The sequence below is a fragment of the Saccopteryx leptura genome, chromosome 1, assembly GCF_036850995.1.
Source record: "Saccopteryx leptura isolate mSacLep1 chromosome 1, mSacLep1_pri_phased_curated, whole genome shotgun sequence".
In the NCBI taxonomy this organism is placed as follows: Eukaryota; Metazoa; Chordata; class Mammalia; order Chiroptera; family Emballonuridae; genus Saccopteryx; species Saccopteryx leptura.
In genome coordinates, this window is record NC_089503.1 from 366,109,484 (window position 1) to 366,253,662 (window position 144,179).

At 38.0% G+C, this 144,179-nt stretch overlaps 1 protein-coding gene across 6 annotated transcripts; it reads right to left on the bottom strand.

Moving 5' to 3' along the window:
- Window positions 1-19,713: 19,713 nt before the first annotated feature.
- On the bottom strand, window positions 19,714-108,119 carry FAM83B (family with sequence similarity 83 member B). Of its 6 annotated transcripts, XM_066359150.1 has the most exons (6): window positions 107,685-107,975; window positions 107,583-107,611; window positions 87,708-88,221; window positions 35,211-35,375; window positions 34,334-34,458; window positions 19,714-25,946 (listed from the first exon to the last, which is right to left on the bottom strand). In XM_066359150.1, exons 3-6 carry the CDS (start codon window positions 88,152-88,154, stop codon window positions 23,654-23,656), a joined length of 3,030 nt encoding a protein of 1,009 aa, XP_066215247.1. In that variant the 5' UTR covers window positions 88,155-88,221; window positions 107,583-107,611; window positions 107,685-107,975; the 3' UTR covers window positions 19,714-23,653. The 6 variants fall into 6 exon arrangements, with proteins under 6 accessions (XP_066215247.1, XP_066215251.1, XP_066215248.1 ...); XM_066359154.1 differs by lacking the exons at window positions 107,583-107,611; window positions 107,685-107,975 and adding an exon at window positions 108,062-108,119; XM_066359151.1 differs by lacking the exon at window positions 107,583-107,611 and having other exon boundaries at window positions 107,750-107,975.
- Window positions 108,120-144,179: the final 36,060 nt, after the last annotated feature.

A 144,179-nucleotide genomic window follows, 5' to 3' on the forward strand; every position in this document is an offset into this window, starting at 1 on the left:
TATTTTTTTTATAGGAAAGTTCTGGATTGGAGAAGGGGAGGGTTAGAGCCCAGTAATCACTCATGGGATCAGACACTAGTGACAGCCTGGGAAGGTATTTTCAGCACCTCTGTAATTATATGATAAAGGAAAAGTGACACACTACCATATCTCATGCAGGAAAAACAGCACAGGGAAGATGTCACCAGCCAGGCTCACCATGAACAACTAAGGCAGAAAAGAGTCAGGATTATTGAGAAGGGCTGGAAGTGTCATGTCAGATAATCGGTCTAGTGACCCTTTACATTACGTCCTTACTTGAATACTGTAATATTTTGCTTAGAGAAGAAAGTGCTCTTGGAAGCAGTACTGACCATGACAAAGCTGAAAATTATACACGAACCTAGAGCCTGTTTCCTTGCTTTTTTCCTCAAAAGTCTGCATTCAAACTATAAAAAGGAAAAATACATAACAAATATGGTAATGTAGGTGGTCTTGTTAATTCTCATTATAAAATGCATTAAATAAGGTATCAGTTAAGTACTCAGGAGATACTAAGCATTTTTTAATCACCAAATGGGTTATAGCTTCAATCCTCAAAGTAAATCTTTTATATCTAATTTTAAAGTAAGTAAGGGGGAAATCAGGAAACATTTCACTATTAATATTTTGCCCCCTAACCCCAGTTCCTATTTCTTTGGCAGCCCATATATAAAGAATAATAGTGTCCTAGTATGTATTATAAATTATATTCAGGGAAGATTTTTTTTTTCTTTTAAAGTGACTTTGAATTTAGCGTCAGCCTATATTATTTAGATCTGGATATTAAATTACAGAGCAATCTGTTCTATTCATTCCCACATTTAGGATGTACGGCTGCACGGTATTGCATCTGCGGGCAGACTCGCAGGAACTAAGTCCAGAGGCAGCCCTCTGCAGAATCAGTCCTCAGCCATTATCTCAGTGTGACTCTGTGGTGCCACACTGGGAGAAAATGCCCTTCCTTTTAGGGACAGTCATTCCTTTGGCACTATCCATTCAGGCTCACTATCGCAGAATGCGTGGCTTTGACGAAGTGAAGATTATCCAGTCAAACCCAAATTACAGACTTGAGTCCTACCTCTGTGAAACTGGATCATCTAAATAGAGGGCCTATGCTTGGAACTCCCTATATTCAAATTTAAGAAGTTATTTTATTCAAGCCCATTGTATTAGAACATGACTTTTTCTGGGGGGGAGGGGGTTGCTATTCTGAATAAAATGAAGAGTTATAGCAAAATAAATTCAGATCTAAGTACAATTCAAGCAAAACTGGTCTTTCAAATAGATGGGTCTCTGAAATTTATATGCAGGCAATTGTTAAAGGTGTAAGGCAAACGTTAGTGCTGCGTTTGTTTCATCGCTGTGTTTTTCACTTTCTTTCCTGTTCAGTACACAGTTGTATGTCTTACTCTATGACACTGAATTCAGAAAAATGCTACAAAATTTCAAACACAGGACCAGCGGGCATGAATTTGTTACGCTGTCTTAACGGTTTCTTAGCAAATCAGCTAGACATCTGTGGATCCATATAGCCCAACTTCCTCCAAGATTACTTTTCTGGCTTACAGTACTCCCCTATCTTGAATTTAACAGTGCTTGATAATTATTGGGAAACTTAAGAATGCAGAAGCTCACTTTATTTTTACCTAACAGCAAAACTATTTAAAAGTTGTTGGCAGTTTATCTTTACTGAGGTAGAAATATCAAATCCTAAATTTTGGAAGTTCACAAGAATTCACACTACAGTTACTACCTCAGAATAAAGCAAGTAAATCACTATGTGTGTTTTGTCTTGGCAGAGACCTTTGGCTTAGGTGTGGTGTTGGCATAGATCCATGCAATATAATAGAGGCTGTGGTCCCTCCCGCCAAGCAATTTACATAGCATGAGTGGGTGTGTCAGGATAAGAGGCTGTAGATATGAATAAAAGAGCTGCTCTGAGAACTGAGCCCACCCTAGAGCCAGACATATTTCTTCTTAAAGTACTGATTATTTGAATATGAAAATAAATATAATGTGTTTTCTACTCCAGTGTAAAAATGCAGCTCATCAGTTATACTTAAAATAATATCTTCTTGCATTTGTGTAGGTGATTTCTGTATATTAGTTTTACTTCTTCAAATGGGTTATTGCCTTCCTGAGAATAAGAACCATATTGATGATCTTGTATTTTATGATATCATTAATTGTAGTAATTTATGTATATGAAATACCTGATATGTGTTTTTGACTAAATAATATGATATATAAGTTTATGGTTTATGATATGATTTCTCTCTTTCTGTCTCTCACTCTCTCTCTCACACACACACACAAACACACATACACACAATTATCTAACAAGCTTGCAAAGTCAGTTGTATCAAATAAAATTATTTCTGTGAATCTTCCGGAAACAAGGGATTTCATAAATATAGTCTCATAGTTAATACTTGGGAGAAACAAAATTCAAATCAAAGCTTACAAAATTGAAATATATTATTATTCTGGTGACTACCATTGATGGCAATCTAATAGCCCTGAAGTCAAATTTCAGCTACAGATTTCTTTTTCTGTTTTTTTTTTTTTTTCAACAATAGATAAAAGACTTTCTCCAGTTGACCGTACTGCCCTCCCCTTGAGTCTGAGCAATGCCTGGTATCCCCAGTAACTTAAGCTTCTTGTCTGGCCCCTAAGGATCAGTTGATATACTCAACTTCACCATAAACCCTGCAACATGGAATACTTCTGTCCAAGCTTTGGGACTTGGCTTAAAATAGAACTCACTCAGAATTAGAAGGAAGTGAAGTAAGTAGAAAGAAAACCGGAAAGGACAAAGAACCATTGAGAAAGATATTTGTTAAAGGGAGATCCTCATAAAACCTCTTTGAGTCCTGAAACCTCTGTCTTGTAATAATTTCCCCTTCTTATGAAATACAAAGGAATTATCAACTGTGAGGTTTGTTCTTAAACAAATTAAAAGTCTCTTAATACCCCTTTTCAAAACATAGGAAACATATAAAACAAAAATAATTATGTAAGTCTACAGTTCTACTCTTATCTCTCCTGGTTTTTAAAAATAGGTTGTGTTTGCTTGGCTTACTATATTTTTTATTAGGGATTTGAAAGTAACTTGTTCTTCAGTGACATATATCAAAAAAGTTATAACTGAAATCACCAAGGAGTCACCGAATCTGCCGAGTGAAAGTACTGGAAGAAGTCAAGATAAAGTCACGCTGTAGGAAGAGATCCCCCTGGCCCCACAGGTCATACCTTGCGACAGTTACAAGGTCCAAGCACTCTTCTGTATTCCCAGCCCCCATTGATGCAAGAATACCATGAGTGCCAGGTTCAGAATTTACTGGACAAGTAACAATTCTCAATTCAGGCCAAAGCTGAAAGCACTATTATGATAGACTCATGTTGCTTTGTATCATATTTAATAGGGAATTAAAAGTCCAGGATATTCCTTTTGGCTATTATGGATCTCTAATTTCCTTGACCTTTCCCTCCCTTTATGCTCTTAAAAGAATCAGATAAAGTTCAGCTTCAGAAAAGGGGATCACCATGAATTCTGACAGATTTTAACAGAAGATTAATGTTCTGATTCATCCCAAGGGACTTTTTTTTCTTCTTTTCTTTTAGAGAGAAGAGACAGAGGGACAGATAGGGACAGACAGGAAGGGAAAGATGACAAGCATCAATTCTTCATAGGGCACCTTGATTGCTTTCTGATATGTGCCTTGACCGGGGACTCCAGTTGAGCCAGTGACTCCTTGCTGAAGTCAAGGGTTTCAAGCCAGTGACCTTTGGACTCAAGCCAGTGACTATGGAGTCATGTCTATGATCCCACGCTCAAGCCAGAGACTCCACGATCAAGCTGGTGAGCCCGTGTTCAAGCTGGATGAGCCCGGCGCCCAAGCCAGTGACCTCAGGGTTTCGAACCTGGGTCCTCAGCATTTGAGGCTGACATTCTATCCCCTGTATCACCACCTGGTCAGACAGAGTTTCTAAAACCTAAGGAGAAGAGACTGTAAGTTCCTTAAAAAGTTCTTTAAATAAAACATACTTCCTGTAGAAAATCAATTATTAAGATTTAAGATTTTTTTCCTCTTCTCATATATTGGTAGTAGTCTGCTATAGTGGTTAGAATTTTGAGATTGAGTTGTGGTCTTTTCCATAGGCTTCACAAAAAAGTGAGGATGGGAAGGCCAGGTCTCTGCCATGGTCACTCTGATAATCTCTCAACCACATGGGCCATATTTTTTACTCAGGTGGATAAGACCAGGCTTGTTAGGATCTCAACAGAAACAAAGGTTAAGGGCTTGACTAGCTCTAATAGAAGGCTGACAGCTGACCCTGGCCTACCAGGTGCTGAAGAAAACAATTGCAGCATTCAAAGGGCTCCAAGGGGACTGACACTGAGCCAGACCCGTTCTCCCAGCCGTTTTTGGCAACTACAGCCTAACAAGTCAAATCTCAACACAGACACAGAAGAGGACTTCAATCTAGGCAAATGACCTTGCTGAGCATTTTGTTGATTGGCTTCCTTTTTATTTCCCCTAGCAGTGATTCATATACAGGGGACAGGACATGGTGCCTGGGCAGTGTCAAAGGTCAGTTAGGTCAGGGCTAAGCCAAGCAGGGAAATTGGTTGTGAAGTAGAAATTGAGATTAAAAGGGAAAAACAGAGATTGTGAAAATCTGGCCAGGCAGAGAAAGGGATATTTGCAGTCCAGTGAACTGAGACCACCAGATCATGGTGACGATAAAGTCACCTGCCCGGCACTTGTTCAGTGCAGTCCAAGCCTGTCCCCCACCACTCTGTCTCCTGCCTCCAGCTGGGGGGCCTCCTGGGGCTTCAGAAGACCCTTCTGAGTCCCCTGAGAGCAGCACGTTGGTACACTGAGAGAATACGTGCTTTTCTTAGTTGACCATGGGATGTGATTGTCATGGACCATAACTTAGATTAACTGTTTTGACAGGATCTTCATTGTTCAGCACAGTAGAAAAGGTTCAAAACAAACATTTTATCTCCGTATTTCATGCCACTCAGTAAAACATCCTCCACCTATGCCAATATAGAATTATCCTTACCCAAATCATTCTTTTTAGTTTTCCATAACTAAAAAGTCTCGTTTTAAAGAGAGCAGTTTACAGACAACAGATCGAATATAAGAAGCAGCCAAATGTTGTGGAATGCATTTTAAGTGAAAGTGGATTTTTAACATACTTGTTGAAATAATTTTCATGTATCTATTTTTTAAAGGATTGTGCTTGTTTTGGAATTCTTCTCCAACACTATTGGAACAAATGCCAATAAAATAAGTGAGGTATTGCGGATGTTAATCTCTACAGGAAAAGTAGGTATAGCCTTTATTGTCAAATAAGATATGAGAGGGTGAGAATCGACCAAGATGGCGACACGGGAGACTCCTGACCTCCCACGCACCCCAGACGTGCTGAAGCGGTTCCCTCTGAAAGAAACAGAAGCCAGCCAAGCAACTCCTATGCATCACACAGATGAGAACATAACCACATTGAAAAGGGTAGGAGAGGCTAAGACACACTCTGGCTGCAAAGCCCACCTGGTCTTACCATCATATACTTGAGGGGTAGGGAATCCCCCAGCTCCCAAATTCTCCTTGAAGAGCAAAGGGTGTGGATTCCACATCTACTGTCCCAACTTCTCAGACTCCCACTGGATGGCTCCCAAAACACTTAGCTCTGAAAGCCAATGAGGCCTGTGTCCATGAGGGCCACAGATTATAGCAAATAAAGAAGCAGTTCTTAATAGTGCACAAGCAGGCCCCTACAGCCATCTCCTCAGGGCTCAGAGCTCTGAGCTCAGGGAACAGGCAGTACCACCCACCCCCAAGCCCTTCATGGAAGGAGGTTCAGCTATGTACTTTAGAAGCTGTTGGAAGGCTCCATTTCTAATTTAGCAGGCACTGGGGCTGGCGATAATCCTCCCCAGACACGAGGAAAACCGATAGCCACCTCCTCTGGCCCCTCAAGTTGTATCTCCCTGGCAGGAGCTTGTACAAACAACTGCGTCTCAGTCTTAAGGGCAGCCGCCTAAGGGATGGGTCCGCAGATTGCCTGGCTCTGATAAACCACAGGCCTTTATTCCCCAAGTCACATGGGACCAAGTCACAAAGAACCAGTACATACCGGTGCCCCACTCTCCACAGCAGTCCTCCAGGGCTCAGCACAGAGGAGCAAGTGTAAAACTGCCACGCTTTTCCTGAAAGGGGTTCCTCTGCACACTTGAAAACTGCTGCCTAAGGGCCAGGCATCTAATTCAGCAGGTGAGGCTGGTTGCCAATCCCCCCCGGTGACCAGGGAAGCCAAGGGACACCTCTCACCTCGAACCTCCAGATCATTCAACTCTAACACCAGGTCACCTAAAAGGAGCTTGTACAGACATACTGCAGCCAGGCTTTTGTGGCTGCCACCTGAGGGACGGCCCCCAGGTGATCTGCCCACCTGCCCATCTGTCCCCCTAGATACCTGGGCCCCGCACAGAGCGAACGGGCAAAAACACTCATGTCTTACTATCTCCCTGAAAGGGGATTAACTACAGGCTTCCCCAGTTGCTGCCAGCTTCTAATCAACCTGAAATCAATACTAAACAAGACTCCGTTGTGTTTCTATACGCCAACAACAAGCTATCAAGACATAGAAATCAAGAAATCAACCCCATTGACCATAGCCTCAAAAAAAAAAAAAAATTGGGGAATAAGTTTAACCAAGGAGGTGAACGGCAGTGGGACTTAAGTGTTCTCACACACACACAAAGGTAAATATGTAAGATGATGATATATTAATTAACTGGATACTAGAATCTTTTCAAAATGTATCCCTATATCAAATCATCTCATTGTACACCTTAACTACCGTACAATTTATTTGTTAATTATACCTCAATAAAGCTGAAGAAATTAAATATGAGAGAAAAAGGAAATTATGGGTTGTAATTACTCAAATTTGGCAGTTACCATAGTACAAATGTTTCTCAAAATTTAGTTAATTGTATGAGCATCACCTGGGGATGTCTGTCGAGTCATACAATAGGTGAGAACTGCGGATTTATTAAATTTAGACAATTGCTGTAGGTGGAATAGTTTTCCTGAATGATCCTTAGAGACTTAATTATGATTACCAAATACAGACTATAGTCTGAAACAATTATAAACATTATTTCAAATGGTGTATTATGATTTTAATTATTCTACATTTTAAAGAAACAATGATCTCTGTTTTTGGAAATTAAATTGCTTTTTGTAAAAATGAATATAAAATTGCCCAATGAGTAAAATGTTTTTAGTGTTTTTAGTAATGGGATACTGGTGATTTTTTTTGTGTTTTGTTTTTTTGTATGTGTAACTTCATGTATGCCATTAAAATATGGAAACTATGACTGTACACATTTTTTAATTTTCTAGAAAAACTGTGGCAAAATATATAACTGCTAAAACACAGATTACTTTTAAAAGAAAGGGATATGTTAATTCAACCTACTGAAATATATTTCTAACAATTATTTAAGCATTACAGAAAAAAGCATTCAAACAAATGATATGCACATCATCACCAGTACTAAGGTAATTATTTATTTTGTATTCATGCAAGTGTGGGAGTTTAACTTAATCATTTGAAAAGAATGTGTTTCTATCATTAACTATGAATTCAGATAGATCATTTTAAATAAAATATAATTGAATCTGACTTCCTTTAAATACAGCGCAAGCCTGGGCGTGTTTGTTCTTTTATATTTCAAAGTCATTTTTAACAAAGCATCAGGAAGGAATTTAGATATAAGGCTGCCTTGAATTTACAAAGTAGTTTTCTTCCCAGGAACTCAAAATAACTTGTATTTATTCTTACACGATGCTTGTCAGGCTGCCAGTCTTTATTGTGTGTTCTCTTATGCACTAAAATGTTCCTGGCAGGCTGAATAGCAACTCCTCCTGCCTTCTAAACAAGGGAACTGAGCAGAACCAAGTAGATCTCTATGGGTTATGAGTCTGATTTTAATTTTAGACATATATATCCGCATATAAGATTGACCTTGTGTAATGCCAGAGGCCAAGGCCAGGCACGTTCACATTGAATTCAGGAAGACCCTAAAGAAACTGTGGAGCCAGAAAGGGTTGGGCCATTCCATTTAATAAAATCTCACAACACAGGCAAGCACACAGGCAGAGGAAACCGCCTCTCAGCCAAACAAACAGCAAAATGGCACCTCACAGTGGTGGGCGGGAAGGCAATCCGCAGGTTGACACCCGCAATCCCCCATCTCTCTCGGGCATGCATGCACCCATAGCCTTCTATAGGCCATACACACATGGTGCTGCCACGTGCTCAGGCACTAAGCAGGCCAAGGGTTTGCAGCTGGTAAACCAGCGAACAAGCCTAACACAGCTGCCCCACACCTTGTCAGAACCTTGCCAAAGCAGTCACTTTGGAGGGATAACATTCCAGGAAGTTGCTACTGTATCAGATATTAAGGTGACCGATCTTCCTCCTTTTTTTTCTTTTCTTTTTTTTTTTTTTTTACATAGACAGAGAGAGTCAGAGATAGGGACAGACAAACAGGAACAGAGACAGATGAGAAGCATCAATCATCAGTTTTTTTTGTTGTAACACCTTAGTTGTTCATTGATTGCTTTCTCATATGTGCCTTGACTGGGGGCCTTCAGCAGATGGAGTAACCCCTTGCTCAGACCAGCGACCTTGGGTCCAAGCTGGTGAGCTCTGCTCAAACCAGATGAACCCACGCTCGAGCTGGCGACCTCAGGGTCTTGAACCTGGGTCCTTCTGCATCCCAGTCTGACGCTGTATCCACTGTGCCACCGCCTGGTCAGGCCAATCGTCCTCCTTTAGGGAGGACAGTCCTTTTGTAAGTTCCGTCCTCCCTCAAAAAATGTCCTCCCACATGTCCTCCTTTTTGATATTGGAAGACTAATCTGTAAATAAATGTCTGTATTCGATTGAGGCAGAGTCTATCCATTGTGTGTTATGTGACATATTTGTATTTAAATGAGTACTTTTTTCTTACAATTATTATTAAAAATTAATAGGCATATAAGAATAATTACAATATAAAATATTACAAATGTTTTTATTACGCATTTATATTATAGTGTATTATGGTTGCAATGAATAAAATTTCTTTTATTTATGATATTGTTTTCTTCTATTTATTTTTGTCCTCCTTTTCATTTTAAAAAAAGTTGGTCACCTTACAGATATTTGGGAAAAGGGTGGAGTTGCCTTCAAAGCCAGTTAATGGGCCCCTTAGTGCCTCACAGCCCTCTATCAGCAAATTCCATTTTCATTAAACCAAGCTACAACTTGTTTTTATTTTTTTCTCTCATTTCCATCGATAAGCCCCATGATGAAGATTTTGTCACCAACGTAAATATCAAAAGAATGAGACACCAAAACTGGTCCCTGAGTTTTGTAAAAATGATGTTGATAAATATATTAGCTAACACTTACTAAAAATTTCCTGAAAGCCAGAGCCTATTCTAGGCCCTTTATTTGCATAATTTCACTTAATGCTCAACACAACCTGTATAATAGACTTCTTAAATGAGATACTGAGAAACAACCATTTGTCTATGGTCATAGCTACTAAAATCCTCTCCAGAAGCAAGTTCAAGTTGCCCACTTGAAATTACCTATGACCAAGGCAAGGAATACATGGGTAACTGGTAGAAACACACCACTGGTAATGCACAAGTGAAAAAGAAAGATGTGTGGTCTAAAATTTAAAGAATTTGCAATAGCGTGGATATGACGTCTATTTGTCAGAGAAGCAGGCTTGTGCCGGACAGCCCTGCGTGCCACAGAAGGACCTCGCCCGCTGACTCGAGCTGCGCCAGGCGTTGTGGTGCCTGATGCACATTTAATTGGGGAACTTCTCTTTAAATAAAATATTATAAAAGTCTGAATAAAAATATAAAAGTGCATACTTATTAGAATTGTGAAATCTCAAAGAATTAAAAAAATTAAACCATCAAGTATCACATGTATTATCTAGTTCAGAAAAATAACATTTATATTAGCAACCTGATACAACTGCCAATACTTTATTTTCTATTAAGTTTTGCTTTTCCAATGGAAAAAGCTCTTTGCTTTTTCCAATGATAATGATTTTATAATATAATTTTCTAAAAAGATAATAGGGAAGTTATATTCAACAGCTTCTCTAGCATGGTGGATGGAAGGTTCAGTATGTTTTTAAAGACCATTACTTTGAAATTGTCTTTCTATGTTACTTTTTTTTTTTTCATTTTCCTGATAATGTCACATCTGTTTAGAAAGTGCTTTAAATCCAGCTGGACCATGTTGGACTCAACTACTTCCTGTTTCTATAAAATGGGAGTAATACATCCCATTGACCACTGAGAAGAGATTAAATGAGATATTATATATGATATATACAAATGAGAGTGAGCTGCTTGGCCTATATATGTTCAATTTTAAAATCTTACCATCTTGGGCCCTGGCTGGTTGGCTCAGTGGTAGAGCATCGGCCTGGTGTGCAGAAGTCCCGGGTTCGATTCCCGGCCAGGGCACACAGGAGAAGCGCTCATCTGCTTCTCCACCCCTCCCTCTCTCCTTCCTCTCTGTCTCTCTCTTCCCCTCCCGCAGCCGAGGCTCCATTGGAGCAAAGATGGCCCGGGCGCTGGGGATGGCTCCTTGGCCTCTGCCCCAGGCACTGGAGTGGCTCTGGTCGCGACAGAGCGAAGCCCCTGGTGGGCAGAGCGTCGCCCCTGGTGGGTGTGCCGGCTGGATCCCAGTCGGGCACATGCGGGAGTCTGTCTGACTGTCTCTCCCCGTTTCCAGCTTCAGAAAAATACAAAAAAAAAAAATCTTACCATCTTTCCTGAACCAATCAAGACCAATATTCTTCACCAGTGAAATAAGTCTTTTTTTTTTTTTTTGGTACAGAGAGAGAGGGACAAACAGGGACAGACAGACAGAAAGAGAAAGAGATGAGAAGCATCAGCTCATAGTTGTGGCACCTTAGTTGTTCATTCATTGTTTCCTCATAGGTGTCTTGTCTGGGGAACCCCAGCTGAACCAGTGACCCCTTGCAAAAGCCAGCGACCTTTCGGCTCAAGCCAATGGCCATGGGGTCATGTCTATGATCATATGCTCAAGCCAGCAACCCTGTACTTAAGCTGATGAACCCATGCTCAAGCCAGTGACCTCGGTGTTTCAAACCTGGGTCCTCAGAGTCCCATGCTGACACTCTATCTGTTGAGCCACTGCCTGCTTAGGCACCAGTGCATCTCTTACGGCTGTAAACTGGGCAAGCAGGTTGCCTTCATGTCACTAAATATATATGAAGTCACAGCCAATGTCAATCTCTGATCTCTCAGTCTAATTTTGCCTTTCTGAGTTTAGCATGTTTGACCACACTGGATTAAATCCTTGCTGTAAATCTCTGCTTCGTTGACTAATTCTGCATGTATTCATAATGAGAATACTTTGTATTGATAACTTACTGACGTGAACACTTCTTGATGTGAGTGAGCCCTGCTATCTTGTTTAGCCCCCTGAATTTGATTTCCTTCAGCACTGTTGCTGGCCCATTTGAAACCTGAAATTACCCATACTGAGAGGCTGGCTGCAGAGCTAAGTCATCTGATATCATCTACTGCTTTCGTGCTTCTCTTTCCTGCCGTTCCATGCTGTCACATTCTCAGCAAGTAGGAAGGTCTCTACCAGCCTCTTAACCTACTTCCCAGAGAGGTGCACAAAACCATTCTGAATAACACCATGGTCGAAAAATATATATTAACTCCCAAGATGACTAGTCTATAACAACCACATTTATTTGAATAAAAATTGTAAAGATCAAAATAATGCTAAGAACTTTTCCTTCATTATTTCTCTTATTCATTAGAACACCATAAGCACCTGACCAGGTGGTGGCGCAGTGGATAGAGCATCGGACTGGGACATGGAGGATCCAGGTTTGAGACCCCAAGGTCTCCAGCTTGAGCGTGGGTTCATCTGGTTCATCTGGTTTGAGCAAAGCTCACTAGCTTGGACCCAAGGTCGTTGGCTTGAGCAAGGGGTCACTCGGTCTGCTGTAGCCCTACAGTCAAGGCACATATGAAAAAGCGATCAATGAACAACTAAAGTAACACAATGAAAAATTGATGCTTCTCATCTCTCTCCCTTCCTGTCTGTCCCCTATCTATCCCTCTTTTACTCTGTCTCTGTAAAAAAAATAAAAACAAACAAACAAACAACCCCTCCCAAAAAAAACCCATAAGGGAACTAGTAGAATTGTGAGGATTTTATAGATCTGGGTTTGCAACACTATGGCCCATGGATGGATCCAGGCTGCACCTACTTTTGTGTGGCCTATCAACTAGGGATGATTTTCACATTAAGTGGTTGAAACAAAATCAAAGAAAGAATAAAACTTTTAAACTTGGGGAAATTAAATGAAATTTAAATTGCACACCCAAAAATGGAGTTTTATGAGAACACAGCCACATCCCTTTATTTAAATTCTGTCTGTGGGTGAGTCTGGTGTACAAGACAGAGGGGAGTAGTTGGAACAGTGACCCTATGGCGCACAAACCCCAAAATATTTACTATCTGACCCTTAATTGAAACACTTGCTGACCCCATTTAGAAATAGTGAAGCAAGAGATCAGAGAATTGAGTAACATAACCTGGAAGTCCCTAAAAATAGGTGGTGAAACTAAGATAAAATCTGGGCCTGATTGGTTCAAGAGACTGTACCTTAATGACTACTTCATGTGGCTCTAGTCCTGGTTTGAAATTCAGGGAATCTTGGCCCTGGCCAGTTGGCTCAGCGGTAGAACGTCGGCCTGGCGTGCGGGGGACCGGGGTTCGATTCCCGACCAGGGCACATAGGAGAAGCGCCCATTTGCTTCTCCACCCCCCCCTTCCTCTCTGTCTCTCTTCCCCTCCCACAGCAGAGGTTCCATTGGAGCAAAGATGGCCCGGGCGCTGGGGATGGCTCCTTGGCCTCTGCCCCAGGCGCTAGAGTGGCTCTGGTCCCAGCAGAGCGACGCCCCGGAGGGGCAGAGCATCGCTCCCTGGTGGGCAGAGCGTTGCCCCTGGTGGGCGTGCCAGATGGATCCCGGTCGGGCGCATGCAGGAGTCTATCTGACTGTCTCTCCCCGTTTCCAGCTTCAGAAAAATACAAAACAAAACAAAACAAAAATTCAGGGAATCTCTTACACAGACAATAATCACATTTTAATGACTCTGTGGTCAGATTTTCTATCTTGACCATTGAAGATAGGTTTGGCCAAAGGGGACTGCTACCGCTTCTGTAAAATGGTGAGTTGCTGAATTGATAAGGAGAGCATTTTTCTTTGCGGACACCGGTATGGTGCAGGAAAGTTCTGGTCCTATTTCGAGTAGAATGATTGCCAAGCCCCATATTATAGACACTTCCACTCCTAACCTAACTTCAAAAGCACAGCACATATGCTAGGTTTTTGGAACTGGATGAAAGGTATGGGACCATGCCCAAGGAATAATTACAAATGATTATTCAAATTATACAGTCACTTAATTGCCAGTAAAGAGAAAAAAATAATCCCTTCCTGGTTTCAGGAGCCAGAAATAGTGGCAAAGGATTCAATCCATTCAATAAATGAAAAAGAATTGCATCATAATAATCATTACCTCGGAGCAACGTTTTAATATCCAACATTCATTTTAAGATCAGCTTTTAATATAAATATTAAAAATACATTTATATTTTATTTGTATCTTAACACCTCTTAATTTTTAGAGCTAATAATTTAAAATAATAGTACAATCTGTTTTTGTTCTTTTTCAACACCTTGGCACAGAATGCTAATTTTCAAGGGTGCTATTATTGTACATATTAAAACATATAATTAGGGGCATGAAGGATTAAGGAACACTGTTTTAAAATATTTTCAGAGCTCCATAGACTACAGATTATCTCTGCACAGACTGTGGCAAATGAAAAACTAATAGTATTGTGAAGCTACATTGATTTATGAATTAACAAAGTCATAATGGTGTTATCACATGCTATCCTCATTGTTGATGGGATTAGGATCTTTGGGATGAAATACTTCAATACATTTATGACATGCTGTCCACCCTGAAAGGTTTAATTCTCCAATTATTGCTATGTCTGATCTTGGAATATCTGTGTTTGTGCCACAGCTCAAAGCTCTTTGGCACATCTTGGAAGAACACTGATTTTGTAGAACTATTGTTTACCTTAGTGGAAGAGTAAAAAAGGTAAGGTTTTTTTATTTTTTTAACTCTAGGTAAGAAGAATGGACATAAATATTAGTATATAACAAAGGATGAAATACTTGCTAAAACTTAAATCTGGACTTCCTATTTCCAATTCTATTATTTGTAAAGAGATTAGAAGTTGTCACTCTATACTAACAACAGGTAAAGAGCTGTACAGATTGAAAAATCAAGGCTCAAATCTATTGAAAATGAGCAAATAAATGTATTAAGTAATGAGCAGCTGAGTATCACTAAGTTCTTGATATTAACAGGTCATCTAGACATGTAAAATGGACAAACTTAACAGTTTTGGGATAATTTAATAGATAGTCATCTATAATACTACATTTAAGGACCAAAAGGCTTGATAAAGATGAATATCTAAACTTGCAAATTCTGTTAAAGTCTCTACTTCTGTACCTGTACTTATATGTTTACATAATTTCCACAAATGTATGCTATAATGCTTGAAGCCCCTACTCAATAATTTGGAAGATGGTGTTTGATGTTGCTCAGTAATTTAATAGTATGCATATTGAATGAAAATCCCAACTTATCCTATCTTTTATTACTCTGACATAGGAAGATATATCCAGGTGCAGAAAACAAAGTAATTTGTTAAATATTTGAAAAAATGGGCCTGTAAATAGTTTTTGCTGATTATGTATTTAGTAATATAAAAAAAAAACCCTGCATAAATTTGGATTGGTTGATGTGAATTCTAATGTAGAAAAGTTTATAACTAACCTAAAATCTGTAATTCACTGTGTATAAGAATTAGGCCTGGTTACCACACATTAAATATGCCTTTTGCCATTAACCAAACTGAGTTGTGCTGCTCCTGGGATAAAATCCCAAACATGAGATAAAGAAAACTTAACACTAACCTCCCAGGTTTTCTAAGTATTAAGACATCTTACAATCTCTTAAACCATTGTTTTTAGTATTCAAAAAGAGTCAGTGAGATTCTGTCATTTTGACTGATGGAGTTGTTACTCCATGCATGTCACAGGAGGTGGTGCTGGAACAAGCGTCTCACGCTCTCCAAGTCACCCTATTCTGGCCAATCGCTGACCACTGGTTTTATATTGCTTAGAACTCACACAAAACATTTAAAAATATATTTCGCGCTCACATACTTAACAGTTTTAATTCCCAGCATCTGGAAAGCAACCTATTTGTCAGACTTTGAGTTCACTGGAGAGAACTGAGAATTTAAGAGTTATTACTGCTTTTAGCAAAGTTAAAAAAAACAACAACCACATTCAAAGCAGTAGTTGCTTTCTGTATGTGTTTTGACTGGGGAAGCCCGGGGTTTCAAACCAGCAACCTCTGCATTCCAAGCAGAGAATTTATCCACTGAGCTACCACAGGTCAGGCATGTCCACTTACTTTTCTAAAGTACAAAATATCATTTTCATTAAATATGAAGGCAATCAAGCACAAAGAAGTTGTTTTAAAAAGTGTTTTGTCAGAAGATAGAAGTAACGTTCAGCTTTCCACTTGCTCCGTTTTTTCATTTATTTTTATTTAATTTTGTTTTCAATGTTTCCCACCTTATCGTTATTAAATGCAAAATATTTCTCTCACGCTTTCCCTCTTGAAGTCAAATGAAATTAGCACCTACAGTCCCATCCCTCTGCCAAGCACTGTGAAAATACTTGATATATTATATATTGTTAATATTAAATCACATAAAACACCTTTTAAAAACATTTTGCAAAGCTCAATAAACTTTTTCATAGTTGAATTAGCAAATATATAACATAATTTTCTGTCTTTAAAGGAATAATATTATATTCTGCTTGGAGAAGAAAAATAAATCAAACTTCAAGTATTTTATACTCATTTAAGGAAATACATTTAATTCTGAGCTTTATAGTAGACCCTCATTAACTAGAATGTTTGTTTTTATTTATTTAAGAGAGAGAGGCAGAAAGAGACAGAGAGACAGGAAGATCTAACTGCTCCTGTATGTGCCTTGACTGGGGATCAAACCAGCAACCTCTGTGCTCAGGATGATGCTCCAACCAACCAAGTTATCTGGCCAGGGCTTAATTTTTTTTTCTTTTAGTTTATTGATTGATTTTTAGAGAGACAGAGAGGGAGATAATAGAGGAGAAAGGAAGCATTCATTTGTTCTTCCACTCAGTTGTGCATTCATTGGTTGCTTTCCATGTGTGCCCTGACTGGGAATTGAACCCACAACCTTATTGTTTCAGGCTGACACTCTAACCGACTGAGCTAACTGTCCAGGACCTACAATGCTTATTGTAATTTAATGAATATTTAACTTATTTAATCTAAGCAATTACTAAAATAAAATTCTGGTAGTTTATAATAAAACAACAAATCAAAAATACACAAAAGCAAGATTCTAAAAATGTAGTTTGTTAATCTAATTAAGTCAGCCTGATGATTGAAACACATGAAGATTGTTAAAAATCTTTATTCTTATAACTAGCAAAAAGAAAACTTAGAGATACAATATGGAAGTACCAAGAAATGCCCTGAAATTTGTTTTCTAAAATAAATCTGATTAAACTTTATTTTTGTTTTGTTTTGGGTATTGTTGTTTCTCCTTCCCACCCCCTCTTACCTCTTTCGAAGGAAAGTGAAATAGTAGAGACTATTCTTGCAAATTTATTTGGTAAATGTAGTCACAAAGTTTGTGTTTTGCTGTGGATATGTTAAAAATATGACTTCTAATTCAGTAGGAATAAGGAAACAATAGATCTCTTCTGGTGGAATTTCAGCATTCCTGAATTTCTGCCATGTATGTTCTAAGAACCCTTAGATCAGGGGTCCCCAAACTTTTTACACAGGGGGCCAGTTCACTGTCCCTCAGATTGATGGAGGGCCGGACTATAAAAAAAACTATGAACAAATCCCTATGCACACTGCACATATCTTATTTTAAAGTAAAAAAACAAAACGGGAACAAATACAATGTTTAAAATAAAGAACAACTAAATTTAAATCAACAAACTGACCAGTATTTCAATGGGAACTATGCTCCTCTCGCTGACCACCAATGAAAGAGGTGCCCCTTCCGGAAGTGCGGTGGGGGCCAGATAAACAGCTTTAGGAGGCCGCATACGGCCTGCGGGCTGTAGTTTGGGGACCCCTGCCTTAGATGGATTTATCCTCTTGGCTACATCATAGCATCTATTCTTTCCTGCTCTGGCCCATCCTGGTCATACTGCCGATTACCTTCCACACCAAAAGTGGTCAATGTGCCTAATTGTGGCCCAGCAGTCTGAAGTTGTTGCTACAACCTTTCAACATTAGCAGAGGCTGCTATGAAAATGAGAGGTTGTACACTGAAGGCCCTGACACCTGACTCATGGTGAGGGTGGCCATGAATCAGGCCCTGACACCTGACTCTTTCTAAGTACCATTCAGGGGGATTTCAGATGAGCCAGTGTTCCCTCACAGCCTCACATATTTGGGCTACATTGGGTGACAATCTAAATGACTAATACAAATCACCACTTCCTTCCCTCATGTGCCAATTTCTTTCGAACTGAATTTGAACAGCTCTACGCCATTTCCTTTAGGATGAATTCTTCATCAGGGGTTCCCTTTCCTTCAAAATGATCAGCCCTGCTGGACCTGTGAAGATACCCAAATCCTAAGGGAAATGTCACTGAAATTTAAACTGGAAACTCCTGCTTCATTAACCCGTCCATGTCTTTTATAAAAATGGCTATTCAAATAGTTATAAAATGCACATTTTAATTCATGAATATTAATGAAATATATTTATCCATTATAGTTAAAAAAATGACTGGATTCACACATAGACTATATATACCAGGCATCTCTATGTGCACCCTTTGTTAGGCACTAGGAGTACATCAAAACACAGTTTGGACAAATAGCATACACATCTTGGCTGTTAGTGTTGGCTCATCTTAAAGCACAGAAAAACTCACTACAGCTTCTGATTATTCAAGACATTCTCTTTTTTTCTAACATCAAAAGTCTACCGGCCCTGGCCGGTTGGCTCAGTGGTAGAGCGTTGGCCTGGCGTGCGGGAGTTCCGGGTTCAATTTCCGGCCAGGGCACATAGGAGAAGCGCCCATCTGCTTCTCCACCCCTCCCCCTCTCCTTCCTCTCTGTCTCTCTCTTCCCCTCCCGCAGCCGAGGCTCCATTGGAGCAAAGTTGGCCGGGGCGCTGGGGATGGCTCTGTGGCCTCTGCCTCAGGTGCTAGAGTGGCTCTGGTTGCAACAGAGAGACGCCTCAGATGGGCAGAGCATCGCCCCCTGGTGGGCGTGCCGGGTGGATCCCGGTCGGGCACATGCGGGAGTCTGTCTGACTGCCTCCCCATTTCCAACTTCAGAAAAATACAAAAAAAAAAAAGTCTACCAAAACCAACATACTAGGAATAAAGAAGGTTCCTAGTATGAATGTTAAGTAAATAAATGAGCCAGATTGTTGAAACAGATTACTATAAGAAAAATGTTCAATTTGACATGTTATACTTTATTCACTTAAGAGTTTTCTTTTGCATATCACTTGCTTCTGTTTCCTACCACTTTCCTCCCAGGAAATTCCACCTCATGTCATTCTTTCCCCCAGGCAGGTACCACACTCATTCCTTTTAAAGCCCTTCAGTATTTGTTGAGTCCAATTACCCCAGAATGGTCTTTGACTGCTAAAATCAACTGAGCCTATTCAAGTTTCCTTTAGGGCAGCCACAGAAATGAAAACTTTATCTACTTCCCTCACTATTCCATTGAACCAGGTTTTTCTTAAACATCGGTATTTTGGCAAATAAAAAATAAAGTAAAAAATTGTTTTTTACTTAACCACTTAAAATTATACTTACATTTAAAATATATATATACTTATATTTGCCTTTACACGACACTATTTAATTCCTAAAACACAGTATTTGATCTGTATCTTAATCTGCAATATAAGAGAAAGGTTTTTCTACAGAAAACACATTCTGAGCTTGAGTAACTTTCAGATTTTAATTATGTAATGTCACTAATTGATCTAATACAAATATTCCTTTAGAATATTTTACTCAAATTAAATGCTACAAAGTTATACAAGTTTGTTGCCAATTTTTAAAATGAAATAGTCTCTATTTTTCCAAATAAAAAATTATTTAAAATAACTACTATAGGCAAAAGGAATAGAAATAAAGAAAAAAATATATAATATTGTTAAGGGAAGAATATTGTTGCTGGATATCAATATGGATGAATTAGTATATAAAATCTAATTGCTAATCAAAATAAATCTAAAGGTGTTTAATATATGATTTTAAAATTTATAGAGCAATATTTTAAAATGTATAAAAATCTAAATTCATAATATAATATCTAAGTGAAAGTATAAGCTTATATGAAAAAATCCAGGGTATGAAGATAAAAATAAACAACTTACAATATGTTAATGTTTGTACAAAATTCTTTAATATTCATTTATTAGACCTAAAACCAAAGTTAATTTGTAAGAACACTTCTTTGCTAACATTGTACGTGTAATAAAAATTGACTTTTTGGCTTATAATTTTCATCCTTTTATTTTAAATATTCTAGAACCAAACTTAATATTATATAAACTTAAAAAAAAAACATCACACATAGTTAATATGAAATGATACTACTTTATACCCCTTAGCCATAGGCATATTAAGAATCAACAGATATTCACACAATACAAATATCTGTATATTAATAGTTAAATAACTGGATAATCTTGAGAACTTAAACCTAAATGCAGTCAGAGTTCAACCTTCTTTCTTTCTGCTTATCTAGGTCACACTAGATGTCATCTTGATTAAACAAGATATTTGCTTACACAAGTGAGACACCAACACATACCCATTCCATAATGCACCACCACATCAGAATGTGCCTAAACCCAATCATTATGATAAAGGGATATCAACATGCTCAGGATAGAGGTACTTAAACTATTTTGAAGCTATCTGTGAAGAACTACTTTGAAATCAAACTTATTTTCCTGAGTTCCTGCTTACAAACTAATGTACTATGTAGAGAGTAAAAACGATCTTACCAAACTTGAATATAAAAGCACACCTATGTGACATTATATTTCCACCAATATTAATTTGGGAGAAAAAGAAATTATATTGATTGAAATAAATACACCCATTAAGTTTGGAGTGTACATTTGAAACTTAAACTCTGAATAAACTAAATGAAGTATTATGTGCTTCCTCAGTCTTAACATGAGGTGTTTTCTCCGCCACAAAAACTTTGGGAAATTACTATGCACAGATTCTGGCATATACATATTTCTGAAGAAAACAATCAAGAATCAAGACAAAGAATAAATCTGCTGTGTAAAAACCTAAGCTTCCCATCACAAGTAAATTAAGTATCCTGAACTTCCCAGTTTCACTAGAGAGAGGTAGTTAACTGTGGGCTCTGTGTTTAATAAATACCTAAGAGCGATGGTGCAAAATTAGAGAAGTCAACTTTCCTAAGAGCAAAATTAAACTCTCTTTCACTCACTGCTGTTTTTAAATAATCTGATATTATGAAGATTATACAATTTCCAGATGACTAAAAATTAACCCACTAACAAATAGAAAGCCTTTTCATTGCAACTGAAATCTTTTTCCGTTTATAATACACATTTCCAAGTACTGTATTTTTATTTTTTTGTAAATATACTTGGCTACCTTTCCTGTGAAAAAATGACTCTTCTCTCTTCATGTTTTATTTACATGCTATTAATTTATAACAAAGTGTGTAAAACTTTTGACCTATTACATTCAGTTTACCAAAATAGTAAAGTCCTGTTATAGTACTTCGGAATTTCCTAGGTTACAATGAGAGTTTTAATTTTTATTTATTTATTTATTTATTTTTTCCTTTAGAGAGGAGAGGGAGAGAGAGAGGGAGAGAGAGAGGGGGGAGGAGCTGGAAGCATCAACTCCCATATGTGCCTTGACCAGGCAAGCCCAGGGTTTTGAACCGATGACCTCAGCATTTCCAGGTCGATGCTTTATCCACTGCGCCACCACAGGTCAGGCTACAATGAGAGTTTTAAAACCTACTTTTGTGAATGGTGTGAAACTGAATATTATATTCTGGATTTGTGTTTATCGAATGCTATTGCTGTACAGTTACTGTTGTATTCCTGCAATTTTTAAAGAGAGAGCAAAAGAGAGTGGCTACTTTCAAAGGAGTTTCCTCAAACATAAATAGGAAGCCAGTAAGGTATGGTGTAGTGTAGTATTAAAAATAAGCCTTTTGTGTTTAAACCCTAGTTTTATCAACTCAGAGCTGTGCAACTCTTGGAAAATTATATAACTTCTTTGAGGCTTGGTTTTTTAATTTGTAGAAAGGAGGTTCTTAATTCAAAAGGTTATTGTGAATAGTCAACTAGATTATGTATTTCACATTGGGCTCCATTCCCTGCCTAGATGCCAACCCTGATGGGCTTCTTTCTCTAGTACAAAGCAGGCTCACTAATGTTTCCTCTTCCCTTCCTCTCATTGTCACTGGTCCACTGGAAGGAGATCGGAATGATTGCCTAACAATGAAAACTGGTAGGTTACATTCAGAAATCAATCTCAGTTTAATTCCTTAATCTCACCTAGCAGTATTTAAGCCTCATGTACCCTGTTGTCTGGTGAAATTCAGCTAACCCCCTTTTGGCTGATTGCTGTTGAGTCAGGGAATATAAACATTTTCTCATTTAATTACTAACAGGTTGGGCAATCAGGAGTTGAACACATTTGGGAGGTAATGTGATGTGACAGAATGGTATAGATACTTTAGTAGTAACTTATTAATGGACTTGAACATTGTCTTTCTGAATCTCAATGTCTCAATTACCAACTCAATTGTCAACTATAAATAATGAGGGCAATGGTGCCCATAAAATGCTGTGGTGACTTTGGGTTCAGGCTTACGACCTGCTCTAGAGTAAGTGCTCAGTAAAAGTTTTTCCCCCCAACTGTCATGTTTTCTCCCATCATATACCTTATCATTTTAAATTATTACAGAAAATTATTTAATGACAGATATTTTAACATCATTACTTTAATTACCTAAAAATAGATATTAATATTTGACTGAATCTTGAATTTTTAAAACACAATACTGCCCCATATGGCAACTTAGAAGGCATTCAATTGAAAGTGTTGTAGAAACACTTCTCATTTCTCAAATGAATTGCTGTTTCTAGAATTCTGTTCTTTATGGATGAAGCAAAGCCAAGTTCAAGTTTCTGTAATGCATATGAAACTTTTATTTCAATACTCCACAAAGGGCAAAGGGTAGCTTATGATTTGAGTCTCATCATCAAATTCAGACAGACGAAGACTCAAACCCTTCAGCCAGGTCCCGTGGTCATGGAAGCGCAACCAGCGCCCCTTCTCCAATCCGCACAGCACTTGTATGAAAACACTGCCCAGCCACACCCTATGGAACAGCATAAAAAACAAGGAAAGATGTTTGCAAGCAATATATTCAAGCACTGTCATACTGATCTTAAGATAAAAATTTATGTTGAATTTTACATTTCTAAAAGTGTTTTTCTATTAGAAAAGGGGGAGGGATAATTCCGTTTTCTCCATTCCTGCTGGCTCGCTGTGAGTTTGAAGGAAGAAATGACTCTAGGTTAGCAGCTGACAGTGAGTGAAACACAGGTGCCCTGGAAAGAGTGGAAAGAGGAAGATCCCAGCTGGTTTTCAAAGAATAAAGGAAACAAATTCCTATGAGGGACTTGCCCTCCATGAGACTGATCCTTGGCAAACAGCCTTAGGCAAAATAAAACACGCTGAGTGATATAGATTCTAAATGACTGTGCTACCCAACCAGTCGTATATGCACCACAGGAAAAGTAATAAAACAGTAATAAAATATATCACCCTGTAAAATTTAAAGGCAATTAAAAACAAAAAGGCTTTGTCTTGTTTTTTCATAATCTGAAGCTATGAAAACCCCATAAAGATGTATTATAAAGGGCCACTAATAGTATTAGGATCCTTTTATAACAGGAAAGACTTTGGAATAAGTGGTTAAAATCCATACACCATCTCTCCACTAAAGTTTCTATTTAAAACTTAAGATGATCTTCAGTCCAAAGAAAACAACTCAATTATATTTTTCACTATTACCGTTTAAAAATCATGTGTTTATAAAGATATTCCATCTATAGTTTAATTAAGCACAACTAACTTTATCACACTGAACAGTAACTTTTTTTTATGTACATATGTTGGTAAAAATATACATCATACCCAAAATGCTGCCGATACAGAAATCTATTGGCATGTTACAAAAACCATTCATAATGTTCTTTGGATAAATATGTATAGCCACATTTTGTATTTTAATATATGTTTGCAATTATAGTATTTCATTTATTTTTGTGTATGAAGTTTCCAAACTTCTGCATAAACCCTAAAAACTTGTTTTCACTTGGCTGATATGCATGGTAAACACCGGTGCTGTAATTAAGCATTGGGCTGGACCTGCCATAACTATTGCTCACAGTTGTTTTTATTTCTGGGCGGTGCATACTGGTATTTGGCATGTTGCTGGTTGGCTGAGTAGAAGTTTCAATCTTACAAAATGGCTCAAAACGACTGTAAATGCGCCGGTCAGTTGATTGAGTTCTTATTAGCTCACTGGGCTTTGGCCTTGAAGAAACCGGTTTTCTTACAGAAGCAGCAACTGCATTAATCTCCTTTGAATCTCGGTATTGGATCTGCTCTGTGTTAAATCTTGGGGCAGAGGCATCCCCTGCCCTTTCCAAAAACTTGTTTTCAACTGGACCCAGAGAGGGCTTCATTTCGTGACTTCCATCAGATGGAGAATGCGTCCCCTGAGTTGAGCTAACTGTTACATCCTCCTTACTCTTGTGGACGCTGCCTTGAGAGTTTGATGAGGAAGTACGCTTTCTCCTAGGAGATGAGTCAACTTTTGGTTCGGACTTTTTTGGGTTTTGATTCTCTTCAGTCTCAGAAACTAAAGTGTCAGAACTACTACACATTCTATAAAAGGGTGATGCTTTACTTTTGGATAGATTTTCTTTCTTTTCTGGAGTAAGGCTAAGAAATGACCTTAACTTCTGAGATCCCTTTTTCAAAAAGCTTGGAGAACCCTTAACTTCTTTCTTTGGAGTGAGTTCTTTGGAAGGTTCCTCTTTATTCACATCGAGCAAGGCAGCAATGGAAACGGACTTGGTAGCTGTGCCCGTGGGAGGGACTCTCTTGATCACCTCCTCCTCTTCTTCCGTGCTATTGGTCACATTGTGCATGCTTTTGGAACTTTTCAGCATGTCCTCCTTGGGCTTTTCTGGTTGTCTAATTCGATTCCTGGTAAGTGTACTATATACATAATGCTTACTATTTCCATGATCTAAATTGGCTTTTGAGTGGTCAAAAAATGGGAAACTTCGCCTTTTAAGCATATTCTCATTTTCTTGATTTTTTATACTTTCTATCTGCTTTTTTACACACAAGTTTGTATACAGACAGTTGTTTGACTCTGTACGGGCATTTGCAGTTTGGTTGGAGGCTGCTGAGTGGTTTTCAGGAACCGGGGAGGTGTGCATTTTTGGCGTCTCTGACTGAGACGGCAGCGTGGGGATTGATTCCAGCACTGGTTTGTCTGTTGAATGCTCTACACTTTTAGGGGTGTCTGGGACCTCTTTAGGTGTGTCACTTCCTTGAGAACCAATAATAGTAGAATTTGAGGAGCCAGTTGTACAGCTATTAACTTCCTGCTGCTCAGGTAAAGTTGGTTTAAACACAAAAGACGGGCGAAGCCGAGAATGCGTGTATAGGGCATTGGCTTTCAAATTCTCCAAACTACCATAGTTCTCAAATCGTTCACCTAGAGCCAATCCATTCGAGTCAGGTGCCGCTTCTGAATGATCATTTAAGTAGGATTCAATTCTCCAGTTACGCAAGAATGACTTTGTGGTGTTTTCAAGGGTTGGCATTCGTTGTTGCAGGAAGCGAACATGATTATCTGTCCCATTAAAAGACCTCCGGACATTTGAATTCCTTTCTGCAAGATGTGTTGTTTTCCTCTGGGCAAGCCAATTGCCAAAACTCTGGGGAGGTGTGTTATGGTGGTTTGCACAGCCTCCCCGTGATGAGGATGTCACACTAAGACTATCTGAAGGCTTTTTCCAGTTACCAGGAGGATTGACGGCTCGATTCAGAGCTCTGTTCAGCAACAGGTATGGTGCCGTTTCTGGCTGCTCCCCTGCGTAACTATGCCTCTTCCAATTTTCATTCTGACTGGGTTGATACTGACGGATTGTATTTGGACCATTAAAGTTTTGACCAAAAGCAGGTTTGTATCCATGATTTCTCATGCTGTATCTTTCATGTTCATTCCGAGTATATATCCCTCTGTTTTTTAAGTAACTGGAATCCAGTGTATGCATCTTGTCTTGTCTGCCAAGAAGGTTCCTTTGGCTGCACACAGAAGCCAGTGAAGAGACTGAACGCTGGTGAGTGCCGTTCTCCCACAGGGCTTTGCCATGCTTCACCCTGGCCGACTCTTCCTGAATGAATGAACTGGGGACACAGGATCTTGCATAGAGCGTTCTAAATTCTTCATCAAAGGACTCAACAAGTTGTCCTGTAATTATTTGAACCATGCTGAGGTGAGCTTTTTCAAATGACCACATGTAGCTGAAAAAAAAAATCAAAATAGAAAAATTTTATGTTTGCTGAGTTAAAAGATCAACGACAATATATATATAGCTCTACTAAGAAAATGTGTCATTTAATGTCAACAAAAGAGTAGTGGTTGTTTTCCTTGACTACCATAATTTAGAACATCTCCAATAATTATGTTTGTAACATACATGTCACTCCACTCCCATATTCATACTTTAAATAATAAATCAGCTCATGACCTGGGTTTGAATCCATTCATAATTCTTTACTCTACTTAGAGAAGTCCAAAGAACTAATAGGCTTAATTTTATCCAGAATACACATTGAACGAATGGTATGAGCATTTACTAGGTGCTCTTTATTTACATATGTGTTGGCCACCAGGCTGACATAAATGAAATGGTACAAAAGTGAATCATTAAAGACATTTTCAATCCAACTGAAGATATTAATATAAAATGTTAGCAACAGCAAGTAAAGAATTGAATTGTCAGCTGCCAAACAGGAGAAAATCCCTGGAGAAAGTGAGAGTTTAGCAATATTTTGAAAGAAACTAAATAACCCTGAAGTTCAAACACAAAAGGGAAGGGAGGACAATTTGTGTGGAGGAAGAAACATAGAAAAAGGAAGCAATAATGGCCACATATTGGTTGAACACAGAAAACAAATTACATTTAACTGAAGTAATGAAGCTGTAGAGGAGATGCATGAACCTTGAAAGCAGAGCAGAGTATGACTGTGTAGAATCTGTTCCCAAGTTTGAATAAATTATAGTAAAAAGAGATGTCTGAACAATGATTTATTTTCTATACTAATTATAGTACAGACTTGAGATAATGAGGGATTTCAATTACTATGACGAGTATAGTAGCTGGAATGAGGCGATAAGAGTCTAAACCAGAGCAGAAATTGGAATAATGAGTAAAAATGTTGACCCAGTAAGAAGAAGAAAGAATAAGGATAACTACACGTCATAATGAGTGTGCGTAGGTTATGAAATAAGAATTATCTCCAGGTGCAAAGCTGAAGAATCTGAGAAGATAATGGTACTGGTGAATGTGTGACAATTGGAAAAGGTTTATGCTTTGGTATATCAAAAAATATTATTGTGATATAATTTCAGATAATGGAAAGACATTCAGTTGGAAATATTTAGTTAAGAGATTAATTTCTGGAAACATTGACGACTCCCAGAGATGAAAGAGCCACCTATAGTGATATTTAGGCATCTTCTTGTAAAATTTCCAGGACCCCAGCCAATCGCTGTTATGTGAACTCAATTGTTGATAAGCGTTTCCTTCACAATTTCCAGTAAGTTCTAGAGTCGTCCCTCATTATTAAATAAAAAGACATTGCAAAAAATTTGGCAGCCGTTAGAATAAAGTTTAGAAGACAGCTTATCAAGCTGAAAAGCTTCGATGCAATACAGAAACCAAACCAAACACACAATAGGTATCTGGAGGAAACAAAATGCACAAATAATACATGTAAACACACACATACAATATCTTCAAATAAATAAAGATAGAAACTAATGAATCTATAAAACAGGATGCCATGAAAATGTTTCAAGTAGCAGATATTAAAAATATTTGACAGCAAAATTTAAAAAGAAAGACATAACAGGAGGATTGAAAAATGTAATTGAGAAAATCTTCCAGTCAGTATTATGCCCTCCAACCCTGGATGGAGAATTGGAGAAAACAAATACAATGGGATCAGAAATCGAGTTAAGAATTCCAGAGAGACAATAGAGATCACCGAGGAGGAGAAATTATCAAAGAATAAGTAAGAAAACTTCTCAGAATTGAAGCACAAGCATGTGGACTGAAGAATATAAGGCCTAGACCTAGAAACATCATAAAAATTTTGAGACTAGGAGGGACTAAATGAAAAATCCTAGACATTTTAGGAAAGAAAATTAAAATTACATGAAGAGAATTAGAACAGTAGTTGTTTGAGACTTCTTAAAATAGCAATTTGTAATGTAGGGTAACGGCTTCTAAGTTCGGAGAAAACCTGATTCAATGTAATTTCATTCTCAGTTAAAACAATATATCATGTAAAATTATGAATTTTTGCACTTAAAAAATACCATATTGATAGAAAATATACTGAAGCAGACTTGGGAGAAAAACTATTGTCTTTGAAATAACAATGAGTTAAAAATGGGATTAAAAATGGGAGCTTAAACTACCCAGGACATAGGAAGTACCCGGACCCAAGCTGTGCTCCAGGTTAAAGACCTGCTAGTCCAGGTTGGACATCGTGGGTCATTGCTGGTAACTGAGCATTTAGAAAAATTTCCTATGTGCTAAAAGAGCTATATAGTCACCTGGAAAACAACAAAAGATAACAATAGCTAAATAGAAAACAAAGTCACTGAATAAAACCAAAACCAAATCATCATTATTGTTATGAGGAAGGAAGCAAGCATCATAAATCACTCCATTGCTCCTCAGTGATCAATTCTGACACAAGTTCAGTAATGTAAACTCAGAATTCTCATTTAACCAAAAAAATTGTGATAAAACTGTATTAGGTGAACAGGGGACCAGGAGCGCAAGTGGATATAAGTGGGTATGAAATATAACTCCTCAAGGGCCATAATATAAAATCAAAAAAGATCATACAAAATGATGAAACGAGAAACAACAGTAGAATCATGCTATTTAAGGGATGCAATACATATCAGAAGAACTAGCTAAAAGAAATCATTGTATCTGGAGGTCAGGAATTAAGAGGATATTGAGACAGAGTATAAGACTGATTTTATATGGCATACCATCTAGTAAGATTGGATTTTTAAAATCTGATTATAAAAATGCATCCATTTGGCTAAAATGTTTAAAAATTTTTTTGTTTTCCAATCACCGTCTACATTCAGTACTGTTCTGTTCAGATATACAGGGAAGTGGCCAGAAAACCATGCACTCTACAGAGTGGTTCCCCTACACACACACACACACACACACACACACACACACACACTGCCCCAAGCACCAACCGGGCCCCATACCCAGTTATCTTTACATTATTGACTCTATTCCTCATGCTGCAAACTGCATCTCTGTGGATATTCTGCAACTACCAATTTGTACTGCTTAATCCCTTCTCCTTTTTCTCCCAGCCCCCTAACCCTTTCCCCTATGACAGCTGTCAGTCTGTTCTCTGTATCATAACTTACTATCCCACTCCCTCCAAACACACTGTCATATATTAGTCATGAAGCTGGGAATATAAGTATGAACTCACATATTAAAAAGTGGTTCAAGAACTCTGAGTTCCTGGTTGGGCATAATAAAGTGAAGTCCATGGAGTGAAAATTGTGACTAGTTGTGGCATGGATTTCTAAATGTAATGATCTTCAGTGTCATCAAGATGGCCTCTTGGAGCAAATAACCTCAGTAAAACTTATTTTTTGAATGTAACTGTTATAGGAATTAGAGGATTTTTCAAAAATCCTATAAAATTCTATCAGTCAATTTTGTGGACAAAATTATATATCTTCCAGATATTCATGACCATTTCAAACAAGGGTATCTAATTCAAAATTTGATTTACACACAATGATAAAGAGTATGTCTTATCTCATCAATGTTAGCATCATGATATGCAATGCAAGGCACTTATGTTTTCCTGATAAAACCATAATCCTGATGAGTGAACTACACACAATGTGTGTGTCTATCTTGAGTACAGACACCAGGCCTGTCTAGAAATGCTGGCAGTTTAAAATAGGAAGACATTTTATGGTAAAGAATTTTGAAATAAAGAAGAAGGCATTTTGAATTTTCCTATGTAGAAAACAATGACAATTATAGAATGTGAGAGACAAAGGATAGCTTTAAGCAAAAGGAAGTACAATTTCAGCCAGTTTCTGTGAGGACTAATTCATATCTCTTCCAGCAGACCCTGTTAGAATATTGTTAACAAGAGGAAAGGTTCATGATAATTAGTCAGAAAAAAAACCCCAAAATGACAAGGGCTGACAACCATTAATTTTTTATTTTATTTATTTTTGAGAGAGGCAGGGAGAGAAAGACCGTGACATTGAGCTGTTCCTGTATGTACCCTGACTTGGAAATTGAACTGGCAACCTCCCTCCACCATCTAGAATGATGCTCCAACCAACCGAGCTATCTGGTCAGGGCTTAAATTATTTTTTAATTGATTGATTTTTAGAGACAGAGAGAGGGATAGGGGAAAGAGAAGCATTCTTTGGTTGCTTCCCATATGTGCCCTGACAGGGATTGAACCTGTAACCTTGTCATTTGGGGACAAAACTTTTTTTTTTAAGTGAGAGGAGGGGCAACAGAGACAGACTCCCACATGCACCCTGACTGGAGATCCTACTGGCAAGCCTCCTATGAGGTGATGCTATGCCCATCTTGGGCTATTGTTTGGCAACTGAGCTATTTTTAGTGTTGAGCCAGAGACTCCATGGAGCCATCCTTAGCACCTGGGGCCAACTCCATCGAACCAATTGAGCCATGGCTGAGGGAGAGAAAGAAAGAGAGAGAGGCATAGTGAAAAAAGGGGGAAGTGGAGGGGTAAAGCAGATGGTTGCTTCTCCTGTATGCCCTGATTTGAATCGAACCTGAGACATTTACATGCCAGCTGATGCCAGGCCCCAAAATCATTAATTTTAAAATAAAAAAAAAAATAAGTGAGAGGAAGGGAGAGAGTGTAGCAGACTCCTGCATGTGCCCTGACCCGGATCTACCCAGCAACCCCCATCTGGGGCTGAGGAAGGGACCAATTGAGACACTGGCTGTGAGAGGGAAAGAAAGAGCGAAGGGGAAGAAGAAGGGAAAGAGAAACAGATGGTCGCTTCTCCTGTGTGCCCTAACTAGGAAGTGAACCCGTTTGTATGCCAGGCCAATGCTCTATCCACTGAGCAGACTGTCCAGGGCCAGAAATATTTTTAAAATTAACATGAAATCATAAAGAGAGGAGAGTTGTTAGAATATTTTAATTAACTTGTATAATCTTGGTCCTAGGCATCTTGTGTCCACCTACATAGACAGTAACCTACATTCTGCCTCTGGCTTATGATATAGATAGGAAGAGAGAGAGTTCCCGTTGCTATTGTTTGCTTTTCTCAGCATCACATCTACAGTAGCTCAGCTACAGTCATCTCAACATATCACACTTATTCATACCAAGTGGTCGCAAAACAAAGTTGAGGTGAATTTACAGTTGAAGCTAATCTTAAAAGTCAAGTATAATAAAAATAGAAAGCATTCATTACGATGAGATTAATAAACGCCATACTATAAGTCAAGTGAACTCCAAATTTTAATTAAAATTTCAATTAAAATCTCTCTAATACCAAGTGAATCTGAGCAAATATATACACATTAATGAGTCTTTAAAAGGACTCATTAATTTTAAGCACCAGTTGTAATTTCTGTTCTTAACATGCTTTCCTTTAGGACCTGAAACTACAGTTTCAAAAAGGGATCCCTTAGAAAGGAAGAGTTAGCAGATAACAGTTTTTGAAAAAAAGGCCTAAAATAATAGTTATCCTTGGAGGCTCTGGATGCATTCACTCTAATTCTCGTAACAATGGCATGAGGTAGCGCTATGGTTACACTCATTTTACAGAGGAGCAAACTAAAGTGCAACCAAGTGAAGAAGTGAAGTCACTTGCCCAGCGCCGTCCACTTGAACAGGCTGCCTCCTCCTTATGGGCTTTTTTTTTACACTGTTCTGTTTACATCCACAGCTCTCCCGGCTTCTTCCCACAGTCTCTAGTAACGAGTTCCCCTCTGCCCTGGTGACCTAGCGGTGCATATACGCCTATTGGTGCATCCACCTGCCTGATGATGTAGCCTCACTGTGTATCCCATTTAGGACTGAGGACTGAAATAAATGTACAAGAGAATATCAGGAGGCCCTGGCCGGTTGGCTCAGCGGTAGAGCATCGGCCTGGCGTGCGAGGGTCCCGGGTTCGATTCCCAGCCAGGGCACATAGGAGAAGCGGCCATTTGCTTCTCCACCCCCCCTCCTTCCTCTCTCTCTTCCCCTCCCGCAGCCAAGGCTCCATTGGAGCAAAGATGGCCCAGGCGCTGGAGATGGCTCCTTGGCCGCTGCCCCAGGCGCTAGAGTGGCTCTGGTTGCAGCAGAGCGACGCCCGGGAAGGGCAGAGCATCACCCCCTGGTGGGCAGAGCGTCTCCCCTGGTGGGCGTGCCGGGTGGATCCCGGTCAGGTGCATGTGGGAGTCTGTCTGACTGTCTCTCCCCGTTTCCAGCTTCAGAAAAATACAAAAAAAAAAAAAAAAGAGAGAGAGAGAATATCAGGGCGGCACTTATACCCGGAAACCAGCCAGCTTCGACCACACTGCCAGTCCTGGACTGCTCGTGGCCCTTAGCTGTTGGGTTTTAGACAAGACACTGCGACTTCTGGAACTTCAGTTTCATCATATGTGAAATATAGATGAAAACAATAGCCTTGTGGATAAGTTGTAAGGATGAGGCTGAGATATGCGAAAGAACTAAGCTAGAGCAGAGTAGCCATGTCTCCAGTGGAAGCGTCGGAAGATGCCAGAGAGTGGACTCAGGCTCTGACTCATGTGTCCAGCGTCTACCATGACATTTTTAACAGTCAGACTCTTAAATTCATTTTCGGTAGTACTATAGTGACTACATGATAATTATCAGATTCTTAGTAGTGCTGAAATAAGGAAAATCTGTTTGATGGGTTCTTATAAAATGATAAACAGCTTCAATTTTTATGAACAATTGTTCTTAAGTCCAGGCTCTGTGCTGTTTTCATAAGGAACAAAAATACTTCTTGATTTGTATTGTAGCACCGTAGGGAAGCTGAGATATTCCTCAACTCCCTCATTCTGGGGATGAAGAACTTGAAGCCCCAAAGCTGTGTGATTTTCACAATGTCTTAGTGTCCTTTAGAGGGAGAGCCAGAACTGAAACCCAAGTCTCCACGTTTCCAGGCAAGGGTTCCGCTATTTATTTTTAAGAAGTAACTAAACAGATTACATTAAAATTTGAAACTAATACTTTCTGTAAATGATTGATAATGCTGCAAGTAAACACAAACTAGGCTACTATAAAAAAAGACAAGAAATAACAAGTGCTGGCAAGGATGTGGAGAAAAGGGAAACTTTGTGTACTATTGTGGGAATGTAAATAGGTGCAGCCACTGTGGAAAATAGAATGGAGGTGCCTCAAAAATTAAAAAGAGACTGCCTACAATCCATCCAGCAATCCCACTGCTGGATATTTATCTGAAGAACACAAAACACGAACTCAAAAAGATATCTACTTTGCCATGTCCACTGCGTTGGCTGTTACTCATAATAGCCAACATATGGAAGCAACCTAAGTGTCCCTCAATAGATGAATGAGCAACAAAGTTGCGGTATATACATATATATATATATTTATATATATATATACCCACACACAGACACCAGAATACTATTCAGCCACAAAAAAGAATAAGTCTTAGCATTTTCAACAACATGGATGGACCTGAGGTCATTATGCTAAGCAAAATAAGTCAGCCAGAGACAAAGACAGTATGATCTTATTTGTATGTAGAACCAAAAACAAACAAACAAGTTTACAGATACAGAGTACAGACTGGTGGTTGTCAGAGGCAGAGGGGTATGGGATGGCTAAATGGGCGAAGAGTATCAAAAGGTACACACTCCAGGCCCTGGCCGGTTGGCTCAGCGGTAGAGCGTTGGCCCAGCATGTGAAAGTCCTTGGTTCGATTCCCAGCTAAGGCACAGAGGAGAAGCGCCCATCTGCTTCTCCACCCCTCTCCCTCTCCTTCCTCTCTGTCTCTCCCTTTCCTTCCTGCAGCCAAGGCTCCAATGGAGCAAAGTTGGCCCAGGCACTGAGGGCGATTCAATGGCCTCCGCCTCAGGCGCTAGAATGGCTCTGGCTGCAACAGGGCAATGGCCCAGATGGGCAGAGCATCGCCCCCTAGTGGGCACTCTGAGTGGATCCAGGTCGAGCTCATGAGGGAGTCTCTGCCTCCCCACTTCTCACTTCAGAAAAATACAAAAATAATAATTAAAAAAAAGATACACACTCCAGCTATAAAATAAATAAGTCCTGGGGATGTGATGTATAGCATGGTGACTAGTTGACTAGTTAATAATACAATATTGCATATTTAAAAGTTGCTAAGAAAGTATCACAAAGAAAAAAATTTGTGACTATGTACATTGATGGATGTTAATTAGACTTATTGCAGTGAGCACTATATACAAATATTAAACCATTATACCTGAAAATAAAATAATGTCATATGTCAATTTAACTTGATTTTAAAAAAAGGATGAAACAGATTATACTGAAATTTGAAACTAATAATTTCTATAAGTGATTATTAATCTGTAAGGTAAACACAATGATCTTACCTGTAAGAACCATACATAACTTTCTGGCAGTCAACTAGCAAAAACTTCTGTTCCAATTTTCCATAAAATTTGGCTCCTGATTTTGAAAGATAATCTTGGCCTTTTACTGTTCGCACTCGGATATTCTAGAATTATATGTAAATATTATGTAAAATTAAGGCTAGAAAGGGAATATATTGTAAAATAAAATACATGGTAAAATAAAACCTTAATACCAAAAAGGTATACTTGAAATAAACTTTAAACAAACCAAAAAAGTAGTGAAAGCAAATTTTAATCTATCACCCAAAAAAGAAATACTCTAGAAAAAACACTAACTTAAAATATGGAGATATTACCTTACATTTACACAGGATGGTTTTTATAAATCATTTGGGGGTCCTATCGCAAGATCCTTTCAGGTTACAGATTCATAATGTCAAAATAACTAAAATTAAAACGCACCTGCCTTTTAAAAAGTCAAATGTAACTGCAACCACTACTATGCCAAATGACTGTCATAAGCAACATCTGCTGCATGAAAGAATTGCTCGAGCCAGTGGTTTCAAGGCTGTCCATGCCAAACAGAAGCATTAATTAGGACTGGTATCAAAGTCAACTCAGAAGCTCAAGTGCCTCAAATCAACATAAGCACCAGAAAAATTTGTCATAATGATGTGTGTTTTAATATTAGAAAAAATATAAGAGGATCCTTTGTGATCAATCATTATTCTACCTTAAATTATGTATACAATTACAATACATATATATGAATATACCTTTTTTTTCTATTTTACTTTTGGAGTAATATAGTTTAACATGTCTTAAATTCAATTGAGACAAAAATTGTACACAAATTATAATTTGAGTTCCTGATAGAAAACCATAGGATTCTTACCCTGAGACGTTGAACTTGACAACCCTGTTTCTCAGTCATATCTAGGAAATGATTAAAGTTGGATTCATCGAGTAGAATATACACAGATACCCCTCGAGTTGATGCCTCTACTATTTCTTTGAAAATGTCAACATCTGTAAACATATCCATCACTAAGGCAATGACCTGTTAAAGATAAAAATACCAGACAATTTTATATACTCAATAGGGAAAGATATAAAAATTGGTGCTTTTAATAAAAATTGGATAAAATAGAAAATTAAATACATAATACATATAAATGTATAAACCAGGCATCCCCAAACTACGGCCCGCAGGCCGCATTTGGCCCCCTAAGGCCATTTATCCGGCCCCCCGCCGCACTTCCAGAAGGGGCACCTCTTTCATTGGTGGTCAGTGAGAGGAGCACTGTATGTGGTGGCCCTCCAACCATCTGAGGGACAGTGAACTGGCCCCTTGTGTAAAAAGTTTGGGGACCCCTGGACTATAAACAAATATATTTGTGTTTTTTAAATTGAAGATAGAGGATAAAAAAGTATGTTGAAAATAAACAAATGACTATATGTAACACTAAGAAATTTCACACTCGCTTTAAGTCTAAGGGAATCTGCACTTCGGTAGGGCATTGTGTGCAGGGTGAGTCTGAATCACGGGTTACAGGTTGCCTATAGGAGAGTTGAAGGGAAGGACAGATAAGTGGAAATCAGTGCTACAGGCTTATTGGGAAACATTTCGAAGGAAACACAAGATTTCTGGAACTAGTCGTTGAGAATAAAAGTCTTGGAGACTTCGGACAGAGAAAATAAAAATCTTCTAAAAATAAAAATATAACTAAATAAGGGCCTAGGATGAGAAAAGGGTTGTATAAAAAAGACTTGGAGACCAGACAATTGAATACACATGCCTAAAATTAGCTTAGGAAATAGAATAGCAAAAGAAAGAAATACAGACAAAAAATGGCAACATGAGAAAGTAATGCAGAGAAGAATATCATAAGTAAACGGCCCTTAAAATGGAGATGGTCCAAGTGAACTGTTGGAAAAAGAACCATTACCGACTCTGAGGAGCAATGGGAGTGAAATGATATTAAAAGGTAAAATCATTAGATTGACCCCCTACCATGTGTCAGACAAGAATCATCAAATCTTGTCCTTTGTGAAGCTTACATCCTAGTGGTGGAAGACACCATGAGCAATGAACAGAATAGACAAATTATATGATAAGCTATAAAATGATCATTTTATTGGCAAATAAATAGAGCAGGATAAGGGGAGTCGTGGGTCCCTGGAAATGGAGAAGGGGTGTGAAGGGTTTCAGGTCTCTTGGAGAAAGAGTCCTTTGCATAGAGAGATAGAAGGAAATGAAGAAGTCACGAACATAGATATCTTAAGAAATCATGTTCTAGGTGGAGGAAACCAGCAGTGCAAAGGCCCTATGTCAGGAGCATGCCTAGCACACTCAAGAAACAGCAAGGGGATAGTAAAAATAATGTGAGAAACGGAGAGAGTAATCACAATGCCTTGAACGGGTTATTAAGCCTTCAGGGTTGTTTTTTTTTTTCTTTTCTGAATTAAATTGTAAGCTGTTAAGGCTTTTAATTTCAGGTAATAATATGATCTGACTTATGTCTGAAAAGGATTGTTAGGGCCACTGGGTTAACAACAGACTAACAGGCTTTAAGGGCAGAAGCAAGCATGGAAATGGGTAGGCCAATTAGAACTACTGGGACCAATTCAAGTGGGAAGTGGTGGCCCTGGACCTAGCCACCATCAGTGATGATAAATGGTCAGGTACTAGGTATCTTTGAGCCAAAAGGACTTCTGGATATATTAAACATGGAATATGAAAGAAAAAGGAGGAAAAAGGATGATTTTTAGCCTCACCACGCTGAAAAGCACACAGTACTCAACTGAGACGGTGAGGAGTGATGCTGCAGCAATTTTAGGTAAAAGATTAAAAAGCAAGTTAAGTTTGAGATGCTTAGATAGCCAAGTAGAATGTGGAGAAGAGAGATGTAGGCCAGACATGACAATTAAATCCAAGTCACCAAAAGAGACTGGAGAAATAGAAAATGAGACAAAGGACTGAGTCCCAGGACAAGAAGAGGTACCAGCAAAAGAGACTGAGGAAATAAAGAGAAGGTGGCAATCTTGGAAATCAATTTAAGATCGCATATCAAGAAGAAGGAGCGCTGCCTGACCAGGTGGGGGCGCAGTGGATAGAGCGTCGGACTGGGATTTGGAGGACCGAGGTCACCAGCTTGAGCGCGGGCTCATCTGGTTTGAGCAAGGCTCACCAGCTTGAGCCCAAGGTCACTGGCCTGAGCAAGGGATCAGTCTGCTGTAGCCTCCGAGTCAAGGCACATATGAGAAAGCAATCAATGAACAACTAAGGAGCCGCAACAAAGAATTGATGTTTCTCATCTCTCTCCCTTCCTGTATGTCTGTCCCTATATGTCCCTCTCTCTAACTCTCTCTCTGACACACACACACACACACACACACACACACACAAAGAGCACTAAGAGTGTCAAATCCTACTGCTAGGCCAAGAAACATGAGGATTATTGTATAAACTCACTGGATTTAGTAATATACAGGTTATTGATAAGATCCACAAGCACAGTTTCAGTGGAGTGGTACGAGAAAAGCTTTCTTGAAAGCTTTAGGAAGGAATGGGAGTAGCAGGAATTGGTAACTCTTTTTGAGTAATTTGGCTATAATCAGAAGCAGAATAATGGAGAGGTAGCTGTAGGTAATGCTGTGTCTAGAGAAGTTGTATTTTTTCTTTTATTTTAAGGTGGAAAAAAATAACAGCATGTATTTTATTTTTATTTTTTTTATTTTTCTTAAGTGAGAAGCATAAAAGCAGAGAGACAGACTCCCGCATGAGGCCAACTGGGATCCATCTGGCATGCTCACTAGGGGTGATGCTCTGCCCATCTGGGGCACTGCTCTGTTGTTCAGCAACTGACCTATTTTAGTACCTGAGGTGAGGCCATGGAGCCATCCTCAGTGCCCGGGACCAACCTGCTCCAACCAAGCCATAGATGTGGGAGGGGAGGAGAGAAATAGAGAAGGGAGAGGGGGAGGGGTGAAGAAGCAGAGGGTTGCTTCTCCTGTGTGCCCTGACCGGGAACTGAACCCAGGACATCCATACACCAGATTGACGCTCTACCACTGAGCCTAAGGCCAGGCCGACAGCATGTCTTTATGCTAATGAAAAGCTCCAGTCAAGAATGAAAATTAATGATGCAAAAGATGGTGGGAGGTGAAGCAGGGAAGGAATTTCTGAAGCAATGTTTTGAGTAGGCAATGAAAGATAGAATCTAGTACAAAAGTAAAGTGATCAGAGCACAGAGAATAAAAACCAGTAAAAGATGACCTGTACTATCTATCAAGCCAGAAGGCCAAAAATAAAAGCAGGCAGACGCTAGAGGAAGAGCAGGTGGGGTGGTGGTGCTATGGAAGTTCTCTTCAGAATGCTTTGACTTTCTCAGTGAAGTGGAGAGCTAAGTCTTCAACTGAGAAGATGGTGAATTACAAAAGACATGTTAGAGGTCTGAGGAAAGGGGTATTTAGTAGGTAGCTAGAATGGTATAGGAAAGGGAATAAACTATAGAAATATAGTCTGATTTTAGGGCAGCATTAAGGGCTCACCAGGTCCTAAATTTAAAAGGAAACCAGTCAATGTGGTTGTGAGTTACAGTATTTTCAATTTTGTTCAGTTGTGAGGGTATAGGCATGGAGCAGGCAGAGAGTTTTATTTAACCTTGGATGTAGTTCTGGCCATGAGATTATAACAAAGTGGGAGAAGGAAGCGGAATTGAGGGTGTATGTACTTTGGAGATAAAGACAGGAAAGAGGACGTCACGGATAAGAGAAGGGGGAAATAAAGGTGGGATCAATGAGTCTGAGGTCTTGCTGGGGTTAAAGGATGGTTAGATATGAAGAAATTGTTAATTTTTCTATTATAATATAATAATATAAAGGTAAGATCGTATGTCAGATTTTAAATATACATATTAATATTACAGATAAAACATGTTGTCCTGTATTTACCTCATATTATAATAGACGAAACAAGATTGGCAATGAATTGATAATTGCTGGAGCTGGCTGATGGTACGTGAAGATTCTCTTTACTATGCTCCCTACTTTTGAAAACTTCCACAGCACAAAGTTAAAAACATATTAAAGCAATATTGGATATAAGTAGGTATCAAAAGAATAAGCCAGAAATATAAGTATAAATAGTAACCAGATGGGGATATATTGAAATAGGTTATACAATATCTGCAGTTATAGAAGATGCTATATAAATAATATGATTAGGAGTTGATGGGTGAGTATCTGTAGGACAAAATCATGGGAGGAAAGAAGGGCAAGGAGCTGGTCTTTAGAAGACTCTCTTACATGTATATTAAAATTGCCAGGAACTGAGACTGGAATAGTATTAAGAAGAGTAATAGAGAATAAAAATCTCAAGAAATGAGAGAAAATGGAATGACCTGGAAATAGACACATGGCAACAATAGTCAGGCAAATGTGACAAATATATTGTGAATATGTTAGAAGGTGAGCAAAGTCATAAGTAATACATTAAATCATTTAATTTACTCTAAGATGATGTTGAAACAAAATACTGGACCATTCGTAAATCATAAAAGTTAGTGGCATTCTTCGAGCTACCTGTGAAATATACTTGAATTAGATTTCCTCTAGGAAGAACTATTTCAATCACTCTAGTGGCCTCTCATAATCCTTTTCTTTTTCATAAATGGTATGAGGATCCAGAAGGGAGAAGCTACTGCTAGCAACCTCCTTCATGTCTTGTGAATATTCTTTGTACCATCACAGATCACACTCAAACCCTTCAGATCACACTCAAAATTATTAGTTGATGAGTTTACTCTGCATGAATGAGTAGTGTGATGAGGTGTAAGCACTGAGCTGAAGAAGCAAAATATCCATACTATAAACTTATTTTACAAAATAACTCTTACAAATATAGGTCTGGAGCAGTCTGACATCAATTATTATTTTTTTTTAAACTAGAGAGAAATTTTGAAAATGAGAACACATTATATAACATGGTATTCTTTAAGATATTATCAGCACATCTAAAGAATTTAATTTTAATTTGTCAGATAGTTTCATGTAACAAATTACTGGGAATGTTGGAACTGAACAAAAACACATTCCACCAGGATAAATAAAGGTTTTGGTTTGCAAAAAGTAATTAAGTCACTCAGCCAGTGGATGATTCTAGCACACCAAAGGTACAACAAATGACAGGCTCTCTCGCATGACAGATAATACACTGATCTGAATCTAGGAGACCAAATTACACATCTCTGACTAGCTTATCTGATGTCAATTGAGTCTGGTAGCTTATCAGAGCTTCTGGCGCATAGCACCATCACTTTATATGTTAAAAATCATATCAAGTCTGCCAAAAATTTCAGTTTTGCCAAGAGAGGTAAAATAAAATGTAGCTCTTTTTTTTTTTTTTTTTTTTTAATTTCTCTTAACGGTAGGTTACATTTCTGGAAAGGAATAAATACTGAGGAATGGGGTATGCCAAACCTGATTTGAAAGTATTATTTTCTCAGTTATCTAAATCACACTGTGCTTTAGAAATGACTACAATGGCTATAAATAATCAAAGAAATTATATACCTGATTAGGATAAAGCTTTTCAAAATACACACCAATTGATTTTATAAGTCCATACAGAAACCAGTCACTTTAAATGGTATTCAAGAAACTACCATGATACTATATACTATTTAAATTCTTCTCTTGTTTCTTAATTCCTGTTTTATTCTTGCTTTATAAATTGAAAATGTAAATAAGTGCATTCATCGGCAACACAAGACTTAGAAATTTTTAGAAAGACTTTTTAAGTTGTTTTTAAGATTTGATCGAAACTTGCCATGTTTTAGTAGTTTTAGAGAATCAGACTCAGGATACTGGGTTTCACTTATCTTTCTCATAGTAGTAAATATTCCTGAAGTGATCGAAATCTTGGAGGTCACACAATTAAAATAATATAAATTCTGACAATAAATTTATGATAAATTCATATTTATGACAGAAATGAAGGCTAGTCGGGAGAATACGTAATAACCAGTTAAGGACGATATTGCAATAATAATACAGAAAAACATTGCTTTAGCCTGAACAGGTGGTGATGCAGTGGATGGAGCACTGGACTAGGACTCCGAGGATCCAGGTTTGACACCCGACATCGCTGCCTTGAGCATGGGCTCACCAGCTTGAGCACGGGGTCACTGGCTTGAGTGTGGAATCATTGACATGACCCCATAGTTGCTAGGTTGAAGCCCAAGGTTGCTGCCTTGAGCAAGGGGTCACTCGCTCTGCTGTAGCTCCTCAGTCAAGGCACATATGAGAAAGGAGTCAATGAACAACTAAGGTGCTGCAATGAAAAATTGATGCTTCTCATCTCTCTCCCTTCCTGTCTGTCTGTCCCTATCTGTCCCTCTCTCTGTCTCTGTCATAAAAAAGAAAAAAACAGAAAGAGAAAAAGAATTGCTTTATATATAGCTGGGTGTTAGGGGTAGATACATGATAGAATGAAACAAACTAACAAGGTTTCATGGAAAAGCCTTAACTAATGAATAAAGATTATTTTCAGCCATCCAAGCTGGAAGAATAGCACTGAAAATGATAGTGATATTTTAATATTTATTAAACTAACTTAAAGTTAAATATAAACTTACTATTATGAATACGAAATAAATTTAGATAGGATTTATACAGATTATGAAGGATCTTAAAACTGTGACACATGTTCTAGAGAATAATGGAAATCCTAAAAAGGAAAACATCTGGTGAAAACAGTACCTGGAGACAATGTATCTTATAGCAAAATTCATATTAAAAATACCTGAATTTTATTGAGTCATATTGACTGATCAAGATTATAAAGTCCCCTTTATTATTTGTATTGTAATGGTCATATTTATATTTATGAATGCACTAAAATACCAAAAACAATGTGAGGTAGAAACCAGTGATAGGAAAGATGAAAAAATAAAGAACTGAAAATTGATGATAGTTTTGATAGAAAATGTTCTCACTGTGTTGACACTGAATACACGCATTTTCTTAGAAACATGCTTCACTATCTACAATATTTTCATTTTGAACCTGGTATCGTTTATTCCTTTGAAAGATATTAGGAAAGAAAGCTATTAGCAATATGCTCCTATAAGACCTACATATTTAATAAAATGTGAGTACACCTTGGTTAATGTTCTGTACTCATAGAGCAGTCATGATCACCCTCAAAATTGAAAAATTGAATATTATACCCTTTCTGCTTCAAAATACTAAGCATCATTTGAAAGGATTCGGACTTCCTTGGTAATTGCCTGCATAGATACAGGAGGATTTACTTTTTCCAACAGAAAGAAAGCTAATAAGGAGTTCATATTAAAACAAAAATCGAAAAACGAGAGAGCTCTATAATATAATAGTAGGTATAATAAAATTCAACACAACCAGAAAACTTGAAGAAATGAGTAATAGAAATCAAGGGAAAGATCACTTAGGAAATACTTGTTTCTGAGCCGGCAAAGCCTGTCAAAAGCAATGTGCTAAATGGATTTCAGAAAAAAAGAAGGCTGATAGTGGAAGTGCTTTGGGCTCTGATCCTTCTGCAGCCTAAGGGAAAGTATCCATTTTGTGTGAAATTTTATGTATATTATGTCCACTATATATAATATTATTCAGTGAGTTACAGATTTACATTATAAACTACCTTGATTTCTGCATATATTTAAGTATCTATCAGAGTAGACTAATAGCTGTATTATATATCAACTGGTTTGGTCGGCTATGAATTAAATAATCTTGGGGAAGTCACTGAAATGAATCTGAGTCTCAATGACCTCTATTACATATTAAATAAACCAGAGGAGATCTTGCATATCCCAAGTTCTAAAATTCTGTTTTACCCCGAAGTACCCAACAGTTTGATTAAAATGTACACGTACTTTGCTTGTAAAATTTGCACCAAACATGACTTGGTGAAAGTGAAAAAAAATTGGCTATTGTAATAAAAGTCAATAGGAGATATAAAGAGAACTGTTTTGCTTCTGTTATGGCTACAGTACACATTTGTAGAATTAACATAAATGTTTGACAACTCAGAAGGGAAACTGCATGAATTATTTCCCAATTTTTTTACATTGTATTATATGTTGGAAAGTACTTACATGGCACTTAATGGACTAAACATTTGTGTCTTCTCAAAATTCCTATGGTTGAAATCCTAAAACTTAAGGTGATGATATTTGGAGGTAGGGACTTTGGGAGGTGATTAGGTCACGAGGGTGGAGCCCTCATGAATAGGATTAGTACTCCTATAAGAGAGACCCCAGAGAGATCATACTCCTTCCACCACTTCATCACAGTGAGAAGACAGCGGTCTGTGCAACTGGAAGGGGGCCCCACCAGACACTAAATCTGCCTGGGTCTTGGCCTTGGGCTCCAGAACTGTGAGAAACAAATGCTTGCTATTTAAGCCACCTAGTCTATGGTATCTTTGTTATAGTAGCCCAGAGTAAGACACCCATAAAAATAAATTATGCTTTTATCTGTGTCATAATTAAGGAAAACCTCACATCTGGTTTGGCATAGTAAGCATCGTTGCTTTTTAAAAATAGTTTTGGGCCCTGGCCGGTTGCCTCAGTGGTAGAGCATCGGCCTGGCGTGCAGGAGTCCTGGGTTTGATTCCTAGCCAGGACACACAGGAATCTGCTTCTCCACCCCTCCTCCTCTCCTTCCTCTCTGTCTCTCTCTTCCCCTCCCACAGCCGAGGCTCCAATGGAGTAAAGTTGGCCTGGGCGCTGAGGATGGCTCTGGTTGCAACAGAGCAACGCCCCAGATGGGCAGAGCATCGCCCCCTGATGGGCGTGCTGGGTGGATCCTGGTCGGGCACATGTGGGAGTCTGTCTGACTGTCTCCCCATTTCCAACTTCAGAAAAATACAAAAAAAAAGAAAAGAAAAAAAAATAGTTTTGACTCTAATCCTCAAAGGAGGTTAGAAAGAATGAGGAGCAGGCAGCCTCTGAGAAACTGCGAAGACGAGCCATCGTCTTTTTACTGATTCCACAATTTAGTCTTCTTACAGTTCCACTTCCCCAGCCCCTCTCAAAAAGAGACGTTTCCAGAAACTTGGCCGGTGACGGTTTCTAGCATGGGCCTCTAAAGTGAAGGAGTCAGGAATCGAGACAGGACTCTGCAGGGGAAAAGCAAACTCAGGACGTCCAGGCCTAAGCAGTCAGAGAAACAGTCCCTCGCCCGGAGCCCAGGGAGGAGCTCCCTGGGGCCCCGCCATGAGAGGCTGGCAGAGGGGCTAAAAGGGCACAGGGAAGCCAATTCTGTTCAACCAGCAAACAGTTATAACACCCCTTAGCTCTGTTCAAAACCTAAGCCTTGCTGTGTTTTTACAGGGATTTTTTGTTTTTGTTTTTGTTTTTTTGACAGAGACAGAGAATCAGAGAGAGGAACAGACAGGAAGGGAGAGAGATGAGAAGCATCAATTCTTTGTTGTGGCACCTTAGTTGTTCATTGATTGCTTTCTCATATGTGCCTTGACCAGGGGCCTATAGCAGAGTGAGTGACCCTTTGCTCAAGTCAGTGACCTTGGGCTCAAACCAGCAACCTTGGGCTTAAGCCAGTGACCATGGGGTCACATCTATGATCCCAAGCTCAAGCCAGCAACCCTGAGCTCAAACTGGTGAGCCCATGCTCAAGCCAGATGAGCCTGCGCTCAAGGCGGTGACTTCGGGGTTTGAACCTGGGTCCTTCGTGTCCCAGTCTGACAGTCTATCCACTGCATCACTACCTGGTCAGGCTAAAGGGATGCTCTTCAAAATAAATATTTATGCTGTGTTATCACAGCACTAGGAATGCTATCTGATCCTGCTGCTACAGAAGGATCAGAGTCTTATTTTAGTCAAACTCTGGTAACATGTGTAAAAAGAGGAGAAAGTTAAATCAATACAGTTACTTAAAAGTAATAATAGACTACTAGAAAACTATGATGCATTCATAATTTCCAGAGACAATGTACATGCTCTATAGTACAATAATAATACATCAGGTTACACAACTATATAGTACTACAAGTACATAAAAGCCTTACCTCACTAGGAAAGAACTTAAGTATGTACCAAAATGTAGTATTTATGTATGATTTTTCTCTACTTGATTTTTTTTCAAAAATTTAAACACTTTTTAAAAATATTTTATTTAATGCTTATTTATTGTTTTGAGAGAGAGGGAGAGAGAGAGCAGGAGAGAGACATGAATATCTGCTCCTATAGGTTCCCTGACAGAGAATCGAACCAGCAACGCTTTGGGGCAACGCTCCAACCAACCAAGCTATCTGGCCAGGGCTGATACTTAACTTTTATCATTAAAAATTTCAAACATACAAAAAAGTTAAAAAATAATGCAATGAATATATATAGTCATTATTTTAAAATTTTGTTACATTTAATTTTATATGAATGTATAAAGAGAGATTTGGGATAAAAATGCAGAGTGAAAACTAAAGTAAATTTATTTATAACTATAATTTTTACCCAGAGTTAGGGAGAAGGCTCAAGTGGATATATAATGCAGCTTTCTGAAATTCAAAATTTTACTTGAGATCAAATGGCATTCATTCATTAAAAGTAATGAACATTTTTTTATTTAATTTCTTAATAGCTTTCTATTAATCTTTCAATTTTGCACTAAAAGTCTATGTGAAATTGGTTATTTTCACTGGTAATATTTAAAAGAAAAATTATTAGAGAAAATTATTAACCAAGCAAAGCTACTCGAAACTGAAAAGGAGGTAAAAAATATAACAAAATAGATTGCTATTATACTTTAAAATTTTTCTTGGCTTTTTAATTTTTACTAATCATAAGTATGAGAATGGCATTAAACTTTTTAAAACTATTTTAAATCTGGGAGAGGCCATTGGGAAGGAAATAATTAGGTATGAAAAAATTTTAAATCACTTCATAAAATGTCTTTGTAAAAAATTTAATTGTAAATAAATACAACATCCATGTTAGAATAGAACATATTTGATCTTTCTGAATATGTGTTTTATAATGATTGGGTTAGTTAGATCTCTCTATAATTAATTCCACATAAATAGTTGCTGTTAATAAAAATGTTGATAACATAGCTTGAAGAATAAACATTTCATTATTTGAGCAACACTTTATATACCCAATTTAAAGAGAAGATGAGTGAAGTGTTGCACATTTCTCAAGCATGAGTATTTTTTTTTCTTTTGTGACAGAGAAAGAGAGACAGAGAGAGGGAGAGATAGGGACAGACAGGCAGAAAGGGAGAGAGATGAGAAGCATCAGTTCTTCATTGGACTCCTTAGTCTCCTTAGTTGTTCATTGATTACTTTCTAATATGTGCCTTGACAGGAGGCCTCCAGCCGAACCAGTGACCCCTTGCTCAAGCCAGGGACCTCGGGCTCAAGCCAGCAGCAACCTTGGTCTAGAACCAGTGACAACAGAGTCATGTCTATGATCCCACGCTCAAGCCAGTGACCGTGCGCTCAAATCGGCAACCCCCACTCAAAACAGTGACCTCAGGGTTTCAAACCTGGGTCCTCCACGTCCTAGTCCAATGCTCTATCCACTGTGCCACTGCCTGGTCAGGCTCAAGCCATTAGTGTCTAAATTTATAATGTCAGCTTTACCATTTAGTTCCCAACAATAAAACACCAAATGCAACAAAACTCTCTATTCCTGCTTTAAGAGCCTGCATTCTTTACTTCAGCAATAATGCTTTCATTTTAATGTCAACTATAAGCAATTAATTAACCTGACATAAAAAATCAAACATACTCACGGCAAAAATACCATAAGTCCTCTTTATTCAATAGAAATTTCTATTTGATTAAGAAACCGAAATATGTATAAAGGAGTGACATTAAAGTCATGAAGCATTACAGTAGCATTTTGTATTTAATGTAGCTTGCTTCTATGTCTTTACTCTTTAGTCAAATTAAACATATTTAATCTTCTGTTTAACTCTACTACTCTTCTTTGCTCTTTTGGATAATTTTCACACTAATAGCTTCTGTAAATTATGTATTATTTTTTCACTTTGATGCCTGAAAGTTGAAAGACAGCATACCTTTTGGTGGTAGGGTGCAGTCATGCTGAAAGCTAAGAGTTATGAGAAGTAATTGTCAGTGAACCATCAAGCCAAATGGAAAAACCTTAGCCGCATTACTTAGAATATTTCCTGATTAATCCCTCTCCCCACACACTTCAGATTTAAGTTTTTAAACACCTAATGATAGTCATTTTGTACAAATAATATATAAACACAAAACAAATGTTTCCCAGCTGTGCTACAGGAGTAAGACACAGATTTCATATTTTAGTAGCAGCTACTTTATCTTCAGGTCCTCAACATTATGATTAAAGTAATTAAAATCTTCATTCCCACTGCTGGAAAAAATTATAAAATATAACTTGTTTACTTTCCTAAAGTAGATTCATAAGAAAGACCTTGTCTATATTATGGGTAGAAAGTCTGTTTCTGATTATTACTTATTTTACATCTGAAAAATAGAAGTTTTATCAAAACTGAGATTGCTTTTATCGAAGTTGAAATAACCATGCTTAGTCAAATTTTATTTATTAGCTTAAACCAAATTGTTTTATCTGTAAAATTAAGAAAGTTCTATGTCCTTATATATCAGCTGACTGATATTGCTTATAAATGTTATTTGAAAAATGAAATATGTTCCATATAAATATGTCCTCAAGCAGCCAGTTAAGCTGTAAATGTAGGGGAAAAGTAAGTTGATGATTAAAGAAGAGGAACAATAAAATTAGGGTAAAATTAGAAGAAAAACTACACAAAAATTTTATTATAATAATACATTAAATTTAGTAATTTTATTAAATTTATAAAATGGCATTATAAAACTCATTTAAACTTGAAGTATTCCTAAAGGGCAAAAAATGTCATCTTTTATGCATAAGGACACTGTAAAGCCAGTAGCCACGGCCACCATCACAGCCACCTGGCCCATGCAGGTTTGCATTTGATTCAGACAGATGGTAATGAAACAATGGAGCCAAGAACTGGTGGGCCTTTAATCCTAGCTTGCACCCGGTGGGCACGTAAAAACACACACTGGGCTCCAAAACTCACTCATTCACTGCTCTCAAAGCTACTGACTTATCCGAGTTTCCTAGAATCAAAGGTTTCTAGCTCACCAGCCTTATTCACCCCTGTTCCCCATCTCCTTCCTTCTCCCTGCACAAACTCTGCACTAACTGGCTGCTCACTCAGCACTCTACCATCTTGACTGCTTCTCCTCTCCTCCACGTGGGCTTTATCTGCTCTCCTCTCTGCTCTCTCCTCTAATGCTAATCTCAGGAACTGAGAGAGAGCAAGCTCCTGATCTGCCCCACTTTATAGTATAGAAATCAAAACCCTTAATCCAATATACAACAAGGACACCTCTGATACAAAGTCACTTTTCTAAGGCATAATGGGATTCCTCATGAGAGTGCACCACCCCACATCAAAAAGGGTGGGAAAGGTTTAATCCTAAAACCAAGCCCCCAGGCTACAAGGATCCTGCCTGCCCACAGCCCACCCCCAACACACATTAATATAATCATGTCCATGCCAAGCAAGAAGGGCAACTATTAATAATATCATCACCTGGGTGACGGGCTTCCATGTGGGCAGAGCCATCTTTACCAAATTGAGCATAATATATTTTATCTGCCCAACAGACACAAATAATATTAAACAAATTTCAAGGTGGAGTTTAAATTTGAGCAAGTGAAATATTTCTAGAACAGTTTAAATGTGCCTGTAATTGACGTTTCTTGAAACTTCATAGTTTGAAAGCGATCAAATGGCAAAATTATGCCAGAAAAGTATTAAAACATTCAGATAAACACAGCAATAACAAAAAAAATCTAAATCATAAAAATGTAAAGTAGTTCAATAGGAAAGCTGACTGAAGCTTTTATTATTAAGCTGATCAAATGCAAACATAAGTCTGGTAAATGATACAGGGTCCAAAGTAATTTGTCCTCGGAGGGCAGTGTAGAAAAGGGTTGTGTGAAATACTCTTATGAATTTCAATATCTGATAAGATGTAACATTTTCATTAAAAAAATCTTTTCACTTTTTAAATTAATATTTCCAATAACACTTCTAGTTTTAAATTAAATTCTAATTCTAGGTATCTAGAAAAGACCTCCAAACCCACTTCTTCAGACAGGCTAATTATCCAGTTAAAGGATCATCCTACTGTCTTTTTTAAGACTTGATGTTTGTTTGTTTTTTTAACATTAAACTTCATAAGTGAAATTCAGAGGCATTTTTAATTCTAGCATCTGAATCAAAAATAAATGAGTGATTAGCAACATTCTTATGACATGAAAAAATTTACCAAGTAGTTTTCCATTAAAAACACACGCAGTGTTTGTCTGTCTTGCTCCCTCTACACCCAGAGGAAAACTTATAAAAAAAAACAAAACAAAACCAGACTTAGAAAAATAGCCATAATTTCACAACCAGGGACAATGGCGTTTTCCATTCAACTTGGTAAATGTATATTTTTAACTGAGATCATCGTATTTTCATAATGTTATATGCTGTATAGTTATCATTATAGAATAAATAATCTCCTATTATATAAAAACTATCATAAGAAAGCATTTGGAAAAGCTAATTCTCCAAAAGTGTGTAAAGAAAACGGTCTGGACACAGAAAGATCAGCTAGAAATCGACTCCAGAAGTCTAGAAATCTCACCGGCAAAAGGGGATTCTATCATTCAGTGTCCTGGCAGGAAAAATAATTTCCTTAATCGTTTTCAGTGTTGAGAAATTTACAAAAAGGCTATTTACAGAAGTGTGACCATGGGGCCTGACCTGCGGTGGCGCAGCAGGTAAAAGCGTTGACCTGGAACACTGAGGTCGCCGGTTCGAAACCCCAGGCTTGCCTGGTCAAGGCACATATGGGAGTTGATGCTTTCTGCTCCTCCCCCCATTCTCTCTCTCTCTCTCTCTCTCTCTCTCTCTCTCTCTCTCTCTGTCTCCTCTCTCTAAAATTAAAAAATAAAATCTAAAAAATAATAATAAAAACATAAAAAAAAAAGAAGTGTGACCATGGTTAATAGAACCAGAATAGGAGACAGAATCCTAGGATTTAAGCAAGGGAGCAAACACACAGACTGTGAACTTCTTCCTGTGTCCACTCTGCTGCTGGTGCTCCCCAGCGAGGTCCTCCCCCACCAGGAAGAAGGGCTGCAGGAAAGGCGAGGTGGTGGAGTCTACTGCAACAATCTGGGAAAATGGAAAGAAGGGCAGAGAAGGTGGCAAAGAGACCTGGTAGGAGTGGGAATAGAAAATAACGTGCTCAGGGATATCGAAGAGGCCAGATTTCAAAGATATTTAGGAACTAGGTGGCAAAAATAAAATATGACAGACAATCTGATGATGGGTATATAAGGATAACTGCCACATTCCTGAATGGTTGAGTGGCTGGTGTTATCAATGACAGCCACAGGCAGATGGGAGTGCGAGTCTGGCTTTGGGGCTGGTGTGTTTCCGCCATTTATGACACAGCCATGTGGAAACCCTTACAGGCTGCTGGTTATGAGAGCCTGGGACTTGAGGGAAAGTTCCTGATCTCTGGTTTCACAGATTTCCATTCTATCTTTCAGACTAACGATTAAGTGACATAAGTCAGTTACAAGAAAACAAATAATATATGATTACAGTTATGTGAGGTACCTAGAGTAGTCAAATTCAGAGACAGAAAGTGTGATGCTGGTGGTCAGGGGCTGGGGGTGAGTGGGAATGGGGAGTTAATACTGAAAAAATACAGAGTTTCAGTTTGGCAAGATGAGTAAGAGTTATGGAGATGGATGGTAATGATGGTCGCCCAACAGTGAGAACACATTTAATGTCACCAAACCATACACTTAAAATGATAAACTATTTATATATGGTATATATTTTTTACTCATTTAGAAATTAATGCATAAAAATAAATCATAGAATCAAATGTACATTCTTTGCAATGACATTTAACATCTATCTGAGCCTAAATGACTCTTCTTCTTAGCTTCATACATGCTACCTACTCCATGAACCCAGCTCGGAAGGCCATGTCTCGTCACCATCTGTCATTTCCTCCTTGCAGTTTCTTTTATCTAAAATCCTCATCTTTTTTCTCTAGGAAAACTCAATGCCCCTTGCTAAGGCCAACCTCCTGGCAGGCCCCTTTCACAATGCCTTTGTCAATTCCATGAGGTTAGATTAACTGCATCCCAATTAATGCTCCCTCTACAATTCAGGTATCCTTTTACCAAGCACCGATTTCACTCAGCCTTGTTGCTTACTTATGACTTTCAAGAGAGTAAAAGTTATCTAATGGTAGGGAGTATCTCAGTCACCGTTGTGACCCATTCATCCCAGTTCAACTTACTAATAGAATTCAATCAAGTTAACTAAATTATTTATTGTCATTTCGCCACAGCATTGTAGAGTTATGTTCAAGTAGTACACAAGCAAATATTTACGTTTCTTCTTTTGCATTCCTCAAAATTCTAGTCAAGTACTAAATAATGCATTGTCTCAAATCTTTCATGGTACTTTCATTTGCAACTTAAAAGTTCTGGGAAGGAGGGGGTCAGAGCATATAAACTACTGATGTAACTTTGTTTACTGGACTTCTGGTTCTTGGAAATCTCTTACGCATGCATGCCTATATGAAATAACAAGAATACCCCTCCAAGTCATCTGCCTACTATTCAAATGAAATGTGTCTTGAAATTCCCCTAAATGCCAGAGGTAATAAAAGTAGAAAACATGGGTCCCAGTAGATTGAGAATAATAACACTTGCATGGAAAAAGGTGTTATTAGAATCATACTTCTCAGCTCTGGTCAGTTTGCTCAGTGGATAGAGCGTCAGCTGGACGTGTAGACATCCCGGGTTCATCCTTGGTCAGGCCACAAATAGGAGCGACCATCTGCTTCTCTTCCCTTCCATCTTCCCTTTCTCTATCTCTTTCCCCTCTCATAGCCAGTCAAGTGTAGGCCCAGGTGCTGAGGACAGCATCTGTCTGAGTGTCAGCCCCAGATGGAGGCTGATGGGTGGATCCGGGTCAGGGTGCATGTAGAGTCTGTCTCTCTCTCTCTCTCCCATCCTTTCACTTAAAAAATAATCATATTTCTCAAAACAGCCCTACGAATTGGGATAGACAAGTAGTATCATGTACCAACAACATCAGCAACAAAAAGCTAAAGATCAAACTTGGACTACAACTAATGTTCTTGTAGTTCATGCTCTATTATGCCATATGACTTCAGTCCCTGCCTGAATCAGGGGGGATTGTGTATACCTGAGGGTCTTCTAGGACATGGTGGCCATCTCTTTAGATACAATCCAACTTGATTTCAGATGTATGGTTAATACTTCATTGATAATAAAAGGAAAAAAAAGTTTGATGCAGAGTTCCATTTTTAAAGTATAACTCCCTATATTCTGAATCTTAAAGTTCTGACAGTCTCCATGTTATCATCATTGGGTTAAGAGTTTTCAATTCTATTTTGTCTCTATAGTCTATTTAGAGCCAAATAAAGCCATCCTGGGAAAATCTGTCTCAGAGGGTCTCATTCAAATGCATCTAAACTCATTATAGATAATTTTCAATATATGCATAAATGATATGAGATGAAAATTATGGTTAGATTTTTTTTCTAAAAAATATAACTTGAAAGTACTTATTTGAAAATTCCAACTCATTAATTTTAAAATGTGAAATCAAGCAATGAGAATAAATCATATGTTCATCCATGCCAAAATGCAAAGAATATTTAAATAAGATAGGTTTCAGGGTGTTTACAAAAGTTCTTCTCCTTGGTGTAGAACTATACATTAGGTATATTCCTCAAAATGGAGGAACCTTACCTATAAAAAAAATGAGAATGCCAACAGGGTAAATAGAATGGCACACTAAGGAAATATTCTAAAAAAGAAATAGAGCAAAGAAGAAAGTGATATGTGGGAACGAGGAATCTGAAGATGAAGGAAATCACCGAATAGAGCTCCTATTAGTATAATGTTTTTACAAAGTCTGTTTGCCATCCTTTGCTAGTCTCCCCAACCCCCCTCCCCCATGAAATCCCAAAGTAGAGATCTGGTCAACAGATGAGGTAGCAATAGCTACCTTGTAAGTCTATTTATTTTTCCTTTTTCTCTCTCAATGTTGGTAAATGAGAGCTTTAATGAATATTTTTACTCCTCAAGTAGATTTTCTTTCATAGCAGTTTCTGTATAATATCTGATTAATGAAATCCCTTTGATAAAAATCATATAGTGACTTAAGCTTAAGTTATAACATTTATGGCACTGGGTAAATTTCCAAGCCATTATAAAAAAAATGTGTTAGCATTAGAAATTGAAGTTCCTTTAACTCTTAATAAAATCTTTGAAAATTAGTCAACACTATAGTATTCAACTGGAATCCTGCATAGAATGGAGGAAATTCATTCATTGAGCAAAGAAATGAATTTGATCAACTCTGAACTTCTTAGGTGCTTTTAAACTTTGAAATTCTACACTTCCATGGGGGAAAAGGACTTCATAAAACATTCTCTATGAAAAAAGTAACAAGACTTTCTCTTCTACTTCCTCAGTCTCATGACATCAGCAGGCTCCTTATGTTGCAAGCTAATGGGATGTTAGGAATAAAAATTGAAAGTAAAGATCAAATGTGAGCAAAGAGAGTAAGGAACTGAAGAGATTCAGCACTCTGCATATGAGAATGGCTACTAACATTATCCCAAAACGTTAGCCATACTAAAATTTGTTACTTTTACTTTTTAGCTACATTTAACAATGCTTTGGAGTCGTTTTGGTTATTTTCCAAGGTAATATTTCCAAACAACTGGAACAATGAATAAAAGTATACTATCTAAGAAAAATGATATTCTTAAATACCACCTGATTGAATAAGACGAGAGAAATAATGATATAGGTTAATCTTTATTTTCATTAAAAATATGGTAAGATTAATTGAGATAATAGTGTTTCTTGCTAAAGAAACAACAACAAAGGCTGTAAAAAGTTTCTAATATATATTCGTTTTGTTTTGTTTTTTACAGTTAACTACCGTAGTATTCAAGAAAAGGAACAGGCTGAAATGGATACATAGCACATAGTAAAAAATAGGCTTTCTCCATATAACTTCAATGAGGGTTATTTTTTGGTACTTTTTAGCCTAAACACATTATAACAGGATAAAATAGAAATGGGCACTTCATATAATAGAATGAATTTTAATATTGCCAGGAAATAATGTTACAAAAAAAAGGTATGTAAGTATATAGTGAATGAAAGAGATTGCCTAATATCTACTGTACCTGTGAATGGATATTTTATTATGTTGTTATTTATCCTTAATATTTTACCAGAATTTAAAGATAATTCTTAGCAACATTATATAAAGTCGCCATATTTTTAAAATTACCAATTAACTGTGGGCAGTCAATAACTTGTTTTGTTTTGACCATATACTATACTAGATTGAGTTCTAAATCTAGAAAAATATTGGAAGTTTTCTAAACTTCAATATAGATGTCAGGTAAATAAAGAAACACTATTCCATGTGTGTTACATATATGTAGTCACTGTCACAGGTTGTGGGTACTATTATCTGCTCTTAATAGTAAAAATGAACTACTTTGTTTCTAAATTGAACCAGACATTGTTAGTCGTGGTCCTTTGAAAATTCCATTTAGATGGAATTTCGGTTCTCCATCAAGATAGAATAGAATGTTCAGTTGCAACACAAGTTTTGGATTCTTAATTTAGCCTTTTCAGCACAATCACACATACACTGATTGCTTCAGACTGGAGCCCGAGAGGGAACCTGCCTCTTGAGGAGCAGATTCCTGGCACCTGGTCTGCGTGAAAGCAGCCACGGGGCACAGATGTCGTGATTTCAACCTGCTCCACAGTCCGCGTTTTCTCTGCAGCAAATAACGGCTCCCTGCTTCCCCAGTCCTTTTCTCCACCTCTCCCTCTTACCGTGAGTGGAAGCAGAGAAGACTTGACCCCAAGAAGCAGCACCGTATTAGCACGTGGCCTGCAGCTACTCCTCTTGATTATCAGCCTCCTCTACTTCTGCCTCCCAGGACGGCTGCTGCCCCTGGAACCACATCCATGCCTGGCCAGAACGTCCTTCCTCCTTCCTCCTTTCCTCTAAGCCAGTGGTCCCCAACCTTTTCTGGGCCACGGACCAGCTTAATGTCAGAAAATATTTTCACAGACCGGCCTTTAGGGTGGGACGGATAAATGTATCATGTGACTGAGACAAGCGTCAAGAGTGAGTCTTAGATGGATGTAATAGAGGGAATCTGGTCATTTTTTAAAAATAAAACATTGTTCAGACTTAAATATAAATAAAACGGAAATAATGTAAGTTATTTATTCTTTCTCTGCGGACCGATACCAAATGGTCCACGGCCTGGGGGTTGGGGACCACTGCCCTAAGGGTAATTAATCCCCTCTCCTCTCTCCTGCTCTCTCCTTTTTTCCCTTCCCCCTCTCAGTCCCGCTTCACCCCCCCCCCCTTTTCTCTTTACTTCTCATACGGATACTTGTCCCCCCTTACTCCTCTCACTGCTTGGCTTCTCCACAAAGTTAGTGTTTGCCTCCCACTGCCGTTCTTCTGTACGTTTGATGAAACCCGAGCTACCCTCTGGTTCTTACTGTTTCTTGGCCTCACAGTTGTAGTGTGAATTTCATCTGCTGACTCAGGCTCTGAATCTCTTAGTGCAATGTCTTCATGCTCATAATCTTTCTGACCCACCATGAAACAAACACTAACACAGGTGGGGTCATATTCATCTGTTTATTTTTTATTTAAAAAGAATGTACTGAGCTCTCATTCTCTGTCAAACACTGTGAGAGGCATTCAACCGACACTGGAGGAAGGGGAACGGTGTGGTGGAGGGGTGTTTGTATAAATTATCTTCAAAAGGAGTGGGGAGGCAATAATCTAGATTAGAACCATAGTCTTTGGGTGCCTTTAAAATGGTAATATCTGCCTGACCTGGGGTGGCGTAGTGGATAAAGCATCGACCTGGAACGCTGAGGTCGCTGGTTCAAAACCCTGGGCTTGCCTGGTCAAGGCACATATGGGAGTTAATGCTTCCTGCTCCTCCCTTCTCTCTCTCTCTCTCTCTCTCTCTCTCTTTCTCTCTTTCTCTCTCCTCTTTAAAATGAATAAATAAAGTCTTTTAAAAAAATGGTAATATCTGTAAATTCACTGGACAAGGCACCTTAGAATACTTGAAAGATAATTCCACCCACTGCTTTTGAACACGTTTTGCTGCTCAGGTAGGCTATTTGACAACTGGCTCTGCACCAGTGTGTTTACTGGTCATCATTCCCTAACACAATTAAATATCTGAGAGTACCAGCAGAAGAGAGAAAAATGGTCATTCACTTATAATTTTTTTTGAGAAAACAAAAAAAACTAAAAACTGAAAAATATGTAAACAAAGACTTTAAACCATTTGTGATTAATCATAGGAGCCTTAAAATTAGCAAATATCTTAGCCAAATGGGGTGGGACTAACAATGGACACACAGGACAGACTGTGGCCTAACAAAGAACTTTTCCCCTGGTCACACTGAGGAAGGATGACACTAATCCCCTAGTGAAGAAGAGCTGAAAAGTAATATTGGAGCTCACCCTATAAATGCATGACCTGTAAGCATACAGAGAAATTTGTATGGAAATTTTCTTGGAAAATAAATTGTAAGTATACAAAAAAAAATCAGAGGAAAAGGTAATTAAAAAGTGCATTATTATTATTATAAAATAAAATAGCATGCTCAAGACATATTTTAAAAAACACAGCAGTGGAAAGGAGTGTAGAAAAAAAATAAAGAATAAGCAAAAATCATTCAAGATGCTTTTTGATAAAGATGATTTTACAACAGTTAATAACAATGTATTACATTGATGGAGTTAGGAAATAAAAAAATAGAGACAAATAATCTAATAGAAAAATAATTAAAGCCAAAACATATCACCAATAAATGTAGGAGAAGACATATAAGACCTCAATATCAGACAAGATTACAAATTAAACTATCATGTTCTCTCTATCACTGCATCAATAAATTAAAGTGACTGAAAACACACAATGTTGGCAAGTGGTGAGAGAAAACAGGTCTGAGAAAGAAATTTCAGGAGTAGTATGAAGTGAGACAACCTTCTAGATGACAATCCGGTAATGTTCTTTACCATTAACAGGTGACCAAATCACACCCCTTTACCACACCAGACCAATTCTCTGGACTTTTCTTAAGGGGAAATATTACTCAAATATACAGATCCACATACTTACATGTTCAACAGTGCACTCTCTATAATTACATACATATGTAAGCAACCTGACTATTCAATATATGACAGCGCATTAGATATGGTACAGCCACACAATGTGAAAAAAACGGGGTGAAAACAAGTCAGGTTCAAAGGAGTATTAGGATATAAACCCACTTACTGAAATATAAAAAATTATACATAGAAAAAACTCTACAGCAAAATTCAGGTTATTATTATTGTCTTCTATTTACCTCTTGTATTATATTAATATTATAACTATGATTAGTTCTATTTTTATTATCAAATGTATTTGTTTAAATATTCATAAAGTTAAAACTATATAAATTTCACCTTATATATTGGGAGTTCAATCATTTTGAACAAATCATTTTGTTTTATCCTAAAGGCTGAAGGTAAAAAGCCCTTCACGATTCCTGTGTATAGCGAGAGCAAATACAGTAACCAGCACTTTGTGAAAAAAATTGTCTTAATGAGACATTTCTGTCTGAGTGAATTATAAGGTACATGTACACAGGATTTTTGACATCACTAGTAGACTACTAGAAATAAAAAAAAAAGAGAGAGAGAGAGAAATCTGACTCATACAAAATAATGGAGATTTGCCTAGAATTCTACAGTTCTTTTATCTTAGACTATGAACCTGGGGGTGGGGAAGGTGGGTAGGGAGGAAAACACCTACTAAGAAGGGATCCTGGCGGCTAAATGGGCACAACTGAAGAAGGTAGAGCCTAGCAACTATTTCTGTACAGAGGCCTCTTGTGAAAACTGCACTTCAGGGAGAAGCCCCTGCACTAACCTGCCTACCTCTGTGCTGAATTGCCTGCCTGCACTGTTTCATTGTCAGCTGAATCAGCCCTTATAAAGGTTTTCTCCAATTAGAGCTCTGCAGTTCTGACCAATCAGAGTGGCTCTATTCTGATCAGTCAGGACAGTGCCTTTAGGGCTAAACTGCAAGGATTTGACACTCTTATTTGCAGGAGGATGGACCAATCAGGAACTGGGAGCTGGAACTTCTGTCCATATAAGCCAGTTCCCATCTAGTTTGGAGAGTGCATTTTCCACTGAAGAATGAAGTCTGTGTTTCCCTGGCTAAAGCCGAAACAAAGATGTCTTGCGGAAGTACAGTGGAGCAGACCTGCACAGAGTAGAGCCGAGTGGAGCACAGCAGACCTGTCTAGCGCAACAGGGATTTGGCCCCTGTCCCCACAGCTGTTCCACAACCATGCTATTTTCACAGCAGTGCTGTAACACTATTGAGCTATTTCACAGAAGTGCTGTCTTCTCAGCTGTGGTGTATCACTGCTTTCACTGAAGAAAGTTTCCTTCTTTACTGAATTCCATAATTAGGAATTCTTTTTACTCAGTGAGAGGAATAAAAGCAAAGACAGACTCCCGCATGCTCCTTGACCGGGATCCACCTGGCAAGTCCACTAGGGGGCGAAACTCTGCCCATCTGGGCATTGCTCTGTTGCTCAGCAACCAAGCTTTTCTTAGAGCCCGAGGGAGGCTATGGAGCCATCCTCAATGCCTGGGGCCAATGGCTTCAATCAAGCCATGGTTGCAGGAATGGGGGAGAGGGAGGAAGAGAGAGAGAGAAGCAAGAGGGAAGGGGTGGAAAAGCAGGTGGGTGCTTCTTTGTGTGCCCTAACTGGGAATCAGACCTGGGACATCCACATACTGGGCTGACGTTCTACCACTGAGCCAACAGCCAGGGCCATATTAAGGATCAATTGGCACCAATGATCATCAATTGAAAAGACAAACACAAAAGTATTGGAAATTGTCAAACATAAGCTAATAAAAATGATTAAGAAGGGCACGTGTAACCTCCCCAATAATCAAGACAAACTGATTAGAATTTCAGAAAAACTATGAACACAACAGAGTTGAAGATGGATGTCATGATAGAGCTAGCCAATTCCTATAATATAATCCTAGATACAAATAAATTCCACATAGCTAATATTGGACTTGTGAAATTTCTATAATATAATCCTAGATACAAATAAATTCCACATAGTTAATATTGGACTTGTGAAATTTCTACCCCCGCAAATTTATAGTCAAAATAATAAATATATAATCCAGAATAACTAAACGTGAATTCATGATTTAGAGTCACAAATGCCTCTGAAATAGAACAGGGGAGCATTTGGGGATATAGTCTTCCCTTTCTGGAGTTAACATCATGGAACAAAATTACTATTATCTCAAAACATGTAGTTTGATGTCAATGACAGAAACAAACACAGATATAAGCAATTCCTTTGCCATGGGTTACATGAAAAAAGAAACAACTGTGTTCAAAGTGATTCTGCAAAAGATGCAAAGTCCCATATTATGATGAAAATAAAGTGAATCTATTCCTCCCCAAATCAGACCCTAGGAAGGAAGACTCGCTGATTTCTAAAGACTTGGAAAGAAGTCTGGGAGGAACTCAAGGAAGGAAATATAATCTGTCAATTAGATACTTTCCATACAAAATGACATACCTGTCACTAAACAACATCATCCTGTGAAAGTGCTTAATTACCTTAAATCACTTCTTTACAAAAATGGTTAATACAAATGATATGAATGTAAAAAAAAATTTCCTTCAAAGTCATTGCAAGGTAGAACTTAGTAACTCAACAACATAACTTCAACCAGCAGCTGCTGTTCCTTATATGTTTCAATAGTAAAGGAACGAATAAAGGAAACAATACTATTTTTATAAGAACCTACATAAATTATTTTTATTAATTTTCTATATTTTGGCACTGCTGAATCACTAAAACATTTTCAAAAGCTTCTTTTAGTGAGTATGTGATGTTACACATTCTTCCGTATACCAGGAGATTTTCTACAATAATGGTTTCAGGGGATAAGACAATCACCCCTTTGCCCTACTAAAACAGGCTTTGATCACATTTGTTTCAAGATAATACACACTTTAGAAATAGTGCTGAGCAACACTGTAAGCCTAATACAATTTCACTTACTGAGATTCTATATGGATCTAGGTATTTAACAAATTCCCCAGTCCCAGTGGTGTTTCTGGTCTAGGAAATCATGCTAGATGTTTTAAGAGGAAAACAAAAGAACTTAAGGATAATAGCCTGAAAAGCAGGATCAATACAGATTGTATTCTGAGGCATTTGTCATATTTAACCTTCAGGCTTTTTGTTTTTAGACTCTTCAAGAATCCTGGTTTGACTGGATATACAGACAGATTCTCAGTTCTTTCTACATGTGTCAACAATAGCTTTTGTTGCCAACAACTCAACAAAGTTAACTAATGTCAAGGGACCGTGATGTACTATTGAAAAAATTTAAATTTTGATCTATAACCACCCTTTCATGACTGAAAATATGGGGCTGCTTAAATGTTGGGTAGACCAGTGCCTGATATTACTTAGTGGTTACATGTGTGGATATATGTAGTTCTTGGGGCCCTGAACCCACATTTCCCAGCCATTTTACTAAGTTGAATGGGACGCTCATTGGTTTCGGCATCTTTCACCCCGCCCTCCCCCTTCTCTGCATCTTTCCCTTTCTTATTAAAGGAACTTATATGAGGTACCACCATTTAGCTGCAGGCAGAGTCAATTCAGTTCTCATAAGTCAAGCATTTCAGTTGCTATGTATATTTGTTACATATATATGTATACTTTGTCATTGAAGTGTCCCTTTTTCTTCCCTCAGTCACCAGCAATTACATGATGAACAGCAAAGACAGAATCTGTGGTGCCATAATTACTATTGTAAAACTGTTTCATTGACTATGTAAAAATATAATGCTGCCAGGAGGTGGGATGAGGCTGCAGGTACCCCAATCTCGCCCCATCACTTCGCCCACTGAAAGGCAATAATCCACAGGTAGATAAGCTCTTTGTTCTGGCTTCCTTGTTGTGTCTTATATTTACATGACGATACTAAGAGCTGGAAGCCCCGCTGTTAAGCTGAAGTATGCTATAATAATTATTGCATTAATAACATCATGTACAGTTTCACAAAATCTTAACTTGATTTTAAATGTGATACTGCATTTTGTAATCATACATAAGTTTCATATATATATATATATATATATATATATATATATATATAAAATGGGATAAATGGTTTTACCTGGTTCATGTATGAGGTATTTGTTTGTTTTAATCTTGAATTTCATTATGCTTAAGAAAGTGTATTCTAGGTCATTTGGCCCCCGTAGCTCAACTACTCTTGAGTCACCGAAGTGCAAGAACATTTGAACTGCATTCAAACTGGCAATTTCCACCAGGTTTTGAATAAAACAGTGATGGCAGAAAAGACAGAAGAACCAATAAAGGGAGCACTGAGATTATTGGGTGTGACAAAAGATAAAAATGTGTATTTTGAAACAGGAAGAGAGTTGCTGCATTTCCTAAAACATCCTAAAATCTCAGTGCAAAATTATTCTGTCTTATAAATTTTTAAAATGCTTAAAAAAATAAATGTTTGGGAAAACCTTAAACCTATTCTCCCACTCAAACAAATGCTGTATATAATGTCTGTTTAAACTATAATAAGGCCTTGCTAATTTCTATTTTATCATTTTAAAACACAAATTTGGATTTCACAACTAATCAGAACTAAACTTTTGCTATTTCTCACTTTTATTTTAAAAACATGCTAGGCATTTACTATGTGCTTGCAATTTTATTTATCTATTTATTTTATTTAATTTTCAGTGGGAGGAAGGGAGATAGAGAGACAGACTCCCGCATGCGCCTGGACTGGGATCCATCTGGCAACCCCTGTCTGGGACCTACACTCTGACCAACTGACCTGTCCTCAGCGTACAAGGCAACACTTGGACCATTTGCAAAAGGGGGAAGAGAGAGAGAGAATGGGGAGTGGGAGGGGATTGAAAGCAGATGGTCGCTTCTCATGTGTGCCCTGACCGGGGATTGAACCTAGGATGCCTGCATGCCAGGCCAGCACTCTGTCCATTGAGCAAACCAGCCAAGGCGTAGGTGCTAGTAATTCTAAAATGTAAAAGAAAGTTTCTCTCTCAAGGACTTCAAAGCCTACTTGGAAAAACAAGGGGATAAACAAAGATGTGAATCACAGCAGGACTGTTACAGAGATGTGCATGGGAGCGTGGAAGGTAATACATAACTAACTTGGGAAGTGCAGGAAATGCTTAACAGTGAAGATATGTTAATTAAAACTCGAAGGTTGAAAAAAAAATCAACAGAATGGAACACTGCAGGATAGCAGAGATAAAGAGGTTCCCAAAACAGCCCAGGCAAGAGACCATGCAAGCCTGAAACAGAGCAGATGGCACTAGGGACAGAGCAGATAGAGGCAGTTCGGCATATGACGGTGATAGGATAGAAACATCTTGACAAAAAGTTGGCTGGGGGTGTGCCAAGGTATGTGGGAGAGAATGAAGTTAAAAAACTTTCATATCAAAGTTACAATTTTGAGTGCATGGGAAGATGGTTATGCCATTATCCTAGTCAGAAAATATAAACGCAACATCTGATTTGGAAAGGGGGGTAGAAATCAGTTGGGGAAGTACTAAATTTGGCATCTATGGAAAACACTGGTGGAAACAGCCAGGAGACAGGGATTGTGAACAAATTCTAAGTAACAAATGACCTCCAGAGACCTGGATCACCATGTCTGAGTCTCTGCAAAGTGGAGAGAGCACCAGAATCTGCTTCTCACCAACCAGATCTGGTGCTGTCTCGTAAAGGATCCAGTCAGCAGCGGGGAATGTTTCTGAGCTAGGAGAACATCAGGTAGCAGTGATAAAATGCCAGAAGCTTCCGGTTTATCTCAGGCACTACTAGTTCCCAGGGGATACAGATTATGTCGGGCCCCTGGAAACCTACTTAAGCAAAAAAAAGAAAAAAAAGTTTAAACATCCAAAGGGGGGGGAAGAAAGTAACAAAGTAACATCAGCCACCCCCACAGGCCAACCTGAGTAGAGGAAGGAAAGAAGAAGTTTGTGTTAGTTATATACAACCAAGGTATGTGAGTGGTATCCTGATTTTTTGGATGTCTGAAGCTGGAGCCCAGGACAGGCTGTCCTCAAGTATCCCGCAATAACATATTGATTATTTCGAGTTAAAAATCACTTAAGCTGCAGCTGGAGGAGCTCCCTGACTCTCCTCTGCCTTTAAATGCAGGAAATCTAATTGGAAAGGTGTCCTCCCTGCTATAAAGGGCGAAGGAGCAATCAGACAAGGAAGAGACAGCCTTAAGGCCAAAGAGAGAGAATCCAAGGGTCAGAAGCCACTGGAAACAAACCCTTGTAGTTTTCCTAATTTACTGACTAAACCTACATTCTACTTAACTTCCTTACTGCGTACACCAAAACCTGTCCTCCTTTGTCTTTCAAATCTCCCAGAAATGTATCGTTTTTTATGTAAAGGACATCTAAACGACCTGTTTCACTTTAATGCCCCTGTGTACAGGTAATAAAACTTGCGATTTTCTGGTGGTGCTCTGCCTGGTGTCAGTTTTATTAGCAGCCTAGATGCAAGGAGTCAAGGAGGGCAGAAGGGGGGATTCCCTCTCCCTGACACTCATACTGCAAAGGGAAAATGCAGAATGCAGATATTTACTTTATTCAGGCTTTCTCTTTGGCCCAAATAATCGATTGTCATACTTGATTATGCTATAATGATAACATTGAAATTCCCTTAAGCCTTAGAATGGCTCATTGGGAAAACAGTTTCTATTTTACACATGTCTCATTCCTACCTGCTGGCTGTGAACTGGCCTGTGAGCTACTGAACCCTTCTGTTGGGTGGCTCAAGGGTATTTATGTGTCTTTTTTACTGTCATATTATCCTACCAGTGCAGAAAGGGGGAAAAAAGAAAAAGAATGACTAAGAAGTCCCAGAATATAAGTCTACTGAACAACAGCTTGAACACTTGGACCTGAACGTGGCAGCTTACCTAACAGCCGGGTGTTGTATGTTCCTTTGTCTTTTTCCAGAAATCTGCAGGTTTTCTGATGGAAATTGGTATTAGGATTTCTATGAAAAGTTCTAAGAAAACTTTTCTTAGCCCTCTGTACCTGTATTCATTCATTGAAAATACATTAATAGGTAAGTAAACATCAGAAATTTTAACCTCATTTAAGGGCTTTCCTACTGATAACATTTAAATAACATAACTCAAACTACATAACAAGGCAGGCAAGGTTTTCATTATCAGCAAGAAGACTGTAAATGTTATTTCAGATTAATTATGGTGCCCATAGCTGTTTCCCATCTGTGGTTTCCCTACTGTCCAGATGTTGTTGTTTTTCCTGAGCTCACAGGTAGGTCATTGCCACACAAGTACAGCAGCAGTATTAGCTGGTAAATCTGTCCCAAGTCTGATGCAAGGTAGTAAGTACAGAGAAGACGCAAGAAGGAAGGCAGTAGCGTTGAACAGGAAAATAATAATAAAAGCAATATTAATAATAATAACAACAAAAGACAAGAGAGGAAATACAGAGACAACTTTGAACTAGACACTGTCAGGATGGTGTCAAATGGAATTTTTGTATTACATAAGTTTTTCTGAGAGTTGTAGACATGTAACTTCAAGCACCAAAATATTTTTGTTGTTTTTATTCTATCACTTTTAAATGGAAAACATACTTAAATGTAGACTATCTTCCTTGACTTCTCAAGCATTAGTGAATACAATTTAAATCTAGTATTACATAAGCTCTAAGGTGACAAAACCTTAAAGGTTGTTGACAGGAGCTGTCACTATTTTCTAGGGCCTTACCTGCCATGTTCATGGTTTACTTTTGTATATTTCTTACTGTTTTTCTCGAGTGAGCAGCATGCCATGCTAACACGTCCATGTCTTGTCAGTATGGCTCCTTATATACTTAATACCTGGAATCTGATCTGCTTTGGGGAAAGAGATCAGGGAGCTTACTTGAATTGTGTGCAAAATAAGGATAAACGGGCTCTGGGGTGGAACCAGAAAGCCTGTTTCACCAAAAAGTTTTAATTTTCTGTGATGTTATTTTGGCTGTCCTAGGGCTAATCTGCTCATTTCTTGGTTCTCTGCATCATTCCAGATGGATGCTATAAACAGGCAGCCAGATCAGAAAAGTAGCATTCTACATGTATTCGTTTAGTTTAAGTAATTAATAAAATATTTTAACCGCCCTGGCTGGTAGAGCGTCGGCCTGGCGTGCGGGAGTCCCGGGTTCGATTCCCGGCCAGGGCACACAGGAGAGGTGCCCATCTGCTTCTCCACCCTTACCCCTCTCCTTCCTCTCTGTCTCTCTCTTCCCCTCCCGCAGCCAAGGCTCCATTGGAGCAAAGTTGGCCCAGGCACTGAGGATGGCTCTGTGACCTCTGCCTCAGGCACTAGAATGGCTCTGATTGTGGCAGAGTAATGCCCCAGATGGGCAGAGCATCACCCCCTGGTGGGCATGCCGGGTGGATCCCGGTCGGGCGCATGCAGGAGTCTGTCTGACTGTCTCCCCATTTCCAACCTCAGAAAAATACAAAAAAGAAATATATATTTTAACCAACAATCTTTTTTAATCTATTGATTACTGGTGTTCAAACTCATTTTCTCCTTAATTTTGTTGAAGCCACTCTCAAAAGAAACAACACAAAGTAAAAACTATAAATGTGAATGTCATATGTTTACTTTCATAATATATGATGCCTTAATATGTGTGTTAAAACTGTCTGGTGCAGCAATTGTGTTTGAACACACACGGCTTGTGTAAGTAAAAGTAGAACCACAAATTGGCACATCTACCGAAAGATAAAAAAAGATAAATATATTATAAAAACAAATGTACAAGTCTCAAAAAAATATATAACAAAGTATAATAGAATTAATGCAAGGATAAAAGGATAGGCTGAAGGGACCATGACATGGCGTTGAATCTATCTCTTGACCTTTCCAACAACTTATCTGTTCCAGTCTAACCAAGCTGTGATCTCTCTAGCTCAACAATGGTCGATTCTTCAGCACCTCTTTGTAATGCTTACTCTCACTGATCCAAATTTTGGCTGTTAATGTTGTTTTCCCACAGCCCTTCTGAATTACTGGTTTTCCAACAATAAAATATTTGTCAACACCCTGACAATATTATCAGAGAGCATGTATGAACTGCTAACCTTGGTCAAATTACTTAACTTCTCGGAATTTCAGTTTCGTATCTGAAACGTGGCAAAAATAAAACCTACCCCACAGTGTTTTCAAGGATCAAATAAAATACTCTTTCAGGCCCATAGCATCATAGTCAGTAGACAGTGAAAGCTAAGTGGTAGTGCTGAATGAGATTCAAAGTCCAGTAGAGCAGAGTTCATGCTCATAATGACTGGCCTAAGTCGTCATACACATCTGTATGTCTTGGAGTTTCTTTCTACAAGGTATGATATCAGATTTGTCCCTGTTTATTTCTAATAATCTCTTGCCCAAACAAAGCCAATTTCCATTAGAAACCTAAATTCCAAGGACCTGTTGCCCTTTCAAATATGCCACCTACTGAAAACTCCAAGAATAGGCTGTGTATTCGTGTATTCTATTTCAGTCAAAATCAAAAACGTTAAACACCGATGGGTGAGGACAAACTCATGTTGAATTCCATTTGTTAGGATCTCTAAGATGACACATATTATTAATTAAACTCTCTTTAACTATGTTCTCTCCAACAGAAGACATCTGTGTAGATTATAGTGTATCTGTACATTTTAAGCACATGTGCACTTTTTGTTGTCAGATACTACACACATATGTTAAGTTATAGAAAGTAGGCATTTCCCCAACTTACCTATTTTTAAGACTGTCATCTTTAAAAAAAAAAATTCAAGAGATTCATCAGAATCCAAATAGACAGCATATACCATCTGACCATTATTCTATCAGGAAGAAAAATGCTTCTAGGACATGGAATTTACAAATTCTTAGCTGATCTATTTATTGCTTCCTGAATTTCGATATGGAATAACTGGGACAGCCACTTACATAAATAAATACTGTGCCACCGTCACTGTAGGCCTTTGGTTACAGATCCTACAGCACTTACGGGATTACAGTGCAGAGATACACTGTCAAATACCAGTCTAGAAAAATAACCTTCCCCCTTGTCCTTAAATTAACCCTTTACAGAAAAATATAAACATCTAATGAAAAACAAGAGCCTCCTTCTTGGAATAATTAAAGAGTACTCTTTTCTGACCACCATAAAACATACAGATTCGAGTTAAAATAAGGTGAGAAGAAACCCATTATATTTTAGCGCTACAACACTTAAAGTAATTAGAATGTTAAATCACTTCCAAAATGGAGAAGAAAAAAGACTAGAGTAATTAAATACTGAGGCCTCACACATAGCACATGGGTACTACAAAGTGCTCTTTGGAGATTGCTTTTATACATCCCTGCATATAAATATTATCAAAGGAGCTAACCTTGGTACGAAACTTCAGAAGGTTTTAATAAGAGGAATAACTTTCCATCTACATTACTTTGTTCAAATATTAGGCCTGAGATTTAATTTAGAAGTTGGCTCGATATGTAACTTGATTCAACAGAATTGTAATGTTTTAACTGGGTGATGGCTATTGAATATATTGATATATCATAATTGGAAAGGTGAAACTTAAGACGCCGAGAATGTCTTTTAAGACCCACCAGGTACTAGGAAACATTCATACGTTCATATCTAGAACTCATCCAAAATATAAAGTGTTAAGTAAGTTACTAGAAATTTATTTCATATTTCAAACTCTAATATCTTTTCATAGTTTATTAAACAGTTTACACTTGTAAAATTTGCTATAATACAACAAGTTGTAAAATGTATTAGTATCCACAACACAAACAGACTGTGTCAAAAACATGTCAGTGGGGTAAATCAAGAGCGTTCTCAGGTGTCTTCTCATCTCACTAGGAGAGAGATGGCTTCCTGTATCAGTTATCTATTACTACCTAGCAAATGACCTCCACATTTTAGTGGCTTAAAACAACCAATATGTATTATTTCCCAGTGTATGTGGCTGAAGAAGTTAAGAGTAGCTTAGCTGGGTGGCTCTGATTCAGAGTCAAGGCTGCAATAACCGAAGGCTGGCTAGGAAGGAGTAGCTGCTTCCAAGATGATTCACTCACATATCTGTTGATAGAAGATGTTAGTTTCCCACCCCATGGGCCTCTATAGAAACTACTGAGTGAACTCATGACACAGCGGCTAGCTTTCCCCAGAACGAGTAATCCAAAAGAGAGCAAGGGGGAAGCAAGACGTCTGTTACAACCTGGTCACACCATTACTTCTGCCAGCTTCTATTCATGAGAAGGTTGTTATTATTTCCTGTCCATACTCAGTGGGAAGGGAATTCAGATCCACCTTTTGGAAGCAGGTGCATAGCAAGGCCTTTGAGGCATTGTGGACATATCATAATATTAGCACATGTAACATTAAAATCTGGTGCACAGAAATATATACACTATTAGTAGGTAGAGATAGAGAATACTTCCAGGAGAAGAAAGGGCAAAAGCAAAGGTTTAAAAGCATGTCAAATCTAGAAAGGCAGTTGCCCGATGAGGTCCATACCTCTGTGGCACTTACAAAATGCAAAGATACGAAGGTATATAATTAGAAAGTAATGACATGGTCATTGATCATTCTGGCAAGTGACTGTAGGAATACCGGGGAAAGCAGAATTATTATGTTGCAAGATGAGTTACAGGGCTGATTCAATTAACCTGAAAAGCAGAGAGCAGAACATAGGCGGTAGCCATGGAGAGAATTAGGAGGAGGCAGATGTGGCAGAAATCCAAAACTCCACCTGATGACAAAACTGGGAGAGAGGGATGAATCATATATGATTCCGAGATATCGTGGCCTTGGCATCCAAGAAAGTGATGACACCTTTAACATAGTGAGGAGACAGGAGATAGAGTTTAGTGAGCTTCATAAACTTCTTGCTACTATTTTGCACATAGTGCACTTGAAAGTCCAATGGGCCATACAGGTAAAGATGTTAGACTGTCAGAATTAAAGGCCAGTGTTCAGGAGACCAGAGTTGTAAACAGCAACAATAGCTGAAGATGCGGAAGAGGAAAGCAGCACTAAGGAATAAAATGTAGAAAGAGAACAGACCCAAGAGTAAAAAAACGGCCCTGGCCGGTTGGCTCAGTGGTAGAGCGTCGGCCTGGCGTGCGGAAGTCCCGGGTTCAATTCCCGGCCGGGGCACACAGGAGAGGCGCCCATCTGCTTCTCCACCCCTCCCCCTCTCCTTCCTCTCTGTCTCTCTCTTCCCCTCCCGCAGCCGAAGCTCCATTGGAACAAAGATGGCCCGGGCGCTGGGGATGGCTCCTTGGCCTCTGCCCCGGGTGCTAGAGTGGCTCTGGTCACGACAGAGTGATGCCCCGGATGGGCAGAGCATCGCTCCCTGGTGGGCGTGCCGGGTGGATCCCGGTCGGGCACATGCGGGAGACAGTCTGACTGCCTCCCCGTTTCCAGCTTCAGAAAAATACAAAAAAAATAAAAAAAAGAGTAAAAACCTTTTAAGTACCCTCTTGAAGGAGATGAAAAAAGTTACCAAAAGATATTAAGAAACTATAGGACAGGAAAAGAATGGGGAGAATTATTCAAGAAACCAATGGTAAGACAATCAAAGGTGAACACTGCCTGACCATGTGGTGGCGCAGTGGAGAGAGCATCAGACTAGGAGACAGGATCCAGGTTCAAACCCCAACGTTGCTGGCTTGAGTACAAGCTCACTAGCTTGAGTGCGGGGCCTCTGGCTTGAGGGTGGGATCATAGCTATGACCCCATGGTCACTGGCTTGAGCCCAAGGCTATTGGCTTGAGCAAGGGGCCACTCACTGTGCTATATGCCCCCCCCCCCCAGTCAAGGCACATATTAGAAAGCAATCAATGAACAACTAAGGAGACTAAGGAGCCACAAGGAAGAATTGATGCTTCTCACCTCTCTGGCTGTCCTTATCTGTCCCTCTTTCTGTCACTGTCACAAAAAAACAAACAAACCAAAAAAATCAAAACAAAAACAATGACTGCAGGTTATTAGAAGGTTGTTGGCCTGTCTTGACCATGCAGACAACTGTGGACAATGGGGCACCTTAGGAGAAGAATGGAGGAAAATTACAGACTGCAGGGCTGGGAGGAGGGACAAATAAAGAAGTAGGAACACTTGATGGGAACATTCTTATGCAAGTATAATGGTTAAAAAAAAAAAAAGGATAAAGAGCCTTGGTTGGATGGTTCGGCTGGTTAGAGCTTTGTCCTGAAGCACAGAGGTTGCTGGTTCAATCCCCGGTCAGGGCACATAAAAGAACAGATTGATGTTCCTGTCTCTCTTTCTCCCTTCCTCTCTTTCTAAAATCAATAGACAAAAATATACTTACTTAAAAAGAAAAAGTAAGAGATAAAGAGTGGTAGAAAGAGATGATAGCAGGATAAAACAAGCAACACTCTAGAGGAATGTCATATTGGAAAGTAAAAGAGAAATAATCATAATTACAAATTAAAAGTATAAAAACCAAAGTAATAGAATTGCAAGGATAGCAGTGTCAAGATCAGAGATTTTTTTTTTTCCTCTGAAGAAACTGTTAGATGATAATTAGGGCAGCTGAAATTACGCTTTTGAGATGGAAAAGCTAGAAGTTTAAAGGACATCACCTGGAAAGTCCCCAATCAGGAAGGAAGAAGCCCTTAGCATTATAGGAGAATAAAGATATTCAATCAGCTTTAGATATGAACCCCCATGATAAACGTGTAATTTTAAAGTGCTCTTATCACTGTGATTCTTTCCCCTCATTAATATGATTATATGACTGAATACAGGTTATGGTGATGTATATAGTCATTTCTTCAGCAGTTACCATAAAAAATAAATTGAAATTGGACTTTTTCTACATCGGGGATTGAGGAGAGAATTTCACATGCAAACAGATGAGTGCAATTTTGGGGGTCACATTTCCTGAAGAGCTACTTTTAAATAATTGTTAGGGCTCTCTCAATTTCTTTGGTCTCACCCTTAAATATGAGACAGTGTGGACATACACATTAATGTGAAACTAAGCTCAGGGAAATCTGTGACTGAGCTCCAGGGATGTTGCTACTGTGAAACTATGTAAATAAATCCTAAAAGCTCTGTTGATTGAATCAGAATCCATCTACCTTTACAAAAAAAATAAAAAGGCAGCTGGCATGACCATCTCTTTTTCTTTTTTGGAATGAGCTGAATTGTTTTCAGATTGGAATGTTAACTAAAATGAACTATTTGAAATGTAACTTAGAGAAAAAACAGTTGGTGTACTTGGCTCAATGAATACGTTTATTATTTAAATAAGACAACTGATTTTGAAAAACGATGAAATGAACATATAGTCAAAAACTTAACATTACACTGTCCTAAAACTCTATTTTCTAGAATGTAAATGTGATGACTCTAATGCTATAAAACTCTTGTATTTTATTTCATTTGGAGCTGTTCACTTTCACCTGCATGCTTTAAGTAGATTATGGCAATATATGTATATTCTGTTTCAAAAATAAAAATAAGGCAGAAATAGATGAAATATGTTATAAAGTTTAAATATAAACTTTACAACTAAATTATATTTGTCTGTATATAATATTTAAAATGGCTAATGCCATTTTAAAAAGACAGAGTTAATTGTCTAAGGCTTTAAACCTAGGAGCCCTTAAACTCCATTATATTTCCCACAGAGTTCAAAGGTGTGTGACAAGGATTCAGAGGTCCCGGTCTCCTTCTAACATTATCAACATGATGAACTGTAAAGGCTGTGCGTCTCTCCTCATATGTATACATGAACATCTACCTTTACAGAAACAGAATAGAACACACAAATAGAACACATAAATAAAACACATAGAATAGAGCACATAAACCTATTCTTACATGTATACTATTTTAAAGTACTATTTTAAACAAAAAAAATGTATTTTTATAACTTAGACAAAACTTCATTTGGATTATGGTTGAAACAATAAGTTGCATGATGTGCCCTGTACAGGAACATGTTAAATAAGGCATGAAAAAGAAAAAGGAAATTCAAGATGTTTCCATCCATAAAAATGTGGGAAATGCTCAAAATAAAAACAGCCTTTACCTGAATCACTGAATAAGCAATACTGATTATTTCAGTTAGTATTAGACAGAAATTTTCTTTCTCTACACATTAAAATAGTGGCAGCTATCATTACTTTTTATGTAAAACTTCTTTAATATATACCTAATATGTATATTTTTTTCTGAAATTCACATGCAGATTTTGTGATATTAATCATACTAAGTTATTGAAAATAAGATGAAAGGGACTCCTCTAATATAAGACTATGCTAGCTTGTATTAGAACAACTCTCCTATTGAAACAATGTTAAGGGCTGGAAAAGAAAAATAAAGGCAGCCAGGATTTGTGTGGCCAAAACCATAAGGGAGAAGCAATGAGATGAGCCACGTGTCCTACCACGTTTTCATCTAGCACTTTTCACATTTGCCAATTCACAGAACAAGGAAGCCACACAGTAACTGCGGTGAAGTGCTTTCTACGATCTCAGAGCGATAAAACCAAACACTGGAGTCCAGTACCACCCAGGCCCAAAGGACTTGGAGACCCCTCATCACAGGAGAAAAGGGAATCATAATAAAGTGAACTCAAGATTCTATGCAGTTACTAACCTTAATACATTTGCCAAATCCTGAACTGTCACTGAGCAGAAAGAGGAGAAACCAAATAAAAGGAGGTTGAGAGAAGAGGAAAAAGCTTCAAAATGCTTTTCACAATCATGGTGTCAGCCCTGAGGCTCCGTAGGGTGGGAGGGGGGTCAGGATGGGTGGAAGCTGCAGGGAGCCGCCTGGCCGGCCTCAGAGCCAGCCCACGTGAAGAGGGGCATATCATCACTGACAGTATTTCCAATTGTCAGCACGTGGTGTAATAAAAAGCAGACTGCATTTTAATCAATCTTGGCATTGTTTTTAAATTCCTTAGAGACTATGAGCTTCCTGGGGACCTGCACCCGGGGCAGGCAGCTCCCTCTGCTGCCTCTTCTGTCACACCATCGCTTATCAGCACAGGAAATCAGAGCGGGAGGCACATTTTTGTACATAATCTCAAAGATGAGCTCAGTACATTACTCATGTGCATTCTATCTCAGAGCTCTGTAAGGGATTACACATGCCTACACACACAAACATATGCGCGTGTAAGTCTTCATTCATCTGTTTGTCTAATGAGGAAGAAAATTTCTCAATTTTATTTTCTTAAGCCTGCCCTGTATTATTTTCACATTTTCTGTAAGGAATATACATCCTCTGATAAAAATAAATAAATAAACCTTTACTGTATACACTTGTTGAACAATTATGTTGACCTGGTAAGCAAACACATTAGTGTTTGCCAATAAATATTTTGAAGGTATTTTATCTATATCAAAATATTTCTACTTTGAAACTTCAGGAAGTGTCATTCGATAATACTGATACCTAAAGAGTAAAAGGTGGGGGGGAAATCCATATGCTTTGTAATACATAGGCCACTCGCATAAATGTCAATAAACCCAGAGTATTTTACTTATATATCTCCTATAAATCTTTTAGCGCACCCCCCAGACATTAGACTATAAACCACTTGAAGTGTTTCTTTTTCCGCTTGTATGACCAAAGAGAGTGCTATGTATATAGCAGGGATTCAAAAAGTATACATTGAATTAAATCATGTATCTATGGTTGAAACGTTTTGTAGAGAAATAAAATGTACTGAGTTAAAATCAGGTAATTAGAACATTTTAAAAATAAAAATAGCTTTCAGACCCCAATCACCTTTCTTAAGATACAGAATTAAGGATGTACCTATCTTTTTTCAATACTAGCAGGAAATTGATGGTATATTCTCTTCAAAGAGACTGTATTTTATACTGAATTTTCATCGACTCCTGATTCTTGTTAGTTTGTTGGTGAGCATTATCACTTATAATTTGTTTTTATGTTTCCCTCTCTCTTTTAGCTAACCAACAAAATGTTAATATGTCCCGTATCAGGATTGATGGCATCACTCACTCACTCAAAAATAATTACTGACTTCCCACCATCCATATCCACAAAGGACTGAAGAACCTTCACAATTCGATCTCAATCTACCTCTCTCGCCAACCCCCACTTTCCTTCTTCCATCCAGCTCTACTGGCCTCACATTCCTCTTTAAAAAGGCCAAGCTCTCCTCCCTGACCTTTGATGGCACAGTGGAGAAAGAATGAAGCTGGAATGCTGAGGTCACTAGTTTGAAACTCTGGGCTTGTTCAGTCAGGCACATAGGAACTGATGCTTACTACTCCTTCCTTCCCCTTTCTTTCTCTCTCCTCTCTCTAAAATCAATAAATAAATCTTAAAAAAGAAAATGCCAAGCTTTCCTACTCCTCAAAATTTATTCAACCAAAATGATCTCTGATAAAAGAGATCTCCCACGGGACATCTTCACAGTTTCTTATTCTGTCTTTCACGCACCTGACCCAGCACATGGGAGTTGCTATAATTGCCTTTGGGAGGTTCTACTTCTCAGAAGGTTATATAATCTGTCCAAGCAGGTCTTGGGTCAGAATCCAGTCAGACTTCTTCTTATCTCACACTCTGTGTTTACCCACTACTTTGTATCTGAATCTTATCCAAGTTACTTCTAATGCCATCCCTCCCCTACGCCCTCAGCATCAGAACTGATCTCCAAGTTCCGTCACTCTGTGTTTAGATTCTAACATGAACCCTAACCTCTACTTAGACACATCTGTCAGTCTTGGTGGCTGGGGTTATACTGGTCAACCATTCCATGGCTGTGGTGAAAATGACATAGCCTCTTAACTTGGCCTCTATTCCTGCCTCTAAATCTAACCTTCTGATGACTCTGACAGCAACTTCAAATGACAATGCCATCATTCCAACTGTTCAAGCCCAAATTTTTTGGAGCAATCTTATCTTTTCTCAACTTATTTCACGTTCTACATTTTACTATGTTCAAAATATACCCCAAATCTAACTGTCATTGCTAACATCCTGACCATCTAAGACACCATTATCTCACACTTGAATTATTTTAACTCTCAGATATTCTTAAGCTTCTAAAGTCAATTTTCAAAACCGCAGCCAGATATATTTAAAACACAGCATATTTGAAATTCATCATGTCTCTCTTTTGCTCAAAATTCTCCATTGGCTCCTCACTTGACACTGAGCATAAATAAACCAATGTCCTTATAATGGCCCATGAAGAACTCCATGCTACCTCTCTAAACTTACCTAGTCATCTCCCCTTTGCTTTCTTGGGTCCAATAGTTGTCATTCTTACTGTTCTTCTAACAAACAAGAGGCCATGTTCCTGCCCTAAGGATTATATATATCTAAGGATTATATATAATCTATGTAGTATTCTTTGCCTACTATGAAGAACTCCATGCTACCTCTCTAAACTTACCTAGTCATCTCCCCTTTGCTTTCTTGGGTCCAATAGTTGTCATTCTTACTGTTCTTCTAACAAACAAGAGGCCATGTTCCTGCCCTAAGGATTATATATATCTAAGGATTATATATAATCTGTGTAGTATTCTTTGCCTACTATGAAGAACTCCATGCTACCTCTCTAAACTTACCTAGTCATCTCCCCTTTGCTTTCTTGGGTCTAACAGTTGTCATCCTTACTGTTCTTCTAACAAACAAGAGGTCATGTTCCTGCCCTAAGGATTATATATATCTAAGGATTATATATAATCTGTGTAGTATGCTTTGCCTACTATGAAGAACACCATGCTACCTCTCTAAACTTACCTAGTCATCTCCCCTTTGCTTTCTTGGGTCTAACAGTTGTCATCCTTACTGTTCTTCTAACAAACAAGAGGCCATGTTCCTGCCCTAAGGATTATATATATAAGGATTATATACAGTCTGTGTAGTCTGCTTTGCCTACAAATAGATGCATGGCTAACTCCCTCTTTCCTCAAACCTTGACTACAATGTCACTATCTTGATGAGACCTACTCTGAGAACTCTATCTAAAATTAACCCCCACCACCAGTCTCAATCCTCCTACCCAACCATATTAATGGTTTGTTTTGTTTTTCTCCATAGCAATCCACATTTATTATGCTTATTATCTCTCTCCCCATTTGTATGTAAGTTCCATTCAAAGATATGGTTTCTTTGGCATGTTATTCTCTTATATATAACCCCAGACTTTAGAGTAGGACCTGACATAGAATCAGCGTTAAATATTTGCTGAATGAATAGTCTGCCATACTTCTCACCTGTAAGGCCAGCCAAAGACTGACTAATCCCCCTCATAGTTGAACCTAGCAGACGCCAAAAGACAACTTCATTGTCTCTCTGTTCTACTTTTTTATTTTTCCCTATATCTGAACTCAGAAAACCCATCAATTTTCTATGCCTCTTGATCTAGTCTGAATTTTGGGCACTACAACTCATCTATTAATACTTACTATAATCTTCTCTCAGTTCCAGATATGTCACTTCTGACTTCTTATAGCAACCCTATAATGTCCTTGTGCCTGGCTCATTTAGACCAGTGTTTTTCAACCAGTGTGCCGCGGTACAGTAGTGTGCCATGAGACATGGTCAGGTGTGAGTATAAATACATTTAGAAACTATATTATTAACTATATGTATAATATGTACTGTGTTAGAGTGTCATTTTGTGTTATTTTGGTAGATGGTGTGCCCCAGGATTTTGTAAGTGTAAAAAATGTGCTGCGGCTCAAAAAAGGTTGAAAATCACTGATTTAGACACTAATATTTCTACATCACCAACTGATTTTATCCTAGACTGTCTCAACTAGGTCATTTGATACCTCTGTTTAGAAATATGCAGTATCATTATTATTACTTTCCAATTATGTTCAGTTTGGATCATTACCACTGACTAAAGTCCTACCTAACACAAGAAAGCAGATATTTGATCTGTAAAATACAAATGATAAAAGTACAAATTTCATAGGATGGTTGTGAAAGTCAATTTAAGATAATGTATGTAAAGTACTTAACAGAGTGTACGCACATAGTGCTCAATAAATATTACCTGGTCCCCTTTATTCGATCATATAATGAAAATCCATTACAGAAAATCAGAAGCCAATCCCAATCCTGATGATACAAGCCAACAATAATTTGAAGAGTGACTAATTAAAAGACCTGAATAATTGATGTAAAAGCATATACCACATGATAAATCTGTGGCTACTCTAAAAGAGCAGGCAGAATCCTTCAAATATAAAATATCAGTCTGGCACTGGCCAGTTGGCTCAGCAGTAGAGCATCGGCCCAACGTGTGGAAGTCTCGGGTTCGATTCCTGGCCAGGGCACACAGGAGAAGCGCCCATCTGCTTCTCAATCCCTCTCCCCCTCCTTTCTCTCTATCTCTCTTCTATCCCTCTCATAGCCAAGGCTCCATTGAAGCAGAGTTGGCCCGAGCATTGAGGCTGGCTCCATGGCCTCTGCCTCAGGCCCTAGAATGGCTCTGGTTGCAGCGGAGCAATGCCCCAGAGGGGCAGAGCATCGCCTGCTGGTGGGCATGCTCGGTAGGTCCTAGTCCGGCACATGGCAGGAGTCTGTCAGTCTGCCTCCCCCTACTTCTCACTTTGGAAAAATACAAAAATGAAATGAAATGAAATAAATAAAATAAAATATCTGCCTGGTGTTATGGCCTTATCTTCTCAAAAAAAATTCCCATAGCTAACCTTCATTACATTTTACATCTCATAAGGAAGACAGATAAGAAAAGCTATCTGCCCTTATTCTTATAAAAGTTAACTTTTGATAAGATGCCTCAATGTACATATGAGGTCCTAAGCTTATCATCACTGTGAGCTACTATTTATTTACAGCCTTTTAAACAAGAATTCCTACAGTCAAGTTACTTTTTCCTCCTCTATGTTCCTTTCCCTCTCAACTGGAATACCACTTGCTCTTCCTCCAGAGGGTTATTTTTCTGCCTTGGCCCGAAAGGCAACTAAGACTGTTGAATTCTATCCTTATGGAATTCGGGTGTCATTTAGACATTAGAAAAGTCTGTATTTTATGAATACAGTTGTCTCTCACCATATCGTGGTTCACTTTTCGTGGTCTCACTGTATTGTGGATTTTTAAATTGTAAATATCTAATTTTGTATTGCGAATGCTTTGCTGTATCGCAGGATTTTACAGTATATAGGTATTTTTATATATTTATTATTTTAATTATTTTTGTGGTAGAATAAGCATTTTCTAGCCTAAAAAATTAAAAACGATATAAAAATACAAAATATATTAATTAAAACATACTAAAAGAATATTAAATCGAAATAAAATACATAACGTACAGCAGATGAGTAGACAAAGAAAGACTCGCATGTATGGAAATCGCAGCTACAGTGGCATCTGCTTGAGCTAGTTTGCCCATGTGAGGTGGTAAATGGCTCACTATTGGCTGATGGATGGGAGGCGACCAATCAGAGCACTGTGATCTGTATATATAAATAATAATATAAGATGGCTACCAGGTGGATTTTCGCCTATCGCAAGGGGTTCTGGAACCTAACCCCCACAATAGACGGGAGACCACTATATAATGCTTTATGATGATGATTAGTTTTGCCATTCCAACAAACTACTACAGGTGTGTTGGCAGAAAAATATTACACAAATCAGTAAGTAACTAAATAAATGTTTTGTTTTTATTTTAACCTTGTGACAGGAAGGAAAATGAGTAAACAGAAATCATAAAAAATTAGCACTCTATTTCAGAGAGCTGAGAACTCACAGAACTAAATTTTATTTCCTACAGTCAGTAACAACTCCTCAAAGTTTAATAGAAAGTTTGACACACCACATGCAGAACCTACAGGAATTGTTTCTCACAGTTTATTTTGAAAAGAGAAGAATTAAAGCCCTGGCCGGTTGGCTCAGCGGTAGAGCGTCGGCCTAGCGTGCGGAGGACCCGGGTTCGATTTCCGGCCAGGGCACACAGGAGAAGCTCCCATTTGCTTCTCCACCCCTCCGCCGCGCTTTCCTCTCTCTCTCTCTTCCCCTCCCGCAGCCAAGGCTCCATTGGAGCAAAGATGGCCCGGGCGCTGGGCATGGCTCTGTGGCCTCCGCCTCAGGCGCTAGAGTGGCTCTGGTCGCAATATGGCGACACCCAGGATGGGCAGAGCATCGCCCCCTGGTGGGCAGAGCGTTGCCCCTGGTGGGCGTGCCGGGTGGATCCCAGTCGGGCGCATGCGGGAGTCTGTCTGACTGTCTCTCCCTGTTTCCAGCTTAAGAAAAATGAAAAAAAAAAAAAAAAAAAAAAGAGAAGAATTAAAGAGTGTCAAAGGGTAATAACTCAGTGGAGAAAGTAGTTTTAAACACATTTCCCTTAGTCAGGTAAGTCATATACACTTGAAATTAGCTAATTTTAAATTGTTTTTTCCCCAAAAATTAATAGAGGTATAGGTTAATATTATCAAGGTAGACTTCCTGGAAAATTTATTGTCCCTGATAGTAATTCTAACTTTTCTTTTTAAAGCTAAACTTTTTCCCAAGCTTCCAATTTTCAAATAAAACTTTGTTAAGAATAAAAATCATGGGTCATCTTTAGATTTTACCTGATAACAAACTGTCAGGTAAAACATCTGAAACTCATAAATTAATTGTTTTCATTTCCTTGAGATTTTTTGCTTCAATAAAGCAAAACACAGCACCTCTATCAAGAAAGCAAATTTTTTAAAGCTGACTAATTAATGTAGGTTTTAAATAATATTCATTATCACTTTTTTAATTATATCAGAAATATTTAGTAAGTAATATTTTATAGTTATTTCAACCAAAATTTGACAAAAAATAGATCTATAATAAAAATAAACTTTAAAAATTTCCAAAAACTTGTTTTCTTAAATATAAAACCTTTGTATATCATGTAATGTCTTTATTTAAAAAGCTAGTAAAATTATAATTTCTAAATTCTAGATGAAAATGAAAATATTATGCTTTTCTTTTGGCCTATTGAACATGCTCTCCTTCCCCTTGTTTTTCACCGAAGCTCTGAAGTTTTTTCAGATCATCAGGAATTTAGGTAAGAAAGTGTGATTTAGAATTTTTTCTTCCTTACTTACCTGCTTTCCAGAAAAGGGGATACCTTTTTAGTCTTTTTAGCATATTCTGAATATAATACATATATAACATATGTATACAACATATATATATACATATATATGTATACAACATATATATACATATATATATGTGTATATATTTAAGGTATCTTCACAGTAGGTCTGACTTTCAAATATACTTATGTTGAATCAGTATTTTCCAATTCTGAACCGAGGAATAACGTTGGGAGAACACTGTGTTGCTCTATAACTAATGCAGTGGACATAATCATTATGATAATTTAGAAATGCATTTAATTATTTTTAGGAATAGTCATTTCACAGCCAATAATCCTAGATGGTGCATTTAGTAAGATACTGTCTTGTTAGGTACTGAATTTTTAAAGAACAAATGCCCAATCACAGTGATGCAAAAATACAGACTGATGGATTTTTTTAAAAGGTTTGCAATAATGTGGTAAGAGAAGAAGGAGATGCAGGAGGAGGAGGAGAATGTCATCTCAATACCATAAATAAGGTATTTAATGTGTGGTTGGTGTCAGGTCAGATATGCCATCTATTTCACTCCATTCTCACAAGGATCCTATAGAGCAGGGGTCCCCAAACTTTTTACACAGAGGGCCAGTTCACTGTCCCTCAGACCGTTGGAGGGCCAGACTATAAAAAAAAAACTATGAACAAATCCCTATGCACACTGCACATATCTTATTTTAAAGTAAAAAAACAAAACGGGAACAAATACAATATTTAAAATAAAAAACAAGTAAATTTAAATCAAGAAACTGACCAGTATTTCAATGGGAACTATGGGCCTGCTTTTGGCTAATGAGATGGTCAATGTGCTCCTTTCATTGACCACCAATGAAAGAGGTGCCCCTTCCAGAAGTGCAGTGGGGGCCGGATAAATGGCCTCAGGGGGCTGCATGTGGCCTGCGGGCCGTAGTTTGGGGACCCCTGCTATAGAGTATTAGGATCCCCATTTTACAGATAAGAAAGATCAAGTTCAGAGAGACTGTAGTATAATGTCTAATACAAACAGCTATTTGAGCTGGATTCAACCTATCCCCTGACTCTAAGATTCAGAGCCTCCATTCTCTTTTTTAAAAAAGCATTATTTGAATTTGACGATTAAAAATAAAAGAGGGAGAGAGACTACATCTTTGTAATTAAATCAAAAGGAAGCTTAAACCTCTATTTTGCAATAATGTTTAAGAGTCCCTACATGTTATCTTCTTTCCTCTCTCCTCTCCCTTAAATAACTGTATAAAAAATTATAGACTTGATACCAGCATGATTATTGATACTAGTTGAGGGAGTGGGTGAATGAATTGAATGGAATATGGATTCTCTACATATAGCAGCAGAAGTTTGGCACAGAAAAAGTATTCCTTTACGGACACAGCAATGGCTACATGGCAAAGTTTGTGCAATTTTAACAAGATCTTTCTCCAGTCACTCTCTGCCTCTGTCTCTCAATATACACACAAATAAATATAGTAACAAATAATGCTTACATTCAGAGAATTAATATCAAAGGATAATAATGTTATTAAATCTGACTAAGCAAAAGGTATTTCCTGAACGAAACTAACATTGACTCAAATTTAAAGAATAAAAGTATTCAGAGTGAGAGATGGAATAAGTAGGGGGAGGAGGGGAAATTCTTAACAAAAATCGGGAACATTAGGAGAGACAATCCCAGTCTAAAAGTGGCACTGATGAATACATGAATATCATTTAGCGAGGCAGGATGTAGTTGCAAAGTAATGCAGACGGAAGTGACACACTATGACACAGTAAAAATTATTCATAAATGGACTAAGTCAGCAAGGAGTATAGAGGGAAATAATCTTGAATTGATAAACACTACCAGAGATTTAGATACACAAAATCATTTTGTGTTTTTTAAAACACAATAATGCCTTGCTTCACATATTTCACAAAACAAATGAAGGTACCAGGGGAGGTACAATAACTTATTGGATCCAAACCTAGTTAGTGGTAGAGCCCCAGTGATCAAGCCCCTAATCTAGTAAGTACTACTTTTATAATACCAGTCAAATCCCAGGAAATGCTCCGTCATCTGTTCAACTTCCCAGCTGCAGCCATGGGACCAGATGGTAGTTAATGTTTCTCTGTATTACTAATAACTCCCTAGGCCATAACAGACACACCCTGGAACAGTGACTCAGGGAGGAACCAAGACCTGAACTTGTATAGAGTACCTGAAGAATTACTCTGCCCTAATTCTCACTATACTTTTGTGTTCTCTTGATTCCATATTTTGCAAGAGTAAGATTCATATCTTACAGAAGCAGCTAGCCTAGAATTAGAAAAAAGAGAGGCAGATAGCATTCTGGTTGAACATTTACATATTCAAGACTATCAAACGTTATAATTTATGGCTATCTATCACTGAGTAGCTAGGATAAAATTTACTTTAATGAAAGATGACTTTTTTAAGTAATTAGAGAGGATATTTTCATAAGAGGTATTCATAGTAATTAGAAATACATGCATATATCATCTTGGGAACACCTCTTGAGAGAGAAATAATTACCTGGGAAAGTCTTGCTAGATGCTATCAGACTTTACAAAGTTGACCCAAATGTAATTATGTCAACCACAGGGTAAAATATAGAAAGAAGTTAGAAAAATGACAATAAATAAAAATATGCAAACATACAAAATTAAAAAAAAGTAAGCAAAAGAAAAGAAAAAAAAAACCCTAAACATTTCTAAGTGACAACTGGCAAATATAAAATAAATCAGTAAAAATAGTCTATGAATTTCTAAAAGATTATAAAGCTTATATTCTGGTTATAAAAAAAAAATGAGTTAAACATTGCATCACTTAAGATAGAAACTATGAAGATTGAGAAATAGAATTTCACTTAAGTCGGTGTTGGGAGGGCCTGTAGGGGGAGCTCCCATGCACTACCTCTTATTTTCCAGCAGGAAGATGTTTTTCTACTATTCCAGCAGGAAGAAGGAGTATCTTCTCCTCACCCAGTAACTGCTCAGCCAATGAAAAGCCACTACACTTCAAATTCTCGTTTTCTTCCAATGGACTCTATCTAAAAGATACCCTCTGAGTCTCCTCTTTCCTCTATTAAAAATAAATCATAATAAATAAAAATAAAAAGTTTGTCTCTTTTGTTCTCTGGACTTGTGCATGCTTTGCCATTTGACCACATGTCCCAAACTGCTCTTCTTTTTTGTCCCTGAATAAACCTATTTTTGCTGGAGAAATATCTGGCTATTTGTTTAAGGTAAAAAAAAAAAAAAAAATCAAACACATATAAATTAATGACATTCAAAACCAAAGTATTTCCAGTAAAGATAAATAATATATAGTATCATTTTTATTTACTTTCTAAAGTAAATAAATTGGAAGTTTAACTTGGTGGTAATGATCTGACTCAGATGTTTGAACTGCTAAGAAAATTGCTTTTGGATTCTTATTTTATGATTTTTCAATAATATGATTTATTTTCCTAAGTACCTTATTTCAATTGCAAACAGAACAGTAAAAATGGATTTAATATTTTCTCTGAGATGGCTTTCTGGGTTCTGTTTGCAGGTTCCTAGCCCTACTCGTGTCTCCATAGAGTTCTGTAATGTTGATTACCAAAAAAATATCCCTGAGAAATTTGGAGGCATAAAATTTTCTTCTATTTATTAATATATATATTATCCAAACATTTTCTGAAAAAAATGATCATCCTATTTATAATGACATAAAACTTCATCAAGAGTTACCAATCAAGAGTGTATGTCCTCTGAAAACAGTTCAAAAATAGAAGTTTATCCCAAAACTAATAGGCTTCCATTGATTCTGAAGAATTATAAAAAACTGATTTATCTATTGAGTGAATGATACTTATAAAAACTATGCTTAATCTTTAAAAAATCAATGTGTCTGATGAGCTTATATTTCATAATAATATTTGCTGTTACATTAAAAATTCTCTCAGACCTTGTCCAGTCTGTATGGGCTAAAACAGTATAAAATCTTGGAAAAGGGGGTCAATAACTTTTTTGTTTCTGGAGCACTGGATTCCTCAAAATCTTTAAATAAACAGTGACATACGAAGAAATTTCCAAAATACTTCAGAAATATATATTCCATGCATATATATATATGGCTCATTTGACCTCAATATTTACTGCGACGGGGGAGAAACTAACATATTCAGGGGAAAAACACACTTCTGTTATGATTTATATTCAATTGCAATATGGCTAATTTAGAAGATTCAAATAATTCCTTCTTTGAATTCATCTTGGATATGCATATACAAATTGAATAAAGGTAAAAAAATTATCTTTCTTCTTTTATGTCACTTTGATTTTGTGTAAGAGAAGCATGACATTACACCACTGTTTTACAGGATGGACTTCAAGCTCTCTAGCTCGTTAATGCATAAGGGAGTTCCCAGCAGACAACGACCAGGCAGAGAATATTCTTTTAAGAGGCTCTCTAAATAAATACATGTTAATAAGAAAACTATATCAAATGGTCCTGACTACTGTTCAGTTTCCAGTCGGTGCTAGCCCCAGATCTCACGATACCTTCTGAATTTCATTTTGAGTCATGGCAATGCAGTGCCCCATAGGAAACTAGCTGTGGTGGAGGCTGATGAGTTTATGACTGGTAAGTTTACTGTAATAATGATATTAACCTTCACTACTGTATTTTCTAAATTTCAGTTAACGATACAGTGGTTTGAGGACATATCGTGTCCCCAAACAGAAATTAGCAAATGTTACTTGGCATTTGCTATTTTACCTTTACAAAGACTCATTCTTGACTTCTGTCCTGTTGTTTTGCAGAATATAGTATTATAATTTGTTCACAGAGCATAAGGATAGGACAGTTCAAAAAATACTCATGGTTCAATTCAGGAAATTAAACTGGCACCTCAATTCATTCAATAAAAGTTTGAATACCTACCATGTGCTGGATTCTATAGCTAATTTTTAACAACTAAAACAAATTAGTGCTTTCTTGAATGTAATCATGCTAAAGAGGTTAATACAGCTAAAAAGTCAGGTTATTTGAGTTTGGAGAAAAAATATCTTACTTTTGCAAAGCCTACGTTTGACATTAGTCTCAGAACACTGCGTCTTCCTCACATGATTGCGAGGCTTTTAGTTGCTTCTCACAATCTATGGTGTTACTGTAGATTTCAAGGATCTTGTATTTCTGCACTTCATAAACACATACTTTCAAGTATTTCTGTGTCCGGTTGATACGAAAGAAAGCAACTCTATATATGTTGCATCCTAAAGTCCTTTTTAGATGTAAATTTCTATATTATATAGTAGTATCTGTAATTAAGAACTAAACACTAGCCTGACCAGGCGGTGGCACAGTGGATAGAGTGTCGGACTGGGATGCGGAAGGATCCAGGTTCGAGACCCCGAGGTTGCCAGCTTGAGCGAGAGCTCATCTGGTTTGAGCAAAAAGCTCTCCAGCTTGGACCCAAGGTCGCTGGCCCTAGCAAGGGGTTCCTCGGTTTTCTGAAGGCCCATGGTCAAGGCACATATGAGAAAGAAATAAATGAACAACTAAGGTGTCGCCATGAAAAACTGATGATTGATGCTTCTCATCTCTCTCCATTCCTGTCTGTCTGTCCCTGTCTATCCCCTTCTCTGACTCTCTCTCTGTCTCTGTTAAAATAAATAAATAAATAAAAATAAATTAATTTTAAAAAACTGTCTTTAAGAACTAAACACTTAATCATTAAAAATCAAAACTTTTTGGCCCTGGCTGGTTGGCTCAATGGTAGAGCGTCGGCCTGGCATGCAGGAGTCGCGGGTTCGATTCCGGCCAGGGCACACAGGAGAAGCGCCCATCTGCTTCTCCACCCCTCCCCCTCTCCTTCCTCTCTGTCCCTCTCTTCCCCTCCCACAGCCAAGGCTCCACTGGAGCAAAGTTTGCCCGGGTACTGAGGATGGCTCTGTGGCCTCTGCCTCAGGCACTAGAATGGCTCTGATTGCAGCAGAGCGAAGCCCCAAGATGGGCAGAGCATTGCCCCCTGGTGGGCGTGGGTCGGGCGCATGCGGGAGTCTGTCTGACTGCCTCCCCGTTTCCAGCTTCGGAAAAATACAAAAAAAAAAAAAATCAAAACTTTTTGTACATACATTTTAAAACTTAGGTTGAACTTAATAAACAGCTTAAGGTGATTTTATTTTATTATAGTCTCACTATGATAATGCTGAATATATAGATAACTCTCAATAACTTATTTAACTGATGAAAAGATAATTTCTATAGTTTGATATGAGCTCTAAAATAAGATTTCTGAGATTTATAACCCAACGTAAATATTTAATAAAAAACACTGAGGCCCACCCCAAAACGGGAAGCACCTCAGGGCCTTCTTTCAGAATTTTACATTATCATGCCTCATTTTATACTCTTTCCACACAATTCAGGAAATAATTCAGTAAATGTATGATTTATTTACTAGCATAAACTGTATCCAGAGCAGGAATTAAGGCTCAGTCCTGTTGAGAACAAAGAAAATTTCACCACATGTACCAACAACATATTTCCCTTTAGAGATTTAGGTAAATGTAAATGCCCTGGATTTATCAATAGAGCAAACATCTCATTCACTGTCCACACACCTTAGCCTTCACAGATATAAGGTCTCCTGGGTGTATGTACATTCTGAAGAAAAGGAAATCTCCGCCATTAGCAGGGCCCTCACAACTCTCTCAGATATATGCAAGCTATAAGAAGTATGGTCTTCCTATGAATCCAGATGTTCTTCCTATGAATCCAGATGTATATTTCCTAAAAATAAGTCATGGCCCATGCACGTAGAGGTTATTTTAACATACATATGTGTTATAATATTCTGGTGTTTTTCTACATGTTTCAATTTTTTCATTTAGAAACAAATATTATTACCTTTCTTGCTTCTTTTATCATTTTCCGAATAGTTTCCTTAATTGTGAGCAGCTGTGCTCGTGGTGGATGGAAGAGGAGTTCTACATGGGTGCCCCCTGAGAGTCCAGTCAGCACATACGGCCAGCCTAAGTCAAGATTGGGAGCTTCCACGTCAGACTCAATGGGCCAGTAAGTCCCTGAAGATGAGGTGTCATCACAGGAATTATCATCAGTGCCATGTACTGTACTTTGTTCCACTTTCTGGGCATTTTTTAAAATATAATTAATTTCTTCCTCGGCTAGAAAGTCTGACACTCGCTCCTTGGCAAGAAATTCTTGGTATGCTTCTAACCCATGTTCAATCAGCATATCAATGGCTAATCGATACCATTCCTTATAGTGAGGCTCAATGTAATTGTCCGATTTACAGTCATCATTCAATGAGGACAGCAGTGACGAAGACTCCATGCTTGCAGGTGTTTGCCGACAGTGCTTTCAAACGTCCATTTGTGCAGTAGCAAGAGGGATCTGGTGTCTGCAAAGGGGAAAAAATTAAGATTAGTTGGAATTCTATAATCAAATGTTTTAGAATCCACGTCAACTATTATTTACTCATTTCCACTAGCTGCAGGTCAATGATGGCATGCATTTCATAGGAAAAGTGGCATTAATTACACCATAATTAAAAAAAAAAAACTACCACAGATAGATTTCCTTCTACAGACTCTTAGTTGGGTTTTCATTTCCAAGGTCTCTACTTTCAGCCTCTCACCTAAGGAAATACATTTCCCCTCTCTGTCATCCAGAAAGTCCATTCTCTTAACTTTAATCTGACACTATACATGGCTTCTACAAGCCTATTTGATTTTGGTTTTAAAATATTTTAAAATAGAATTAGAATGCAATTGGTATCTGGCCAGCCATTGATTTAAGCCTTTAATGAGTAATTGTTATGCATATAATCACACACTGATGAAATATAAAAATCACAAAACTCCTGCTTTCCAGGAATTCTTTAATTAGCTGAAGAGGCAAAATGCACACACAGAGCTATTTGTTGCCACTTTGAACAAAGCCATTTACTGTTAAGGGCCAAAATGGGTACTGCCGGCTGTCAGTGTTTTCAGATAAAAGCAGGTAGAAATCAATACAGACTAAAGGAGTGGTGGGTATCCCTGTGCAGGAGGTGGGCTTCTGCTGAACCCGAGGTGCTGAGGAAGAATAAAATCAGGTGGCAAGAATGAGTATTTTCATCCCACACAAGAGTGAAAAACAAAACAAAAGCAGAGAACAGGTTTGAGCTTGTACATTCAGGACTTAGTGGAAAAAGTCTGCTCGAAAGCAGGTGCCTTTTAGTAGGAGTAGGAGATAACGCTGAACAGACACAATGGAGCCAGGTGTGGAGGGACACGGGAGATCTCTGTGATTCAGCAAAACCTGTGTTTGAAACAATTAGTCTGGCAGTGTCAGGGGAATGGAGGAGAGACGAGCAGCTAGGAGAGGCTTTCAGCATTCAAATACCAAGTGAAGAAGTGACAAGAGTATTCAAGGGATGGTTCAAAGCAAGAGCTCCTGACATTTGACAGTTTGGCCATGTTTAGCTGATGGAGAAATTTAAGACATTAAGATAACTCAGGGATTGCTCTGAGGAATCAAAATCTGTCTGTTCAAGCCCACACCCCATCCATCATAATGTCCCGCAATGTTATTCATTCGATCACTCACTGTGTGAGATATTGGATTGGACTTTATCTCAATCAAATAAGGGACTTTCCAATCTTTTGAAATCATGATCCCCATTGTGTGGGCTCAAATAAAGTACAACTCTGTGATGTGCCACAGGAACTAAAGGGCTAATTGGACCAAAACCATCTTTGTCAGTGGTCTGGCCCCTATTTTAAATTGTTTATTTACCTCAGCCTTTTCAGACCCAGGCTCGTCAAAAATCAGATCTTATCTGGGAACCAGGAGCCATTACCATTTATTTTACTCCTTGGCTCAAAATATGTAATAGGAGTCACTAATCGTACAGAGAAGTTAAAAAGAAATGGACAATAGGAACCTATGTTTTGCTGGGCAGGAAGAGACCAAAAAGATTCAGCACATGCTAAGCAGAGCTGATCAGCAAAATAGAGTTCACCTTACTATTTTTGAGGACCTAATCCCGTCCCCAGCTCTAGGCTCAGAATTCTCACTGACACAGTCTAAAAGCATAGAAAGCCTAAAGATTAAATGTGATACAAGAATAAAGACAAAGCATATTCATGCTACTGGCATGTAGGGTGTAGAGGCCAGGGATGTTGCTAAGCATGCTTTAATATACAGGACAGGTGCCCACATTAAGGAATTATCAGGCCCAAAACATCAAGAGTGCCAAATTGAGCCTGCCCAGGCAGTGGCGCAGTGAATAGAGCATCAAACTGGGATGCAGAGGACCCAGGTTCAAAACCCCAAGGTCGCTGGCTTGAGCACGGGCTCATCTGGCTTGAGCGTGGGCTCACCAGCTTGAGCATGGGGTAACTGGCTTGAGTGTAGGATCATAGATATGACCCCATGGTTGCTGGCTCGAGTCCAAAAGTTGCTGGCTTGAAGCCCAAGGTCACACTGGCTTGAGCAAAGGGTCACTCACTCCACTGTTGCCCCTAGGTCAAGGCACATATGAGAAAGCAATCAATGAACAATAAAGGAGCCACGACAAAGAATTGATGCTTCTCAGCTCTCTCCCTTCCTGTCTGTATGTCCCTATCTGTCCCTCTCGCTGTCTCTGTCAAAAAAAAAAAATGAATACCAAGTTGAGAAATCTTTAGTTTGCTCACTTCATACGCATGGTATCATACTACTGATTAACAACCTTTTCAATGTTCATTAAAGTTCTCTTTTGCATGTAATACTCATTTGTAACAAAGAAAACTGGTTTTTATCTACTTGACAGAATCAATCCATTTGATTAAAGTATACTTCCCTATGGTTGAGTGAGGTGTGATTTTCATTTGGTAATTCCAGCCAATGACAGAACAAGCATCCAGCGATCACATGAAAATTACTTATTTATAATTGTTAAAAATGGAAGGTAACCGCTAGCTGTTCAAAAGAAAAAAAATATCTTAAGTTTTCTTAGCATGTGTTTTTTCATTTTTAAAGTTAACTCTGGATTCCATAACATATGAATTAAAAACCTATTACTGTCCTGGCTAACTGGCTCAGTGGATAGAGCGTTGGCCCAGCATATGGATGTCCCAGGTTCTATTCCTGGTCACGGAACACAAGAGAAGAGACCATATGCTTCTCTCCCCATTCCTCTCCCCCTTCTTTGTCTCTTTCCCACCCATAGTCAGTGGCTCCATTGGTTCATGAATTGGCCCCTGACAGAGCGCATCCTGGTCGGGGTACATGCGGGTGTTTGTCTCACTATCTCCTCTCCTCTCACTTAAAAGAAATAAAAAACTTATTACTTATTTGGAAGTTAAAATAAAGTACTCTTAAAAACTGTATTAATTTGCCTGACCTGTGGTGGCGCAGTGGATAAAGCATCAACCTGGAAATGCTGAGGTCGCCGGTTCGAAACCCTGGGCTTGCCTGGTCAAGGCACATATGGGAGTTGATGCTTCCAGCTCCTCCCCCCTGTCTCTCTCTCCTCTCTGTCTCTCTCTGTCTCTCTCTGTCTCCTCTCTAAAATGAATAAATAAATAAAAATATTAAAAACTGTATTAATTTCTGAGCTTTATCTATGCAAATATATACTGTGCTACTGTAAAATGTTCTGTCTTGGACTATACAGTGTGTCTGTAAAGTCATGCACTTTTGACCGGTCACAGGAAAGCAACAAAAGATGATAGAAATGTGAAATCTGCACCAAATAAAAGGAAAACTCTCCCAGTTTCATACCTATTCAGTGCAGTTCGATGTGGGCTCATGCACAGATTTTTTAGGGGTCCTTAAGTAGCTATCCCGTACAGTCTCTAGACTTGTCACTGACTGATGGCCTACCAGAACAGGGTTTCTCCACCAAACTGCCGGTTTCCTTCAACTGCTTATCCCACTGAGTAATGTTATTCCTATGTGGTGGCGATTCGTCATAAACGCGCCAATATTCACGTTGCACTTTGGTCACAGATTCAAATTTAGCAAGCCACAGAACACACTGAACTTTCCTCTGCACCATCCACATCTCGACTGGCATGGCTGTGGGCTGCTCCGCTGTATACATGGTGTTACATCATCATCCTACAGCAGCGGTTCTCAACCTGTGGGTCGTGACCCCGGCAGGGTCGCCTAAAGCCATCAGAAAATACATAATGCATATCAGGTATTTACATTCCGAATCATAACTGTAGCAAAATTAGTTATGAAGTAGCCACCAAAATTATTTTTTGGTTTGGAGTCACCGCAACATGAGGAACTGTATTGCGGGGTCACGGCATTAGAAAGGTTGAGAACCACTGTCCTACAGAAATTGGGAGGGTTTTCCTTTTATTTGGTGCAAATTTCACATTTCTATCATCTTTTGTTGCTTTCCTGTGACCGGTCAAAAGTGCACCATGACTTTACAGACACACTGTAGATAATGTGAGAAATCATTGAGATCAAAAGAACTATGAAGGCAAAATAAAACCACGAAGACGTGGTGGAAAAGTTAATCATGGAAGAAACAATTGAAGAGAAGAAAAATGTGAAACACTATGGGACTAATCAAATAGTAATGCCAGATACTACACCAAAAAACACATGATAAAAAAAGGGCAGTAGCAGCGACTATGGAAGCTGAGATAGTATGTACAAGGGTTAAGAGCAGAAAGAAATACACTTGATATAGTCCTGCTAAAGAAGCAATACTCTAACAAGTGTCCAGATATATGCATTTATCAAGGACTGTTTTTGTGAAGGAACAATCTACAAAGAAATTTTTAAGAAGAATCGTAAGGTAATGACACTTGCATAAATGGATGCTGCAATAAAATAGCATCTGTATTTAGATAGAGACTAAATATTCTTTGAATTCTCAGGAGTTCAATAACTGATCATTTGAAGGGCTTAATTCGAGGACAAAATTAACTGGGTATGCCTTTAGATATACAAAAGCACAGTATTTTATTAATAACCATTGAACAGTCTTCCTAAGTATATTAACATAAACGATAGTTAATGAGAAAAATAAAATCTCACTATGATGTGAGAGCTGAAAACCTGCTAGGTTCATCTACTAGTTAAGTAAATCATTCCAGAAAAACTGCCTTATATAATAAGAGATTCGCATTCATGCCTGAAAACCATAACAAATTGCATTTGATAGTGAATGTTTAGTGTCATTTTTGGAAAGTATAATTTCCAAATGTTAAATATGTAAATACAAAGAATACAAAACAAGGTATAAAAAAATTAGATTTCAAAACAGTTTGGCAGTTTCATTTATAAAACTGAATATGCAAAGGATGTATGATACAGCAATTGCACTATTGGGATTTGTCCCAGAGAAATAAAAACTTATCTTCACACACAAAGTGTCCATTAATGTTCATAGTGGCTTTATGCATAGTAGCCCCAACTAGAAACACTTCAAATGTCCTTGAGGAGGTGAATATTAAATACACTTTTGTACACTCATACTATGGAATACTAATCAGCAACAACCTAACTATTGATATGTGTTATAACCTAAAATACAATCCAGAGAATTATGCTGAGTGAAATAAAATCAATCTCCAAAGGTTACACATGCTTTCTGTTTCTGTTTATATACTATTTTGCAAATAACAAAAGTATAGAAATGGAGATGAGATTAGGGGTTGCCTGAGTCCTCATAAAGTGAGAGAGGAAGGGAGAGAGGAAGAAGTGGCTGGTTCTAGAAGGGCAACAAAAGTGATTTTTTGTGGCGATGGAAATGTTCTGTATCTTGACAGCATCACTGGCAATGTACTGGTTGAGATACAACATAGGTTTTTTTGCGAGATGTTACCACTGGGGGAAACTACGTAAAGGATACAAGGAATCCCTCCGAATTATTTCTCTCAAGTGTCTCTGAAATGACAATAATCTCAAAATAAAAAAAGTTTAATTTATAAAATCATAGTCATGAGCAACTTCATGTGCCTTAAATAAAAAAATAAACAGTATATAGAATAGTGGGTGAGAGCTTATTTGTAGGGTCAAACTGCCACATGCAAAGTCAGCTTGCCCAATTATGGTGAAGATTTAGGACAGGTAACCGACATCCAAAGCCTGATTGGTGATGTCTAGAAAGAATAGCAGTAGTCTTCACCTTATTGAGTCATTGTAAGAAATAAATGTAGCAAAGCCCTTATTTAGCTTTAACATTATTAATTTACATTTAAACAATTGTCAAAATAAAATTGCTATAAAGATACAAAAAGGTTTGATTACAAAAATTAATTTTTAAGATTCAAAAAAAGGATAATGATTCTGTCATATGATTAGCATTCTTATTCACTATTTTGGCAACTGCTGTATTAAATAAACAGCCGTTCCTAGTGTCAATTAGTTTATTGCTGTTGATCTGAGATTCACTGAAAGATTTCTGAAATAACGTCAATGAAAAAAAATGCTTCAAAGAGAAATTACAACGTTCTTAAATCACAAATAGTTTAAGGTTATAATTACTGTACTTAATGTGTAAGCAAAAGACCCAAAGTCAAGAAATACAAGGATCACAACTGCTAATCTCTCTGACACCTCTTTTCAACCTCTATCTTAGGCTGTTTCTATTCAACTACTGAACACTGTTACGGTTGAACTGTGCCCTCCAACAGATATGTTCAAATACCAAACCTCAGTACCAGTGAATGCAATCTTAGCTCTGGTGTTGCCAATTCTCTTTATGTTCCAATCTCTACCTCTGTAATCACTTAGATTTATCCCTGTGTATTTGTGTCAACTGTCCCCTTATAAAGACACCACTCATATTAGACTGGATCCCGCTCTCATTGAGTATATCCTCATCTACCTACAGGATATGAGAAAAATTTTTATAAAGGGTTGTTTCAAAATATTTCTGTCTCATAAAACCACAACTCATGGTTAACAAGTTTGTTTGTTTATTTATTTGGAGAGTCTTTTTTTATCATTAATTTTAATGGGGTGACATTGATCAATCAGGGTACCTAGGTTCCGAGAAAAGATCTCCAGGTTATTTTGACATTTGATTAAGTTGCATACCCATCACCCAAAGTCAAATTGTCTTCCGTCACCTTCTACAGTATCTGGTTTTCTTTGTGCCCCTCCCCTCCCCCCACTCTGTCCCTTTCCTCCCTCAGTAACCACCACACTCTTTTCCATGTCCCTGAGTCTTATTTTTATGTCCCACCTATGTATGGAATCATCTAGTTCTTAGTTTTTTCTGATTTACTTATTTCACTCAGTATAATGTTATCAAGGTCCATCCATGTTGTTGTAAATGATCCGATGTCATCATTTCTTATGGCTGAGTAGTATTCCATAGTGTGTGTATGTATGTGTGTGTGTGTGTGTATGTGTGTATATATATACACACACACATACACACATACCTCATCGTCTTTATCCAGTCATCTATTGAAGGACTTTTTGGTTGTTTCCATGTCTTGGCCACTGTGAACAATGCTGCAATGAACATGGGCTGCATGTGTCTTTACATACCAATGTTTTGAGTTTTGGGGGCATATTCTCAGTAGAGGGATTGCTGAGTCATATGGTAGTTCTATTTTTAATTTTTTGAGGAACCACCAAACTTTCTTCCATAATGGTTATTCTACTTTACATTCCCACCAAGTGGAAGAGGGTTTTTCTCCACAGCCTCTCCAACACTGGTTATTACCTGTCTTGTTGATAATAGCTAATCTAACAGGTGTGAGGTGGTATCTCACTGTAGTTTTGATTTTCATTTCTCTAATAGCTAAAGAAGATGAGCATCTTTTCATATACCTGTTGGCCATTTGTATTTCTCCCTGGGAGAAGTGTCTGTTCATGTTCATTTTTTTATTGGATTGTTTATTTGTTGTTGAGTTTTATGAGTTCTTTGTATATTTTGGATATTAGGCCCTTATCTGAGCTGTTGTTTGAAAATATCATCTTCCATTTAGTTGGCTGTCTGTTTTGTTGTCAGTTTCTCTTGCTGTGCAAAGGCTTCTTAGTCTGATGTGGTCCCATTCATTTATCTTTGCCTTCACTTCCCTTGCTTTTGGAGTAAATTCATAAAGTGCTCTTTAAAATCAAGGTCCATGAGTTTAGAACCTATGTTTTCTTCTATGTAATTTATTGTTTCGGGTCTTATATTTAGGTCTTTGATCCATTTTGAATTAAATTTAATGCAATTCCCATCAAAACTCCAATGTCATTTTTTAAAGAAATGAAACAAAAAAATCATCAGGTTTATATGGAACTATAAAAAACCCCAAATAGCCAAAGCAATCCTAAGAAAAAAGGACAAAGCCAGGGGCATTACAATACCTGATTTCAAATTATATTATAGGGCCACGACAATCAAAACAGCATGGTATTGGCAGAAAAATAGACACTCAGACCAATGGAACAGAATAGAAAGTCCAGAAAATAAAACCACATATATATGGTCAAATAATTTTTGATAAAGGGGCCAACTACACACAATGGAGAAAAGAAAGCCTCTTCAACAAATGGTGCTGGGAAAACTGAAAAGCCACATGCAAAAGAATGAAACTCAACTAGTTTATGCCCGTATACTAAAATTAATTCAAAATGGTCCACAAGTTTAAAATGCCTATCTCTTCTTTCTTCAAAATTTTAGCTGCCAAGATTATGCTTGCTTCAAATTTGATTGCCAAAAACTTAAGATAATTAAAACATTCCAGAAGTTATAATTAAATTAGAACTTCACTATAATAACTTAAGCTGTCAAGTACAATTTGATATTTAATTGGCATCCAAACTTATTTTAAAAATTCTAAGCTGTCTTCATAATAACACACACAAAAAGTGGCCCAATGGGTGAGGTTACAGACTTCCAGAATATAATTTTTGGCAGCCAAGGATTAATAAGCATACAGCACAGTCATAGAGTGCTGGGTGTAAACATCTCCATATGTAGGTCACCAATGAAATCACCACCCCATCAAATTTATGATTAGGAAAAACCTAAATATTCACATTAATTTTATAAATCTCAAACAAAAATTCTATTTCCTTATACCTACACATTTCTTAATTTCTTTTAATTAAGGAAGATGGGGAGATGGGGTAATGATATATTATTTTCCCACCAAATAATTCTAGGGTTTATTTATATTGGCCATTATTCAATATATTTGCCAACCACAGTCTAAAATATAGTTCAGATATATAAGAATATAAACATCTCCAACTATATTAACGACATTAAAACAATCACTCAGTATCATTTGGAAGCAATGAGTAATTCCTGTAGATAAACTCATAGAAAATAAAAACAATAAACCCTTCCTTCAGAGCATATACTCAACAGTCAAATTGCAGATAAATGCTCTAAGCATGGCTTAAAATGCAAGTGAAATTAAAGCAAAATAGTCTTTTACCAACACCCGAACTTATTCCTGAATTACATTCTATCATGATATTAGCATTCCAGCAGCTATTATTATGGGGTTGTATCCTACGCTGCATCAAAATGCTCCATCTCATCCAGGCTCTGATCAATGTGTGTAATTGGAACTAAATGAGATAAAAGCCCTCACCTTTCTATCTGCCACAAAAACTCCTAAAACATACATAGTAAAATAGGGAGGAGTTTTATTTATTAATAAGGCTCATTTTTCTCTTACTTTCTTACTGAAAACCCTCTTTCAGGGTCTTCGAGCAGTAGGACCTATTTTGAGGGAGTGCTATAACGTGTAACAAGTTGGGTTTTGGGGCACTTCTTGTTTTAAATGTCTCAGGTGATATTTACTTTGCCTGCTGAAAAGATCGGCAACACCTGCAAACTTGTCAACTTTGCCCGGAAGTAGGAATGTGGTTAGGAAAGTGTCTCACGCTGGTGGGCCAAGGAACCGCTGCCTCCAGACCCTCTGCCCAGTTTCTTCTGAGCCAGCCTTCAGAGTTCAGTTTCATGTTTGTTTGGTGTTTTGTGTTATATAAACATTATACCCACCCATTTTCAAACGCAAAACAAACAAACAGAAAGCTCAAGAAAATCAAATGCCGCCTCTAGTGTTTTTAATAGCATGCAAAGTGCTTAGGTTATGATGTTACCTCGATAACAAGCAGGCTACCAAAACTCCATAAAAAACAAAATTATAATTAAATAATTTCATCCAAAAACAGAAAGAAAAACATATTCATAAAAATAAGAGTGGTTGTCTCTGAGTGTTGGTTCTATGGCTTTTTTATATTTGGTAAAAACTATTTTGATCAAATGTTGACCAATGAATATGCACTGTTTTGCTTTGCAGAAAAAGGGAGTTTTCAAAAAAAAAAAGAAGTATCATAATAGTTTTTATTTTTCACTTCAGAATATCTTCCTCTCTTTTCATTCATGTACTGCATTGACTGTAACAGGTCATTCAAAACCCTGCATATAAAATAGCTTAGTAATTCTTACAGAGAAATACATGAGCAAGTACAGACCAACCAGAAACTAAAGTTTTATGAGTAAGCGACCACAAAGGAAAGAAAAAAAATAAAAATAGCTATAGGCACTTAATGAGGCCTCAGTAAACATCTCACAGTGTCGTCTCCAACTCTCAGGGATCAGCACTAGAGCAGCTGCAAGGAGCTCCCACAATCATTCTGCTTGTTACCACACCTCATGCATAAATTAAATTCATTCTTCTCTACCGTCTTCACTAACTGTACACTCTGCAATGGCGGAGATTGCCTCCGCTAGCACAACTATTAATGCTCGGAACATAATTGTTAAATAAACCAATAATGTACTGCCTTAATAACTTACTGTTACAGTATGGGAATTGATTAAAGTATGCTAGGCCTAAAATATGCTGTAGGATAAATTTTTAAAATAGGATACTACACATAGAGAACTTCACAAGATTAAAGCACATTATTTGTTTATGTTAAATGGAGGTCAGAGTTTTGCAAATACAAAATATTGCCCATTTGTAAGTAGAAAACCATGGAGCACTATAAAAGTAATCAAATAAATTCACAGATCTCTGTCAAAATATATAAATACTGATTTCCAATTAGCACTTGGTCAAGAGAGTAGATATACTATGAAGTGTCAGTTGGGAATTCTCCCAACAATTTGTATTTTAAAATGTTTATGTTAAAGTCATTCTGGAAATAGTTTCTGTACATTTAAATTAATGTGAATAAACAAAATTCTAAGTCTTGTGTTTTTCAATATAAATGGTGATAAAAATTAGCTGTAAAGTATGACTCATTTATCTTTGTTTCTGGTATCAGTTCTGTTATTATATAAAGTTATTTCAGCAGAAAGAATTAAGTGGATGCTTAAATAAATTTTGAGTAATAGATATTAATTATCAAAGTAAAACTAGAGTAAACTAAATATCCAGAGCAGCCTTGAGAAGTTTAAAAGTGCATATATTTTACAACTTACAAAAACAGTAGTAGGAGTCTTAAATATAGCCAATAAATCACCCAGATCCAAACTCAAATACTGGTTCAAAATATATGTATATCTCTCTAGTCTAAAGGTAGGTATAGCTGAAGGTAGGTATAACTTGCAACAGGATTAGCATCTTTTTTCCTTTTTATTTTGTATTTTTGTGTGTGTGGGGGAACATTACAGTGCTAGGGGAAATGATTTTTAATAGTGACTATTGATAGTGCTGACAATATCTGAAAATCACTGCTGGGTTCTAGGCCAGAAGGTTAAGAATTATCTCCAAATGTCTTAACTACTTATTTTCCTGCTGTTCAGGCTTGGACTTGGGAGCTTTACTCACCTCTGTTGTAAAAATTAGTGAACAGAAATCTCATTTTAAAATGGATTCAAGAGGCAAGAAGAGAGAACTCCCATGCATGCATCACTTAAGGCACAACCACTGACCAGGACAGGAAGAAATGTACCTACCTTGCATCACCAACAGGAAGAAATACTACTCTCCTATTTCAGGAGGAGAAAGATCCCCCCTTGACAAGCTACAGCTCAGCCAATGGGAGACAGCTATAACTCAGCCAATGAAACGTCAAATGTTTAGTTTCTTTGTTTACAACAGTTCTTCCCAAGTCCACAGAAGAGCATTCTTCTCCTTGTACTTGGTTAGCCATCAGACTGCATGTCCTGAACTGCAATTCTCTCTTGTCCCTAGATAAACCTATTTTACTGGAGAAACATTTGGCTATTTGTCTAAGGACCATCCTCTGCCATTACTTTCCCCAGGATAATCTCATCAAGTCTTAGTGAAGAAAGTAACATATATCCACAGATAAATGGCCGATCTCCGGACTCGACTGCTCCCCCAGGTTCCAGACTTGCATTCAAGTGGTTTTTGGACACCTCCCTGGATGACAAATTTTCTTTCTTTACATTTAACATGTCACATTAATTCCTATCTTAGGGTCTTCGTACTAGTTGTTCCATCTGCTTGGAATGCTTCTTATTTTCATTCTGATCTTACTCATGTCACCTCTTTAGAGGTCTTTCAGACTACCCCTTTTTAAAAGAACCCACCCTCTCTGCCATGCTTAATTCTGGCTTTATTTAACTTATAGCACTTATCATTATATAAAATAATAAATGTATCTGTTTACTTGCCACTACCTGTATCCCCCTCATTAGAATGGAAGCTGCTCAAAGGCCACCAAACTGGTGTATTCTAATTTATCAGTTCCCTTGTCTCTTGGTTATTGCTTATTTTCAGTATGTCAGTTACCTTAGATAATGCCTATCGTCTTGCATTTTAAGAATGTTGGGATATATGTTCTATTCTTTCCTCACTGGGTAGTAATAAAGGAGAAATGACTAGGGAGCTATCTATCTATCTATCTATCTATCTATTTATCTATCATTTACAGACTTACCTCTCTATCCATCCATCCATCCATCCATCCTTTCACCCCTTGTTTGCCTGCCCCTCCTCCCCTCTTCACAACTTCCTATCCACAGTTCCCTTATTACCATAGAAAGTAGGGTTCAGGGCCATCATACAACCTGTTTTTTTAACTTTAGCATAATATATTTTAAAAAGGGTATATATATATGTATATGTGTATATATATATATGATATATATATATACATATATATATATTTAAATGAGAGCAACACAGTGAACAGGGGCCCCATGGAGTGAAATGCTGAACATATGTCATATGCACTTATCGATTTAAGACAATAAAAAGTCAATCCTGGTACACAGTCACATTTACAGAGGGACAGGTGATACAGGAAACATAACAAATATGTGCTCCAATATGAACTAGTTAGGTGGCTTTCTAAATGCATTTAACAAATTAGTGTGCCTCATCTATGAAAAAGTGAAAGTACAGTTGCCTAAACCAGACCTGAAGCAGAAAATGCCCTGGCAGCTCCTCTGTTGCACTTTCCTTTGTCCTTACTGCCCGTGTGAAGGAGACGGGCATGGCATGGCCACGTGGTGTCATGACTATCCCTGGTGACTTTCTGCTCTGCACAATTTACTTGAGTGTGTGTACATGTGTGCAGGGCTGTGAATATTTTTCTTTCCACTCCTTTGCTGTTCAGAGTTCTGATTTCAAAGGCAGGACTCATCTCTTAGTCTCTTAACTTATCTCCCCTCAAAAATGTGGCTAGTATAGCAATTCCTACAACATATATTTCTAAGTGAAAAGACCTTGGCACTTCTCTGAAGATGTTATCATTCATTACACTATCTAACAGTATCTTCTCTTAGCTTCAGTTTAACCATCTCCTATACAAATCAAGAAAATTACTCACATAAAATGAATATAAAATAAATTGAACTGTGGGGCCTCATGCTGTTGATACTAAATCAAAGACAATAATTTGTTTCCTTAATTCAAATAATTACTGATTTTATCAAGTCATTCACTCCATGTGTGGTACATGAACACACCTGCTTAGAATGCTCAAGGGCTCCTGTCTCAACTTTCTGGGGAATCATATTTTGGATCTAATACCCTTGAAAAGATTTTATGCTCTTTGAAGACTTCTTGTGCTAACTGTTCTATATATAAGATTTAACTTGCTAAAAGGCAGTAAACCTTCTTTAAAAACAAATATGGAATTTAAATAAAAGGTCTAAAAAAGATTTAAAAAACTAATAGACATGGAAAACAATGTGATGATTGCCAGGGGCTGGGGGGAGAGACGGAAGTGGGGGAGGGTGTAAGGAGATAAATGATGACAGACTTGACTTGGGGGTGAACACACAATATGGGATAGAGGTGTGTTGTAGAATTGGGCACCTGAACCTGTATAACTGTGTAAACCACTGTCACCCTGATGAATTAAATTTAAAAAATTAAAATGCTTGAAGACCCTATCTCAATAACAGGTCTCTGAGTCTAGGCTTTGAGAGTGCTCCAATTGTGAATGCTTGATGAGATCATACTTTTCAATATGAGTGTACTAGAATTGGTCTAGTATTACACAGATAAATGCTTTTGCAATAAAGCACTTCCTATATTACTTTCAATGTATATAAACTAATTTTTCTTGTCTGACATTAATAGATATAGGAAATGTAAGCTTTTGTTGTAATTTTAATTTTGTTTGGTATTAAAGTCATACTGAGATATTTTTTTTTTATAAAGAAAGGACCAATTAGCCTGATCTGTGGTGGCATACTAGACAAAGCATCAACCTGGAATGCTAAGGTCACTGGTTCAAAACCCCAGGCTTGCCTGGTCAAGGCACATATGGGAGTTGATGCTTCCTGCTCCTCCCTCTTCTCTCTTTTTCTCTTTCCTCTCTAAAATGAATAAATAAACTCTTAAAAAAAAGAAAAGGCCCAATTATATACATTAGTGGTTTCCTACTTTGTTCTTTTGACCTTTTAATTTTTCTGCATTAGACATTGATTCTCAAGGTACCTTTCCCCTGATAAATCCAGTTTTTATTTCTTTAATTAACAAATTTGCAATGAAGTGCACAGTCAGGCTATCAGCAAGTCAATGTGCAGTTTTAGCAGTTTTAATAACATCATTATCCTTCTTTTTACAGTCTTATTTGCACTCTTATTTGAATACTTTATTGCAACTTGAACTTATGTTTTTGGAAAATAGAAAAATGAAAGTCAATAAAATGCTTATCTAATAAAACAAATATAATGGAAGATGCAAATCATTAATGTGTCAAAAAAGGCAAATCAATAGTTTTAATAGGATGATCATTGTACACATGCTCCATTGTGAAGACAAATAATATTGTTTAAATGTATAAAATGCTAGAAATATACTGTTGGTAGCAATCAAAGTATAACTGAAAATTTTATTTATAATATAGTTTAGATATTAGAGAATACAATTCCTGTTGTAATATATACTTATTTTATTTTCATATAATGACTTTTATAGATTTTTAGAAACAGATAATGCACCAAAGTAGAGAACTGTACTTATAGAAGAGATGACAGATCAAAATAAAAAAACATAAATAAATAAACAAATGCAAAAATAGGCAGGTAAACAGAAGTAGGAAGTGGGAGAGATGGAAAAATAAAGATAAAAGGTGGAGTGGAAAATGAAGACAAGAAAAAGGTGAGAGGAGACAAAGGCAAAGAAAGGGGGAAGAGAAGCACTGAGAAGGAAGGAAGTCCAGGTAAGACAGGGGACAAGGAGGAACAAAAAGGGTCCAGAAAAAATAAGGTTGGATGAAAGGAATAAAGGGGCCATAAGAGGTGGGAAAGGAAAGAAAGAGTTGATATAAAAAAAAAAAGGAATTACTGAGGAACACTGTTAATGATTCCTTACTCTAAAAACAACTTCAGTTTATTTCACTCTTCCCTAACAAATAGTTTAAAGTTAAATTATTTGAGAAAAACACATTTTTTAAAATATCATGAAACAGCTGTTGAATGAGTCAGGTGAGACTAAGTATTTGGAGAAACGAGCTGTTAAGAATTAGAGCCATCATTGCTTGTGTATGTATGTATAGAAATGACAGCCCAGACAAACACTCCAGGTGGAGTGATTCTATTACAGCTAATGAGGTGGAAGATGCCACTTTTTAGTGCTTTGAAAACCGCCTTCTCTTACCCAAGTGAATAATGTTTATATAATCCAAGAGACAACGTGATGACAAATAGAGACCTAACACCCTGTGAAATGAAAATGTGACAACAGAAGTGGAAATAATGAGCTTCCCAGTGATACTTTGGGGAGACCTTAGTTGACATTATTTGATGACACCCCGATATGAAGTGATCAGAGATTTCAAAGCAAAATGTGCTTCACTGGTGATCATGCAGTCCAAACCCTTCATCACGTCAGTGAGAGGCCAACAGAATTTAAGTACTTTGTCCAAAATCACAACTCACTCAGGTGTGCTCATGTTTCATTTCTCAAATCATTAATGATGAGACCTTCAGAGAGCATGAGGGAAATACTAAGTAAATGGACCTGATCCATTAATTTGTCTTTAGTAATGATTACTGGGTAACCAACAGTGAACTTCCTGAGATTCAGGAACAGTAAGTACTGTGTTTGTTACCTTCAGATCCTTAGAGTGGAACACACTGCTTGGTGCACAATTGTCAATTTATATGTTTAATGGATGGATGGATAGGCTGCAAGAGCAGTTATGACCTTTGGTTTCTGTGACTGCATAGCTTTTGTATAAACTCTTTAAAGTGGGCCGCTGACAAAAATATAAAGACTATAGCTGACCCTATGCCAGTACGAAAGAGGCTGACCATCACTAACTTCCCTTCCCTAGGGATGGGCACAGGCTACAAATTATTTGACAGCTCAAAAAATAAAATGCCATGTGCCTTTAGGGGACACCTGTCCTCACTCCTAAGGACTTTTATGAAAATAAAACAAAATATAAACTGGGTAGTCATTAGATGTCCCCAGAGGTAAAGTTTCCTCATATCATTCATGGTTATGTTATTCAAGCACTTCCCAACATGCGCATGCCCAATGGGTGAGATTTCTATTTGGATTATCTTTCCAACCCAAGGTTATCTTCCTCACAGCATCACAGCTGCTGAAAACATCTTTGCCTCCCTGATCCCCCACCCTTACTTCCTGTCTGTTACCCTCCTGACTCTTTAATAAACCCCCTTCCCAATTCTCAAGCCAGTGTGTTCCCATTCCACCTCATCTGCCCCCACACATACCCTGCCTACTGGAGTTCATCATTTCCCCAGCTCCTATATCACCGCCACACAGTACTCAGACTCCAAAGACTGGCGGTGCCAATCTATCTGGGAATCATACTCACCCTTATGGGCTGTGACAGATACCTGAAAACAATGCCAACCAACCACTGGCCCACTTCCGTAGGAAGGAGGCACCAACTGAAAGCTCTAGCCCATTTTCTCAGAGAAATGTTGATGGAATTAATTTTTGATGGAGTTTAGGTCTTACTTGTACAAAATTTAACTTGTCATTTGGATAAAATGGTGTCCTTATAATCCATAACCATCTTTTAGAGCTGCATTTCCATGTTGACAGGGGGCAAGGAGAGAATATATTCTGATTATCAAATGAAAATCTGCCAACAAATTTCTCAAATTCATTCCATTTCCAGATTAGAAACAATTAAATGAACAAAAGTACATTTCAAAATTAACAGTAGCACTGTGTTTAACAAACTCTGTGAATTGTGAAACATCCCTGGAGCACTCAGATTTTGCAAGTTACAAAGGGATGGACATGCAAACTTACCTAACTAGCTAAACGAGGTCAACTTGTAATTTTACAAATAATTAGTTAAATTAAACTAAGTGGAGCCTTTTCAAAAGGTCTCCACCAACAACCAGATTTATGTTATAGAAGAGGCCTGTTTTCCTGGGGTCACATTTTCACCACAAAAGTCTGCTGATGCAAAATGCAATGCTAGATCTCGAAAACTCATTATCAAATAATGCAATTGAATGGGAAACAGGTTTGCGAGCTGTTGCAAGCTCAGTCATGCTCAAGATAATACTCAATGTATGAACCTTCAGCGTAAACTGTAATGAGCTATGATACCAGGAAGGGATATAATAAAATGAATAAAAATAACCCATCTCAAAAGAGTGTATTCAGTTCTAGTTAAAGTGATCATCTCCGGAGAGTAATCAGAAGAGACATCACTGAGTCAGCACCAGAGGTGCGGTCTGTCTGCATCTATACAATCCCTTTCAGCAACTGTTCGGTTGGTGGTGCTTCCCACCATAACTTCTAAGCATCTGCGGTCTAGAATGTGCCAGCTGTAAAGTCAGGATCCACCCAGCCCCTCAGGCAGGCTCTGCAGGGTGCAGTCAGCTCCAGTAATAGGTGTGTACACCACGTGTGACCTAAGCCCAGAAGCTAGGGGTGGGGGGGATTTGGAACTGGAAAGTGCGGGGGCTTCTATCATTCTGGGAACTGTAGGAGGACCAAGGGAAAACAAAACAAAGATCCGCCCCCAACCCCTCCTTCATCCTGTTTCACACCTTTCTCATTCTTTAGTTATTTTGAAAAAACAAAAAGACCAGCTTTCTCTCACAAGTCCCTTTCATCATTGTCCTATTGCTTGTCAGGACTGATTCAGCCCCAGTCATGGATTTCCCTGGGGCTCTTGCATTTGTTGGGGATGAGAAAGGGAAAGAAGGGAGGTGCCTGTGAGTAACCTGGCAAAATGTCTAACAAGTGGGAATCTAGAAATGAACTGCTGAACACCACAGTCTGGCCTGTCTGCTTGCCACAAGCATGGCTTTTTGTTAGTGTTCTGGCCTCCCTGGTTCTCGTCTCCACTTTCCAGTGAAAAGCCCTATAAACTCATCACTCCATGCTATTCTGTGTCCCTATAAGCTCCGGACTTGACCCTACCACTATCTCTTCACAGACCCTTGATTTCAATAACCAACACGTGTGCATTACCGGCCTCCTCCCCTACTTTATACGGGTAATAACCCCCCAGCATGTCACAAAGAACAGGACTAAAGTTTCCAAGTACTTTTCCAGGAACAATCTCCTCTAGTCACACTTTCCTTTTAAGGTCACCACGACCTAGAGCTGTGGTTCTCAAAATCGGATACAGTATACCTGTATGCCAAAATCACCTGGCCAGCTAATCAAGGACACGGACCCAGGCTTAGGCCAACTCAGATTTGAAAAGCAGAGTCCTCCACTAATCTGGAAGCACAAGTAAAAGAGATTTTTCTCAAGGAAAACTTTTCCTTTTCCAGCCCTGCTCCTCGCACGAGATCTAAAGACCCCCACACCCTTCTCAGCCTAAGCTTCCCAGCCTTCTCCCCGTAACCCCACCCCCACGCGCGCCCCTCCACTTCGACGCCTCCCTCCTCCCGCCGCCCCTTCCCAGCCCCCGACCACGGGTCCGAGCTCCTCCGCAGGCTCCCGAAGAGGAAACAACCCCGACGGCCACGGGGGGCGGCGCCTGTCCCTGGGAAACCGAACCCACCCGCCTGAGACTTCACTTTTCAAACTTCCCAACTCGCTCTCACGGCCACGATAAGGACAGAAACGTAGCGAGGGCAGAGGGGACCGGGCTCTGCACCCCGGTGACTGTCGGAGCCCGCGCGCTCGCCCGGGGCGCGGTCCCGTCCCACCGCGCTGCCGGCAGCTGGCCCGGCCCAGGTGGGCGCGGCCCCGAGCCCCTGCGCGCCCGCCGACCCCCGGGGGCCGGGAGCGCACTTACCGCCCGGAGCCCCGAGCCCCTGCGCGCCCGCCAACCCCCGGGGACCCGGAGCGCACTTACCGCCCGGAGCCCCGAGCCCCTCCGCGCCCGCCGACCCCCGGGGACCCGGAGCGCACTTACCGCCCGGAGCCCCGAGCCCCTCCGCGCCTGTCAACCTCCGGGGGCCGGGAGCCCACATACCGCCCGGAGCCCCGAGCCGCGCGCACCCGCGCCCGCCGACCCCCGGGGACCCGGAGCGCACTTACCGCCCGGAGCCCCGAGCCGCGCGCACCCGCGCCCGCCCGCCCGCCGCCGCTTTGCCGCCCGGGAAGCGGCGAGCGCGAGGGAGGGCAGAGCAGAGGAGTTACCTGCCCAGCGTCAGGTCGGCGGGGCGAAGCTCATTCCGGCCCGCACCGCGCCCCGCACCCCCCGGGCCAGGTGCCGAGCTGAGCGAGGGCGGGAGTGGAGACCAGTCACAACAAGTCGAAGGTCGGGTCACACCAAACAACGTGCAGCCAGAAAGTGCCTCGGAACCTGTCTGAACTCAAAAGCCCAACCCTCTGCCAGCAAAGTATATAGAAAGCTTTTCTTTCCTATCCGCCCTCCTGACTACCCAGCAATTACAAGTCCCCACAGCTCGGCCCGGGCGAGCAGAGACCTGGGAGGACGGTGGCGCTCACCTGGGAAGAGGGCGGGCCTCGGCCGAGCAGGGCCGGGCTCCCATTCCCTGCCCCGCCGAGACGCCGGAGTGCCCCGGGGGAAGCCGGGGGGCTGCAGCGTGAAGCCTGGGATGGCCCACCCTCCAGAGGGTGGGGCGGATTCAGCCCGCAGGTGATAGATAATCCCAGCAACGCAGACCCCTACCTGTCCGCCTGAGTGTTCTCGGGTTTGGAAAGGACCAGGAAGTGGGAGGGTGGAAGAAAATGCGCTTGTGCATATACCTTTATATAAGAAAGAAAAATTTTAAGTACCATTAAAGATTCAGTTCTGATTTAGGACTGCCCTGGTTACTGACTTGGAATGAAAAGACACTGTGTTTAATAGGAATACCTGAATGATAAGCAGGTCACTCTAGGTGAGATGCTATGGAGCAACATTATGGAATTGGAAACTTTATAATTTGATTTTGATATAAAAACAGCAATTACAATTTATTTTTATTTCCTTTCTACATCTCAATAAATCAATTATTCGTGTTTCTAGTAAGTGTATGACCATATCATCTTCAATATACAGCTATTAGCAGCAAATCGTAAAAATGTAGTCTCCTATGGAAGAATGAAACTAAGGGTAATAATAGGCATATTTTAAGCTTCCAGCATTATATGTAAATTACAATAAAATGGAATTGACCTTAAAAACGACTTTTATGGCTATTTTGCTCTGAATAAAACATTTGGGGAAATGCTAAACTCTTGGTATCTGAATTAGGTCTTGACTGGTATGGAGACTTGGGAGAATGAAATTTACCTGTTCTAGACTGTGAAATCGGGCAAAGACCAAAGGCAGAAAGTAAAAGCAAGTTCCAGGACAGAATTAGGTCTTGACTGGTGCGGAGACCTGGGAGAATGAAATTTACCTGTTCTAGACTGTGAAATCGGGCAAAGACCAAAGGCAGAAAGTAAAAGCAAGTTCCAGGACAGAATTAGGTCTTGACTGGTGCGGAGACTGGGGAGAATGAAATTTACCTGTTCTAGACTGTGAAATCGGGCAAAGACCTAAGGCAGAAAGTAAAAGCAAGTTCCAGGACAGAATTAGGTCTTGACTGGTGCGGAGACCTGGGAGAATGAAATTCACCTGTTCTAGACTGTGAAATCGGGCAAAGACCAAAGGCAGAAAGTAAAAGCAAGTTCCAGGACAGTGCGAAACTAAGCTTACAGATTATTGTAGCTGTGATATAGTTTCTTTTTCTCAACAGCATATAGAGAATTGTCTTGTACATATTTAATTTTTTTCTTCTGTTTCTGCTAATTTCCGTGTCTCACCTTTTACTATTTTTGCAATTCTGCTCTTCATTTTTGACGTGCTATTGTCTGATTTCCTGGATGCATGTTCTCTGTGTGGTACTTTATTTGTTGGTATGCTTTCTTGGTGTTCAACAATAATTCTGGACATTTCTTAAAGGGGCAATAGTATGAGCATTTTGAGACTGCGTTCATAAACCTACATTTATTTATAAAAACAGCAAGACTGTTAGACTTAACAAATTAAAATGGACCCCTGGGAAGTCTAATTTTAAGGTTATGCATTCATACATAAATCAAGTGAGATCACAAAGAAGGATATTTACTACAGTGTTAATTATTAAAAGAAAAAAAAAGAGAGGAAACGTAAATTAAGAGGGAAAACTTATTAAAGGCACTATGTATGCAAAGGGCTTTCCATCCTTAGTGAGATAGGAGAATATATATAATTGACTGGACCCCTTAAACAGCCTTGTGAGGCAGCTGTGTTAGGCTTTCTGGCTGGTTTACCAGCAAGCGCTTGACTTCATGAGTGCGTGAGCACATGGCAAAGGCGTGTGCGTATAGCCTATATAAGGCTATGGGTGCTTCCCGTGTGTGGCGCTTCTCCCAGATCGCTCTCCTGCCACCGTGAGGTGGGGTTTTCCTTGCTCCCTTGCCCTTACTAAGAATAGTAGATTTTCCTTTGTTTATTAGCTCTTTCACTTTTGTTATTTGCTCTCCTGTCTTTGCGAACCTCCAATAACTGGGAATGGCCCTACACTTTCTGGCTCTGCAGTTTCTCTTCCGTTTGCCTGAATCCAGCGTGAACCTGCCTGGCCTCGGCCACCGGCATTACAAGCTGACAAACTGGGTGAGAGAGGAATGGTGATGGACTCAGACTTGACTGGGGTTGGTGAACCCACAATGCAGTTTACAGAGTATGTGCGGTGAAATTGTGAACCTGAAACCTATATAATTTTCTTGGGCAGTGTCACCCCAATGATTTCAATAATTTTTTTTTTTTTTTAAAAAGGCAACTAGTAGTACAAGCCACTGTGAGCAACTTTAGGTGCAAAGGACTCTAAGTCTTTTAAGAGATAAGAGAAATAAATGATGAACTGCTTAGGATGCTGACAGAACTTCATAGAAATTTTGGAATTTGAATTGGGTCCTGACTGATGAGCAGACTTGATAGGAATCTAAAGCTGGCATGTGGCTAGATGCTGAATGTGTAGAATAAAGGCCAGATTGTGAAAAAGTTCCAGGATCATACAAATCAATAGCCAGATTTGACCATGGGTGTAGTATGGCTGTGTTTAGGAATAAAGTTTAGAGTCATTTTCTCACCTACAGAATGAGGTCAGTATTGTTTACCATGTAGGGTTGTTATGAGAATTATGAACTAAAATAGTTCATGTAAAACCCTTATCACTGAACCTGATTTGTGGTAAGACCACAATAGTAGCCACTATAATTATACTGGGGTCAGATTGTGAAGAGCCCTGATTGCAAGGTGAAGAACATGGACTTGCATCTACAGATGGTGTGATATAATGACTCATTTAACAGTTGGTGACCTTTAGTATAAATTCTAAGAAGTCAGGAAGCACAGATTGACCCAGCACCCTTACAAAAAGGGTGGTGGCCCTGGCCGGTTGGCTCAGTGGTAGAGCGTCGGCCTGGTGTGCAGAAGTCCCGGGTTTGATTCCTGGCCAGCCAGGGCACACAGGAGAAGCACCCATCTGCTTCTCCACCCCTCCCCCTCTCCTTCCTCTCTGTCTCTCTCTTCCCCTCCCACAGCCGAGGTTCCACTGGAGCAAAGATGGCCCGGGCGCTGGGGATGGCTCCTTGGCCTCTGCCCCAGGCGCTAGAGTGGCTCTGGTCGCGACAGAGCGACTCCCCGGAGGGGCAGAGCATCGCCCCCTGGTGGGCAGAGCGTCGCCCCCTGATGGGCGTGCCGGGTGGATCCTGGTGGGGCGCATGCGGGGAGTCTGTCTGTCTCTCCCCGTTTACAGCTTCAGGGAAATACAAAAAAAAAAAAAAAAAAAAAAAGGGTGGCAACGGTGGGAGTAATGAAAATGAAAAAGAAAAAGACCAGTTTGAGAACCGATGACATTAAAAATCAGTATCATTTGGAATCTGATTGGATGTTGAAGTTAAAGGGAAAGAAATAAGAAATAACTGGAATTTTAAGTTACTAAAAGCTATGGGGGGGCAATAACCATATGTGTGAAAAGTAGAAAGAGGCAGGAACAAGGTCATGTGAAAGGTTATTTTTAAGATGTTGGGGACCTCATAAAGGCACTTAGAGAAGGACTGTGGAGAGGCAGTAGAGGATAGAAAGAAGAGTCCTCAGTTCCATCCATGGCATTTGAAATGCTACAACCACTATATAAGATGCACCCAGTTTTTAGACCCCAAAATTTTTCACAAAAGGGAGCATCTTATAGATGAGGAATTGCTTTTCACATGTGTTCCTTCAAAAATTCTGAAAATGTATAAGAATCTACTTTATTACTTTATAAGGTCTCAGTTATTATTTGTAGATAAAAGTCACTACTTGTAGACTAAGCCCCTAGTCTCTTCAAGAGCTTTGAAATATTCATATTTTAACCCTTTGAGTAGTACAGGTGTTCATATATATACTTGTGCCTCCTGACCACCCAGAGTACAACCATACAAAATTTTTTTATTTTAAAAATGTGTGTAAGGCAACATTTAAAAAAGGCAAATGTATGTTATTCTTGATTCCATAAATTGATTATCAAACAAACATGACTTTAAGTTAATAAAACTGTAACTGGAACTAATTTCATTTTTTGAAACAAAAAACAAAAAACAACTCATCCCAGAGGTCAGTGAGCATGAAAAAAAATGCACTACTCAAAGGGTTCATGTGCTTGAAGACAATGGCTCCCAGGCAGATCAAGCCATTGATACAGAAAGGATGTCATATCTAACATTTTACCCAAGGACTTTGGGAAAGTTAAGAAACAAATTCCTGCTGGTACCAGCTAAATTTACTGCTGGATGAATCATAACATTTGTTTAATTGTCTTAAGACACTTCATGTAAGACTACTGTGAAACATTTCATATACCTTTCATATTTAAATTATTATATAAAGTATTATGTAAATGTCATTAATTCATCAGATATTTATTGAAAGTTTTCTTTTTTTTTTAAATTTTCTTTATTTTTTGACAGAGACAGAGACAGTCAGAGAGAGGGACAGATAGGAACAGACAGACAGACAAGAAGGGAGAGAGGTGAGAAGCATCAATTGTTCCTGGTGGCATCTTAGTTATTCCTTCATTGTTTTTTCATTGATTGCTTTCTCATATGTGCCTCAGGGGGGCTACAGCAGAATGAGTGACCCCTTGCTCAAATCAGCAACCTTGGGCTCAGGCCAGCGACCTTGGATTCAATCAAGCCAGCGACCATGGGTTCAAGTCTATGATTCCACACTCAAGCCAGAAATCCCGTGTGCAAGCCAGATGAACCCACACTGAAGCCAGTGACCTCGGGGTTTGGAACCTGGGTCCTCCTAGTCCCAGTCCAATGCTGTATCCACTGCGCCACTGCCTGGTCAGGCTTATTGAGAGTTTTCTGTAAGAAAGACATTTGCCAGGCACTGGTTGGGGCAGAAGATGGAACGATTAATAAAGCACAATAAATATAAATAGGGTCCATTTATCTGAATCCTTGACTTTGTGTGTGTGTGTGTGTGTGTGTAGAAACAAATATAATTAAACCAAATTAGATATGTAGATTAATAATTGATTTTTAAATTTTTTTATCATTAAATTCTTTTAGAAAGATGGAAAATATATTTTGTGCTTCCTCTACTCTTTCAATATTATGGTGTAGTATTATGTAATTATTTTTTTACTCTATAAGTATCTGTAAAAATTATATAACTGTAACAAATTATTTTAGACAATGAGGGAAAGAAATAAAATGATAAAAGCAGAAAAACATGGTTCTTTATTTTTGAGTAAAGTCATTATATCCTACATTCTTGTGAATTCATTTCTTCTTTTCTTTCTCTTCTGTAAATTAAATTCATGAAAATATTAGAATGCTTGCATTTTTGATAACACACAAAAATATCTAAAAATCTTGCCAGTATTAATTGGTAAAATGAATATTCACGCAATTAGGTGGCTGGACACAATGTGTAGTGATGCTAATAAAAATATATTTGATATTAAGTAATTATTATAATTATTCAATTTTAAATATATCCATTTGTCTTTTGTTAACAGTATTTACTGAGACATATATTGTCCAGTTTAAATATCTTTTAAAATACTTCACCTAATTTCCAAAAAGTCATTGTTTATCCTTTTTTTTTTGATGAATAGGAATAGCCATCTTTAGAAGTATTTTATTATAGCAGTATGTTAGAGTCATTATTACAATAGTATTAACACAATTACAGACATTCATTGCTATTCCATGTTGTACGCATTAGGTAGAAATACTGTACATCAATAGTGAATATTCTAGGTGTCCTCAGAATCATTCATTACCTGGCCTGAGTTTCAGAGCTGTCACCTGAGGTGTGAGATATAACTTGTAATTTTGTAATTAAAAGAAAAAGAGAGAGAGTGAGGAGAGAGAGAGAAGTAGCTGTAAACTTCCAACTGCAACTGCCTTTTCTGGAAGGTCTCATTCACAGACGTCTGCTATTCTGTATCACTGTCTCTGATATATCATGTCTATTTGCATTTCATGCTTTTGCCCAGCTCTGTTCAGTGGATCTCCAGCCTGTGGAGTCTTTTTTGCTCTTTTCTGCCCCTCTGCAGGGTAGCCATCACTCAAGACCCATGTCTATCCCTACATCGTTTAATTCTAGCTTTGACTACTGTGAGCTCCTTAAAATGCATAAGCTTTGATCCCTTTGCTACTTCTCTGCCAAAACTATGTGACCTTATAACATCCCTTTTATCATTTGTCTGGGCTGTTATTGGTTTGCTGGTATAATTGAACTTCCTCAGTACCTTGTCTTCCAATCAGATCAGTTATTCTCAGGGGAGGGATACCAGCCCAGCCCATAGAAGACATTTGGAAAATGCTATAAATGATTGAGGCATTTCTCAATCTCTACTAGCATTTGGTGGGCAAGGATTTGGAGGAATGACATATGTCCTGTAAGGTGTCCTGAATAATGAAAAATTACCCCTTGTCTTGCATAAATAATAGCAGTTCCTGCCAGATACAGTGAAGGTAAAAAAAAAAATCCATTATAATTGCCTATGACTAGAATGCAAATGCAAAATTTTTTTGCAGTATTTACATACACCAAATTCCAGTAATCCAATTATATTTTTTACTTTGTAACTCATAGCACTAACAGACTTTAATCAGAATTATTAATAAAATTCATCAGTACCCCTGGGCATCTGTAAGTTAAATATCTGATGATTTCATATTGTCTGGTTTAGTTGTCTCTGAATATTTACACACTAAAATAATATTTTTATAATTTATATTACAATTAGGCATAGCGCTACTTCTAAAAAACATGTGTGGGTTGTTATTTTATCAATAAATGTTATTTTGTTTTACTATAGTAAGGGGACATTAACCTTCTTAGCCTTATTTGTTCAAAAACATAGAGAGATGTGAGTCTGAGAGTTAACTAAGAATTACAGAATTAGAGCCTGACCAGGCGGTGGCTCAGTGAATAGAGCATCGGACTGGGATGCAGAGTGCCCAGGTTCGAGACCCCAAGGTCGCCAGCTTGAGTGTGGGCTCATCTGGCTTGAGAAAACAGCTCACCAGCTTGGACCCAAGGTCGCTGGCTCGAGCAAGGGGTTACTTGGTCTGCTGAAGGCTCTCAGTCAAGGCACATATGAGAAAGCAATCAATGAACAACTAAGGTGTCACAATGAAAACTAATGATTGATGCTTCTCATCTCCCTCCGTTCCTGTCTGTATGTCCCTATCTATCCCTCTCTCTGTCTCTGTAAAAAAAAATAATAATAAAATAAAATAAAAAGAATTACAGAATTAAATTACATCTTTCATGGGAGAAGCAGGATGCAAAGGAGAGGATGAGTAGAAATCTAGGATTTATTGAGTAATTTCTTTGTACCAGACTTAGTGCCTCTGGTTCTACTACATACTCAATACCCTGCAGGACCAGCTCAGTGATGGCATGCAACAGCTAAGTGATGTTCAAAGGTATAAATCATTTACTGAATGGTCAGAGCAAAGTCCTTAGCATGGCTTAGTTTTGCATGGTCTGGTCTATCTACATCTCTGCCTCACCTGGCCTTTCCTCCTTCCTTGTCCTGCTGTACCCCTGCCCATATTTTCTGAGCTCCAGCTCCACAGACATCCTGTCAGTTCCTCTGTTCCACGAGGTTCTTGTCTTCCTAGGGACATTTGCAAAAACTGGTCCTTCTGCCTGGAAAGATGGTTCCCTACTCTGCTTCCTTTCCTTATTTCTTGAGGAAACCACTGTCTAGAATTATTCCTTTGCTTCTTTGTTATTGTTGTTATTAATGTAACTTTGTGTCAAAGTAAAAAGCTCTAATTGACTCTATTAATGTGTGTGCATAATATCCTTTTGTGAGGATACATTCTCTTATATGTGTGCATTCCTCTATTGTTTAGAGTTTTACACGCATGTTATATTGTTCTACTAGTCACAGTGTTACAATAAACTTTCTTATGTAGTTAAGAAAACAATCTACTGTGAGCTACTTCAGAGTTAAATGCAGCTCTTCTTTCCACAGGAAAGCCTTACTGGCTTCTCAGATCAGATAAGTTCTAAATTTATAAACTTGCATGTATTTTTTCTTCCTAAAAATGGTCACAATTACAATTTTAGGTTTATTAATGCAAAAACTCAACTCCTCTAATTCCAAGAAAAGTCACACTAGTTCCCAGAGAGCAAGCATCTGTCTCTTTCTATCCACCACAGTAACCCTAGTGTATAATAGGAACTCAATAAACCTATGAAGAATAAATGAGGGAGTGAAGAAAGTGAATGAATTCATAAAGTATTATAACTTGGAGCATCCTTTATTTAAATCTTGCAAATAATGTTCGCATATTCTCTTTTGTCTTTTAACAACTGTAACTGACATTTCCTCTTTTTCTTCTGAGAATTGAGAGTTGATACAGTACTGAAAAGGATAAATGGAAGATTCTATGAGCTTCAAATATCTGACTTCTATATTCTTCAATATCAAATTTCCAATATTAAAACGTATCTCTTAATCACTGCCTTAATCATTGAGCAAAATTATCCATATTTAAACACAAGCAGAAACACTTTAGAACAGTGTCTTTTTCTGCCACCCTCCAAATTCCAACCAAAACTGTATTTCCCCAGTGGAGATTAAACAGGAATTTAATTTAAATACACTAAATTTTATTTAGGCAGATATTCCCTAAGGCTCCAACTCTGCTTATGCACATAGGCAAAATAAAATCCATCATCAATATGATAATTAGTTGGAAAAAAGGAATCATGGGAGAATGTTTAACAAAGAAAAAAATCTGCCAAATATAAAGGATTCTATTGTTGCAGACAGATTACACTGCTATTTGTTATTATATAAAGAACACAGTTTTATCCATTTAAAAAAGCCTTTTATGAAAAGCAGTTGGGACATGAAAGTAACCGGAATGAGAAATGATGAGAAGAAACCCAGATGTAACAGAGGTTGAAATCCAGTACCATTGCCTAAATTTATTGAGCTTGAGTTGTTGAGTCAGTGATTTGCATTCAGATCGGGAATTGACATGACCCCTTAGCACAGCATCTTAAATTCTTGTGTCTCCATATCCATATCCCTAAATCTGGCATAATTATAGTAATACTGACAAACCTCAAAGAGAGGCTGGGTAGCTTAGAAAACCTACAATTATTGTACAAAAGTCTGATATTACTCTAGTTATCATTACTGCAGACATTCTACACCTATTTCAAACATCAAAGCCGAGACAAGTTCTAAGATGAATTAAGACAGAAAACAAAGGATTATTCTCTACGTGGCAGAATTCCGTGCTGATGGTTCTCCTTGACTGATCATGTTCTAAAGAAATTACCTGACGTTTCAAAATAACCCCCCAAGTTAAGTTTTCACCTCATATAACCTAAGAGAAAGCGTTTGTCTTAAATTAAACCAGTCAGATTTTCTCCTGCCATCTAGAGCCAACGTTAGCATGTATCTGGTGTCTCGTATGTAGTCATGTAGACAGTAAAGCACACTGGTCTACAAAAGAAATAAGGACACTAAGAGATAGGATGAAGTAGAGAGAAAAGATGAAACTGAGTCCCAATTGCTTCCCACTCCCGAAGCTCAGATTCTGTTGTGGGTTTAAATGCAGTCCTGTCCTTGGTTTCAGGGAGATGTGTGCCCATCATCATACCGTATTTCCCATTGCCACACTTATAAACACAAGCTGGTTTCGGTTACTTGTTAGCATTCTAAAGAATTCTTTTTTAAAAAATATTATATTTATTGATTTTAGAGAGAGGGCAGAGGGAGAAAAAGGCCAGGGGAGGACCAGGAACCATCGACCTGTAGTAGCTTCTTATATCTGCCTTGACTGGACCAGCCCAGGGTTTTGTGGAAGTGGTTTTGTATTGTTTTTTCTTTGTTTGTTTTAAACAAATTGAGTCCTCCAAAATGAAGCCAATAGTCCAGAAGGTTTTGGGACAGTGTGAAACTCTGAGGCACAGTGACGCATAATGACAAATAGACTGGGGAGTGCTACCCACTTGGGTCACCCTCAGATCCATAATTCAAGCATACCTTTGTGTGTACACATACACGCCCCCACGTGAAGGAGCCTTCCCCATGTTCCTCCCCCAGGGTGGCCTTCAACGACATTGCACAAGGAAGAGATCGAGATGTATTTTATTAAAGAATCTTCCTGTTTCCCCTCACCATTGTTTACCAGGTAAATTGGCCACGGTTCATGTTATAATTTCCGTTGATAGTATATAAGCTGCTGAGAATTCACATCTGCACAGATCGAAAATGAACTGGAGCAAGGATGAGTTTCACTTAGAGAAAATTAACCCATCAAAATATCCCTCAGTTATTTTCGCCCAAACTACCACCTTTTTAAAAACAAACAAACAAACAAACATATTTTCCCTGTTCCTTTAGGATCTGATGGTGCTGACAACAATAGTGTCTTCTCATTCTACCCACAGCCACAGTGGTCGGCATACAGCCTAGCCTTGTACATTTCACTGAAAAAGAAAAGTGAGAGGACAGACTCTTCAAGTTATCCCAGTAGGGCCTGTCAGAGGTCATCTCTGGAATCAAAACACCAATGTGAATAGCAATATATATATATATATATATATATATATATATATATATATATATATATATATATATATATATATTTTAAATTATAAAACATCTTGGCCATACTAAAATGTATAAGAAAAACTGTAACAGGAAATAATGTCACCAATATAGCTGAAGTGTCCCTGTAACCCACCACAGCTCATTCCCCTGTGGCCACCCAGAGATCATTACTCTCCTTGATTTGATTTTTCTTATGTATTTCCTGATATTTTTTTTCTTTTACATATGTATGCATTCCTAAATAATATATAAAATTATTTTGTAAAGTTTAAAACTGTATCAGTACATCATAAAGCAATTGGAGAATTTAGTCATCTTTGTGCTGAGGCAGTTAATGTGAGGTGAGGGAGTCAGAAGGACTGGCCTTCTTATTTACTAACTGTCTGGAGGAATGCTGGAGGAGGAGGTCAAGTAGAGCGAGAAGAGAAAAGAAGCCCTAATAGTGTGGGTGGGTGGGTGGGTGGGTTGGGAAAGGGTTCTGGGCAAGGGGTGTTCCTAAGACAGTTGAGTCTGGGATACAACCATAACCATGTATCAAACCATCAGCCAGTTCCCATTTTAAACGTCATCTGCTTTAAGTTTGGTTTCGTCCCTTGCACCCCAAGGAGTCCTCATATATAAATTGGTGTCTCGCAAAGGAATGCTGTAGGTAACCAAGCCCTGACATGGAAACTGTCTGATGCTGGTTCTCATTGTGAACAGCAAGGATCTCTGTTTCTGGACAGAAGGTTGGAAGCGTGTGTTAGATGTTTCCAAGAATTCACACCCTCTCTCTTCCTGAGGTGAAACTTCTGGGGACCTAGTGAAAACATAAGAATGTTAGCAAATACTGGTCATTTTTAGCAGCTTCCATTGTAAGATCCTGCAAGAAGGGGGGGAATCTTTGGTTCTCAATCCGGTGATCTGCAAGCAGAAAAGGAATGTTTAGATTGGTTAATAAAGCACAACACAAGAGGCTGAGATAGCTGAGAGCCATAAAACCAGTGCTTTGTTCAAACAGCAAGAAAAAAATATTTGCTCAACAAGGAGAAGTTAGAACAAGCAAAAGCAGGGAGGTGAGAATATAAGATTGGCACCTACGAGTATCTAAAGTCATAGACTCATCTGACTCATCTTCCTTCCCAGCATCTCCTAATGTTTGTACCCAGACTGACAGAGGAAATACTCTCTCTAGGTAGCCGGAAGTAAAACACTACCTATTGGGACGCAGCAGGACAGGGCAGAGATGGGCTCATCTTTACCACTACCTGCTGAGGACTCCGCAGAAGGCTTTGAGCAGTGGCTTGGAGAAATCAGCGGACCATTAAGGACAATTATTGGAAGAAACATCAGTGGGTTTAAGATTCAGTGCTTTTTATCCAAGATTGCTATTGCTGCTTATTATTCTGTGGAGATTCCAGGAATAAATTAACAAATAGAAGAGTGGGAATTTAGGGTGTTAAATTGTCAGAAAACCCTCAAGCCTAGAAAACAGAAATCTATTATTGCTCACCCATCAATTCAACACTCAGGTCATTATAAGCACATCTACAAAAAGTGGGTGGATTAAGCAATTACAGTCCTCCAAAGGAAGTCTTTCCACTGCTACTCTCAGACATGGAAACGGACCCTGGCAATCCTCCTAGGCTTCAGAGCAAAAGGAGGTGGATCTGTGACTGAGTAGTTACTCCATGGCCAAGGAGCGTGTTTTTCAATATTTCTTCCTATGGAATACGATTTTTGCTAACATTCAGTAATAGCTATTATTTCTCCTCCTTCTCCCTTTTCATAAATAGTAGGTTCATTGCAGTTATCTTTTCCTCTGCCCACCCCCATTGTTGTAGATTGTGTTAGGGTGGTCAAATATACCGCTCACAAAAATTAGGGTATCTTTTATCACTTCATATTCACTTTGAAATATCCCCTAATTTTTGTAAGCTGTATACATTATGGAAACCCACATGTGCAGAGCAGATCAAGGAAGAATACATATCTGTGTCATCTGGAGATGCTGTTGATTTGTTGCCCTGTGGAGAGGAACTGAGTATATATTTGGTGATATTTGAAATGATCATAGCATGTTAGGTGAAGACATTTAATAATTGGCTACAACGTGGATGATGGGCAGCCTTAATTGGAAAACAGGAACGGGTTGGACAATATTTCATCAGCATTTCTACCTTTGTGGCATCTTTCTTTTCCCACTCCTGGGGTTCCAGTGGGACTGTCATGGCATATAGGCTATCCTCTACCTATATGCCAGTTCTCAGAAATAAATGCATGACACAGGCCTGGCCCTAGACAGAACTCCATTTTTCTTAGCTAGAAAAGTTGCGCATATGACTAAAACAAGATTACTTACAACAGCACTCCCCTGGTCTGTGTATTTGGATAGTAGAGAAAAAACTGGGATAGTACTCCACGCATCTAATGGTGAACCATCTCTCCCAGACACAGTGAGAAAGCCCCTCGGAAGCAGAGAATACTAAGGTCACATACAGAGGAAAGCAGCAGAGCTAGAGATACACATATTGGAAAATGGTTTAAACTCACCAATCTAGAAATACCTTTGGAATTCCCAATGAATGTTTTAGTCAATTTTTCTTTTAGTTTTAAATGTTTGAGTTTCTTTTCTAAAAACGTCTCAATATTTGGCCTATGGTATGGTATGCCTCTGGGTGAAGTAATGAATTTTATGTTAGTTTTTCTTCATTTATGGAATAGTTGAATGTATTTGTTATTGTGCATCCATTAGTTGAATCATGGATATGTCTTCGGATATATGGAAAAAAAGACAAATATGTGCTGAGAAACAAAAATAGGACAACTTTTTCATTTTGTTTGCAGTGCTAACACTAATCCTCTTGCCTCTGGAAACTGTCTCAGGCATCATGAGATGGCAGCCGTTTTCCAATTGTATCAATTCCTTGGTTCCAACAAGCTCAGGAGGAGATTGAACCAAGATGGACTGCTCCCCTTTTGTACCCTCTTTGGAAATGATATTGAGAGTCAGCTAGTTAATCATGGCATGTGGCTGGAACGACAATACAACTTGTAGACTTGAGGGTTGTGGCAGCTACAGTTCTTCTCTGAAGATGAAAAGCTAAGAACACCATTATTCCAAAACGGAAAAGCTGATGCATATGGCAAAAGGTAAGAAGAAAAATGGAAAGAGAATTTTGATGGTTCTACTGGGCCTAACTCTATTGTTTTCTGAAGCTAAAAGGTGTGCTGGCCCTTCATGTCTCTGCTGATTCGACTACGCTTCACTGTGTGCTTGCCCTACCACTAGCTGGGTTTTGTTTTAAAATAAAATATCCGTGTAGTTGTAATAATAATTTTGATGACAATGGTAATAATATTAGCTAACATTTGTTGAACATTTTCATAGCTTTACATATATCATTTCTTCACTGTAGCCTCCTGAGTTAGATGTTATTATTATCCCTAATGTAAAGATTAAGAAATAAATATTAACATGTTGCATGCTTAGTTGAAAAATTATTCAAGCAAAATATTAATATAAATTAAAAATAAAAAGGAAACATGTGCTAAAACCGTTTGATTTTTAAAAAAATCAATATATATTGAGTACCTTTAAATAAACTATAATATTATACTAAACTTCCAACAGGAAAGGTGAGTAACCATCCCAGGAAGAAAGCAAATTCTTTTTTTGGGTGTTGGCTATTCACTAGCATGGTGTGGAAGTAACTAAGAGGTAAGTACCAAACATCAGGTGGCATTATGAGTCATTATTATTATTATTATTATTTATTTCTTTATTTTAATAATATATATCATGTTACAATTTGCAAAGAAGATGGATAGAGCATTTGGGGAAGGTTATATTCTGTATCTTCATTTAGTTTTTGGTTACACAACTGTAGCAACATACAAATACTGCACAAATATACATTTGTCAGGGCTCACAGAACTGCATGCCTAAAATAAGCACATTTTACTATACATAACTATAACCCAATAAACAAGAATTTATATTACCATAAAATTTTTTTATACATTTTATAAAGGCTAGCCTTTTCTGCTGACCCCCCCTGCTCTCTGTCCTCCTATAACCCCATTTAGTGTCACAATAACTAACATTACTGAATACTTGTCAAACTATGAGTCATTTTTGACGTGCATTATTATTTGATTCAAATTATAAAAAAAATGATGTGCCTGACCTGTGGTGGCGCAGTGGATAAAGCGTCGACCTGGAAATGCTGAGGGCGCCGGTTCGAAACCTTGGGCTTGCCTGGTCAAGGCACATATGGGAGTTGATGCTTCCTGCTCCTCCCCCCTTCTCTCTCTCTGTCTATCTCTCCTCTCTCTCTCTCCTCTCTAAAAATGAATAAATAAATGAATAAAACTGTGTGTGTCAACTATTTAAGGGAAAAAAAATGCATAGAATAAAGATACTAAAAAAAAAAAAAAATGATGTCCCACTGATATTGAATCTGTTTTAAGTTCTCATAGAAATCTTGTGAATATGTTTAGAGAGATAACACTTGGTACGTTCTGTCTTCAGTATCCAGTTTTGTTTTCCCCCGGCATGTTTCTTAGCTGAAACTCTAGCTTTAAATTTTAAACAAACGCTTACATGACTCAGACAATTTGATGTAACATGAAAAACCAACTTTGCCCTTAGCTGAACAGAATTCATGTAGCTGCTTAAATAAAATGTCAGGAAGAAAATTAACCATGAGAAGTCTCACTTATGATATGACCTCCCATAATATAATTCAATATAAAGATGGCGTTTGAATCTTTTTTTTTATTGTTTATTTAGTGAGAGGAGGGGAGGCAGAGACAGACTCTGGCATTCACCCCAATGGGGATTCACCTGGCAAGCCCACTAGGGGACAATGCTCTGCCTATCTGGGGTGTTGATATGTTGCTCAGCAACTGAACTCTTCTTAGTGCCTGAGGTAAGTCCATGGAGCCATCCTCAGTGCCTGAAACCAACTTGCTCCAATGGAGCCATGGCTGCAGGAGGGAAGGAGAGAGACAGAGAGAAGCAAGAAGAGGAAGGGTCGAGAAGCAGATGGACACTTCTCCTGTGTGTTCTGACTGGGAATCGAACCTGGAACATCCACACGCCACACTGACGTTCTACTACTGAACCAACTGGCCAAAGCCAGGGTTTGAATCTTATGTATAATTGTAACTTCTTCCACACTTTGTGCCCTTTTATGTAATACTCACTAGATATTTTTGAGCAAATCAGTAAAAGGTTGATCAATAATTTTGAACTGCATCTGGGGGATTGATTACCTGTGCGTGATCCAGAAGGCTTTTATTTCAACAGTTCACCACTTTAATAATGTTTTGTTAGGTTTCAGATTGCTGGAACGCATTTTCTCTACATTACCATTTGTTTCCATGTCTGTCTCCCCTATTAGACTGATGTACTTAATATCAGAGACAGTGTCATCCTAATTCACCGTGTTTTTCCTTTGGTGCTTAGGACAATGTGAACACTTGATAAAAATGGGTAAAATGAATCAATATTGTATGCAACATAGAATTATCTCAAAGTTCCAGTACAATCATATATCTAAGACAGTTCAATTTAAAAAGTACATGAGTAATTTGGCCACATTATCTCTTCCGTTGTGGCCATCTGTGAACTTTTAGTCGCTCTCTTTAATTCCTTGAAGATTCTAGCACCTATTGAGCTCTCTAATTTTTGGTAAGTGCATAGATCATCTTACCAGTATACCTTGGTCATTGTGTGTTTGTTTGTTTATCTTTTCTCCAACCTACCTCAGCTAACCTTCCCAGAGTCATATTCTGGGCCTTGCCATTACCAATAATGGCACCCTCTAAGAAAACTGAAGGAATCAGAAGAAAATGTCCCAACATTTCAGCAAACAAATATAAAAACCTAAAAATAAAATCTTGGTCTAACCTTTGGATGAACCATCTTTATGCCTGCAAAAGGTCAGTCTCTCCACAGGAACACCAGATCTATCCCTTGTCACCCACTCATGGGCAGGGCATGGCTTTCTTTTTCTTGTTTCATTTTTTCTACTGATTCTCTTTATTGAACCTTTCCCATGAGCATGCAGATACTGTGACTTGTTGTAGTAATCCCATCTAAAGGAAATGAAAAACAATTTTATCTAAAAGCTACTTCTTCACTTCTCTGCTCCTCTTTACAACAAAGGTTCCTAATGCGTTTTCTGTACCAGGAGTCTCTAATGCCCATCTTCTCATTCTTTCTAGATTTTATCCCATCGAGGCTTTCCCTCCAGCACTCAGTGAACACAGCTCTTCACAGAATTGTCCACATCGTTCACATTGCCAAAGCCAATGGTCAGTTCTTGATTTGTATTATATTTAATTGGGATCAGTAGCATCTGTCGCCTCTCATCTTGAAACACACCCTCTCTACTCCACGCCTTCAGGCCTCTAAGACACTTCACTGGCTGTTCCTTTGGAGTTTCTCTGCTAACTCATCCCATATAAACACTGGTCCACCTCAGTTCATCCTCTTACCTCTTCTTTGTGTATTCTTGTTCCTTAGGTGATCTCTGAAAGGTCCACCATTTTATCTGGGACTTTCCCTTGAATTGCAGAATAATTTATTAAATCCCCTCACTGTATTTCGATTTTGAAATATAGTAACATCTAAAACCAACCTATTAAGGCCCTGGCCGGTTGGCTCAGCGGTAGAGCGTCAGCCTGGCGTGTGGAGGACCCGGGTTCGATTCCCGGCCAGGGCACATAGTAGAAGCGCCCATTTGCTTCTCCACCCCCCCTTCCTCTCTGTCTCTCTCTTCCCCTCCCACAGCCAAGGCTCCATTGGAGCAAAGATGGCCCGGGCGCTGGGGATGGCTCCTTGGCCTCTGCCCCAGGCGCTAGAGTGGCTCTGGTCGCTGCAGAGCGATGCCCCGGAGGGCCAGAGCATTGCCCCCTGGTGGGCAGAGCTTCGCCCCTGGTGGACATGCCAGGTGGATCCCGGTCGGGCGCATGCGGGAGTCTGTCTGTCTCTCCCCGTTTCCAGCTTCAGAAAAATACAAAAAAAAAAACAAACAAACAAACAAAAAAACCCCACCAACCTATTAAAATAAAATCATGGTTTGACCTGACCCTCAAAATGAAACAAAAGAAAACAGTCCTGTCCCACTTGTAATTTTCTCCAAATTAGCAAATAGTAATTCTACTTCCTTCTATTTCAAAAAAATGTGGGTGTATGCTTAATTTCTCCCTTTATACTACAATGTGCATTCAATACACCAGCAAATTCTATTGGATTGTTCTTCAAAATATATCCTAAATCTTACCACTTATTATTATTTCATTATGTTTTAACCCTGGTCATTTCTTATTTGGACTATTACAGAAGTCTCCAAACTTGTTAACCTGTGTTCACCTTTGCCCCTAGGTTTGGTAAGCTTGGATTCTGCTATATTTAATAGAAGAACACAAGTAGTGGCAATGAATGAGACAGATATTTTCAGGAGGTTTTATAGTTATCAGGGACCAGGGTTCCTTCTACACTACACTGTTCCACTACACTAATTGAATGGGCTCACAATCTATGCTTCAGCCCCTCACCTGTCTCCATTCTGAGGAGCAAGAAGAAAAGAAAGCACAATGACAGGGTTAAGAAGTATTTCTAGGAGTCTTCACATGTTTTACTCCCTCATTAATAGCAGGAACTTGATCACTTTGCCGTGCCTAACTGTAGAGAAATGAGGAAGTGTGTGAACCTTCCATCAATGTGTTGATCTAATAATCTATTACTAGAGAATAAGAGAAAGTAAATGTTGGCATGCATCTCGCAGTTTCTGCCACACTTTCTTATAGTGTATTCTTCAGCATCTGTAGTGATTTTCAGCAAGAACAACCATTTGGACACCTAATCACTGTGCGAACGGAATGAGATGATCACCTCAGTGATTAGAAGGGCCTCTTACCTCATTTCCCTACCCTTGTCTGAAGATGTCTACTCTCACAGAGCAACAAGAATAAGATTTTTTAAATTTACCTGGTCATATAATTCTTTATTATAAAACTTTCTAATGGCATTTCATCTCACTCGGAGTGACAGCCAATGTTTGTACATAGCCTGCAAGATGCATCCATTTTCCTCTTACTGCCTCTCTGATTTCCTTGCCGTTGCCCTTCCCCCTTGCTCACCAGACTCCATACTCACTGCCCCATGCATTCCACACACAGTCTTTGCAGCACCTCTGCACTCACCATGCCTTCTGGCCAGAACATCCTTCCCTCAAACCCTCATGTGGCGTACAAGCTAAGTCCTCACAGCGAGGGCTTCCCACACACTCTACACAGGAGCAGTACTCTGTCATTTTCTAGTCACTTTCACCCTTCTTTATTTTATTTACTTACTTTTATACTGTATTTTTGTTTCTTTTTATGATTTTTGTGATCTTTGCCTATCAGCATGTAGTTATTTTCAAGCACAGGGACTTCATTGTATTTGCTCACTATTCTTCCCGGAAACACCAAGAACAGCATTTGGCCAACAGAAGACATTCAGCTGGAGTTGAAAAAAAGTTAATATTTCCTGTAAAAAATAACTTTTGAGCTCATTAATTTTGCTTTCCTGTATACTTTTTAAGATATTCATTATTCATTTCATAATGGCTTCATGGGCAAGATTAGAAGTGTTGCTACATGAATACTCCCTATCATTCTAATCTCCTGGTGTGAAACACGACAATTAAGCACATACCTCCCATACAAAATATTTATAAAATTTAAATAGATTTTCCTTACAAGGAGTTTTGCTCAAGGAGGAATCATTCTCAAAGTTAATGAGACTTCTTAGAATCAACTAAAATAGTTATGACTCACTAAGGCCACATTTCTCACAATGGGTGAATATTTTTACAGGTCTTTATGCTATTTCAATCTCTGATAATAAGAGTGTTGAACAAAATTTTAACAGTTCGTCTTCCCATAATATTATATTGCTATTATCCACAAAGTTCTATGATTTCATCTCATAGGTACATATTTGGATGAAAATTTTTTCCATATTCTTTTTGGGGTACCTGTTCTATAAGTTACAATTATACAGAAGCTTACTTGACTTAATCTAATTCAATAGTCTGGTTTGTATTTTAATACCTTAGGTCAGTTCTTTATCTCTTAAACCTTGGTTCTAAAGAAATTATTTTTTACCTGAGTTCCAAGTTAAAAACTACTTTTTCTTTTGTCCTAGTCCTAATTAGATTGTGTTACTCACTTCCTAATGACTTTAGATTTTAATGAAAACAAATTAAATTTTTCCCGAGTATGTACCATTTAATATGTGTATTAGCTTATTGTGGTAGATATCATTATCCGACTTTGAAGATAAATAACCTGAAACGCATGCTACCTTTTTATATATTTAAAATCTGTTTGCATTTTTTATTCTGTTAACTTTTTAAATTATATCCTTTGTCCATTTTTCATTGGTTAATGATTATTTTTTTATTTATTTGAAGGAGGTTTGTATAAATTAGGAAAATCAACTCCTGTCTGAAAGTTGTAATTATTTTCTAGTTGTTTGTTTTTTAATTGTGGGGATTTTAGCCATACAGAAACTATAAAATTTTTCATTTTCAAGTAATCAAGTTCATCAATTTACTATTTTGCATCTTCTGTTATTTTTTCTTATGTCATGTTTGGAATATTTTTCTCATTCTGAAACTTATAAAGTTATTCTCATATCAATTAGCATGCCTATAAAAATAAGAAAATAACAAGTGTTAGAAAGGATGTAGAAAAATTCAAAGAATTGCGGATGGAAATGTAAAACCATGCAGCTGCTACAGAAAATCATACTGTAGTTCTTCAAAAAATTAAACAACTAATTATAGTATGACTCAGAAATTCCACTTCCAGGTAAATAAACAAAGGAATTGAAGGCAGAGATTTAAACAATATTCAAGCAGTATTATTTACAATAGTCAAAAGGTAGAAAACACTTAAATGTCTTTCAAGAGATAACTTTGGATAAATATGATATATACATAAAATGGAATGTTATTTTGTATGAAAAAGGAATGAATTTCTGATATATAATACAACCCAGATGAGCCTCAAAAATATAGCACCAAGTAAAATAAACTAGACACACACAAAAAAACGCATATTGTGTGATTCTACTCTTATGCAGTACCTAGAATAGCTAACTTCACAGACAGAAGGAAAAATAGTGGAGTTTCTGTATAGTGGGCACATAGTTTTGGTTTGATAAAAATGTTTTGTTTTGTTTTTGTATTTTTCTGAAGCTGGAAACGGGGAGAGACAGTCAGACAGACTCCCACATGCGCCCCACCGGGATCCACCCGGCACGCCCACCAGGGGCGAAGCTCTGCCCACCAGGGGTCGATGCTCTGCCCCTCTGGGGCATCACTCTGCCGCGACCAGAGCCACTCTAGCGCCTGGGGCAGAGGCCAAGGAGCCATCCCCAGCGCCCGGGCCATCTTTGCTCCAATGGAGCCTTGGCTGCGGGAGGGGAAGAGAGAGACAGAGAGGAAGGAGGGGGCGGGGGTGGAGAAGCAAATGGGCGCTTCTCCTATGTGCCCTGGCCGGGAATCGAACCCAGGTCCCCCACACGCCAGGCCGACGCTCTACCACTAAGCCAACCAGCCAGGGTCAAAAATGTTTTGGAAATGGACAGTGGTATTTTTGCACAACAATGAGAATAAACTTACCATAATTTTACTTAAAAATGGTTAAAATAGTAAAATCTGTTATGCATATTTTATCAGAATTTTAAATATTCCCCTATTATATCATTTAATACTTTAGTTTCATGTCATAGATTTCAGTACTGGATAATTGGTCAGTTGTAAGAACCAGGCCACTTTTTAATAAGAAAAGTTTACAGAAAGACATTTCTTTATTTAGTTTTATTCTAGTACATTCAGCATTAAAACTGAATTTATTTCTTAAATGCTAAAAAAAACCAAAAAGCCAGTATGGAGACTTTTATGAACTCTAGATTTAAATACAAGATAAAGTGAATCTGCTTTTATTATCTTTAACGGAGATTTTATCTCAAGAAGGGAAAAGAAGGAGGTTACCCCTCATCTCACATTTCACTAGGTATCACCATAATTCAAAGTAGATGATCACACTAAAAGGTAAGTCAGGGTCAGAATTTTGTTTTAATAAGTTCTTTCCCTTTAGAAAATACCACTCTATTAACATCTCTTTTGCTATTGTCTTTATTAGTGTTATGGAATATTTAGCTAAAATTAATTTTTCAAAACCTGTAAGAGAATTTAAAGGTGACTTTATATACCTGTACTTTGTTTTCCTCCAAATACAGAAGTCTATTTAAAAAAAGAAAAACAACTTTTTTCTTCAGACATAATGATTGTTTTCATGGCCAGAAAGTTCAACCAATATTTTAATATAAAACTAAAGTTTTTCATCTTATCTTTACCTTAACATTCCAGTTAGTAATCTTGTATTTCATAAATTACCCATAAGTACACACCTACTAACGACGTTATGTATCTATGTGTCTAATACAATGTGAGGGTGGACAAAGTCAGAGAGATTGCTGGGACCAGATTATTGAAGGCCTTGCCCGCTCTGGCCTTTGGATTGTTATCCAGTGCGATATAGGGAGCTACCAGAGGGATTAGAACAGAGGAGTAATTTATATTAAAGTGAAGTTTTGATTGCTGTGTTTGGAAGATTCTATAAGGTAAGGGCAGAAGTAGCTGGACCAGTTAGGCAGCTCTGTCAATAGTCTAAACAAAGAACGATAAGTCCCTGATCGAGGGTGGTGGCAGTGAAGGTGTTGAGACATTGTTGGATTTGGGATATATTCTGAAATTAGAGTCAGTGGTTTGTACTGACAGATTGGTGACTAGATGTCAGAGAAAGGGGAGTTCAGGATGACTCTGAGGTTTGGGAATTAAGAAATCTGTTTTTGAAAGAAGTAGAAGATTAGTTAGATACAGTGGAACCAAATGAAAAGAGTCTTCAGTGCCAGATGGAGTAGTTTGGACTTGCTCCTGTAAACTCTGCAAAGCCACTTTAGGTTTGGGGTAGGAGAATAACATGATGTAAGAGGTGTTATCGGAGCACCTGGCTGCATTGTCTACCTAGGTTGAAGCAAAATCAAGGATGACAAGGCAGGACTAAAGAAACAGGCTCTGCTTGTTTCTGTCTGAGAATGGTTAGACTTGTTCCTCCTTTTTTTTCCTTGGTAATGGACTCTCACGCCGAGTGATTCCTTGTCTCTATCATACATGCCTGCCAGTTTCCTACAGAATCTCTCAGAGTGAGAACATATTAGAATTAGTATGGTGGGTCATCATACAAACACTCCAAAACACAAATGGAGTTCTGGCACCTATCATAAGACTTTCTAGGCAACATAATGAGCAGCTTGGTGGAAACTCTCAGCCCAGACTATCTAATGTGGAATCTTGGCTTTACTATTTATCTCTGTACAACCTTGGACAAATTATTTAACTTACTCAGGTATCAGGTTCCTTTTATTTTTTTTCAATCTGGGAAATGAGATTAAAAGAGTACCTAACTCATAGGGTCAAGATGAGAGCTAAATGAGTTTTACAATGAAAAGGATTTGGAATGTTGCCTAGGACATGGTAAATTGTTCAATAAGTGTGAGCTGGTTTTTCCTTTTAGCTTTCAAATAGAAAATAATTGATGTGTAATAATCCTTAAGATAAGTTCTTATAGTAATCCTGGTATGGATTGATTGACATTTATAGTAGGCAATAGTATTCTCATTTTGAAATGAGAATATCATTTCAAAAGAAGAATAACAGAATTTGATATCTGGATAAAGAAAAGTGCAGGTAAGTGATAACAGTGAGTGACTAGGAGCATATTGGTGTTCTCAAAAATGAGGAAGGTTGGAAAGAACCCATATTTTTAAAAAGAAAGGAGGCAAGTTCCTTTGGAAATGTACTTGTTTCAATCAATATTTTTAAATTTTAAAAAATTTATTTATTGATTTTTAGAGAGAAAGAGAGAAAGTGGTAGAGAGAGAAAAAAACATTAATTTGTTGTTCTACCCATTCACACCTTCATTGGTTGAATTTTGTATGCGCCCTGACTTGGGAATTGAACTCACAACCCTGACATACTGGAACGATGCTCCAACCAACTGAACTAACTAGAAGGGGCTCAATAAATATTTTTAAATAACCATATGATATAAATGACATTTACAATGAAAATTAACTCCACAATTGCCTGTAAAAATGTCCCTCTCTAACTGGAATGCTGAGATTTATTGATCAGAAGAAAAGAACAAAATCTTTGAGGAACATGAACTGTGTGTTATCGCTTTGAAATAAAAGTTTAAAAGAAAAGAACTAAAGAACTGCTTTCCATTTTTACAAGTCTGTGTTTCCTGTTTCAAAATACCCAAAGCATTTCTCCTTAATTGAATTTTTATTCTTATTTCCCTGCAGACTTACAAATTTAATGGATATGTGCTGATTGGCTAATATTTGTTCTAGTTAAATAAAATTACATGATTTAATTTATTTTATGTTTTCAAGTAATTATTATCCAAAACTATTTTTATCTTCATTAATTATAGAAAGAGTTTTATAAGAAAAATCTTTGATTTTGGAAAAAATAATAGTTGTCTAATTAAGATGATATGCATATTAAAGGAATTAGAATTTTTTGGATTAATAAGGTCATTTTTCTATACCTACTATTTATCTGAGGATCTTTATTTCTTATCATCTGTGGTAGGCAGAATAATGGGCCTCAAATGTGAGCCACATCCTAATTCCCAGAACCTGGGAGTATGTTACCTTACATGGCAAAGAAGTATTAAGGCAGTAGACGGAATTAAACTCATCTGACCTTGAGATGTGGACATTGTCCTACAATATTGCAGTGGGAGAAACATAATCACAAGGGTTCTTATAGGTGTAAGAAGGAGACAAAAGTGGAAAGAGCAAAGAGATAGCAACATTAGAAAGACTAGATCGCCGTTGCTGTACTTGAAGATATAGGTAGACCATGAACTAGAGGAAAGCAAGAAGCTTCTAGAAACTGGAAAGATAAAAAAAACAAATTCTCCCCTAAAGCCCCCTGAGAAAACACAAACTGGTTGACACCTTTATTTTAAGCCAGTGAGACCCATGTTGGACTCCTGAGCTCCAGTACCGTAAGAAAATATATTTGTATTCTTTTAAGCCACTAAGTTTGTGGCAATTTATTATACTAGCAATAGGAACCTAATATAACGCCTAAAAGAGATATTGCAAAACATTTTCAGAATAAGTTTTAAAAAGGAATTTTGAACTCTCAGGAAGTTCAGAAGATGAAAAGGATGAAGAAGGAAGGTTAATTAAGAATTTATAATATGTATAGTATCTTTCACCGAAAAAGCTGACAGATGTTATATTCACTGTTCAAATTATCACCTATAGCATTTTTATTTTAATCCATTCTCAGATCACTATCCCCTTTTATCTCTAGAATTTTCACAGACTTGACATAAATATAATAACAGTGAATATCAAATGTAAGAACCTTAGAAGAAAAATCTTTTAAAATATTCTTGATTATCACATTACAGTGGCGTTCTTTTAAAAACTTACCAAAACAGTCATAAAGCTCTCCCTAAGACAAATAGCCAGGGGATTTTTTGACTATTCATATTTATAGCAGTAAGTTTTATACTCATTAAGCACGGTTTCTCTTTTATATTACTCTTAGCACATCACTTAACCTCATCATCTCTAAGATTTCACATTCACCAAGAAATAGACACTTAACCCAAGCAGTAAAGTAATGATTAATTAGATTTTGACTGTAAAATATACTATACACCTAATAATATCTTTCATAATTTTCCAAAGTACAGTCTATAAACTATAGTGTTATTATCTCAGTTTTACAAGGGGTAAAAAGGCAGAAAGGATTAAGTAGATTAGAAAAAAAGTCATAAATTACCCACTAGTGGTAGCAAACCTTCAGTGCTATGCTTACTATACTCTAATTACCAGAATTTTAATCTCTATTTTATACCACTAGGCTTTATCAATAGAATCAATAATATCATAAACCCTAAAACTCATAAAAAATGCTTGAGAGAGCCTAGCCTATGTTTTACATGATGTAAAAAATAACTTACTTATCTGTGTAACATTTCTAGGATTGTGTGTGTGTGTGTGTGTGTGTGTGTGTGTGTGTGTGTGTGTGTGTGTGTGTGTGTGACAGAGACAGAGATAGGGACAGATAGGGACACACAGACAGAAAGGGAGACAGATGAGAAGCATCAGTTCTTCGTTGTGGCTCCTTAGTTGTTCATTGATTGCTTTCTCATACATGCCTTGACTGGGGGCTACAGCAGAGCGAGCAACTATTTGCTCAAGCCAGTGAGGTTGGGCTCAAACCAGCGACCTTGGGCTTCAAACCAGTGACCTTTGGGCTCGAGCCAGTGACCATCAGGTCATATATATGATCCTTCACTCAAGCCAACGACCCCTGTGCTCAAGCTGGTGAGCCCATGCTCAAACCGGTGACCTCGGAGATTCAAACCTGGGTCCTCTGCATCCCAGTTCAACATTCTATCCACTGCGCCACTACCTGGATAGGTCATTTCTAGGATTATTGATCTCAGGTCTAAGCATATCATAAAGAGAAAGAAGTTTTTAATATTTGTCATTAACCAATCACTTTAGCTTTGCTAAAATTGAGGGCTCTAACAGTAGACAATATATGGATTATTTATAGCAGTTAAAACTCCTTCTAGCCTGACCTGTGGTGGCGCAGTGGATAAAGCGTCGACCTGGAAATGCTGAGGTCGCCAGTTCGAAATCCTGGGCTTGCCTGGTCAAGGCACATATGGGAGTTGATGCTTCCAGCTCCTCCCCCCTTCTCTCTCTCTGTCTCTCTCTCCTCTCTCTCCCTCTCTGTCTTTCTATCTCTCCTCTCTAAAAATGAAAAAAAAAAACAAAAAAACAAACAAAACTCCTTCTAAATACTCTGGTAATTAATTTAAGAGACTTTTGGCTATTACATAGAAGCTGCTTCTGGGCCAAATTGCCAATGAAGCCAGTGACATCTAATCTCAGGCAGATATGTGGTGCAAATACTTAATAGCAAAGAGGCCAATGTTAATGATATCTATTTAATACAAAAGATCTTTTCCAATATCTTTGTTGGGAGTAAAAGGAAAAATATAACACTATTATAATATCAAGACTAGTAAGTAGGAGATTTTACTAAAACTTTCAGACTAAAAAAACTTGGCAAAAAATAATTAAAACATTTATTTAGCAAGGCATATATATTTCCTATCCATTCATTGTATTGCCAATCGCTTCAAAATATTTCCATGCCAGAGAATTTTAAGTCAGTTTATTATCATGAGAATATGTTTGTTACAATCTGACCTTAAATAATACATGTCTAATGTGTGTAACAAAAAGCTCTAGAATCCTATTTTAATAAATTTCATAAAACCAGTGGGTATAAAATTCATTGCTAAACTGAACTTCCAGAATTTTCATGTCATAATTTAGTTATCTATATTGATATTTTTCATGTGTATCAAACTCGTTAGGACCCATGTTTTAAACTAAAAGTTTAATCCACTCATTATTGGACAAAATAATTAAAAGTAGTATTCTAAATAACTGTTAATATGGCAATCTTTTTAGTGTAGTAAATACTATTCTCTCCAACATGCCACGATCAAAGTAAAAAAGTGATGTCATTTTTATCTTTTTCTTGTCTAACTGTTCTGGGTAGGACTTTTGTTAAGAAATTGAATAAAAATGGTGAAATTGGGTATTTTAGAAGAAAAGCTTTCAGTATTTTATTGTTGAGTATGGTGTCATCTGTGGGCTTTTCATATGTAGTTTACTATGTAAGTTAATTTCTTCCCATTCCTGGTTTATTAAAAATTTTTATTGTTAAAGCATGTTAAACTTTGTCAAACATTTTCTGCAGCTATAGAGATGATTATGTGGTTTTAATTCTTCATTCTATTAATGTGGTGTATCACATTGATCTTCGTAGTCTGAACCATCCTTGCATATCTGGATAAATGATATTTGATCATGGTGTACAGTCTTTCTTTAACATACTGTTGAATTAGTTTGCTAGAAAAAAAATGGGCAAGAAAAAAAGTAAAGATGATGACGACAGAGTAATGGCGGGGTAGGAAGCAATACCGATAAATCTCCCCCAAACCTCAACAAGATCTTCAACCAGAAACAGAAAAACCTATCCTTGGAGCCTCCAGATGTTTTGCAATACACCCAAAGGTATGATCGAGCAAAAAATTGGCTAAATATATAACCAAACCCCGAAGAAAATAGGGAGTAAGAAATGCCAGGAATTACTAAAGGGGGTTCTCCAATCAGATACAAAGAACACAAAAAAATAAAGCCACAAGTAAAAGCTCCAAGAAGAACACAATAAAACCAAATTTAAACTGTACAACAACAAAAAGAAAGGGGGGAGAGGATGGAGAATAACAGTAGCAAAGGACAATGGAGTGCAAAAGTACTCACAAAATAGTGAGCTACAATGAACAGGGTAGGAACCCTTTTCATTACCTAAAGGTAACCACCATTGAAAAAACCACCACAGAAGCACATGAGATAAAAAGATAGCAACAGTGGAAAGATGTATGGAATACAACCAAATAAAAACAAAAGATAGAAAAACGAAAGAGAAGGATCAAACAAGACACAAAACTAACAGAAAGCAATCTATAAAATGGCAATAGGGAACTCACAAGTGTCAATAATTACACTAAATGTAAACGGATTAAACTCACCAATAAAAAGACACAGAGTAGCAGAATGGATTAAAAAAGAAAATCCAACTGTATGCTGCCTACAGGAAACTCATCTAAGTAACAAGGATAAAAACAAATTCAAAGTGAAAGGCTGGAAAACAATACTCCAAGCAAATAACATCCAAAAAAAAGCAGGCGTAGCAATACTCATATCTGATAATGCTGACTACAAGACAGCAAAAGTACTCAAAGACAAAAATGGCCATTTCATAATGGCTAAGGGTACACTGAATCAAGAAGACATAACAATTCTTAATATATATGCACCAAGCCAAGGAGCACCAAAATATATAAGACAGCTACTTATTGACCTTAAAACAAAAATTGACAAAAATACAATCATACTTAGAGACCTCAATACACCGCTGACGGCTCTAGATCGGTCATCCAAACAGAGAATCAACAAAGATATAGTGGCCTTAAACAAAACACTAGAGCACCTGGATATGATAGACATCTACAGGACATTTCATCCCAAAGTGACTGAGTATACATTTTTCTCCAGTGTACATGGATCATTCTCAAGAATTGACCATATGTTGGGCCACAAAAACAACATCAGCAAATTCAGAAAAATCAAAGTTTTACCAAGCATATTTTCTGATCATAAAGCCTTGAAACTAGAATTCAACTGCAAAAAAGAGGAAAAAAATCCCACAAAAATGTGGAAACTAAACAACATACTTTTAAAAAATGAATGGGTCAAAGAAGAAATAAGTGCAGAGATCAAAAGATATATACAGACTAATGAAAATGACAATACGACATATCAGAATCTATGGGAGGCAGCAAAAGCAGTGATAAGAGGAAAATTCATATCACTTCAGGCATATATGAACAAACAAGAGAGAGCTCAAGTTAACCACTTAACTTCACACCTTAAGGAACTAGAAAAAGAAGAACAAAGACAACCCAAAACCAGCCGAAGAAAGGAGATAATAAAAATCAGAGCAGAAATAAATGAAATAGAGAACAGTAAAACTATAGAAAAAAATTAATAGAACAAAGAGCTGGTTCTTTGAAAAGATCAATAAAATTGACAAACCCTTGGCAAGACTTACCAAGGAAAAAAGAGAAAGAACTCATATAAACAAAATCCAAAATGAAAGACGAGAAATCACCACAGACACCGTAGATATACAAAGAATTATTGTAGAATACTATGAAAAACTTTATACCACTAAATTCAACAATCTAGAAGAAATGGATAAATTCCTAGAACAATACAACCTTCCTAGACTGAGTCAAGAAGAAGCAGAAAACCTAAACAGACCTATTAGTAGAGAAGAAATAGAAAAAACCATTAAAAACCTCCCCAAAAATAAAAGCCCAGGCCCTGACGGCTACACCAGCGAATTTTATCAAACATTCAAAGAAGACTTGGTTCCTATTCTACTCAAAGTCTTCCAAAAAATTGAAGAAGAAGCAATAATTCCAAACACATTTTATGAGGCCAACATAACCCTCATACCAAAACCAGGCAAGGATGGCACAAAGAAAGAAAACTACAGACCAATATCTCTAATGAATACAGATGCTAAAATACTAAACAAAATACTAGCAAATCGAATACAACAACATATTAAAAAAAATAATACATCACGATCAAGTGGGATTCATCCCAAAATCTCAAGGATGGTTCAACATACGTAAAACGGTTAATGTAATACACCATATCAACAAAACAAAGAACAAAAACCACATGATCTTATCAATAGACGCAAAAAAGGCTTTCGATAAAATACAACACAAATTTATGTTTAAGACTCTCAACAAAATGGGTATAGAAGGAAAATATCTCAACATGATAAAGGCCATATATGATAAACCATCAGCTAACATCATATTAAATGGCACTAAACTGAAGGCTTTCCCCCTTAAATCAGGAACAAGACAGGGTTGTCCACTCTCTCCACTCTTATTTAATGTGGTACTAGAGGTTCTAGCCAGAGCAATCAGACAAGACAAACAAATAAAAGGCATCCATATCGGAAAAGAAGAAGTAAAGGTATCACTTTTTGCAGATGATATGATCCTATACATCGAAAACCCCAAAGAATCCACAAAAAGACTACTAGAAACAATAAGCCAATACAGTAAGGTCGCAGGATAGAAAATTAACATATAGAAGTCAATAGCCTTTCTATATGCCAACAATGAAACAACTGAGAACGAACTCAAAAGAATAATCCCCTTCATAATTGCAACAACAAAAAAAAAATACTTAGGAATAAACATAACAAAGAATGTAAAGGACTTATATAATGAAAACTATAAACCATTGTTAAGGGAAATCGAAAAAGATATAATGAGATGGAAGAATATACCTTGTTCTTGGCTTGGAAGAATAAATATAATCAAGATGGCTATATTACCCAAAGCAATATACAAATTTAATGCAATTCCCATCAAAATTCCAATGACAGTTTTTAAAGAAATAGAGCAAAAAATCATCAGATTTATATGGAACTATAAAAAACCCCGAATAGCCAAAGCAATCCTAAAGAAAAAGAATGAAGCTGGGGGCATTACAATACCTGACTTCAAACTCTATTATAGGGCCATGACAATCAAAACAGCATGGTATTGGCAGAAAAATAGACACTCAGACCAATGGAACAGAATAGAAAGTCCAGAAATAAAACCACATATATATAGTCAAATAATTTTTGATAAAGGGGCCAAGAACATACAATGGAGAAAAGAAAGCCTCTTCAATAAATGGTGCTGGGAAAACTGGAAAGCCACATGCAAAAAATGAAACTGGACTACAGTCTCTCCCCCTGTACTAAAATTAACTCAAAATGGATCAAAGATCTAAACATAAGACCTGAAACAATTAAGTACATAGAAGAAGACATAGGTACTCAACTCATGGACCTGGGTTTTAAAGAGCATTTTATGAATTTGACTCCAATGGCAAGAGAAGTGAAGGCAAAAATTAATGAATGGGACTACATCAGACTAAGAAGTTTTTGCTCAGCAAGAGAAACTGATAACAAAATAAACAGAAAGCCAACTAAATGGGAAATGATATATTCAAACAACAGCTCAGATAAGGGCCTAATATCCAAAATATACAAAGAACTCATAAAACTCAACAACAAACAAACAAACAATCCAATAAAATAATGGGAAGAGGACATGAACAGACACTTCTCCCAGGAGGAAGTACAAATGGCCAACAGATATATGAAAAGATGCTCATCTTCATTAGTTATTAGAGAAATGCAAATCAAAACGGCAATGAGATACCACCTCACACCTGTTAGATTAGCTATTATTAACAAGACAGGTAATAGCAAATGTTGGAGAGGCTGTGGAGAAAAAGGAACCCTCATACACTGTTGGTGGGAATGTAAAGTAGTACAACCATTATGGAGGAAAGTATGGTGGTTCCTCAAAAAACTGCAAATAGAACTACCTTATGACCCAGCAATCCCTCTACTGGGTATATACCCCCAAAACTCAGAAACATTGATACGTAAAGACACATGCAGCCCAATGTTCATTGCAGCATTGTTCACAGTGGCCAGGACATGGAAACAACCAAAAAGCCCGGCAATAGACGACTGGATAAAGAAGATGTGGCACATATACACTATGGAATACTACTCAGCCATAAGAAATGATGACATCGGATCATTTACAGCAAAATGGTGGGATCTTGATAAAATTATACGAAGTGAAATAAGTAAATCAGAAAAAAACAGGAAGTGCATTATTCCATACGTAGGTGGGACATAAAAGTGAAACTAAGAGACATTGATAAGAGTGTGGTGGTTACGGGGGGAGGGGGGAAAGGGAGAGGGAAAGGGAGAGGGTGAGGGGCACAAAGAAAACTAGATAGAATGTGACAGAGGACAATCTGACTTTGGGTGATGGGTATGCAACATAATTGAAAGACAAGATAACCTGGACTTGTTGATCTTTGAATATATGTAACCTGATTTATTGATGTCGCCCCATTAAAAAAATAAAATTATAATTAAAAAAAAAAAGTAAAGATACTCAAGTCAAAAAGAAAGAAGTGAAATTATTTGTTTGCTGATGATGTAATCTGATATATTAAAAAGCACAAAGACCCCCCACTCCCCAAATAAAACTAATAAATAAAGTTGCAGGATACAAAATCAGCATATAAAAATCAGTGTGTTTCTATAAACTAACAATGAATTATCTGAAAAGTAAATTTAAAAGAAATCCTAGCTACAAGAGCATGAAAAAGAATAAAATATTTAGAACTAAACTTACCAAAGAGGCAAAAACGATTGTACACAAAAGACTATAAAGCATTGATAAATAAAATGAAGGAACATACTAAGAAATGGAAAGATGCCGTGTGTTCATAGATTTGAAGACAATATTGTTAAAGTGACCATATTACCCAAAACAATGTTTAGATTCAGGGCAATTTATATCAAAATTCCAATTGCATTTTTCATAAAATAGAAAAAAAATGTAACTGTATATAAAACCAGAGGTACCCAGAAGAAACAAAACAAAATCAGAAGTTTCATATTTCCTCATTTCAAAACATGTTACAAAGCTACAGTAATCAAAACAATATGGTGCTGATTTAAAGTCAGACATATAAACTAAAGGAATAAAATAGAGTTTTCAAATAAAGCTACGTGTGTGTAGTCAACTGGTTATTGACAAAAGTGACAAGAATACATATTAGAAAAAGGATAGGCTCTTCAAAAAGCAGTGCTGGGAAAAGTGACTAGCACATGTGAAAGAATTCAATTGGAACCTTATCTTATATATATAAATTAACTCAATGGATTAAAGACTTATAATAGTTGAGACTGTAAAACTATGATAAGAAAATTGTAGATAAAGCTGCATGAGATTGGTCTTGACAATGATTTATTGGATAAACACCAAAAACACAGGTAACAAAAACAAAATGCACAGATGGATCTACATTGAACTAAAAAAGCTTTGCACAGCAAAGAAAACAACAGAGTGAAAAAATCCTACAAAATAAGAGAAAATATTTTCACACCATATATCTGGTATATATGCTATATATATTAATCTTATAGGGGTTAATATTCAAAATATATAAAGAATATCTTCAACTCAATAGCAAAATAATTTAAAAAGATTAAAAAAATGGTCAAAGGCCCAAAATTAGACATTTCTCTAAAGAAGACATACAAATGGACAGTCGTTTATGAAAAGATGATTGTCACTAATCAGCGAGGAAATACAAATCAAACCCACAATGAGGGTTTTGATTTGTATTTTTTCACATTTTTTCAGGGTTTATTATCAAATAACAAAATATAACGACTGTCGGGGAAGATGTGAAGAAACTGGAACTCTTGTATTCTGTTGTTGGGATTGTAAAATGATGCAGCTGCTATTGAAAACAGTCTAAAATTTTTTCAAAAAATTAAATACATAATCCAGCAATCCCATTTTTGAGGTATTTATCCAAAAGAACAGAAATCAGGATCTTAAAGAGGTATTTTTCCTCTTATGTTTATCATAGCATTGTTTACAGTAGCCAAGATATGAAAATAGTCTACGTCCATTGACAGAAGATAGAAGAAAATGTGGTATAAATATACAATGGATCATTATTTAGCCTTAAAAAAAGGAATTCTCCAACATGCAACAACATGGATGAATCTTGAGGACACTATGCTAAATGAAATTAGACAGTCACAGGACAGAACTTCATGATACCACTTCTATGAGATATATAGAATAGAATAGTGGGTGCCAAGGGCTGGGAGGAGGGGAAATGGGAGGTTACTGTTCAACAGATAAAGCGTTTCAGTGATATAAGATGACTAATTTCTAGAGATCTTTTATATTTGTCAAAAAATAAATTATTATTATTATTATTATTATTTTTTAAAGAAGCTGGAAATGGGGAGAGACAGTCAGACAGACTCCCGCATGCGCCTGACCGGGATCCACCCGGCACGCCCACCAGGGGCGACGCTCTGCCCACCAGGGGGGCAGATGGCGTCACTCTGCCACGACCAGAGCCACTCTAGCACCTGGGGCAGAGGCCAAGGAGCCATCCCCAGCGCCCGGGCCATCCTTGCTCCAATGGAGCCCTGGCTGCGGGAGGGGAAGAGAGAAACAGAGAGGAAGGGGGGGTGGTGGTGGAGAAGCAAATGGGCGCTTCTCCTATGTGCCTTGGCCAGAAATCGAACCCGGGTCCCCCCGCACGCCAGGCCGACGCTCTACCGCTGAGCCAACCGGCCAGGGCCAAGAATTATTTTTTAAAAAGAATAAATGTTCTCTGCCTGACCAGGCGGTGGCGCAGTGGATAGAGCATCGGACTGGGATGCAGAGGACCAGCGTTCGAGACCCTGAGGTCGCCAGCTTGAGTGTGGGCTCATCTGGTTTGAGGAAAAAGCCCACCAGCTTGAACCCAAGGTCACTGGCTCCAGCAAGGTGTTACTCGGTCTGCTGAAGGCCCGCGGTCAAGGCACACATGAGAAAGCAATCAATGAACAACTAAGGTGTTGCAACGCGCAATGAAAAACTAATGATTGATGCTTCTCATCTCTCTTCGTTCCTGTCTGTCTGTCCCTGTCTATCCCTCTCTCTGACTCACTCTCTGTCTCTGTAAAAAATAAAGAAAGAAAAAAAAGAATAAATGTTCTCATCAGAAAACGTTGATGTCAGCAAAATATCAAAACTTGTTGCAAACAAATATGTAAACGAGGCCCAAAATATAAAACCTGAAATAAAAATATTTTTAACTAAAAAATCACTTCCACAAAAGTGTGTAATAGTACAAATTTCCTCTCACCATGATCAATAATGAATATTATTCTTGCCAGTCTGATAAAGTGTTACTTTACTTTCAATCATATTTTATTACAACTTAATAAAAGGAAAAGCAAAAACAAATGTTTTAGAGATCTGCTACACAACATTGTGTCTATAGTTAATAATGCTGTATTATACACTTACAAATTTGTGAAGAGGGTAGATCTCATGTTAAGTGCTCTTACAATCATCATCATCAACATCATCATGGTGTCATGTTTCTGGGTCACCCAAATCAAGTTTAATGCAGCTGGAGCTACCTGATACAGCAATGTTGATATAACATTTTTCCAGGAGCTCCTTCTCCATCCCCAAGTTTGCGCAAACAGCCGTGCACATGCAGGCTCATGTGCCTATTTGATTGAGAAAAGAGGTCCACAGTTTCCATAGCAACCTCAGTTTCTAGTAGATGCAGAATATCTCGGAGGGCTCTGATCTGTTATCTATGTTCAATGCTGAAATTTCATCTAATGTGAGACCTTTCCCCAGTTTCCTGCCCAAACCAGTGGATTCCATTCACTTGGACAGTTCCACTTGTGACACACCCTTCAGGTTCAAGCCCCCGGCTTGGGCTCTCAACCCGTGCTGCTCCCTTAGCCCTGTAACCCTACCCCAAGGCTCACAGCTACCCAGAAAGCTGTGCTGTTTTTGTAATCTTAATTCTTAAGAAAGAGATTCCAAATAAACTTTTAAAGTCCTTCATGCCCCTTATTGAACTTTCAGCCCTGCCACTGTTCCTTGTACCTGGGTGGGCGTCCCATCTTCTTATGCCCTGCCCCACACACACGCCTCAATTTTAAATAGCACAAACCTTCTATAACTTTCTCCTTCTGGATACTTGGCTCTAAAGTTCATAAAGAGTTATCAACAGGGTTTCAATCCTCACTTGCAACCTCTGACCAGTCCTGAAACACAA

Coding starts and splice junctions, on each gene's coding strand:
- FAM83B (XM_066359154.1), bottom strand. CDS start 88,154: ATGGAGTCTTCGTCACTGCTGTCCTCATTGAATGATGACTGTAAATCG. Junction 35,376..87,707: donor TGATAAAAGAAGCAAGAAAG/GTAATAATATTT, acceptor TATCTTTAACAG/GTCATTGCCTTAGTGATGGA. Junction 25,947..34,333: donor GTTATGTATGGTTCTTACAG/GTAAGATCATTG, acceptor TTTTTTTTTCAG/CTACATGTGGTCATTTGAAA.